Source organism: Tauraco erythrolophus, chromosome 31 (genome assembly GCF_009769465.1).
Source record: "Tauraco erythrolophus isolate bTauEry1 chromosome 31, bTauEry1.pri, whole genome shotgun sequence".
Classification (NCBI taxonomy): Eukaryota; Metazoa; Chordata; class Aves; order Musophagiformes; family Musophagidae; genus Tauraco; species Tauraco erythrolophus.
Genome location: NC_141495.1, coordinates 1 through 136,374, shown reverse-complemented (window position 1 = coordinate 136,374; position 136,374 = coordinate 1). Strand labels below are relative to the sequence as shown.

Here is a 136,374-nt window from a genome sequence, read left to right as displayed (position 1 = left end):
CCCGTGTCGCACGCTCACCCCGCTGAGCGTGTTTCGCACGAGCCCGAGGCCGGGGCGGGACTCAGCCGAGGCGTGAAACGTTGGTGCAAGCCTGAGTGTGCAACCGGCTGCGCACGTTGCCCGGCGGGAGCGTGCACACGCGTGTGCAGCGGTGCGTGTGAGCAGGAGCGTGCATGTGCGTGTGCAGGTGTGCCAGCGCGTGGGCTGTGCCATGCTCCCGCTCCCCCGGAATCGCTGGCGGCCGCCCCCGCAGTGGGGGTGTGGGGGAAAAGGGGGGGCTGGGGGTCCCTCCCTGTGCCCCCCCAGGTCCCCGCCAGCACCCAGGGGCAGCGGGGACCCCAGCGTGGGGATGGGCCCCAGCACCCAGGTGGGTGACGGAGGTGGGAGCAGCGAGGGGTCCCCAGGGTGCTGGATTCCAGCCCCCTCTGAGTGTTGGGGACTGGTGACAAGTCCCTGGGGTGGGGGTCAGCCGGGATGGGGACCCCAAAGCGGGGAGCTGGAGGGTTCGGGGCACCCGTGGGTGCGCGTGGGGCTGCAGTGTCAGTCCTGGAGGGGTCCCCAGCGCTGGTGGCACCCCCAGCCCACCCCTGAGCCCCTCTCTGGGTGCGGGGCGGCCCTGGGGACACCGATGCCGCTCGGGTGGGCTGCGGGGTGCCTGGGACACGGCGGGGGGGGTGGCAGCAGCGCGGGGCCGTGGGTGGTGACAGACAGCCCGTGGGGACCGTGGGCGCGGGTGGCACCCGCCTGGCAGCGTGACGCAGCCCGACCCCTGCTCCTGCTGCGGGGTGGGGGGTGTCCCTCGTCCCCGGGCTCCGCTCAGGGGGGGTCTCAGCTCCATCCGTGAGGGGCGAGTGACATGGGGGTCCACCGAGGGTGGGTGCCCCAGAGGGTGGGTGTCCCCAAGGATGGATGTCCCTAAGGATGGGTGACCCAGAGGGTGGGTGACCCCAGGCGTGGATATCCCCAGGGATGCTGTCCCAGACGATGGGTGTCCCAGAGGGTGGGTGTCCCCAGGGATGCATGTCCCCAGAGGGTGGGTGACCCCGAGGGTGGGTCTCCCCCAGGGATGGGTGTCCCCAGGGGTGGGTGTCGGGCACGGGAAGGTGACAGCCGCCTTCCCCAAGGTCACATTCCCTCGCCGCGCGTCGGGCTCGGGAGCTTCGCGCTGGCTCGAACGTGACGTCTGGCCTGGCCGCCCCCCCGCCCGGCCCCCCCCTTCCCCCCCGGCCCCCCCGCCCCGCTCACTGGCAGCCGTCACCATCACCGTCACCTTGGCCGGGGGGTGGCCCCCACCCACCGAGCCCAGGTCCGGCCGCTGCGCCAGGGCGAGGAGTGGGTGTGCAACAGCTGCGTGTGCCCGTGCACGGACCCGCGCTCGCGTCGGCAAACACACGCGTGTGCAGATGTGCGCACGCGGCTGGGCTTGTCCATCCCTTTGCATGCCGTGCCTCAGTTTCCCCAGGGGACCGGGCTGGTGGGGACAGGGTGGCTGGGGCTGGTTGTTGGGGCCACGCGTGGCCACGCGTCACCTCGCGCAGCCTGGCACGACCACCTGGGGGTCCACGGGGTCTCGCCCGCTCGCTGCCAGCTCTCGTTAGCGCTAATGAGGCGCGGGGCCACCAGGAGCCACCGTCACCGTGTCGCTCCCACGGGGCTTTCGCTCGGGGTCGTGACCAGGGTGACGTCCCCACTGCGAGGACATGGGTACTGAGGGGTGGGTTCAGGTGCCACCGTGGGAGCTGTCCCCAAACCCGGGTCGGGCTGGTGGCATCGTGGGGAACCTGCTGGCAGTGGGGATCGGTGCCACCAGCCTTGGGGACCGTGTGGCCAGGGGGTGGGGACCCATAGGTACTGGGTGGGCACTGATTGGGACCACTGGGGACCCCCTGGGTACCGATGGGGACCTGTCAGGTGCCAGATGGTCACTGCTGGGGAACCCCTCGGTACCAATGGGGACCTGTTAGGTGCCAGGTGGTCACCGATGGGGACACCGTGGGTGCTGCTGGCAGCGATGGGGACTGCTGGGGACCCCCTGGGTACCAATGGGGACCTGCCAGGTGCCAGGTGGTCACTGCTGGGGAACCCCTCGGTACCAGTGGGCACCTGTCAGGTGCCAGGTGGTCACCGAAGGGGAACCCCTGGGTACCGATGGTGACCTGTCGCATGCCACATGGTTGCTGATGGAGACCCAGTGGGTGCTGGTGGCAGTGATGGGGACCCTGTGGCGACCAATGGGGACCTGTTGAGCGCCAGGTGGTCACTGCTGGAGACCCCCTGGGTGCCACTGGGGACACAGTGGGTGCCAGAGGCAGTGGCAGCGAGGCACCCAGGAAGGGACAGGGTGACCAGAGGGCTGAGCCACACCAGGACAGGGACCAACATCCCACCAAGGGACCAGCACCATCCCTGGGTGCCCCCCCATCCCTCCTCCTGGCCCGTGATCTCCCGTGCCAGCCTGTGCCAGCCCGTGCCAGCCGGCGTGCGAGCAAGGCGGCTGCAGCGGGAGACATGGCTGCGGGGGTGGCGCTTCCCGGGTGGCAGATGGGATTCCCCCTCCCCACCGCCGCCTCCGCGCCCCTCCGCCACGGCAGACACACGGACACGCGGACAGATGGCCAAGGGCCGGCCGGCTGCGGGCACACGCGTGTTCAGGCGTGTGGCAGACGGGGAGGGCTTGCCCCGAGGCGGGGGCTGGGGGGAGAGCGTAGCTCCGTGCACACGTGTGCGCTGCGGGTGGGTATTTGCACGCGTGGGATGCGTGTGCGTATACGTGCTTGTGCGTACCATACGTGTGCGGTGTGCATGTTTGCACACGCGTGTGCGTTGTTGAGTGGGGGGTGCGCACGTGTGCACGCCTGTGTGTGCACACCCCGTGTGTGTGTGCACACGTGTGTGCCTGCACACATGCACACGCATCGTCTGTGTGCGTATAGCCACGTTCGTGTGCGTGCACACGTGTGTGCACACGTGCTGTGTGTGCAAATCTGGGTGCTCTCCCTGCCAGACTGTGTCCCCCCACCTCCCAGGGTCCCCCCCGCTGGGATGTGCCGTGTCCCCGTGTCCTGCGTGGGTGTCACAAGCGGTGGGGGGAGGGCGGCTGCGCTGGGCTCCCGTCCCCACGCTGCTGGGACACCCGTGGGTGCCACCGCTGTCACCCCCCATGACAGAGCCGGTGACAGGGGGAAACTGAGGCACGGTGGGGCAGGGAGGGGAGCTCGGCACCCTGACCCCACTGCAGGTCCCAAGGGTGCTGGACGAGCTCTGGGTGCTGGGTACCGGGTGCAGGATGAGTTCTAGATGCAGGATGAGCTCTGGGTGCAGGGTACCAGGTACAGGATGAGCTCTGGGTGCTGGGTACCAGGTGCAGGATGAGCTCTGGGTGCAGGATGAGCTCTGGGTGCTGGGTACCAGGTACAGGATGAGCTCTGGGTGCTGGGTACCAGGTGCAGGATGAGCTCTGGGTGCAGGATGAGCTCTGGGTGCTGGGTACCAGGTACAGGATGAGCTCTGGGTGCTGGGTACCAGGTGCAGGATGAGCTCTGGGTGCAGGATGAGCTCTGGGTGCTGGGTACCAGGTACAGGATGAGCTCTGGGTGCTGGGTACCAGGTGCAGGATGAGCTCTGGGTGCAGGATGAGCTCTGGGTGCTGGGTACCAGGTACAGGATGAGCTCTGGGTGCTGGGTACCAGGTGCAGGATGAGCTCTGGGTGCTGGGTACCAGGTACAGGATGAGCTCTGGGTGCTGGGTACCAGGTGCAGGATGAGCTCTGGGTGCTGGGTGCCGGGTGCAGGATGAGCTCTGGATGCAGGACCAGCTCTGGGTGCTGGGTACCAGGTGCAGGATGAGCTCTGGGTGCTGGGTGCCGGGTGCAGGACCAGCTCTGGGTGCTGGGTGCCGGGTGCAGGAGCTCTGGGTGCGGTAACGGCCGCCCGGGTGCCCGCAGGCTGCGGTACATGGTGAAGCAGCTGGAGACGGGCGAGGTGAACGTGGAGGAGCTGAAGAGGAACCTGGAATACGCCGCGTCGCTGCTGGAGGCCGTCTACATCGATGAGACCAGGTACGGGCAGGGTGAGGGGTGGCAAGGGGGGGGACGTGGGACATCATAGAGTCACGGAACGGGTTGGAAGGGACCTGCAGGATCATCCAGTCCAACCCCCCCACCATGGGCAGGGACACCCTCCACCACACCAGGGTGCCCAAAGCCCCATCCAACCTGGCCTTGAACACTGCCAGGGATGGGGCAGCCACAGCTTCTCTGGGCAACCTGTGCCAGTGCCTCTCCACCCTCAGAGTCCAGAAGCGCAGAGGTGCTCCAGCCCTCGGATCATCTCTGTGGTCCTCTTCTGGCCCTGCTCCAGCAGCTCCATGTCCTTCTACTGTTGGGGACCCCGGAGCTGAATGCAGCACTGCAGAGGGGGGCTCATGAGAACGGAGTAGATGATGCTGGTGACACCAAGCTGGGTGGGAGTGTTGATCTGCTCAAGGGTGGGAAGGTTCTACAGAGGGATCTGGACAGGCTGGACCAAAAGGACGAGGTTCATCAAGGTAGGAGGTTACAGGAGGTTCGACAAGATCAAGTGCTGGGTCACCACAACCCAAGCCACCACGCGATGCTTGGGGAGGAGCAGCTGGAAAGCTGCCCAGTGGAAAAGGACCTGGGAGTGTTGGTCAACAGTTGGCTGAACGTGACCCAGCAGTGTCCTCAGGTGGCCAAGAAGGCCAACAGCATCCTGGCTTGTATCAGCAATAGCGTGGCCAGCAGGACCGGGGAAGGGATCGTCCCCCTGGACTCAGCACCTCGAATCCTGTGGTCAGTTTTGGGCCCCTCACAACAAGAAGGACCTCGAGGTGCTGGAGTGTGTCCAAAGACAGGACACGAAGCTGGTGAAGGTTCTGGAGCCTCCAAGCCTCGTGAGGAGCAGCTGAGGGAACTGGGGTTGTTCAGCCTGGAGAAAAGGAGGCTCAGGGGAGACCTTCTCGCTCTGTACAACTACGTGGAGGGAGGTTGTAGGGAGGTGGGGTCGGTCTCTTCTCCCAAGTAACAAGCCACAGGACAAGAGGAAACAGCCTCAAGTTGTGCCAGGGGAGGTTTAGGTTGGGCATGAGGAAAAATGTCTTCACCAAAAGCATGGTCAGGTGTTGGAACGGGCTGCCCAGGGCCGTGGTGGGGTCACCATCCCTGGAGATATTCCGAAGCCATGTAGCCGTGGCGCTCAGGGCCGTGGTTCAGTGGTGGACTTGGCAGTGTTGGCTCAACAGTTGGACTTGATGATCTTCAAGGTCTTTTCCAACCTAAACGATTCTCTGGTTCTACGATGCCCACCCTGATGCCCACCCCACCCCATCCCGTCGCCCGTCCCGCAGGCAGATGTTGGACACGGAGGACGAGCTGCGGGAGATGGGCTCGGACGCGGCCGTGCCCTCGGAGGTGCGGGACTGGCTGGCGGCCACCTTCACCCAGCAGGCACGAGCCAAGGGGCGCCGGGCCGAGGAGAAGCCCAAGTTTCGGAGCATCGTTCACGCCGTCCAGGCTGGCATCTTCGTGGAAAGGTGGGTGCTGGGTGGGTGTGGGGGGGGTGTCAGGGTGGGACCGTGGCTGGGATGGAGATGAGGGGAGCGGGAACGTGGTCCCTGGTGGGTTGGGGCTGTTCTGTGGCACCCAGCTGGGTCCCCAAGCACCAAGGTGGGTCCCCAAGCACCCAAGGGCTGTCCCCCAGCACCCAGGTGGGTCCCTGAGCACCCAGGTGGGTCCCCAATACCCAGGTATCTCCAAGCACCCAAGGGCTGACCCCAGCACCCAGGTGGGTCCCCGAGCACCCAGGACTGTCTCTTGCCCCCAGGGTTTGTCCCCTGGCACCCAAAGTCTGTCCCTGAGCACTCAGGTGGGTCTCTGAGCACCCAAGTGGGTGTCCAAGCCCCAGGCCTGTCCCCCAGCACCTGGATGGGGTCCCCCAGCACCCAGGCTGTGCCCCAGCACCCAGATGGGTCCCCCAGCACCCAGGCTGTGCCCCAGCACCCGGATGGGTCCCCCAGCACCCAGGCTGTGCCCCAGCACTCAGATGGGTCCCCCAGCACCCAGGCTGTGCCCCAGCACCCCCACCATTCCTGCCTCCCCTCCCTTGCAGGATGTTTCGCCGGACGTACACGGCCGTGGGGCCCAGCTACTCCGCTTCTGTCCTCAACTGCCTGAAGGTACCGTGGGGTACGGGGGGCACTCCAAACCCCCCTGCCTGGCACTGCCGGGCATGGGTTGGCATCCCTGGGCATCACCTGGGATTGTTTGGCATCCCTGGGCATGGCTCGGCATGGCTCGGCATGGCTCAGCATCCCTGGGCATGGCTCAGTGTCCCTGGGCATCCTTAGGCATCACCTGGAATTGCTTGGCATGGCTTGGCAACCCTGGGCATCACCTGGAATTGTTTGGCATCCCTGGGCATCTCTAGGCATCCCTGGGCATCACCTGGAATTGCTGGGCATGGCTTGACATCCCTGGGCATGGCTCAGCATCCTTGGGCATCTCTGGGCATCACCTGGAATTTCTTGGCATCCCTGGGCATCCTTGGGCATCACCTGGCATTGCTGGGCACAGCTTAGCATCCCTAGGCATCACCTGGAATTGCTTGGCACAGCTTGGCATCCCTGGGCATGGCTCAGCATCCCTGGGCACGGCCGGGCACAGCCAGGTGTCAGTGGGCGCTGGCCTTGCCCCGGTGCCAGGGTGATGCCCGCGTGTCCCTGCAGAGCCTCGACCTGTGGTGCTTCGACGTCTTTGCGCTCAACCGGGTGACGGACGACCACTCCCTGCGGACCATCGTCTTCGAGCTCTTCACCCGACACAACCTCAACAGCCGCTTCAAGGTGCGCCCGCGCCCACCCCTGGGTACCCCTGGCATTCGCCGGTGGCTTTGCGGTGACGCCGCGTGCCCGTGCCCGTGCCACAGATCCCCACCGTCTTCCTGACGACGCTGCTGGACGCGCTGGAGGCCGGTTACGGGAAGTACCGGAACCCCTACCACAACCAGGTCCACGCCGCCGACGTCACCCAGACCGTCCACTGCTTCCTGCTCCGCACTGGCATGGTGGTACGGGGCGGGGGCGGTGCCCACGGGGGTCCCAGGCTGTGGCCGATGGCCGGTGCTGGTCCAGCTGGTCCAGGCGATGCTTGTTGCCATGGAGACGGTGCTGTTCACTGGCTGCGGTGTCATCATGGGGATGTCACCAGGATGATGGGGGGATGGGGGTGACCCCCCGGCTTGGGGGGATGAGTGGGCACACGGGGGGTGACACCCGGTCCACGCGGGCACCCTGTCCTCCCCACCTGGCTGTCATGCCCGTGGCACGTGCACGCTTGTGGCGTGTCACACACGTGGCCGTGCGTGTGCCTTGTCACGCGTGGTCGTGCGAAATCACGCACAGAGGACCCCGCACCTGTTGGGCACTGTGCCCCTCGTGGGGTGGCACTGGAGCACCCACTGCCTGTCCCCGTGCCCCCCCCCCAGCACTACCTGACGGAGATCGAGGTCCTGGCCATCATCTTCGCTGCTGCCATCCACGACTACGAGCACACGGGCACCACCAACAGCTTTCACATCCAGACCAAGTGAGGGCGGGTGGCACGGCATGGGTGGCACGGCACAGGTGTCACAGCGTGGCACGGGCGGCATGGCATGGCGTAGGTGGTGTGGCATGACACAGCATGGCACGGCGCAGGTGGCATAGCACAGCATGGGCAGGGCTGAGGACCTGTTGTGGGCACACCTGGGACGCTGCAGGGTGTGGAAAGGACGGAGTGGCACCATGGGGACACCCAGAGCCACCAATATGGCTGGGATACAGCTGTGCTGGCACCCTGGGGGCACCAAGGGCTGCTGATATGGGCAGGATGCAGATGTGGTGGCACGCCAGGGCCACCGATGTGGCTGGGATATAGATGGGGTGGCACCTCAGGGACACCCAGGGCCACTGATATGGGCAGGATACAGACGTGGCACCCTGGGGATGCTCAGGGCCACTGATATGGCTGGGATACAGATGTGGTGGCACCCTGGGGACACCCAGGGCCACTGATACAGGCAGGATACAGATGTGGTGGCACCCCAGGGCCACCAATACGGCTGAGATACAGATGTGGTGGCACCTTTGGAACACTCAGGCCACCAATATGGCTGAGATACAGATGTGGTGGCACCTCGGGGACACTCAGGCCACCAAAACGGCTGGGATACAGGTGTGGTGGCACCCCAGGGCCACCGATACAGCTGAGATACAGATGTGGTGGCACCCTGGGCACACCCGGGGCTCCCAATACAGCTCAGATGCAGCTGTGCTGGCACCCTGGAGTCACCCCTCTCCCCAGGGGGTGAGGACTCCTGCTGCCCCCCGCCATGCCAGGCCCCCAGCATCCCCTCCGTCCCCAGGTCAGACTGCGCCATCCTCTACAACGACCGCTCGGTGCTGGAGAACCACCACATCAGCGCCGTCTTCCGCATGATGCAGGACGACGAGATGAACATCTTCGTCAACCTCACCAAGGACGAGTTCGCGTAAGGTCCCTGTCCGTGTCCCCCCACCCTGTCCCCAGGGCCGTCCCCGACGGGGCACGGGGGGCCCTGACGGCATTTCCCCCCCCCTCCCCGGGGCGCAGGGAGCTGCGGGCTTTGGTCATCGAGATGGTCCTGGCCACCGACATGTCCTGCCACTTCCAGCAGGTGAAGTCCATGAAGACGTCCCTGCAGCAGCTGGAGCGGTGAGTACGGGCACCCAGCCTGGCACAGCGGGGGGGTCGGTCCTGGTGGCACGGCGGGGAGGGGCCACCGTGGTTTTTTGGGGCCGACCCTCGGTCCCCTCCCCAGGATCGATAAGTCCAAGGTGCTGTCGCTGCTGCTGCACGCGGCCGACATCAGCCACCCCACCAAGCAGTGGTCGGTCCACAGCCGCTGGACCAAAGCCCTGATGGAGGAGTTCTTCAGGCAGGTAGGGCCACCCGTGTGCCCCCTGACCCGGGGACGGGCGGGGGGACGTGGGCACCCTCCCACGGGGACACTCATCTCCCTTTGCCTTGGCAGGGGGACAAGGAGGCTGAGCTGGGGCTGCCCTTCTCCCCGCTCTGCGACCGCACCTCCACACTGGTGGCCCAGTCCCAGATTGGTGAGTGGTGGTGGAGGGGTCTCAATCCCCATCCTCATCCCCATCCCCATTCCCAGTGGGCGAGGGGGTGTCCCCATCGCCGCCGTGGCCCTTCCCCACCGCAGGTTTCATCGACTTCATCGTGGAGCCCACCTTCTCGGTGCTGACCGACGTGGCCGAGAAGATGGTGCTGCCCCTCGCCGAGGACGGCACCAAAGCCAAGGGCAACCCGGCGGCCGGCCAGCAGGCCAGGTCGGGCTGTGCCATCCTGCCTCAGTTTCCCCATCCCTGCAGGGAGGCACCTCCTTAGTTTGAGATGCAGGAGGTGGTGGCGGTGGCTCTGCCCCGCTGCCAGCCGGTGCCCATCCCTGTGCCCGCAGCTCGCAGTGGCGGCAGCCGTCCCTGGACGAGCACCTGGAGCTGGGGGACGTGAAAGCTGACGTGGCCAGTTTCCGCTCCACCTGGGCCAAGTACATCCAGGAGAACAAGCAGAAGTGGAAGGAACGGGCGGCCAGCGGTAGGTGGTAGCCACCGTGGCCACTGCGGCCACCGGCGAGGGGATGGGGACCGTCACGGGGGGACGCGCGGTGCCGAGCAGCCCTGGGCAGGGAGGTGGCCCTGGCACAGGGTTGGGGACCCCCAGACTTGTGGGGTGGGTGACACCTGGTGAGGGGGGGGTCTCAGCACCCATGGGTCCAGCCCCGCGTCCCGCCGCAGGCATCACCAACCAGGCGTCCATCGAGGAGCTGTCGCCCTGCGAGGAGCAGCCGGCGGCGGCACCGCACCGGCACAACCAGAACGGGGACGTGGAATAGCACTGGGAGGAGCGAGGTGGGTGCTGGGGGGCAAGGGGGGGGGGGGACACACACAGGGGGGATGGGTGGCGTGGCCATCACAGCCCCGACTGTCCCCCCCAGGTCCTCGTCTCGCCCAAAGTCTTCGCCGCCATCAAGTCCAGCACCATTCGGAGGGAAGGAGCTGCCCGGGGATTCGTGCCAAGAGCAGCCCCGGGGCTGGCACCCTCCCAGCTCCGGCTGCCTCGTGCCAAGGTGGCCACCAAACCGCGTGGCTCTGGGCCACAGGTGCCGGTGACGCCGACCCTCTCACTGCCACACCAGCGGCTGCCCAGCTCCCCCCACCCCGCGCCGGGTTTTGTCCTTATGGCTTTTTTTTAAAAAAAAACTTCTCGCCCCGTTGGGGAGCAGGAGGCTGGCGGGGGGGGGGGGTGCTGGGGATGGTGACGGGGGGCTGGGGACAGCAGGGGACTGAGGAGCTGTGGCGGATGTGCTGTCACCCCAAGGACCACACTCTGTGGGTGCTCGGGTCCATCTGGTGACACCACGGTGGTGGCCCCTGATGTCCCCCCCCTGTGCCATCCCCATCCCGCCCCACGTGCCCCAAACATCCCTGGCCCAGGATGTGGGTCTGGGGGTCACTGCAGGTGGGGGACACGTCCCCGCAGGGCCTGGCCCCCCGCTCTGCTGACCCCGAGGGCACCACAGGGCTTCCCCGTGGGCTCCTGCCCCACACGGTGGGGGTAGGGGGGGGGCAGCGGGGTGGTGATGGGGCAGCATGTGGGGGACCGGAGGAGCGGTGGGAGCTGGGAGGCAGGATCGGGCCCCTGGCTCCAGCGTCCGCTGGTGCTGGCATCCCGTGCTGCCACATTCCCCAGTGCCAGGGTGCCTCTGGCACCTGCTGGCTCCGGCATGCTTCCGGCATCGCTGGCTCCAGCACCCTCCGGCTCCGGCATGCCCCCGCGATCCCCCTGCTTCCTCCAACCCTGCTCTTCCTTCGGCATCCTGGCTCCGGTGTGCCTCAATGTCCTCTGGCATCCCGGTGTGCCTTGAGCATCCTCCGGCATCCCGGTGTGCCTCCACCATCCTCTGGCATCCTGGTGTGCCTCTGGCATCCCGGTGTGCCTCTGGCATCCCGGTGTGCCTCCAGCATCTTTGGGCATCCCGGTGTGCCTCCAGCATCTTTGGGCATCCCGGTGTGCCTCGAGCATCCTCCAGCATCCCAGCGTGCCTCGAGCATCCTCTGGCATCCCGGCTCCGGTGTGCCTTGAGCATCCTCCGGCATCCCGGTGTTCCTCGAGCCTCTTCCAGCTCCGCACTCCTCTCGGCTCCAGCCCGGCCCGTCTGTGTTTGTACTTCCGTACCCCGCGGCGTGTCCCCACGGGGTCACCGCTGGCAGAGCTGCCCCCCGCACCCCCCCCCCCCCACGCATGTGAAGCGAAGTGCCGCCGCTAACGAGCAATTAATAAACTGTACGTCACCACCAGCCTTGTCCTGGGGACTGGGGACACGCGTGACCCCAGTGGTGGGGGGGCAGGATGCCCGTGTCCCCCCCGGGGTGGGGGGGACACAGTGCCAGGGCCTGGGGACGGAGGGGGTGGCACAGCTGGATCGGACCCTGGAACAGGGCTGAAGCCTGGAGGTGGGTGCTGCCCCCCAGCACCCAAAGGAGGGTCCCAGCACCCCTGTGCCCCCCCCCCGGCGCGAAGGCAAGGAGGAGGCGGCGGGGAGAAGGGATCCCTTTAATACCAGCTGAGGCGGGAAGTTGGGGGGGGGGTCCCCGTGCCCACCCAGGCGTGTGCACGCGTGCTCTGTGTGTCCGCACATGGGCGTGCATGCGAATCGCATGTGCAAAGTGCACGGGTGTGCCAGACCCCCCTGGCCCCCCCCCCCCGACATCCGTGTGTGCAGGTGGGTGTGCAAACGCCCGCGGCTTGTGCACAAGTGCATGCACGTGCACACCCCCCCCCCCAAGCCACGCGTGTGCAAGCGTGTGCACACACACACGCGTGTGCTGGCTGGGGTGCAGCTCCCCGTGGCCCCCAGCCCGCGGTGGGGGGGTGGTGACAGCGGGGTGGCTTTGGGGACACCCCAGTGGCGGGGTGGGGGTGGCACGAAGGGTGCTGCTCAGGGTCCCCAGTGTCACCTGCCCTGGGGACCCAGGGAGGGGGGACAGGAGGGGACGGGGGGGGCAGCCCAGCTTGCCATCGTCCCCAGAGCCCCCCCCCGGCTGGGGGTGGGGGGGCACCTGCCTGTGGCAGTAAAAAAATCCTCCTGGGGCGGCCCCAGAGCAGCCGTGGAAATGGTAGAAAACGCTCAGATTAAATAAAAAAACCACCGTCCCGGGGCACGGGGGGCGATGGGCTCCTCCGGCCGTGGCCCCGCTCCCGGCACCTGGGGACAGCGGGAGTCACGCTGGGGGACGGGGACCCCGGGGGGACACACACACACACACACACGGCGCCAGCCCCATCCCTGTCCCACCAATGCCACAGCCCCGTCCCTGGTGCCACCCTCACCCTGTGCCACTGTTCCCTTCTCCTGGCGCAGTGCCCGGGGTAGCCCCCTGGTTTCCCACGACCCCCCCAGTGCCCCAGTACAGTGTCCCAGTACCCCCCCAGTGTCCCAGTACAGCATCCCAATACCCCCCAGTGTCCCAGTACAGTGTCCCAGTACCCCCCCAGTGTCCCAGTACAGCGTCCCAGTACCCCCCCAGTGTCCCAGTACAGTGTCCCAGTACCCTCCTAAGGGTCCCAGTATCCCCCAGTGCCCTCCCAAGGGTCCCAGAATCCCTCCCCAGTGCCCAAGTACCCCCTCAGTGCCCCAGTACAGTTTCCCAGTACCCCCCCAGCGTCCCAGTACACCCCCAGTATCCCAGTACAGCATCCCAATACCCTGCAGTGTCCCATTACAGTGCCCCAATACCCCTCCCCAGTGCCCCAATGCCGGGTCCCTGTACCCCTCAGTGCCTCAGTATTGTCCCAGTATCCTCCAGTGTCCCAGTACCCCCCAATAACCCCTAGCACCCCAGTACCATGTCCCAGTACCCCCCCGGTGCCCCAGTACCGTGGCCCAGTACCCCCCTAGTGTCCCAGTACCCTCCCCAGTGCCTCAGTACCATGACCCAGTACCCCCACAGTGTCCCAGCACCCTCCCATCCATACCTACTGACTGCTGGCAGCCCCCTTGCCGGCACCCACCCCCGGTGCTATATGGGTGCCCTCCTTGGCCAGGCTTTGCCGCCCGTCCCCGTGGGTCCCTGCGGGCACCGTGGGGCAGGAGGTGAGCGCAGCAGCCCCCCCGCTGCACCCCCCAAACCATCCCAGCCCCCCCCAAATCCTCCCCCTTTCCTTCTCTCCAGAGAGAGGAGAGGGATTCATCCTTACCAGGGCCAGGGCCACCCTCGTGCGTGGCCAGCGGGCACGTGCCACCGGGGCTGTGGCTGTGCTCGGTGTCACCGTGGCGGCAGCGGCCATGGCCGTGGTCGTGCTCCTGGCTGGTGGCGGCGGTGGCAGCCTCCTCCTCCTCCTCGCCCTGCGCCTGCTTGCACAGGTGATGCTCCACCATCATCTGCAGCTCTGCCGGGCAGGGAGCGGCGCTGGGGGGGCACGTGGGGGGCAGCGGTGACCGTCCCCACACTCCCGGTGACATCGGGGGGGTGCAGCCCGGCTTGGTGGCCCCCCCATCCTCTCCGGTGGCATTTGCCGTGCCTGGACCCCACGTGCTGGGCACGACTGACCGGAGCAAAGGGGGTGGCATCGCACTCGTGGGCCCCCTGTGGCACCAGGGGGACACCGTCCCCCCCCCATCCCCCCACCCCAAATACCTTTCATGGTCGGGGTGGTGCGGGAAACCTTCTTCCTCTGCCTGGGTGACATGGCCAGACCCGACTGCGAGGGAAGGGGGGTGAGTGGGGGGGGCACCCCGAGGGGCTGGGACCCCCCCCCGCAGCCCCCCCATGGTGCCAGCACCTACCTTCAGCAGGGGGTTGGGCAGCCGGTCCTCGTCGATCTCTTGGGGGGGGTGGGGGTGGGGGAGGCAGAAGGACCAGAGGTCAGCGGTGGGTGCTGGGCTCCATCCTGCACCCCTGATGTCAATCCAGCCCCGCTGGGTCCGTCTGTCACCCGTGGGTGCTTGGTTCCCCCCCCGCCATCAGCATCGCCCCCGCGTTGCCATGGGAACCAGCATCCCGCCCCCTGCCACATCCCAGAGGAGGGTGGCTGGGGGTGGCCCCCGGGGCCGCATCCTGACCCCCCCCACACACCCCCCGGGGTGATGCTCAGCCCTGTGGAGCTGCCAGAGCTGCTGCCCCGAGTAGCTGCACTTGGAGGTGGCACCTGGGGACAGTGCCCAGCCCCTGGCATGTCCCCAAAACCGGGGACAGATGAAACCCCCCAGCTGGGGGGGGCAGGGGGGCTGTGACACAGCTGCCAGCGGGGTCGGGCTCCGTCCCCAAAGGCCACATGCCGGGTTGGGCCAGTGACTGAGGAGCTCTTAAATGTCACAGCTGGTGTCCCCCGTGCCCCGTGCCAGCAGTGGTGGCCCCGTGCCGGTGTCACCAACGCGGTGACATGAGCAGCTGCTTCCCGGAGAGATGGATGGGGCCTGATCCTGGCAACGTGGCGCTGGAGCAGGGAGGGCAGGGGCTGAGCCAGGCTGGGTGGGACACAGGGACAGCCCCAGGGTGGGGGACACGGGGACAGCCCCAGGGTGGGGGACACGGGGGTGCGGCTGTGCCCGGCTGCAGGATGAGTCCCGCTGCGGCCAGCGTGCCGTGGTGCTGAGCATCAGCTATGGGGGTCCCTGAGCATCGAGTATGGGGGTCCCCGGGGGGGTTGAAGCCCGGGGTGACACTGTGACGCTGTGAGGACCCACCTGGGGACGACTGGTCGCTGCTCAGGACCAGGTTGGCAGGAGTTGGTCGGCGCCTCCGGATCTGGAAGTGGGGGGAAAACCAGGAGAGAGTCAGGACCCGCGGTCGCACCCCAAACCCCGTCATGCCCACCCGGGGCCCCGCCAGCACCAAGCCCCCTCCTCGATGTCCTTGTCCCCGGGGCGGTGGTGGCCCCATGGGGCCGGAGGGCTCCGACCAGGGCCCCGCGCCCGGTGGCTCCCGTGGCCGGACACACGTGTCTTTCCGATCAAGGTCTCCCGGCCAGCGCCAACGACAGCCGGGAGCTAATTATACCCCGGCCCCGGGAAGCACCGGGGGCCATCGGTGCGGTGACACCGCCGGGGCCCTGCCCTTCCTCCGCGGGGACGGTGTCCTTGCCCAAGGTCACCCCGAGCATCCCTCCCGCCCCGTGGTCCCCAACTCGGTGCCTTCGCAGGGGGTTTCGTGGCCTCCTTGGAGGATTCGGTGGCCACGGACGTGGACGGGGCCGTGGCCGGTGGTGGTGACGATGGCGGGGACACGGCGGCCGCTCCCTCGCCCCCTTTCCCCGCTGACCCACTAACTCAATTACTCCGAATAAAACTGAATTTCCCAGCGAGGATTCCCTAATGAGGCGGGATGCCTAATGAGATGCTGATGAGATGCTAATGAGGCAGGCGAGCGGCTGGGCGGGTGAAGGAAGCCCCCCTCCTCCTCATCCTTCCCCCCCGCACCCCCCCCCGGCCCCAGCCCACCTCCCCGGCCCCCCCCCCCCCCCCCCGCGCATCTTCTCCGTGTCGGCCCCGTTACCATAGAAACCCACGATCTGGATTTTAAACGGAGATTAGAGGGAGTTGGGAATCGCCGGGAATCGCCCTCTCTCAGCCAGGGACCCACTGACGAGCCCCTCGCTTCAGGCTCGGGGTCCAGGTGCCCCCCCTCACCCCCCAGCGATGGGGCTGGGATGGGCCGGGGTCCTCCCAGGGCTGGATAGGGCCCCGCAGCCCCCAGTCATGGACCCTGGGGACCCCAAAGCCACCCCCGGGGTGTGGGGCAGCTCTGTGCCCCACAGCGTAGCCCCCCCCCCCCAAGCACAGGGATGGGGCGGGGGACACCGCTGTCACCTGCTCAAGGTGACCCAGGTGGAGCTGAGCACCCCGGGGTGTGCTCCCGCCTTCCCGCTCTGCACTGGGAGAGGGACTGGGGTGTCTGGGGGGCTCCTGACCTGACATCCCAGGGTGGGATGCTCCGGTCCTTCATCCCTCCAACCCTCCATCCCTCTCTCCATCTCCCCATCCTTTCCTTCATCCCTCCCTGGCTTTGCCGGGGCACCGCGCTCTCCTGCCGCTATTTTTAGATCCATCTCCACCATCGATTAAGAAGTGCCACGGCCCAGAGCGGCAGCTCGGCCCCGGCAGCCTGCGGCGGGTGCAGCATCACTGGGGGGGGGGGTCACATCCTCCAGGCCTGGGGGGGGGCCGATCTGGCATGGGGGGAGTCAGGATGGGAATGGGGGTTGGGGACCAGAACGGGCTTGGGGATGGGAACAGGATCAGGGATGGGAACAGGATTGGGGACTGGTCCAGCTCATCTCTCCGCATGATGGAGCAAACCCCTCCCTGGACTGTGACCCCCCCTCCCCAGCCTCGGGGACACTCTCTGCTCAGGATGCACTTGGGGACCCGGGCGGAGATGCAGGACAAAGCCCTGGGCCAGGCCTGGCACCCATGGGTGGCACCCCGGAGGGCGAGGGCAGATGGATGCTCTTGGTGGAGCCGGGGGTCCCGGAGCTGCAGGAGCTGTGGGGACACGGGGGGCCTCAGGAGGTCCACGGGGACAAGGTCCTTTCGGAGGGTGGGGCTGGACAGGCTTGGGGACAACCCTGTAGGACACGGGGACATGGTGCCACAGCCTGGCCAGGGACTGGCACAGCCGAGCTCTGCCTTAGTGTGAGCCCCTGACCAGGGGACCCCACATCAGGTTCCCGCAGGGAACACCCCAAAAATAGGAGCTGTAAACACAGGGAGGGGACAGCAGCATTGTCACCTGCTGCCAGCGCACGGGGCTGGCTTTTGGGCCCTGCCACGCTGCCAAGTGCTGCCAAATCGGGGCTCCGACAGGTGCCAAGACGTAGCTGAACACCCCTGGGAGGGGAAACTGAGGCAGGGACAGGCAGGGCTGTGCCCGAGCCTCCCCGGAACCTGGCTGTGACGGGAGGTGGGACACGGACACCCCTGCGCCTCGCTGCAGCCCAGGTGGGTGCCGGGGGTCCCATGCCCACCACCCAGCAGCCCCCCCCCCAGCTCTCAGCCTCGCTCCTGGGGGGGCCGCGCTGCAAATGAGCCGTGCGGCAGCCCCAGATGGTGCGTGGCACTATTTAGCGACAGCGAGACGCTCGCCAGGGAGGTGGCCCACGCTCGCCCCCGCGCCGCTGGCACGCAGGGGCTCCACGGCCAGGGACCCCCAGTCTTCGGGGGGGTGAGACACGGCTGAGACCCCCCAGCTGGACCCCCTCCCAACTCCTCACCAGCATCCTCAAGCCCCCGCAGAGCTTCCCACGTCTGGTGATGACGGGGACCGTGGCGTGGCTGGGGGTCCCCCCCAAGACCCCTCTTGACCCCTGCAGCCCCTGGGGCTGGGGGGCACAGGGACGAGGGGGGGGAAGGTGGGCAGGGAGAGGGCTCAGACTGCCCGGGGGGGGGCAGCTATGTCGTGTCCCCCGGCCAGGGCCATCCTGTTCCCGCTGCTATTCTGGGATCCCCTCCAGCGGGAGCAGGGATTGAGCAAGGGCTGGAGGGATCTGGGGCGGGGAGGGGGGGGGGACACCGTAACCCCACACCCGCCTTGGGACACCCCCCCCCACGGCGTCGCCGTGCTGAGCCAGCACATGGCCCTGGCACCGCCAGCCGGGCAGCCCCGAGCCCACGGGGGGTGTTTGGGGTGCTGGGGTGTGCGGGGGTGGGTGGGGGGGGGCACTGAGGGTGTCCCCGGTACCGGGGGGCTGCGCCCCACCCCGCAGCACCCGGTCGCGTCCCCCCCCGCCCCCCCAGGGGTGCCACCACCGCCCCGACACCGCGGCGGTCGCCCCGGGGCTGCTCGCCCCCCGCCGCTGCCCTCGCCGTGCCCTTCCCGTACCCGCAGCCCCCCGCCCCACCCGGTGCCCCCTCGGTAGGACCACCCGCAGCCCCGGTCGCTCCCCCCCCGGTGTGGCACCCCCCCTCCCCGGTGTCCTCCCCCCCCCCCTCCCACCTGCTCGGCCGCCTCCGGGTCGAGGTGCGGCTCCAGCAGCGGCACCGTGAACTGGATCTTGCGGGGGCTGTTGGGCTCCATGACGGGCGGCGGCTCCGGCGGCTCCCGGCGGCTCCCGGTGGCTCCCGGCCCTGCCCGGGCCGCCCCGCCCCGGCCCCGCCCCGGCCCCGCCCATCACCGCCCCGCCCCGCCCCGGGGCCCCGGTCCCGGTCCCGGTCCCCATCCGCGGCGCACGGTGGGAACTGGCGGGGCGGACGCTGGGACACGGGGACCGTGTGCCACTGGGACGGACACATGGATGCAGGGACGGACACACGGACGCAGGGACGGACACACGGACACGAGGACAGACCCCAGGACACAGGGACGGATACACGGACACAGGGATGGACGCATGGACGGATCCTGGATGCAGGGACGGACACACGGACACGAGGACAGACCCCAGGACACAGGGATGGATACACGGACACAGGGATGGACACACGGACATGAGGACAGACCCCAGGACACAGGGACGGACACACAGACGCAGGGATGGACACATGGACGGATCCTGGACGCAGGGACGGACACACGGACACGAGGACAGACCCCAGGACACAGGGACGGACACACGGACGCAGGGATGGACACGTGGACGGATCCTGGATGCAGGGACGGACACACGGACACGAGGACAGACCCCAGGACACAGGGATGGACACACGGACACAGAGACGGACACATGGATGGGTCCTGGGGGACAGGGAGGGGCCCTGGGACACAGGGACAGACACACGGATGCAGGGACAGACACACGGACACGAGGACAGACCCCAGGACACAGGGATGGACACACAGACACAGAGACGGACACAAGGACACAGAGACAGACACATGGATGGGCCCTGGGACACAGGGACAGACACACGGACACGGGGACAGACACATGGACGCAGGGACGGACACATGGACATGAGAATGGACCCCAGGACACAGGGACAGACACACGGATGGGCCCCGGGACACAAGGACAGTCACATGAACACAGGACAGACTCTAGGACACAGGGACAGACACACGGACACAAGGACAGACACACAGATGAGCCCTGGGACACGGGGACAGACACATGGACACAAGGATGGACACACGGACAGACCTCGTGGCAAAGGGACAGACCCCAGGACACAGGGACAGACACACTGGCAGGCCCTGGACAGACAGACAGACAGACAGCGGGACAGACACTGGGACTGACGTTGGGGCCCGTGGACAAAAGGACGCCGGGACAGACACACGGGTGACACGGACAGACAGACAGGCACATGGACACACACCTGGACACCGGGACACGGAGACACGTGGGGACAAACGCATGAGCAGCGGGACAGACGGACATGCAGACCCACACGTGCCCCCCTGCACGTGCCCCCCCACGCCCACACACGTGCACCCAGCGGGGAGCCACCTCCCGGGACGGGTGACAAGGACAGGGACAGGCCCCCGCTGGGGCGGACGGACACACGGACACTTTCCGGGAGGACACGGGCAAAGTCCGGCTTTGTCATCGGCCGCCTGCGCTTGGCCACCCCGGGTGGGGGGCACAACCGGGGGCTCTTGGGGACTGTTCCCCCCAGCGGCGGCCGTCCCTGGGCTCGGTTGTCCGTCCGTCTGTCCGGGAATTGCAGGACAGGGAAGGGGTGTCAGCCCCCACCGGCTGCACCCGAAGGGGAGTCCCCATGGGGTGACAGTGGTTTGGCCCCGATGGCCCAGGAGGGGACGTGGGTGGGCCCCGTGCTGGTGGCCAGGATGGGCGGACGGACGGAGGGACGGACAGATGGACGGAGGGACGGACAGAGGGATGGGGAGGCCACCAGGGCCTGGGCACCCCGAGGACACTGGTGCCGCGGATATCGATGTAGTGGGGACACCCCAAAAACGAGGATGAAGGATTTAGGGGCGAGATGGGGGCGAGCAGCACCCCTGGGGGTGGGGGCACAGGGTGGGGGTCTGCAGGGTGCCCCCCTGCAATATGAGGGGGGTTCTCCTGTTCAGGGCTGCACCCCCTTACCCCATCCACCCCCTCCCCACCCAGCAGAACCCCCAGGACTGGGGGGGGGGGGGAGGGTGAGAAGGGCCCCCGGGGATGCGGGGGGCCGGGGGGGGGCAGCAGCCATAACTGCATGTCCCATCACTTATTCATGCCGGGATCGGGAGGAGGGATTCACTAACTAGGTCAGGCAGGAGGGGATGGGGCGGGGGGGCAGCGGGGGGGGGGCTGCCTCATCCCCCGGGTGCCCCAGTCGTCCCCCCCACCGGGCACAAAATGGGTACTGGGGGGTCTCCATGGTGGGGGCCAAGGGGATGCTGCCAGCGGGGTGCTGGGGGGTCTGGGCGCTGCTGCCGCCGGTGCAGCGGGGTGCTTGGCGGGCTGGGTGACGAGGCAGCGGGACCACCCAGACCCCCCCATCCCAGTGCCCCCCCCCCCGGCCCTGTCCTGGCGTCCCACTCCGCCGTGATGCAGCCGCCGTGAATTATTGATGCAAAAAGCACTCGCTGCACAGCGGCTCCGTGCTGCCGAGGACCCCCCCCCCGCAGCCCCCCGCTGCGCTTGGTGACCCCCCCCGCACTGCCACCAGGTTTAATCCTGCCCGTCCTGGGTCTCCATGTGCTGCCGACCCCCTTGTCACCACCCCCCCCCCGAGGGACAGAGCTGCTTTGGCTTTGGGGGTCCCCGCTCCCCTGGATGGGGGGGTCCCTCCTCCCTAGGGAGGCTGGTGAGCGATGGGGGGGTCCCCATCCCTGCGCATCCCTCTGCGCCCCCCCCGTGCTCGCTCCTCCATGGATTTCCATGGGAAAATGAGGCCGTTTTCACGCTCCCACCCCGGAGCGGAACCGGATGATGGGCGATGCCGAGCGGGAACGTGCCCTGTCCTTGGCAGGGGATGTGCCAGGCGAAGCGATTCCAGAGTCACCCAGGCCCCCCCCGGCCCGAAAACCCCCGCCAGCCTGAAGGAACGGTTAATTCAGGGCTTTATCCGCAAACACTCCCGGGCTAAAAATATCCCTGGGGCTGGCAGCACCATTCCCGGGCAGCGCCCGGCCGTGCCCGCGGCTTCCTTGCCTTTTTTGACAGGATCGGGGCTCACCAGCGGGCAGTGCCCGGCCTGAACCCGGCTCCCGGCGGGACGCGGAGCCGCGGACGAAGGACCGGGGATGGCACCGCCGTGGCCGTGATGCCCCCGCTGGAGGTGAGCACCAGCCCTGCGTCCGCGATGCCCTCGGTGGGGCTGCCCGCCTCACCGGGTGGTTTTATCCCAGTGCTGGGGGGTGGGATCGGAGATGCTGTCCCAGTTTGGTAAATATCCCACCGGGAAAACCGCCTCCATCACCCTCTGTCAAACCTGGGGTGGCTTTGCCCGTCACCCCTAGAGCCACCCAAGCCTGGCTCGTGCCCCCCACCCCGGGCAGAGCTGCTCTGGGTCCCTTTATCGGGGCCGCGCCGGGCTCGCCTGGCCAGCGCCTGATAAGCCACGCGTGCCATGCGCCCGCCCAGCGCTCCCTTATCGAGGCGGTGGCATTGGCACCTTGGCACGGTGTGCCAGAGCTGGGGAAGGAGCTGGGTGCTGCACGGTGTGAAGCAAAGCATCCTCCTCCTCCTCTTCCTCGCAGCGCCTGGGTGCCTCGTGCTGTTTGGGCACCCGGTGCCAGCCACCGAGGCGACCTCAGGGCCTCGGGACCCCCTCGCTGGGGTGTCACAGCCACCCTGGGAGCAGGCTGGGTGCAGGGGACCCCTCCAGAAGATGGGTGCCCCCTCACCCATGGCAACCTGGGTGGCTCAATGGGTGCCCGGGCTATTATTAGCCACCCTCGCCCACGCTGGCAGCTCATTAAGTTTTTCCCGTTTGTGGTAGCGGATGTGGGCCAACGTTTGAGGTTTTGGCTGTTGATTTTTTTAATTTCCTCTTCAAAACACACGAGTTTCCTCCCTCCCCGCTGACGCCACGGCAGATGCCACGGGGGGCCGGGCGCGGCGGTGGGGCGGTGGGATGCCACGGCTGATGGCCCCTCGCCCCACATAGGCGACGCTCGGCCCGGGGGCTGCCCACCCGCGGCCCCCACCGCGCCGGTGAGTGCCAGAACCGCACGGAGGGATTCGGGGATGGATTTGCCCCAGCGAAGGGTTGCAGGGGATGGAGGGCGGGGGCATGGAGGCGGAAGAGCGGGAGATGGATGGATCCGGGTTTAGGGGGGAAGAGATGGAGCCATGGGGGTCTCTGGGAATCCGGGAGAGATGCGCCGCAGCCCCTCGCTGGGCTCTGCAAAGCCCCTTTGCCCCCGGGGCTGGGTAGCCTGGGGGGGGGGGCTGGGGGCTGTTGGCACTCGCACGGGGCGGTCGCAGCATCTCCTGGTCTGTGGGTGTCGAGGGGGTGGGGTGGGGGCACCCCCGGCCACGTGCCCTGGCTGGGCTGGATGTGGCTCGATGAAGAGCTCGGCTATGAGGCCGCTGCCCCCTGACCGCCCCCCCGGCCCCCCCAGCCCGGTGCCCGGAGGTGACGTCCCAGCCCTGAGCATCACGGAGGTCCGGGGTGGCCCAGGTGGGTGCTGCCGTGTCCTGCACCCTGCCTGGCAAGAACCGAAATGGGGAAATGGTGACAAGGTGCCTTCCTTCCGCTGGTGACGTTCGGCCCGGCTGTGGCATGGCACCGTGGGGTGGGGGACAAACCACGTTGGCTTTGGGCATCAGGGGCCGGTGCCATGGCGGCTCTGCAAAGCCATCGGGGTGGTGGGTGATGGCTGGACTGGGATGCTGGCGTAGTGGGTGATGGCTGGACCAGGGTGCTGGTGTGGTGGGTGACGGCTGGACCAGGGTGCTGGTGTGGTGGGTGATGACCAGACTGGGATGCTGGTGTGGTGGGTGATGGCCAGACTGGGATGCTGGTGTGGTGGGTGATGGCTGGACGAGGGTGCTGGTGTGGTGGGTGATGGCCAGACTGGGATGCTGGTGTGGTGGGTGATGGCTGGACCAGGGTGCTGGTGTGGTGGGTGATGGCCAGACTGGGATGCTGGTGTGGTGAGTGATGGCTGGACCAGGGTGCTGGTGTGGTGGGTGATGGCCAGACTGGGATGCTGGTGTGGTGAGTGATGGCTGGACCAGGGTGCTGGTGCGGTGGGTGATGGCCAGACTGGGATGCTCCCCCTCTGGCAGCGCTCAGCCATGGGGACTCGTGGCCCGAGCAGGTGGGCGGCTCGAGAAGCTGGTCTGCTGCGGTTATTGGGTGTCACGGGGGTCTTCCCGGGCTGGGGGGTTCTTGTCCCTGTGCTGGGGACAGCAGAGGTGGAGGGACCAGGCGTCCTCAGCGGGTGCAGCCGTGGAGAAGCCGCATGCCAGGAGCCTGGAATCCTTCAGGTCCCCCAGGAGCAGGGGTCTCCCTGGGGACACCGGTCCCCACTTTGCTCGGGGGCTGTAGGACGGGGAGGGGTTGGGATGGAAAATCACCGGATGGCGAGAGGGGCCCATTCCCTGGCGGGGAAGCTCCGGGCTCTGGAGATTGGCATCGTGTGCCCTGGCACATGCCGCGCCGCCGTGCAGCTCCGCAAGCCTTATCCGGCCCCGGCAGCTCTTCCGTTTGCTCCGTCCCCTCCATCCCCCTCCAGCGCCTGTTGGCACCCAGGGCAACACCCGGCTGGGCGCAGAGCACCCTTGGGATACCCAGAGCCCACCCTGGGGCACCCTATGGGCCCACCCCATGGGTGGGAGACCCCCACCATGGGTTGGAGACCGCCCCCATCATCTACATTGATGTCTCACATCCCCGCAGAGAGACCCCCCCGGCCCCCTGGCGCTGCGGCCATGGAGGGCACGTCGGTGCTCAGCCCCTCATCGTGGGCGAAGCGGCGGGCATGGGTCAGGCAGAGCCGGTGCTGGCGGACCACTGCGGCGGAGGAGGAGGCGGCCGCTGCCGTGCAGGATGTTCCCGAGCTGCAGCCACCCCATCTGGATGACGTCTTCCTCGAAGGTCGGGGTGGGGGGGGGACGGGACACCCCCCGGGGTGCACACGGGATGGGGGGTCCCCACGTCCCGGGTCGTCTCACGGGTGTCTCGGTCCCCCCCAGGAAGCCCCTCCAGCAAGATAGAGACGTGGCTGCAGGAGTGCGGGTGAGCCGGGGGGCGGAGGGGGGGGTACCCCATTCCCGTGGGAATTTCCGCGGATCGCGCTCGAACCTTCCTGGAAGTCGAACCCGAGCGGGCGCGTGGGTGCCAGTGGGATGGTGGCATGACCCCCCATCCCCGCTCCCTGCTTGCCCCCATGCAGGTGGCACTCCACCACGGCTCGGTTGCACGCCAGGGCCACCGGTACGTGGTGCCAGTCCCACACCTGGCATCACGGAGGTGCCTCTGGGAACCCCTCGGCTGGGCTGGGACAGAAGCCCTGGCACCATGCCTGGGAGCCTCCAGGGTCTCTGGGATCTGCCAAGGGGACCCCGCCACCTCCCTGCCCTCACCCCGCACCCCATCCCCTCCGTCCCTGTCCCCACCACCCGTCCTGCCGCGCTCGGGTCCCCCGTCCCACCTCCAGCCTCCCAGGACGGGGCTGGGGGGGCCGTAACCAGGGTTTTGCTCCGGAGCAGGTCGTCGGTGGAGGTCCCGCCGGAGGAGCTGGCCGTGCCGGGCCCCGCGGGTACGTCGGCTTTGCCCCCGCGGTTCTCCTGGGGTGCCGAGGCTGGTGGTCCCTGTGTGTCCCCAGAGCCCCCCCCCAGCCCACGAGGCTTCGCTCTCTTGCAGGGTGCGGGAGCAACGGGACCAGCTTCGAGGATGACCTGACCCTGGGGGCTGAAGGTACCAACCACCCCAGGGTGTCCTCTGCTGCGGTGTCGGTGTCACTGTCACCCCACGGGCACAGGCAGTGGGGGTGGGCACAGGCAGGGGGGGTTGGCACAGGCAGGAGCGGATCAGGGGTGGCTTTTCCTCTGGGAAGGATTTATGGAGCTGGGCTGTCCCCAAGATCTGTGTCCCCCCGTGCTCTGGGAAGGAGATGTCCCAGGGGAAGGAGATGCCCAATGGGAAGGACACGTCCCAGGGAAAGATGTCCCAGGGGAGGAGATGTCCCAGAGGAAGGAGATGTCCAACGGGAAGAGATGTCCAAGGAGAAGGAGATGTTCCAGGGAAGGGACACATCCCAGGGGAAGGACATCCCCTTCAGGTTTGGGGACCTGTCCCCAAAACACCCCATCTCACTCCCTGCCACCTTCTGCTCCCTTTTCCCAGCTCTTCTGCTCCCGGGGAGCGACAGGGCCACGGGCAGGTGAGGTCTGGGGTCCTGGGGGAGGCTGGTGGTGGGGCTGGGGGCACCGTCCCCCCTGGCAGCATCCCCTCTGCTCGGTCCCATCCCCTTCCCCGCCACAGAGCTCCGTGGGTCAAGCACCTCCACCTGGGGCACAGCATGGCATCCAGTGCCCTCTCCAGCCTCACCACCAAGACCAGCTCCAGGTAGGAGCTGGGGGATGGGGGTCTCCGGGGAGGGGTTTCAGGGTCACCCCCTCATGAAACCAGTCCCCGTGGGGCTGAGCTGGGGCTGCCCCCCACCCCGCAGCATCTCCGAGGTCCTGGAGTGGTGGCAGGTGGACGCCGAGGAGATCCTCTACAACCTGGGCTTCGTGCGGAGCGAGCCGGGGGCCGTGGCGCGCGTCCCCCCCCGCTTCTTCTCGGCTCCTTCCCGCGCCAAAGGCATCGACTTCCAGCTCTTCCTCAAGTCTCAAGTGCGACGCATGGAGCTGGAGGACCCCTGCTTGATGCTGGCCAGTGAGTGGCACGCCGGTCCCCAAGCCCCCCCCCCCCTGCACCTACCTGGGGAGATGCCAACACGGTGAGCGGGACCCATGGCACTGGCTGGGATTTGCTCCTTCGGGATGGTGGGAAAGATGCTCCCGTGCCTCAGTTTCCCCACTTGTGAGCTGAGGGAATGCACCCAGCCCACCCTCCCCCTGCCCCATCTCCCAGCCCACCCTCCCTGTGCCCCATCTCCCAGCCCCACTGAGTATCCCTCACCCCATAACCCCCCCCTGAGCTTCTCCTGGCCCCCCCCCAGGTCGCTTCCAGCAGGTCCAAGCTCTGGCTGCCACGGCTGACGCTTTCTTCTGCCTCTACTCCTACGTCTCACGGACCCCCGTGCAGCGCATCTCCCCCCCCCACCTCGCCTGGCCTTGCCCCCACGTCCCTGCCGTCCTCGTGGCACCCCCCCAGCCCACCACCCTCTCGCCCGTGGAACGTCTGAAGAAGGCCGTGTCCACCATGTGCCTCTACACGTCCCCTCGGGACGAGGACAACCCGCGGGGGTCCGCCCGGGTGCCCCTCGTGCCCCCCAGCCAGCCCAGCACCCTGGGGGAGGTGGTGCAGGAGGTGCTGGAGCGGGCACGGGATGAGCGGTTTCGGTTTGACCCCACCGATGGCATCGAGGGTTGGGGAAGGGATGGGGACGTGGGGACGGTGCAGCACCCATGGGGAGCAACAGGGGGTCCCCCAGCACCACCGTCACCGTGGCGGGTGCGGGGGGTCCCCGCGTGTCCCCGTCACACACTGGGTGCCCCAGTGTGTGGTGGAGGGGAGCGGGAGCCGACTCCGGTGCCAACCCTGGTGCCAGCCCCAACGGGGACACCGGAGCCATCCTGTCCCCATGGCCAGGACAGCGGTGACACCCCCACAGGAGGGGCTCAGGGGGCCGGGGGGTCACTGTGCCCCGCAGGACGGGGCAGCGTCGAGGACCACCGGCTGGGCACCGCTGCCCCGTGGGCGAACGTCACCTTGTCCCCATCACTGGGTCCCCTGGCATGCGGGGCCAGGGGTCCCAGTGACGGGTGGGTCACCCCGGAGCACCCAGAGGGGCTGGGATCCGAGGGGGACTCCGGCTTCGGCTCTGGCTCCTGGGGGACCCCCCCCAGGAGGAAGGCAGGGTCCCATGGGTGCCACCCGGGCAACCCCTTGAACCCGGCTGGGACACGTTCCTCTGGCTCAGGCACACCGAGGGCTGGGGGCCACCGGGCTCGGCGGAGCAGGGGCTGGTGCCGGGGGGGTCCCCCGAGGGAGACTGGGCTGCAGCCCCCCAGGAAGGACTCATCACCCCAGTGTCTGGGCAGGAGGGAACTGGTGGACTCGTTCGAGATGGAGGAGGTGAGGGGCGACGCCGGGGTGATGGGCACAGAGGGGTGGGGGGCAGGAGGGGGCTGGGAGCGGGGGTCCCTTTGGCTGGCAGGGGTGGGGGGGCAGGAGGGGGCTGGGATCAGGGGTGGGGGGGCAGGAGGGGGCTGGAATCGGGGGTCCCTTCAGCCGGCGGATGATGCCAGCGCAGGGCGGGAAGGAGCTGGAGCGGGAAACGTCCCTGGAGCCTTCTCGGGCTTTTAAGGTTTGAATGATTTAAAGCTTCAAACGGCGGCTTTTGGCGAGGGGGGGGGGGCACAGGGGGCACGCTGGGCCCGCTCCTGCGCACGCCTCGCACGTCTGCACCAGCATCCTTGCACACGCGTGCACACACACATACACACACACACACAGGGATGCATCTTTGCACATGCACACGTGTGTGCTGACGTGCCATGTCCGTGCCCGTGTCCGTGGTGCAGGTGCCAAGCGCCAGCGAGGAGGATGATGACGGCGGCGATGGGCACGAGGAAGCCGGTCGGTCCTTCCATCTCTCCATCGGGATGCGGAGAAGTGAGTCGTGGCGTTTTGCCCCCCCTCCCCGCCCTGGCCCAAGAGGGCAGCGGGGCTGCCAGCCCAGCGGGTGCCCGGTGCCAGCGCGTGTCCCGCCATGTCCCCGTGCTCCAGGCCTCATGCTGCACGCTGGCAGCGCGCAGTCCGACAGCAGCGGCTTCGCGGAGGAGCCAGTGCCCAGCCAGTCGCCCGCCACCCGGCTCCATGGCACCGACCGGGAGACCTGAGGCCACCGCAGAGGGACCCGGGCTCGCTCCGGGGATGGCACGAGCCACGGCTGGGTGCTGGGTGGATTGGACTGGGTCAGACTGTACCATTATGTTTCGGACACAGAAACCAGTCTCAGCTGGAGTCTGAGCACCACGTGTGTGTGTGTGCACGTGTGGGTGCACGTGTGGGTGCACGTGTGGGTGCACGTGTGGGTGTTTGGCACACAAAAACCTTTCAACTCAGGACTCTTGCCCCGAGGGGCACACTCACGCCCCCCCAGTTCCGCCCAGCCTCCTGGCTCGGGGGTGCCACCCACCCCGTGCCCGGCTCTTGGGGCCACCACTCGCACTTTGGCCACTGTCAGTCACCCGTGCTGGCACCCGTGCTGCAGCGCCCGTAACACTAGGGGTGAGGTGGGGGGGGTTGCTGGGCAGAGCCAGCAGAACGCTGGAAATAAAGATCCCAAAGGGACGATGGTGCCCGTGTCCCTTCCTGGAGCTGCTGGGGGGGGTGGGATGCGGCCCCAGTGGAGACCCCCAGTACGAGCCCCCCCCAAAAAGGGACCTGAGCTCAGCTCCGGGTCTTCCCTGGGGCCAGAGGAGCTGCCACCGAGGGGGGGGGTCCCACCCTATGCACCCCACAGAGTGTCCTGGCCCCGTGCGAGGGCTCACGGTGGGTGGGGGACCCGTGGTGCCTCCCATGGTCGCTCATGTCCCAGCCAGGAGACGCTGGGTTTGGGTAGGACCGATATTTTTTTGGAGTTTCTCCATGTTCTTTCACCCCCGCTGAGCCCCCCCCTTCTCTTATCAGGGGATTTCGTGGCTCCAGGCCTGTTCTTCATCCTCTGCCCCCTTATCTTTCTCTTCTCTTCTTCCTCTCCACTCCATCTGGGCATCTGAAGGAAACTGCACCGAGATGGTGCTGGGTCCGTAACCCCCTCTGGCACCGCTGCCACTCATGCGCCCGGGCACGGCACCGGCAGCTGTCGGTGACATGGGCACCGAGCGCGGCCACCGCCCCGAAACCGGGCAGCGGGGAGGGTGGTGGGTGCTGGATGGGCACCCTGGCAACCACTGCCCGTCCTCCCTGGGCTCTCGGGGTCCCCGTCCCCGGCTGCCCACCGCAGCGGTGCTCCGCGACCCTCCTCTCCCCGCAGCCACGATGGCACCGGCTCCGGGGCACCGGTGCTGGAGTTGCCAGGAAAAGGAAAGTCCTGGATGGATAAACAAACCCCAGGGCTTCCCTGTGGAGAGCAGCCAAAAACGGGATTAGCTGGGATTAGCTGGGATTAGCCCCGCAGCCCCTCCGGCACCGCGGCTGGATCCCACCGCCCGTCCGTGGCTCCGCTCTGGGTCCCAACCCGCGGTGGCAGCTCCGTCCTGGCTCGGGCTGTGCTTCATCCTCCTCCTCTGCCTCTGCAGAAGGGTCCGTGGGGACCCCGCAAACCTGGAGGTTCCTGCAAATTCCAGCAGTGACCCCCGGGTGCGTTCCCAGTCCCCTGGATCTTCCTGGTCTCGGTTTATCCAAGAAATAAACCCGGCTCTGTCCCGGGCTTTGCCAGGGAGGTCCTGGGTGGGGTTGTCCGAAGCCTCCTGAGAAAGCCTTGGTGGGGCATGGCTGGAGCTCAGGACCAGGTCCCCCATCCCCAGACCCCTCCATCCCAAGGCCCCCCCATCCCGAGGCCTCCCCATCCCGATGGTGCCTGCAGGAACTGGGATCAGGACCGGGACTGGGCTGAAAACCAGTGCACCGTACTGGGGGAACTGCTGGGGACGGGTGGCTGGTGACGGGGCCGGGGCTGAGGGCGTGGTGTGACACCTTCAACTGGCTCTGCTGCCCGGCCCAGGGAAACGAGAGTCCCAACTTCCCTAAATTCCATCCAAATTTTGAAGATTTGGGGCTTTTGAGCCCGGAGCCCAGGGGGTTTAGGGCAGAAATGAATTAACCAGGCGGGATGGAGGATGGTGGAGCATCGAAACGAAGCTGCACTTGGGAGCACACGTGCTCCCCGCGTCCCCAGCCCAGGATCCCAGCTCCCACCCACGCTCCCACCGCTCCCCCCCACGGAGGGGGATGGTTTGGCTCCGTGTGCTGTATCCGAATGCCTCAAATCCCGCCCCGGGGTGCAGAGCTGGGTGCTCCGAGGTTCTCCTCTTCCTCCTCTTCCCACCCCAGGAATGAACACTGGGTGCTTTGAGACACAGAACTGAGCACAAATCCTGCCTCAGGCTCTGGGCGGGAGAAACGCATGGAAAATATCCAGGATTTACCCCCCAGTCTCCGAAGCCAAGAGGCAGCGAAGGCTCTGCCAGGGCCTGGGGACGGGGATTTAAGGGTGGGGACGGTGAAGGCTCCTCTTCTCTGAGCTCCCTGCAGTTCCTGAGACCCCCCCGCACCCCAGCAGGGACCCGATTTCGCAGGTTTTAGAGTGAAAAACAAAAGGCTCGGGGCTGCGCGGAGCGTTTCAATCCGGGGCTGAACCACCCCACGGCCCGATGCAAACGGAGCCCGAGGGCTGGGGGGGCCGGGGGAGCATCGTCCCACGGGACCGTGGGCTGCTGGAGTCAGCAGGGGAGAGTTGGGGGCTCAAGCGTCGACCACACCCTAAATCTGGGTGGTCCACCCCCCAGTAGCACCCCATCCGCATCCCCATCCCCACCCAACCTGCCGGAGCATCTCCTGGGTGCCCCCTTCCATCTCCACCCAACCTGCCGGAGCATCTCCTGGGTGCCCCCTTCCATCTCCACCCAACCTGCTGGAGCATCTCCTGGGTGCCCCCTTCCATCCCCACCCAACCTGCCAGAGCATCTCCTGGGTGACCCCCGCCCCACCAGCCCAGGGTGCTGCTGCCAGTGCCTCCGTAAAACTTTTCCTAGAGTTTCTCCTAAATATTTTTCCTACATTTTCAACCTGGAGGTGTGAAACTGCCCAGGTGAATCCGGTGGGTTGTGCCCAGCTGCTCTATCCGCCTGGCCGGGCTGTGCCGGCACCGCTCTTCCCCACTGCCATCCACGTCCGGATAGACACGACGTGCCCCCCTCCCTCCCACGGATGCTCCAGACGGGATTCCGGGGTTCCTTTGGGGGTTCCTTTGCCGAACAGCGCCGGGGAGATGGTTCATGCAGGTTTTTGGCAGGTGACGGCGGCCTCGGTGCTGCCCGTGGAGCCACGGCTCGTCCTCGTCCCGTGGTCCCTCTGGGACCGCGACGGACCGTGATGGACCACGATGGACCATGATGGACCACAACGGACCGTGCCGGACTGCGCCGGATCGTGACGGATCACGACGATGCTCCCTTCTGGAGCTCGAGTGATGATCCCCACCGTCACCTCCCCTGTGCACCCCAAATCTCTGCCCGGGCTGGGACCAGGCTGGTGTCACCCTTCCTCCCCCCACCCCATCCCCAAGCCTCCGCCGCTCCAGAACATCCCCTCGCTCTCTGATATCCATCCAGAGATGGGAAATAAGGTGCTGGAGCCAAAAACGTGCTCCGTGATGAGCAGGGAAGGGCTGGGGCTGGGGGGGGCTGGGGGAGGGCAGGAGGGTATAGGGGCTGGGAAGTGAGTGGGGGGTTATGGAGTAAGCTGGGAGGGGGGGCTGGAGGGCTGGGAGCCCTGGGAACGGGGCTGCGGTTGGTTTGGGTGGGTTTGGGGTTGGTTTGGGTGGGTTTGGAGTTGGTTTGGGTGGGTTTGGAGTTGGCAGCGGGGCAGGCTGGGATGCCCGGAGGGGCTGCGGGGCTAATCCGGGCTAATCCTGCCCAATCTTGCCCCCGGCCATGGGCGTCTTCCCACACCTGGAAAATCCCGTGAGTCCCTGAACGCTCCCAGCCCCTCCCCGCTCGGCACCTGCCGCCTTCATAAGGGACGGACCGCGGTCCCGAACCATCCCTGGGTGGCTCCGGTCCCGAAACATCCCTGGGCGGCTCCGGGTCGTGGCTGTCATCCCAAATCCTCCGCGATGGCGAAGCTCTGGCTCATCCTGCTGCTGGCCGGGCTCGCCTGCAGCCTGGCTACTGGCCGTGAGTCCGGCAGGGCCCCTGCGAGACGTGGGGTGGCACCGGGGTGCTCCCTGGTGGGGTGCAGGGGGGGTCCCAGCACGCCGTTGGGGTGGGTGACGCCGTCTCCCTTCCTCCTGCAGATCCCGTCAATGCGACGTTTCCCCCAGGCTCCGGTGAGTCCAAGGTCCCGCCGGTGCATCCCGCTCAGCCGGGGGCTCTGGGGGCTGCAAGGTGGAGGTTTGGAACCCCCCCCAAAGACCCCAAACCCTCCAGAAAAGGGCAAATCTTTGGGTTTTCTGCTCCTGCTCTGGAGGTTGGGTTGTTCCCGGCCGGTGAGGATGCTCCTGCATCCCTCGGGGGAGCGTGTGGGGTGGACCCCCCCAGCACGGATGGGGTCCCAGCAGCGCCAGCCCTCGGCAAACCCCACTGGCAGGAGGCAGCTTGGCCTTGGTCAAGACGTGCCAGGTGTCAGGGGTGCTGTTTTGGGGGGGGGTGGTGGGATGAGGAGCACCCGGTTACGGGCACATCGGGTGCTGGGCAATCCCGTTTCTCGCTGCAGGTGTCGTGGTGGCCACGAGGGCTAACGGGGTGCTGGCCGTCCTCGTGGACACGCTGAACCGGCTGCTGAAGGGTCTGACTTCCAGCCTCATCGGGTGAGCAGGGAACGGGGCAGCACCGGGGCACCGAGAGGTGGGGGATGTAGTGGGGTGGGTGCTGGGTGCTCCCGTGAGGGTGGGGTGGTGGGACTGGGTCAGGTTTCACCTCTTTGGTGTTTTCTCTCTTCAAGGTGACCCTTGCGCAGCCGGCACAGTGAGTCCCTTCCTCAGGGGGTGCTCCAGGGCTGGAGGGTGGGTGGGGGGATGCTCTCCTGGGGGCACTGGGAGTCACCCCCCACCTCTACATGGCTGCCCAAGACTATGCCCAGCTCCTCTGCTCCTGTCCTGAGCACTGAGCACCCAAACGTCCCCTCCATCCCACCAAACCTCCCCGCCATCCCACCAAACCACCTCACCACCCCACCAGACCTCCCCACCACCCCACCAGACCTCCCCACCACCCCACCATCCCACCACCCTGCCATCCCACCCCACCAACCCTCCCCTGATCCCACACCAGGGACCTCCACATCCCAATGTGTACTGGCGGCTCATCTGGAGCCAGCACTGGGCTGGGGGGACCGGCTTGGAGCCGGTTTGGGGGCAGTGAAGGTCCCAGGACCAGCTCCGCCTCCACAACACCACTGGGGCTCCCTCACAGGGCTGGCCCCGGGTGCCACCACGCTTCCCGGGGCGCAGGATGCAGCCCCCTCCTCCCTCCGAGCATCCCTGGCTCCGCACGAGCATCTCGCAGCTCCCTGACTCCAGCTCCGGTTGGTTCCTGGCTCATCCCCCGGCTCTCCCTGCACCACCCGTGTCCGGCACCCCGCACCGAAGCCCCCAATAAAGCCGACCCCAACTCGCTGCCCGCCTCGTCCTATGCCAGCGTCCGCATCTGCCCTGACTCCATTCGTTATGGCACGCGCTGGGTGCCCCTCCATGGGGAGTGACCCCTCCCCTGCACGGGGGTCCCACGACACCCATCAGCCCTACACTCATGGTCTTCTGTCCTTCTTCACCATGGAAACCACCCCACTGCTCCCCAGATCCACTGGGACCCCTCCAGCTGCAGAGGCTCAGCCGGATCCAGCTGTGCCCAGCTGTGCCCTGGAGCCTGTCCTGCCATGGTACAGCCGGAGACCCCCACCCACAGGACTGTGGGTCCCCAAACTCTCGTTGCCCATACATGGCTTGGGTGCTGGGTGCTCTGTTCCTCATTAGCGGAGTTTGTTAGCTCCTGGGGCTCTTCCCACCCTCTTCCCGACTGGCACTGGCCACTCAGGCCATGAGGAATGGGGATGGCATGGGCATCTCTTGGGGTCCTCACAGTAGTCCCCGCCTCGGTGTCCCCATGGTGGTTCCCACCTTGATGTCCCCACCATGGTCCATCTCCACCTCAATGTCCCCATGGTGTCTGCACTCCGGTGTCCCCACCTCCGGCGTAGGGACGATGCTGCTCCGGGGTGTTCTGGGTGTCCTGGGTGTGAGCGGTACTGGGACACGAGGTGACAACTGGGTGACCGGGGTGAGTAGAGGGGGTGCATAGGGGTGGGAGAGGGTCCTCCCCTCCAGGGTGCCATGCTGGGGACCACCCTGGCCATGGCTCCAGGTCCAAAATGCACCAGTATGTGCCACCCCCCCCCCCCTCATGGAGGTCCTGCAGGAGCCGAGGTGTTGGATTCACCTCTCCGACACCCGCCGCTCTGCCAACACCCAGGGCTGGAGGTGGGGGGGGGCCCTGCCTGGTTGCTATGGTAACAAGGATGATGCTGACAGCTCCGTGGGAAGCAGGTGGGAGAAGCTCCGTGTCTCTTCAGAGACCCAAATCCCAATGCCCCATGCGAAGAGCTGCCTCCTCTTCCTCGCTTGGGCTGGCAGCTGTGCACCCCTCACCGCCCCCGCTCCCTCCTGGCACTCCTGGGCACCTTTTGGAGTAAATCAAGGATTTCTCTGGGTTTTTTTGGGGGATTTGGCCCAGTTTGGCAGGTGAAGGGTACGTCGTGCCAGTGCAGAGGAGCTCACGGATGGCACCGTCCACCTCGGAGCCGGCCAAGGGAAGCGGCGGAGGCGGATGAATTTATGCGGCGCCAAGTGCCGCGGCCACCTCCGGCTTCTCGCCTCAGCCGAGAGAAATCTCAGCTGCAAAAACAACTTTTCTGGACTTTTTTTCTCCTCTTTTCCCCCTAAAAAAAAAGGCTCCTGGCAGGAGAGGCCAGGAGCTGGGATGCGGCGGTGATGCCGCTCTCCGCAGAGCGGGCTGTGCCCGGGGGTGATGGCGGGAGCTATTCCTGACGCCCCGGAATTGTTCCCTGAGGTGGGTCCGTGGGTTACGAGCGATGGATTTGCTGGGGATGGAGAGGAGCTTGAATTAGACTCCGGCTGACGGAGCCCTCCTGGCTTTGTGCCGGGCGGTGCAATCCGGTGGGAAAGGCTCGTCCGTGTCCGCCCATCCATGTCCCTAAAGCTCCAGGATTGACCTTAAAAAAGGACTCTGTTTTGGGAAAACTCTCCAAGTGAGGATGCTCGGGGCAGCACGGTCCCACTGGATGGCGCTGCCTGGGATTTGGGAACCCTAAATGACTTCAGGGTCCCCAGGAACTGGAGTGGGAGGCAATGGGATCGCCAAAATCCATCCAACAGCTCTGAGGCTTCAGGGCATTGATTTTTCCAGGTCTGGAGCATCCATAGGCAGGAGCCGGGCACGGCCGCGGTGCCAGGGCGCAGCTCGTGGGGGGTTCCTTGGCTCCCCGTCCTTTCTGGGAGTGGGTGGGTGATGCCAGGCGGTGTCCTGGGATGTGTCCCCGGGAGCTCCGGTGGCCACAGCCTCCACGTGCGGTTTGGATCCGGAGCCCGGAGCCGGCCGCCGCGGGCGGGAGCCGTCACCGCGATTATTTCACTTAATTCACCGCTGTCGCTGGCAGCCGGACCTGACGACCCGCCGCGGAGCAGCAGCCCTCGGAGGACCCATTTCTAATTAATTTTAGCTCGTCAACTAATTAACAAATTGACTTGGAAATTCTCAGAAAATCCGTGTTCGCGGTAAAGTGACCGGTTCTCCCAGGGAGACCGGGCACCCTTGGCACCGCTCTGCCCTGACCCTGCTTGACGTCCCCCCGTCCCCCTCCATTGTTCCTCCAGCAAAGTCACCTCTCGGCTGGATCCTGGTGCCCGCAGAGGTGCCCGGGCTCCTCTTCCCAAGGGATGCTGGCACAGATCCCTGCATCCCTCCCAGAGCTGCCAGCAAATCTCCATGCCTGGGTTGGGGCCAAGCTGGACCAGGTGCCACGGCAGCTTCTCGTCCCCCTTGGTCCTGGGGGATGATCCAGGGATGCTCAGGGGATTGGGGGGGGGGGATGGCAGCCCCGGCTGCGGAGCCGGAGGAGAGGGGACGGCAGCTGGGCGAGGAGGTTGCCAAACGGGCAGAGACGGCGGCTGTCGGCAAAGCCGTGCCCGCAGCTCAACATCTGGGGCCCGTGGTCGTGGTCCAGGCAGCAGCGTCACTGCCTGTGCCAAGGGATCTTCCTCCTCCTCCTCCTCCTGCAGAGCCTGGGCAGGGGCAGGGGGACCTGAGACAAACCCCCTCCAGCCCCTGGGGGTTTCGGGGTGGGCTCCGGGCACCCCCCAATGGGCTCTTTGCTGGGATGAAGCCGGTGCCAAGAGGCTGGGACCACCTTGGCGATGCCACGCGGGGCCCTTTGGTCCCCACCACGAGGGTGGAAGGGGTAGAAGTGGCTGCAGACAGCACCCCCATGTCCTGCTCCCCAAAACTCTCCTGTGACCACAGGGCTGTTCCGTACCCCATGTCCAGATCTCCCCAAAACTGTTCTGTGACCCCAGGGCTGTGCCATATCCCATACCCTGGCACCCCAAATCTGTCCTGTGACCCCAAGGTTGTGCTCTGCCCCACGTCCTGGTCCCCAAAACCATTCTTTGACCCCGGGGCTATGCTGTACCCCATGTCCTGGTCCCCAAATCTGCCCAGCATCCCCAAGGCTGTGCTCTGCCCCATGTCCTTGACCCCAATACCTGTCCTATGACCCCAGGGCTGTGCCATACCCCATATCCTGGCACCCCAAGTCTGTCCTGTGATCCAGACTGTGCTGTGCCCCATGTGCCGGTCCCCCCGATCTGCCCAGCACCAGGGCTATGCCACCTCCAACCCTCCACGTTGGAGGACGCGCAGGTTGGCACCATCCCTCCTACTGGGGGACCTCTGCGTGGCTGAGCTCTCGTGTTCCCCCACATTTGGGGTGACACGGGATGGGGTCTGCTGAGCCCCCCCGGAGCGGGGTGCCGGGCACCCCTGGGGCTGGCAGCCGCGGAGGTTTCCTACCAGCAGATGTCAGCTCCTGCCCGGGGATGCGTGGCCGGCGCTCGCCCCGCTCCAATTCTGCTCCATCGCACACGCGTGTGGCACGGCTGGAGCCTGCCCAGGGTGGGGGTGACAACCACCGGGGCCCTCGAGGTGACACGGTGGCCTTAGGGCTGTGCCCTGGGCCCGCTGGGCTCTGCTCTGCAGCGGGCAGATAGGAAAATATCTCGTTATCGAAATGAGGGTGGGCAGGGCAGGGGCTGGGTGCTGCGCTGAGCACCCCGGGGAGGTTCGCAGCGGGGCAGGGGCCCCCCCCCCCCCAGCCCGTGAGTGGCCCCCGACCCACGAGTGGATGGTGTCTGTCCGCTTGGCCCAGTTATGCCAACCTCGGAGACCCCAGTGAGATGCAAAGGGGGACCGGGGACCCCACATGCCAACTGCTCCTCCTGAGTACTTGCACCCCCTCAGCAGATCGGGGATGCACCCCCAGTTTGAGGGTGCAGCTGTCCCACGCTGGTGGCCCGGAGCTTGGGGACTCCCCAGGACCCTGCCTGGCACCTGGGGCAGAGGGAAGGGGGTGTGGCAGCCGGAGGATGAGGACCCCCAGGACCCTGCCTGGCACACAGGGCAGGGGGAAGGGGATGAGGACCCCCAGGACCCTGCCTGGCACACGGGGCAGGGGGAAGGGGATGTGGCGGGTTCCATCTTGCTCCTCAGCGGCCAGACTCGTGCTGCTGCGCCCACCCCTGGCACCCCCTGGATGATCCTGGCGGCGGGAAAAGCCCCTCTCGGGGCTGAGCCCGGGGGCGGGGGTCGAGCCCCATCTGTGCCTCCCGCTCCATCTGGGCGCTTTGGCATCCCCCCTCCTCACTCCACCTCCGTGCCAGGGGAACGGCCCCGGGCTGAGCAGGGGAAACTGAGGCAGGGAGCGGTGTAAACACCCCCCGAACCGAGCTGCCGGGGGTCCTCGGGGACAGCCCCCCTTTGTCACAGCCCCCCCCCCCCTCCGCCGCCACCATCGCTCAAACTGACAACCACGGGTCAGCGAGCGCCGGCCGTGCCCCCCCCCCCCAGCCCCACGCCGTCCCAGAGACCCCCCCAGCCCCTGATTTCTCTTTAATTGCATTCCCCAGTGTTATGCAAATCAGGCGGGCGCGGGCGCGGGCGCAGCTGCCCCGATTAAATGAGACCCCGTTAATACGCGCTAATTGGGTTTGCACCCGGGCCCAGGAATGCCAGGGTGGGTGCGGGGGTTGGGGGGCACCGGGGCAGGGGGTGTTGGTGGGACATGAGGATGGGGAGGGGATGAGCTCCCCCCGCTTCTTGTCAACACCAAATTGTGCCCCTTGTACGAGCAGGTTTGTGCCCTGCCTGGAGAATCTGGGTGGTGGGTTCATCCCCTCTTTAGGGGGAGCATCGAGGTGGAGAATCCAGGGTGGAGCACTGAGATGGAATATCCCAGGGTGGAGCATCAAGGTGGAGTACCCCAGGGTGGAGCAGCATCCCAGGGTGGAGCAGCATCCCAGAGTGGAGCAGCATCCCAGAGTGGAGCAGCACCGAGGTGGAGTATCTCAGGGTGGAGCATCAAGGTGGAGTATCCCAGGGTGGAGCATCAAGGTGGAGTATCCCAGGGTGGAGCATCAAGGTGGAGTACCCCAGGGTGGAGCAGCATCGAGGTGCAGCATCCCAGGGTGGAGCAGCATCCCAGGGTGGAGCAGCATGGAGGTGGAGCAGCATCGAGGTGGAGCATCCCAGGGTGGAGCACCGAGGTGGAGTATCTCAGAGCGGAGCATCAAGGTGGAGTATCATCGAGGTGGAGCATCATCGAGGTGGAGCTCCTTTTGGCGAGTCTTGCAGTTGTTGGGAGGACCTGCTCTGAGCCCCCCCCCATCACCCCAGCCCTGCTGGGACTGCCATTTTCCCGCCGTGGTTGCAGCCCTGGGCTCTGGAGCATCCGAGGATGACGCTTTCAGGGGAGATCTCCTTGCAGAGCACCAGGGAGGGCCCACGGCGCGAGGGACATCTTTGTGGTCAACAGATGGGGGTAACGTGGCCAAGCTCAGGACCCACCACCTCTTCTCCAGATGTCATGGGGATGGTGCAGCCTGTTCCTCGTGGGCTCAGAGCCCTGTGGCGGAGAGGGAAACTGAGGCTCAGGAGGAGCAGCCAAGAGTGGGAACACGGAGGGGGCCAGGGACATGCGGAGATGGGTGTGGGGTAACAGGCTGGTGTCTGGAGCCACCTTTGCCTGGGAATGGAGATCTGGGGGGAGACGTGGGGTGGTGGGAAGGTGATGGGGAGGGGGGGGAGAGATATGGGGGACTGGAGGGGAGGGGGGACCCCGGAGGATGGGGGATGGGAGCAGGTGACCCCCGAGAGATGGGAGGGTTAAATGGGGGGATGGAGGACGCTTGGGAGGGACACGAGGGGACATTCGAGGAGGGGGGGACACCAGGAAAGGACACACTGGGGTGAGGGGGCTCTCGGGGAGGGTGGGGGGGTCCTGGCGTGGGCACAGCCTGGGGTTGGGGGTTCACCGGGGGCTGCATGTGGGGCTGAGCCCAGCTGGGAAATGGTAGCGCCCAGCCCTTTGGAGACCCCAGCACCCACTGGGGATGGGGGGGGGGGGGGGGCTTCACCCCCCTTTACCCCCAAGGTGGGCGCCCATCCTGACGCTGCGGTGCCTGTCCCCGGGGGCTGGTGCCAGCGGTAGGAGTGGGAAAGTTGAACATCTTGTGAGAGGGGTCCTCGGAGGGTGGGGAGGAGGGGTGAGGGGGGGTGGGGGGGCCACACACCAGAGCCTCCCATAACCCCACCAGATGCGAAGCCCCCGCACAATGGGATTAGCCAGCGGCACGTGGCACACAATACACCCGCCGTCGCCCCCCGCTTGCTCCCGGGGGGTCACCGACAGCCCCGGGGGGATGATTCCTTGTACGTGTGTGTGTGTCCCCCTCCACCCCCCACCCCCCAGCCTCCCCCCTGGTGCCCACCGGCCCCTTTTTTTGTCCTGGTGCCCCGGACCTGTTGGAACCATCTGTCAGGGAGGGGCCGAAGCCGTCACCGCGCCGGCCGAGGCGGCAACAGGCAGATTTATCGGGCGCAATCTGTTCCTGCCCGGCCCGACCCCTCCTGTGGGAAGCCAAACACGAAGCCATTAAGGAATTAATTAGTATTAATGAATTCATTAGTATTCCTCGGAATCCCAAATCGCCAAAACCGCCACGGCTAAACAGAGATGGAGGGTCCCGAGGGCTGCCGTGCGCGGGGAGGCTCCCATGGAAGGATGCTCGATGGTCCCACGTGAGGATGGAGGGGAGACGGGATGAATTTTGGGATCCCCCCCCCCCAATTTCCAGCCTCTCTGCTGCCCAAGGGACGGCTTGGGGAAGGGGCTGGGTGGCCGCAGCCCCCCGCACTCACAGGAGCCAAGAACCGGAGCAAAGTCACCCATAAAACCCATCCCTTAATTAATGGGGGGGGTCTTTTCCCATCGCCCCCCCTCTCACCGGCCGCGGGCTGGGGACCCCGAGGCCCCTTCGCTTGTCTGAGCTCAGCCGGGCCCCTTCTGGCTCTACCAGCCACTAATTATTCCCCCTTCGTTGTCTCATTAAGACTGGGAGGGAGTTGTGACCCCCCCCCCCCCGCCACCCAGCGCCCACCCCCCAGCACCTGGGGCGAGGCCAGCGTCACCCAGGGCCTGGTGGCCACCCCAGTCCGGCCAAGGGGGTGAGGGGTGGTGGCAGCCGAGTCTGAGACCCCCAAAGCTCCGTGTCGCTGTGACGTCATGCCCGGCAGTGCGCTGTTGGATGGGTGGGGACTCCGCTGTGGGACCCCCTCCATGGAGGAAGCAGTGTGGCAGGATCTGGCCTGGTGTTGGGCAGGCTGGGATGCCCGCCCAGGGTGCCCATCCAGGGATGCCCATCCAAGGGTGCCCATCCAAGGGTGCTCATGTAGGGGTGCTCATCTAGGAGGGTCCATCCAGATGTGCCCATCTAGGGGTGCTCACCTAAGAGGGTCCATGCAGGGGTGCCCATCCAGGGGCGTTCATCCTAAGGTGTTCTTCCCAGGGTGCTTATCCAGGGGTGCTGGTTCAGGGATGCCCATCCAGGGGTTCTCATTCAGGGGTGCATATCTAGGGGTGCCCATTCAGGGATGCATATCTAGGAGTGCCCATTCAGAGGTGCTTATCTAGGGAAGCCCATCCTAAGGTTTTCATGCCAGGGTGCTGGTCCACGGATGCTGACCCAAGGGTGCTCATCCAGGGATGCCCATCTAGGGGATTCCATTCAGGGGTGCCCATCTAGGAGTGCTCATCTAGGAGGGTCCATCCAGGGGTGCCCGTCCTAAGGTGTTCATGCCAGGGTGCTGGTCCAGGGATGCTCACCTAAGGGTGCCCATCCAGAGGACCCTGCCCAGTGTACTCACCCAAGGACGCCAGTCTAGGGGTACCCATCACAGGGATGCCCGCGGATCGGGGGTGCCCACTCGAGGGCACCCATCCAGGGATACCCGGGGTTGCCGTCGGGGTCCCGGTGGAGCGGCGGGAGGGGCTGGGCTCGGTCACCTCCCCCCCGTGGGAGGAGCCACGCGGGATCCGTGGCCGGGCAGGAGCCCCCGGCAGCTCGGAGCTCTCAAAACCGCCCGACAGCGGAGCTGCCCGCTCCCGGTGCCGCTCCCGGTGCCACCGCCGCGGGAGCTGGAGCCACGATGCGCCCGGGCAAGTGACAGCGGGGACTCGCTCCGGTGCCCAGGTAAGGGCGGAGCGGGACCCCCGGGGGTGCGGGGGACCCGAAGGGACGCGTCGCCCCCTCCGATGGGGCCCCCCGGTTGCTCGGTGCCCCCCCGGTTCCCCGGGCGACCCTCCAGGACGGCGCGGGTGGGGTCTGGCCCCACGACGGAGCAGCGGGACCCCGTCCCGGGGGGGGCTCTGTGCCCTCCGAGGGGAGGTGCAGGGCGGAGGGTGGGATGGAGCCGGCGGTACCGAGCCCCAGCCACCCCCCCCGCCCCATCCCGGCTCCCCGCAGCCGTCGGGGCTGGAGCCGCAACCCCGGGCCCGGGCGGGGACCCCCGTGCTGGGGGGGGTCTGCTCTGCCTTGGCACCGGGCACTGCCTGGCAGCAGGTCTGGCCACCACGTCGGGGCTGGAGGTGATGAAGGTGATGGGGGAGATGAAGGAGCTGCCCCAACTCCCCTTTTTCCGCTCCTGGAGCAGGCAGCCTGGGGAGGGGACCCCGGTGGGGGGGGCCCAGTGCTCTGCAAGCGCAGCCCCTTCCCCAGCGAGTCCTGCCCAGGGCCAGGACCCCAGCAGGGAGGAAACCAGCACCCCCCACCTTCCTCCAGCTTTTCCAGCTCTGTGTGGGTGCTGGAGGGCTGCCCTCGAGCAGATTCCCCCCGCCCCAAAATGTCAGCGCACCCCCTCTCCCCCACCAGTTGGTGAGACTGGGACCACGAGCAGGACTGGGAGCTCTGGGCGGCCCCGGGTTCAGGACTCAGCCGTCACCGGTGCCCCCGTAGCCACCTCGTTGGCCGTGATGGAGCAGCTGGAGGGCTTTTAATCCACCCTTTGGCTGGAGCTCACTGGGTCCCCATACATCTGGGCCACGTCCTTCCACCTTCCCCAGCAGGACACGGTGCAGAACTCTCCAGTAAATCCTAATTTTCATGGTCTGCTCGGGGCTGTCTTGTCCCTCCTGCCCCTCTCCGTAACGAATTCCCAGCCCCAGCTGCCCGTTTTGTTCATGGCTCTTGTGCCACCATCTTTCCTTCATCCTCTTCCTCAGCCCTCTGTGGTTCTGCTGCTTTGGGTGGCCCTATCTGGGGTCGGGGTCTTCATACCAGGGGCTGTGCAGGGCTGGACTCAGTCAGTCTTTGTCCTTCTCTGGAGGATCGAGTCCATCGGAAGGAAAACGACGGACGGTGGAAACCAATGGATGGTTGAAACCAGGTTCCTGGTCCTGCAGGAAAGGAGAAGGAGTTGAACCTTCTTGTTTTGGGGTAGGAGCTCGGTGCCTGGTGACACAAAGGGGCAGCATCTCCCTCTGCTGAGCTGAGCCATCCCTACTTGAAAATTAAGTTTTTTGGGCTACAGCGGGCTTTTTCCTGCAAGGGGTTTCTTGTGGGTCTTTCAGACAACGTGGGATGGAGACGTTTGATAAGGAAAGGTGTCTCAAATAACGGGCTGGACAAGCTTCCCATGTCACAGGGGGTTCCCACCATCCCCTTCCTTGGGAGATGACCAGAGTGACTTCGTCAGGCAATTCTCTCTTTGTCTACTTTCCCCCCCCCCTTTTTTTTTTTTTTAATCAATATTCTGGAGAAAGAGAGCAAAATCTCTCCAAATTCAGCCCGCGTTTCCAGAGACAACCTTCCGAAACACCGCCACGGGAATCCCGCGCCGCGAAGTGCAGGGAAGGGGGGGAAGGCGCTGAGCTCGGCTCTTGAGCAGAACCCCAAACCTCGTGGTTTTTCTTCTGGGATGGATTCTGGTGCCCAGGACCAGGGAGAGAGGGGAGCTGCAGGTGGGAACGCTGCCTTTGCAACATGTCTCCAAGGTTGGGGTGAAAAAATCACCCTCCGAGTGCAGCCTGGAGGGGTTTTGGGGCAGATTTAGAGCCGTTTCAGGGCCGTTCTCACCATCCAAAGTGGGTGCAGCTCTGTGGTCCCACCAGGACTGTGGGTATTTGGACCTGCTCCATCCCAGCTCAACCGGACCCATCCATTCATCCCAAAGATGGTCCTTCACCACCTTCGCCCACCAGATTTCCCAACATCTGACAGACCCCCATTACTCTACCGAAGAATTAGTTGGAGCCGCGTGGTCCTCCAGGGATAGGAGGGCTGGGGGGAGCGATGAACACCCTAATCCAGCCGGTGAGCCCTTGTCGTGCGTCTTAAAAGGGGGATTTTCCACACGGGGTGGAGAGGGGCAGTGGAGCAGCACCCGATCAGCAAAGCTGCTTAGATGCTAAAGCTTTATGAAATGAGTCAGGCACGATGATGGGATTTGGGGGGGCTGATTAACGGGAAACCCAGGCTGGTTTGTGCAGTGTGGCCATGTTTGTCATGGCAGAGGGAAACCAAGGTTCAAGGAAATGTGCTCGGGTTAGAAGAGCTCAGGCAGGAAAAGCTCCAGAGGACCTTCACCTTCAAGCTCCCTTTCGCAACCCGCAGTGTGACAATCGGGGTTGAGGCCATGAGGGCAGGGACGTGTGAGTAAGAATAATGCTAAAAATTGAATTGTTGGAAGCCCTAAGTCCTGGAAAATTGCTCCTGGGCCCCAGGGAGACCCAAAAAAATTCACCAGAAATGATTGTAGATAAAGAAATAGATTGATGATGGATTGATTGATGGATGGATGATGGATAACTAGATTCTGTAGGTACCATCAGTGGACAGAAAGCAGTTGGTGTCTCTGGAAGATGACTTTGAGCTCAGTTCCTAATGCCCTCACTGTGTTGAGTGACTCTTCTGCTGGAATTTGTTAACATCTCCTTGTCCCTTTGTTGCAGAGATCAGAGATGACCAAGACGTACACCAAGCCCAAGGAGATGGCGGAGCTCGTGAGCACCCAAGCCTGGATGGACGAAACCTTGAGCTCCAAAGATGAGCTGAAGGAAGAGGACGGCAGGCAAGGTCCTTTTGGATTGATGTCTGGCTTGAACGAAGAGCACGACAGCATTGAGGAAGAGGAGGAGGAAGAGGATGATGGGGAAAAGCCGAAGAGAAGAGGACCAAAGAAGAAGAAAATGACCAAGGCGAGGCTGGAGCGATTCAGGGCCCGGCGGGTGAAGGCCAACGCTCGGGAGCGCACGCGGATGCATGGTCTGAACGATGCTCTGGACAACCTGAGGAGGGTGATGCCCTGCTACTCCAAGACTCAAAAATTGTCCAAGATTGAGACACTGAGGCTTGCGAGGAACTACATCTGGGCTCTGTCTGAGGTGCTCGAGACGGGACAGACTCCCGAAGGCAAGAGCTTCGTGGAGATGCTCTGCAAGGGCTTGTCCCAGCCCACCAGCAACCTGGTGGCTGGCTGTCTGCAGCTGGGCCCGCAGACCTTGTTCCTGGAGAAGCACGAAGACAAGTCCTCGGCGTGTGAATCGGCCATATCCGGCCACTCCTTCAGCTACCAGTCCCCGGGGCTCCCCAGCCCACCCTATGGGACCATGGAAACGCATCTGCTGCATTTGAAGCCTCCGACCTTCAAGAGCTTGGTGGATGCGTCCTTTGGAAACCATCCCTCTGACTGCACCACTCCCCCCTACGAGGGTCCCCTGACGCCGCCCCTGAGCATCAGTGGGAACTTCTCCTTGAAGCAAGATGGGTCTCCAGACCTGGATAAATCCTACACCTTCATGGCCCACTATCCCTCAGTCAACCTGGCTGGAGCACATGGACATGCCTCTCACTTCCAAAACACAGTGCCCCGCTATGAGATCCCCATAGACATGAGCTATGAGTCCTACCCACACCACGTGGCCGGGCCTCAGCTCAACGCCATCTTCAATGAATAGTGAAGCAGAGTTAGACCCAAATTCTTGACGTAGAGAGAGAAGTCCAGCTGCGTCGTGGAGCTGCTTCTAGAACGGACACAACTGGAGTGAGGATGTCGTCACTACGGGGTGAGACACTTCCGAGCATCTCCGCAGGACGTGGCTGTGGAAGGTTCAGCTGACCCTCCGCTCCTCTCCCAGCAGGTCTGCGCTGGTGTCACCTCACTGATTTCCGAGCTGTCCCCAGGAGCCACGTGAACCCTTCCCAACAGCTGAACTCCAAGCAGCCACTGCCAAAAGCTGAGCCGTTGCCTCCGGCTCCGGAGATGCTCGTGAAGGTGGCTTCACCCTGCAGGACTTTCTGCCTGAACGCACTCCAGCACTTCGGATCGTCCATTGCCAAGACGTTACAGCTCCTTTTCCTCCCTCCTTTGGGGTGGTGGGGCGTGGGCACACCTCCGTCTCGGGTCAGGTGAAGACAAGCCCTTCCTGCCCCTCAGGATGACCAGTTCCCCTTCCACACGCTCCAATAGCATCATGGTTTTCCCAGTCCAGTCACGGCTGGGTGGGCTGGCAGAGGTGGGAATGAGCTGGATCACTTGCAGAAGACCAGCACGGTTGCTCCTCCTTGAGGTTCTCCTTTGGGTGGGAAGCTGCATCTTTGCCGTATCATCCAGGGACGGAACAGTCCAGCCAATCTCAGAGCTTCTCTGTGATGGTCCCTCCACCGCTCTCCTCCTGCACTGAGCCCTCCTGCCCGTCCTCTCCTGAGCCCCAGACCTACGACCGGTGTGAGATGATGAGCGCCTGGATCTCAAAACCTCATCGATCTGTGATCTCGAAACCTCATTAAGGACCTGTTGATCTTTCGGAGCACGAATATCCCGACTGGAAGAGGAGCTCTCGACGGAACCCTCGCTCCTGACCAGGGCCACGTCTTCTCACGGTTCGTAGTGTGATTTATCATGATCTGGGTCCTCAACACATCCTGCCAAAAGAAGCGTGTCTTAATTTCCTGATTTATTTATTATTTACTCTGGGGGGGGGGGGGTTGTGTGTCGAATTTATTTCCTTCCGTTTTCCATGAGGTGTGGAATGTGCTAAATAACCTCCTCGTTTTCCAGTCGACTCCCGAGCGCTTAGTTGGAGTTAGCTTCATGGAGACGTGTGGTTTTTGCAGTGCTGTCGCTCCAGGATTATTTATTAGCCATTATTTATTTAATTTATTTTCTTCCTGCCCTCACGGTCCCGTTTTGGGTGACGAAACCGAAAGGGTTACGTATATTTAATGTCGAATTACACGTTTAACACGGCAGTTTCTGGGATTTTGGAGGTCAATCGTGTCCGGCAGCTCCCGACTTGCCCCTCGTAGTTCTATATGAGCAATAATTTTTAAAGGCTATGCAACTATTTTTATTTTCAAGAGAATCCAGGCAACTATTTTTGATGTCCCACTGGCCTTGCGAGCCCAAACCTCCCCGTTCCGCAGAGATGTTTTGTACAGAGTTGGGAATTCGGAGGTGACTCGAGCTCCGGAGGTCCCAACCCAACCCCTGGGTCCTGGGGCTTCTTCCCTTTTGTACCGAGAGCAAACGTTTATCCTTTTGTAAAGAAAGCAGAATTGGGTTTTTAGCTCAAATAAAGTCGTGGTCTTGTTTCAAGCAGCAGCACCCCAGAGCTGTTGTCTTCTTTTCTGTGGTCTTCAACGTGGTGGTGGTGGTGGTGGTGGTGAGGGATGCAGAGGGTGCAGAAGATCCGAACCCACCCTGTGCTGGGCTCCACCTGGGGTCCCTCACCTTGGGGCTGGGCTCCAGGGGCTGGAGCTGGCCATGGGACCAGCACTGGCCACGGGGCTACCTCCAGAGCCGTGGAGGGTGATGGAGGGTGGTGGGCTTGGCGGTGGGGCGAGGGTGGGTGGGTGATTTAACATGGAGCTCCTGCTGGCTCTGCCCGCCTGGCTCCGGTGTCCGTGGGGTGCACGTCACCGACATGCGTGGAGACACGTGTGCAGTGGGGGTCTGGCGGACCCTCCTGCGCCCGTCCCCCCGCTCCACGTCTCCTCGCTCCACGGCCCCTCGCCGTCCCCCAGCCCCGCGCCGGCTGCTGCCGGGAGCCCGGTGGGAGCTTCCCAGAGCCTCAGCCCGGCTGTGCCCGGCTCATGCTGGGGGTGGGGGGTCTCTTGGGGGGGTGAGGGGGGGACCTGCAGCTGCAGCTGGACTGCGAAGGGCTGGGGGAGATGCTGCAGCCCTGAGTGGGGATGGGGGCTGAGCCACACCGGGGGTAGGAGCTGGGGGGGAGAGGGGACGTCGTGGCCCCCCGAGAGAGTGGGGAGCATCTGGTTCGGGAGAGGGATGGGCTGGGGGTGCAGCGACCCGGGGGTGCACCAATCTGGAGGTGTAGTGGTCTGGGGGTGCAGTGACTTGGGGGCTGCAGCAACCTGGGGGTGCAGCGACCTGGGAACCTGAGGAGGCACCTACCTGGGGGTGCAGCAATCTGGGGGTACAGTGACCTGGGGATGCACCTGGCAGGGGATGCACCAACCTGGGGATGCACCAACCTGGGGATGCACCTACCTGGAGTTGCACCGACCTGGGAGTGCACTGATCTGGGGGCGTGTTGACCTGGGGGTGCAGCAACCTGAGGATGCACCAGTTTGGGGACCTGTGGATGCAGCAACCTGGTGGTGCATCAATCTGGGGGTGCATCTAGCAGGGGATGCACCAACCTGGGGGTGCATCAACCTGGAGATGCACCAACCTGGGGGTGCAGTGACCTGGGGATGCACTGACCTGAGGTTGCACCAACCCAGAGTTGCACCAACCTGTGGTTGCACCGACCTGGGGGTGCACTGACCTGGGGGTTCAGTGATTTGAGGTTGCACCAACCTGGAGTTGCACCGATCTGGGGTTGCACCAACCTGGGGATGGGTCTTATCCTGCCCCAGTCCATATCGTGGACTGGGGGTCATTGCAGCCCGCAGAAGCGGGATGAGCCTTCTTGGCACGTGTGCACAGCACACTGAAAACACATCAGTGCTCACACGCGTGTGCACACAGGGCGAGATGGGTGTGTAAACACGTAGGTGCAACATCTGGGCGTGCGCGTGGGGTGCCCTCCTGCACGGCGCTGATGGGGCACCTACGGCCGTGCGTAAACACGTGTGTGTGCACGCGGATCCGCACACCGCCGGACGCACACGCGTGTACACGCACCCCATGGCAGTGTGACCCCCCCGTAACGATGCTCTGGGAGCAGTGGCATGAGGATGAGGGCCGGCTGCCCGCTGGTGCCCGGGGTCCAGCTGTGCCCCTGGTCCCCCCTGCCATCCCCGGCCTCCCCCTGGCCCTTTGCTGCTGGCCGGTGGCCAAGCCCATCTCAGTGCCAGGTGCCCGCGGGCACCCATGTGCCCGACAGCAGGGGAACAGCCCCTTCCAGCAGCCCCAGCCTGTGCCAAGAGGGCAGGGAGCGATGCCAGGCTGGGGCGAACGCTGCCCTGGTCCTGTGCCGCGGCTGCGCGTGTGCGCAGGCGTGCGAGAGAGCACGGCTGGATCCCCCAGTACGTGCCCGCAGGGCGAGTGGTCCATCGGGAGCTCTGGGATCCATGGGGAGCACCCCAGGCTGAGGCTGCTGGGATGGTGAGGGGCCGAGAACTGGCATGCTCGTTGCACGGCACAGCCTGGGTGCCAACGGGGCAGGTCCCTCTTCCCCCTCCTGGGTGGCCCAGGTTGGGTCTGTCTTCACCCCACGCCTTGGTGGGTGCCCACAAACCTCCACCACCCAGCTCCTCCCAGCATGGGGGGAGGCAGGGAGAGGTCCCAGAGCTGGGGAGGGGTGGGGCAGGATGGGGCAGGCAGGGTCTGGGTGCTGGGAAGGGGTCCCGGGGAGGCACCACCGCTCCGAGGTGGGTGGGTGGGTGGAGGAGAAGTGGGTGCCCAGGAGCTGAGCCCTGGATGTCAAGTCCATCAGCTGCACTTCTCAGGCCATAACGACTAATTAGCGTCTGGAACAAAGGAGCCCTTGTTAAGAAATTCCCCCTTCCCAGATGATGCCGTCTCTGAGACTGGAGGAGGCTCTTCCTCCTGGAAGAAGGACCAAGGAGGTTGGAGCAGGTATCAGGAACCTCCGGTGGTCCATCATCAGCTCGTGCTCCAGCTCCAGTGTCTCCCTTTGCTGGATGAGCACTGGTTTGGGGTGCAGAGCATCTGGACACCTCTTGGATTTCTACGGCTTCGCTTTGACTCCACCAGGGTCTCCGTGTGGAGGTCGGCTTGGGCAGCAGATCAGCCCTTCCAGCCACTCTCTGGAACCTCAACAACCAGCCCCATCCTCGGGGGAACTGGCCGAAACCAGGACTCTCTCATTTTTTAAGGTTGCTGGAAGGAGAAAGCCAGCCGGGGAACGTGCGAGACGGAGGATGACCATCAGAACTGGAAAGTCCACCTGGGTACAACCTCCTACACTGTCCTTCGCTGGGCAGGTGGAGAAGACCCCCAAGGCAGGGATGTTCTTCTCCCATCCCACATGAGGCACTCCCGCCACAGCGGTTGGGATGTCTAGCACCAGCTGGGCACATGGTTGGGTTAACGGTGGTGGTGTCCATGGAAAACTCCCAGTTGGGTGCAACTCTTCACTCTGAGGGTCCTGGCTCCAGGTCGCCCTGATTTCTGGAGCGGGGTGGGAATACCCAGAGCTGTGTAATTGCTAAGACTTTTTAAACCCCAGATCTCAAAGCTGTAATTCTGATATTGTTTGTAATCTGATAACACCATGAGCCACTGAGCTCCTAATGTGCCCGGCTCGGGAAACCACGAGGATTTTCCCACTAAGCCGAAATATCAGGCTGTTGATTCTCGAGTTAATCGTCTTTTCCCCCTCGGGGACATCAGATTTTGGCAACTAACTTTCTTGCTGATTAAGCGGGCCAGTGGGAGAGGAGCCGCGTGTGATCCCAAGAGGATCGAGGTGGTGGCACCGTGCCTGACCCTGGGGAAACTGGGATATGCCAGGACGCAGCTTGTCTGCATCCACTGGGCTTCAAGGGTTAAACGGGGCTTGTGTTGGAAACCAACCCATCATTTGGACATTTGGGAAACGAACCCATCATCTTCATGTTTGGGAAACCAACCCATCATCTCTACGTTTGGGAAACCAACCCATCATCTGGACATTTGGGAAATCAACTCATCATCTCCATGTTTGGGAAACCAACCCGTCATCTCCACGCTCAGAGCCTTCAGGACCAGTTTCTTCCTTCCATGAGCCCAAGCTCTCACTCCTGGACATGGCTGTGTTGATGGGTAACTCCTGTGCGTGGATTGTCCCTGTCCCTCCTGCCACTCAGGCCCTTGGAGCAGGGGATCAATCCCCTTGGATGTGCCGTGGGGATGGATTCCTGGGAGAAGAGTCTGGCCAATCTCATCTGCAGGGCCCCAGCGACCACATCCTGGACTGGGATGTCCTTTAAGCTTCCAAAGACTGCACCTCATCCATCCAACCGGGGATATGTGGCTGCCCACCACCCTGCTACGCCGGGGACCCAGGGGAGGGTGAGATCCCCTTCCCACACCCGTGCTGGTGGAGGTGGGACCACACTCCCCATCCCGCCGGCTCCTCGGGAGCTTCCCGTGGGTAATTCGCACAAATCCCGGCGCTGGCTCCGCCGAGCCCCTAAGCTCTTTGCCGCGCTCCGGCTCAGCCGCGGTTCAATCTGTTTGCAAAGCTGTACGGAGTGTTTGCGCAGCGGGGACCGCTCCAAGGGATTAGGGGAGAAAAGTTCCCCCTGGCATCTGCTCGGTCCAGCCATGGCCACCACCGGAGCATCCCTCGTCTCAGGGGACCATCCCGGCTCATCCAGCCTTCCCCATCCCCACCCTGCCGTGGCATCCAGGGAGCATCCTGCCTCCAAAGGTGCTGGGGGTCCTCCTGGCACCCAAAGGTCTCATAGGGGGGACATCACGGTCTCACGTGTGGGTCCTGGTGGGTTGCACTGACCCCAAAGGGAGCTCAAGGTGACCAAGAGGGATCGTCATGAAGCTGGGAGAGATGTCACCCCCCGTCCCCTGGACTCTGGGGGTCTCAGGACATCCCTGATGGATGGATCCGTGGGTACCTGGGCAATACTAACCCCTTCTAGCAGCAGAAGGGCCCCTCTGACAGGGTCCCTTCCACCCTGAGCCCCTCTTTGGTGTCCAAGCAGGGCCAGAGCGTGGTGACCACGCAGAGAGAAGGAGGACGCAGATGCCACCATGAACTGCGGCTCGCAGGGAGCGGTGGCCGGGGTGAGGGAGGACCGTGAGCTCCGTTCAGAGGATACCACAAGCAGCACTTCGACCTTCTCCCCCCAACCCTCTCCCACCCTCTACCCTGGTCTGGAAGCCTCAGAGATCATGTTTGAGGAATGTTCCTGGGGTGTCACTTGGACCTGAGTCCTGATGCTCCAGCAGAGAGAATGGAAACCACCCAAGGGCCACCAAAAAGAGCTCGTGGGGATGTGGCTACTCATCCCCAAGCTGTGCTGGCCCACAGCCATCCCATAGCCCCTTCTCCTGGGGGCTGTGGTCACTGGCTGGGCTGCCCTCGGGCTGGGATGGGACCAGGGCTGAGCAGCTCCATCGGGACAGGCAGGGACAGGCAGCCCTGGGCCACCCCCAGAGCCCCGCGCTGGCATCTGGGTGGCACCGGGCATTTAATTCAACCCCATCCCCTGGCCGAGACGTGGGAGGTGGCAGCTGTCACACACTGCCCAGCACACACACACGGACACACGGACACACAGACACACGTGGGCATGGACACACGCACACGGAAGGGTTATTTTCCCTTTTTTTTTTTAATATTATAATACAAGTTCAGGACCCTCCCAGCTTAATCCGCTCCGGATAAACTAACAGCGGAGAGATTTGGAGTTATTGACGAAGTCTTGCTGCTCGGGCGAGATTAGAGCTCGGCTTAATCTTGTAGCGGGAGGGTTTGGGGACGGTTTAATCAGAATTTGTACAGGAATAATCCCGTCTTTAAACTCGTTCCCCGGCCCAATCCCTCCCCAGTTGTAATCAGGCGGGAGCCTCTGGGATGAAGAGGCCTCCAGGGGGTATTTCCCACCCCAGCGATGGAGGAAGAGCTGCAGCGATGAGCCAAGGGCGGGCAGATGCTGAAGACCCCCCCCCACGCACCCCCTCCAGGGCATCACCGCCTCCTCCGGCCCTTCACAGAGGGGGAAACTGAGGCACCGAGCCCAGCAAACCCTGAAGCTCCGGTTCTCGCCCCCCCCATCCGCGGGGATTCCACGGGCGTTTGTGCAAAGGGTTAAACTCGCCGGATTCGGCCCCGTGCCGCGGGATGCTCCAGTCGGTGTCAGCCCTGGAGGTATCCGGACCCCCCCGACCCCAGGGGACAGGCGCTGAGAGGGTGGTGGCACCAGGACCAGCCCTGAGGACTGACCCAAAGCCGGGGGGGCTCAATCAGATGCCCGCAGACCCCCCCCAGCACCGCGCTCTGGGTGGGGTCCTGAGCCAGCAGCTGCGCAGGGATAGCTGAAGGGGATCCACTGCGCAAAATCCTCCTAATTCGCACCCAAAATAATTAAATCACCTGCAAACGAGGTGGCTTAGCATCGAGAGAGCCGGGAGCACACTTTGCCCTCCGAACACCATGAGCCGCTCCCTTTAGCCATCCTGTGCCTCAGTTTCCCCACTCCCCAGGGCTGCCAGGATCACCGGCCTCCTCTGTGCCTCAGTTTCCCCACTCCCCAGGGCTGCCAGGATCACCGGCCTCCTCCGTGCCTCAGTTTCCCCACTCCCCAGGGCTGCCAGCATCACCGGCCTCCTCCGTGCCTCAGTTTCCCCACTCCCCAGGGCTGCCAGGATCACCGGCCTCCTCCGTGCCTCAGTTTCCCCACTCTCCAGGGCTGCCAGCATCACGGGCCCCTCGCGCGCCGCCGGCTCCCGGTGGGGCCGCGGTGGCTTTTGTGCGGCGGCGGCTCTTTCAGGGAGCACAAAGCCGGGCCCCGGCGGCACAGATGGACCCTTTCAGAGGGGAGCGGGCTCCTTTCTCCGTCTGCCGCCGGGCGCTGCCTCCCCTCGCCGTCCCCCTTAATTGAATCCGCACTTTCATAGCTCATTACCCCTCTGATGGATTGGATTAGCCCCTGCAGCCCGCCAGCCTTCACTGGGAACAGTTGGCTGCTCGGCAGCCCCGCGGGGAGCGGGAGAAAGGTGCTGGGGGGGGGTCCCAGGCAGCCCCCCAGCCGTTAGCCGGAGCTCGGGGGGCCAACGGCCGCCACCTCCGCTTGGATCGTCAACGGCTGGAGCCGTCCCACCCACCGCAGCCATCCCGTGGGTGGGTGGGTGCTCCCACCTTGCGTGCTGTGGGGGGCTGGACCCCCCCACTGCGGTGCCACGCTGTGGTTTTCCCAGTGGTGGTTGGTTGATGGTGGGAAGAGCATCCCTGGGGTGGGGGGGATGCGGGAGGGATGGGGATCGGGGCATCGATGACCTAACGCCGCGTCTCGGGGACTTTCGGCAGCCCAAGTGGAGAGGGGGGGGCTCAGCCGCCCCGAGCGCGGGGCAGGACGCCGGCACGCGCCGATCTGCCCCCCCTCGCCCGCTGCCGGGTGTCCATATGGGCCAACGGCCGCTCCGGGCCCCGCTCGCTCATTAACCTCTGCTCCAGGGATGGGGGGACGGGACCCCCGGCCCAGCTGCCAGCGCTGATCCGCGCCCCCTCCCCGGCGGCTCGGGTGGCTTGGGGAGGGGGGGGGTCTGCTCTCCCCCACCCCTTTCATCAGAAATCACTGGAAAACGGAGGATTTACGGCACCTAAACCCTGGCTGGCTCCTACCCCAACCACATCCTGGAGTGTGCTGGGGGAGAAGGGGGACCCCACCCCAGGGTCCCCTCTGGCCAGTTGCTCCCCGTGCCCACCGTGCCCACGAGGGTCGGGTTTTGGGTCATTTCTCCGTTAACTCGTGCTCAGGGCTGGGATAGAAGGATTCGGAGCCACCTCGGAGCTTCCATAGGCAGGATGGCATCTCCCTCACCATACAGCTGAGCCGAGATGGGGATGGTGCAAAGCGTGGGGCTTGGTGGTGGTGGGTATTTCTGCCCCCTCTTAGAGCCCTGGAAAAGGGAGGTGGTGGCATCCGGACTGAGCTCTTGGCAGGAGCAGCCCAGTGGTGCCTCCGCAGCAGCCGGTGGCAAGAGGGGATCTGCCCCGGGATGCGGGAGCAAGGGCCGGGGATGGACATCCAGCTGGAGGTCCCATGTCCTGCCAGCTCAGCCATCTGATCGTGGCGGATACAAAAAAGTGCCCGCGGCGTAAATGGTTTAGCGTATTCCCCTCTGCATCCTCATCCTCTTAGCGGAAGGCAGAGCCGGGCGCTCCCGGCAGACTCTCCGACCAGATGTGTCCGGAGCCCCATCGGGGCAGTTAGTGCCGTATCGCTTACGGAGGGGATTAGAGCCTCCACTTGGAGCCACAGTCCCCACGGCCCCTTGGATTAGGGAATAATGCCATGGGCTGTGCCTTCCGGGGGCTCCGATGGAGCCCTATCCCTCCTCATCCTCATCCTCACTTTGCTCAAGCTCTAATGGCCGGGAGCTGGTGGGGGTACCAGGGCTGTGACCGTTCACAGGTCCATGCCGTGGTCCGTGCTGGGATAAATCCTGCAGGGATCTCTTCAGGATGAGCTGGGGGGTGAGGACCTGGGGGTGGCAGAGCACCCCCCCACCCAGCACCCCAAGTTTTCAGCACCTCTCCTTCAAAGGGTGGGGTAGGAGGATGATTTGGGCACAGATGTGTCCCAGGAGATGCTCGGGGTGTCCTGCCCAGCCTCCAGCATCCCTCCGGAGTCTGTGGGCCCTGTGGGTGCCTCCCAGCACCCTGGGCACCCTCCTTGGCCCAGTATCTCCATGCCAGCTCCTCCAGATCTGGTTCATCTCGGTAGGGAGCCCAAACCAGGCTCCAGGGACAGCTGGAGCATCACTGGCCCTGGGCTGGTGGGGCACAGGAGGGATGCTGTGATGGCCAACCTCTCGTTTCTCCTTCTCCCAGTACTCTGTGCCCAGCACAGAATGGGAAAAACGGAGAAAACACAGGAAAAATGGTGAAAACATAGGAAAAACATGGGAAAAACGGGGAAAACATGGGGAAAATGGGGACAACATAGGAAAAATATGGGAAAAATGGGCAAAACCTTGGCAAACCACCCTGCTTGTGCTAGCAGCTCCAAATCCCACCCGCAGAGCTGGGTCTGGGGTCTGGTTGTCCTCACATTGGTGTAAGTCAGGAATATCCCCACTGCAGGGCCAAGGCGATGCTGCCTGGAGGTTTTCGGTCCCAGCTGACCCAGATGAGGTGAAGGAGCCCAAATCCTGGCCCTGCTTTGCACCCACCCCTCCTGTGGGCGAGGAGGGGGCACATCCAGCTGGACAGATCCGGGGGGAGCCGAGGGGGTACCCCCAAACTCCCTGCACGCAGGGAACGGGCAGCAACGGTGGCCCGAGGCTCCCGGTGAGCTCAGCTGCGGCGAAGGCACCCGGGGAGCCCCCGAGCCCCACGGAGGGAGGGTCAGCACCCCCCTCCCAGCCTCCCCGCGCTCAGGTGGGGGATGCGACCGCGCAGCGTGTCCCCTCCTCTTCCTCCCCGAGAGCCAGCGTTGTCCCCGTCGAGCAGAGAGCTGGGGGGGTCCCCGAGTCCCCGAGCTGGCAACAGATGGCTGGAGGCAGCTTGCTGACACCTGCCCCTCCTCTCCACCCCTCTCCTGCCCTTCCCGGCCGTCTCCGCTCCTTTGGTTTGATTTCCCCACCCTTTGGGTGATGCCGGAGGGTCCCACCGTGCTGCTCCCCTCGGCCGAAGGGACCGTGTTCCGGCAGCTGGACCTGGGGACAGGAGGATGCGGAGGGATGTGGTGGCCCCGGGGGGGACGGGGATGTCCTTCAGCTGGAGGGTGATGCTGCGAGGGGTGCGGCGGTGTCCCGGGGAGTTCGGGGTACGGGGACCCCCGCCAGCGACTGGTTTTCCCTTTGCTCTGCTGGGGCCGACTGGCTGGGGATGACCTGGAGCCTCCTGGCCTTGGCTGGCTGCTGCCTCCCACCCCACAGCCCAAACCCAGGCAGGCAGGGGGTCCATCAGACCAGGAGACATCCAGAAAAGTGCCCACCTTGGCCCTCCTCGCTCCCCCATGGCTTGCAGTAGCCAAAGGGGCTTCTTCCGGACACGGACGAGGTGTGGAGCAGCTCCCCAGCATCACCTGAGCATCTCCAAGCTCTACACCCACCACCACGGCAGGAACCCAGGCTGGGGTGGGCGACTTTTGTCTCTGATCACTCCAGAAAAGGGTTCTGATAGAGCGTTTTCCCAGCCCTGGGCATGGACCTGGCAGTGACTGCAGGGTGGAGGGGACCTGTGGGCAGGAGATGCCACATCTGGGGACACCGAGGTCCTTCTAGATGGAGAGGTTTGACATCAAGGAGTCCGGTGGCCAGACAGGGGTAAGAGCAGGCTGAGGGATGCAGAGCTGGGAGGAGGAACTGGGTCCTGTGCCAGCGCTGCCCCGCAGCCGAGAGTGACCACCTGCTGCCTCGACAGCTCTGGTGAAAACCTTCAGGATGGGCTCCAGCAAAGATGAAGGTGGTTGGAGCATCCTGCCCCTCTTCTCTGCTCGTGTGAGACCCCCCCTGCAGTGCTGCGTTCAGCTCTGGGGTCCCCAACAGCAGAAGGACATGGAGCTCCTGGAGCGGGGCCAGAGGAGGCCACGGAGCTGATCCGAGGGCTGGAGCACCTCTGTATGGAGACAGACTGGGCGAGCTGGGGCTGTTCAGCCTGGAGAAGAGAAGGCTCCGGGGAGACCTTCCAGCACCTCCCAGTACCTGAAGGGGCTACAGGAAAGCTGGAGAGGGGCTTTGGGCATTGGCATAGAGTGACAGGACACGGGGTGATGGCTTTGAACTGGAAGAGGGGAGATTTTGATGGGATCTAAGGAAGAAATTCTTCCCTCTGAGGGTGCTGAGGCACTGGCACAGGTTGCCCAGAGAAGCTGTGGCTGCCCCATCCCTGGCAGTGTTCAAGCCCAGGTTGGATGGGGTTTTGAGCAACCTGGTGTAGTGGAGGGTGTCCCTGCCCATGGCAGGGGGGTTGGAACTGGATGGCCTTGAAGGTCCCTTCCAACCCAAACCATTCCATGGTTCTATGATCCTCATCCCACAGCCGGGCTCTGCCCTGCCCGGTGCCATCTGCCCCTCCCAAACCACCCCATGGTGACAGCACGGACCAGCTGGCACAAGGTGCCTTGGCCAGGCCCGGGGCTGCCCTGCAGCACTTGGATCTGCAGCTTAACCCCCCCCGAAAGCTCCTGCCATCAGCCCCCTGCTCCTGGGCACTGGCGAGGAGCGATGCCCACGCCGCCGGCAAGGGAAGCTGTCGTCGAGGAGCCGACCCGCAGCCACCCCGGCTCCTCCGAACCCCTTCCCCAGTTTCCCAATGCATTTCTATAAATCAAGCTCTGGCATCCCCCCCTCCTCACCGTCCCCTGCGGCTGGGTTTGGGGGGGGGGGGGTGTCACCTGTGACCCCTGGCAGATGGTGCGGGGACTCCCACCCCTTCCCGGGAACTGTTGCGGCCGACCATCTGTCAGGCAGCTCAAATCTCCCCGGTCCTGCCCGGGAGCTGCCGCGCAGCATCGTCACCCCGGGATGCGGCTGCTGCCGCCCTGCCAGCCTGGATGGGGTGGGCTGGGGGGGGCTGTCCTGCCTCCTGCCCCCCGAATCCATGGGGGTAAGCAGGAGACGGGGGATTACGGGGTCCTGGTGCCTTTGGGCAGGTCTCGGGTACGGCTGGCATCGTCCGGCAGCGATGGGGCTGGCAGGGGTCTTCTCCCAACTATGGGGCATCATCTCCCTGGACCGGGCTCGGTGAGGGGAGTTATGGGGGGTGTCACCCCGGGGGTCCCAGCTGTCCGTTCCGCTGCCCAAAGGGGCTCTGGATGCGTCCCCCTGCCCCTAGTGTGGTGCTGAGCAAAGCACCCAGAGCCCTGAGCGGCCCCAGCGCTGGGTGCGGGGTTGGGGGGTCTCTGGGGAGCGGTGGCCCCTGGAGAGGGAGCAGCTGGGCGAGGACGGGGGATGCACCCACCGCAGCGCCCGCTTGCTGTGTGGCGGTCCCCGAGGAGGGGCTGCCTCGGGGACGGGGACCCGGGGGCTCAGCATGGCTCAGCCGTCGCATCCGGCCCCGCGTGGGGCAATTCCTTGGGGCCGGACCCAGGAGCAGCCCCTGGGGCTCAGAGATGGTGGGGAACGAGACCGAACCCCCGGCATCCGGAGGAGCCGGGTGCAGGGGTGGCTAAAGGAAGGCAGGGGATGAGTTTTGGGTGCCACGCTGAAGGGGCGAGGGGCACAGGTGGTGGCACTGACCCTGGGCTGGCAGAAGGTGGCTTTTCCCAGTATCCTCATCCCTCTGGAATCCCACCCCAGGGCTGCTCCCTGGAAGCAGTGGAGATAAATGAGGATGAGGGTCCTGTCTGTTAAGATGCCCCAGTCCTGCGGGGGGGGTCTCAGTCCTCCCACGTCCCCTGGAATCCCCAAAAGAGCCAGTGCTCCAGTGGGGTGCCCTCCTGTCCCCTGGCAGCGGTGGGATCAGCTGCCTGCAGGATCTGGGGGGGCTGCCCCCCACCCCAGACAAGGCTCCTGGAGGTGGGGGTCATCGCTGCAAGCACAGGCATTGCTCCACGTCCTCACCGGGGAGCTCCAGGGCTGGAGGCTGCAGCAAGAGGGGAAGGGGGTGCCTGGCCCTGGCAGCACCCAGGGGTCCCAACACCCACCCTGGGCCAGTACTTGCCCCGTCCTGGCCGAGGAGTGATGGGGAGGGGGGAGTTCTGGTGGGGTGGAGGGCCGGCTGCACGGCGAGCAGAGAATTAAACACTTCTCCATCCAGGGTCAGATTTATTTCTCTCGGGGGTGCTGCTCTCCACCCCAAATCGCTCCCTCCCCCCAGCTCTTCTGCTGTGCCGGGGGCACACGGCACTCCCTGGGTCCAGGGGCTGCTGCCTCCCTCCCCTCACTGCCTCCGACGCTGGGCACGGCCACCACCATCCTGTCCACGTCCCTCGGGCACCGGGCACCAATCCTGCCCCGTGGCCGCCCGCCTCTCACGCTGGGCCCCATCCTGCCCGGTGCTGCGGACCCCCAGCGTGGGGCAGCCGGGGGTCCCAGAGTGGGGCTGCAGTCGCCCCCCCAGTCCTGCCAGCCTCAGGGCGAGATCACGTAGGCCGTGGCGATGAACCTCTTGCCATGGCCGTAGGTGGTCTTGGTCCAGGCGTAGGTCTGGACGCTGAGGCTGTAGCCCCCCAGGCTCAGGTGGCACCTGCGGGGACACCGTGTCACAGCCCTGTGCCATCCCCAAGCCCCGAACCCACATCTGGGGGGTGCCCGCGGCGGCCGCACCCCAGCGCTGCCCCATGCCCACCCATGGACCCCCAAAGTGGTGGTGGGGTCAAGGGCTGACCCGGGTGCCGATGGGGCTTGGGAGGGCTCTGCTGGCTCCATGGGTGGATGGATGCGGATACTTACGCCCTCCCGGGACGCGCGATGAAGCACAGGGTGTAGAGGCCGAATTCGAACTCAGGGCTGCAGCCGATGAAGGCAGAACCCACCTCCTTGTAGAAGCCGTCCCAGCTGAACTGCAGCCCCAGCACGTCGGGGTACGTGTCCCACTGCAGAAAGGGGGTTCGGGGGGTTGGACCCCCGGCTCTGCTCGCTCCAGGTGCAGCGGGGCAGGGAACCCATCCCCATCCATTCCCATGCCCTCTCCAGGGATGGATCCAGAGCAGTTTCCAGCTGGTCCAAGGGGCCACCAGCCAGAGCTGCACCCCCTCCCCACCCTCAGATCTCTCTGCTTTGTGGTTTGGGAGCCCCTTTCGCCCATCATGTTGTCTTTTCCAGCCCTTCCCACCCCACCTCCGTCCCAGGAAGCAGAGGGGACGGGGCAGGGTGGGCATCGCTGACGCTTCCGATCACGCACCGTCCGGGATGCGGTCGAACCGGGATGCCACCGGCTGGCGCAGTGCCACCGGGATCACTTACCGGCCCGTTGAAGTTGTGGCTGAAGTAGTTGACGATGCCCTGCTTTTCCAGGAGGTAGAAACGAATCCAGTTGTGAAATCCAGACACTTTCCCTTTTTTCACCTCGCCTAAAGACAAGTGAGACCCCGGGGTGAGCCCCCCCAGCCTGGTGCTGCCCGGCACCCCCGGCTCCCACCGCACGGGCTCTACCGGAGAAGACGTGCTCGAAGCCGCTGGAATCCCGCTCGCCGTTGCCTCGGGAGTAGAGACCGAACCACATTTCCTTCAAATCGGCGAGGAACTCCTGCTCGGAGCCGTAGCGGTCTGCGGGGAAGGCAGCACGGGGAGGTGGGAGCAGCGTCCCGGGATGGGAGCACCGGGAAGAGGCAGAGCCGCAGCTTCCTCCCATCCCTGAGCCCATCCTCTTCCTCCGGACCAACTCAATGCTCAATTCTCCTGTGTCCTGGCAGCTCTGATGAACCCTCTCCAGTGCTCCTCTAGCCTGCACCCTCCCAGCTCATCTCCCACCCAGCTGGGCTTCTCCTTTTGGGTGCCCCATCACCCCTGGTCAGCCTCGTCCTGCTCCAACACTCACTTTTCTGGTGGAGGAAAGTGAAGAGTTTCTTCATGAGCTCAGTTTTCATCACCTCCTGGAGGAAGGTGTCCTGCTCCCGCAGCTCCTCGGCCGTCACCTCCTCCTCCCTGCCCGTCGCCCGCTGGTAGTTGTCCAGCAGCTTAATGAAGCTGGAGTAGGTGGGTTTGGAGAAGAGCTTCTCATTGACGTATTTGTAGAGCCTGGGAGAGAGCGGGGAGGCAGAGGTCCCCTCCAAAACCAGCCCTGCACCATGCCGGGCTGGCTGGGCTTTGCCACGGTGGCCCCGGGCTGTTGGCCACCCTGCCGGGACGCCAGTCTGTACTCACGGCTGTGGGGAGTGGTCCTGCTGGTCCCCCGTCTCATCGGGGGATGCCTGGTACTGGGGGTTGATGGCGATGTCGGTTGGTCGGGCTTTGTTGTGATCCGCCTCGTAAAGCTGCTCCGAGATGTGCAGGAGGTCCTGGTCCGTGATGGCATCGTGGCTGCGGGAGAAACCCTCTGCGAGGAGAGGCGGGAGGGGGCCAGGGCTGGCACGGGGTGGCCAGAGTCGGCATGGAGTGGCCAGGGCTGGCATGGGATGGCCAGAGCTGGCACGGGGTGGCCAGAGCTGGCACAGGGGTGACCACAGTCAGCAGAGGGCGGCCAGGGCTGGCACGGGGTGGCCAGAGTTGGCATGGAGTGGCCAGGGCTGGCATGGGGTGGCCAGAGCTGGCACGGGACGGCTGGAGCCAGCATGGGATGGCCAGAGCTGGCACAGGGGTGGCCACAGTCAGCACAGGGCGGCCAGGGCTGGCATGGGGTGGACAGAGTCAGCATAGGTTGGCCGGGGCTGGCATGGGGTGGCTGGGGCTGGTACAGGGTGGTCAGAGTCAGCATGGGGTGGCCAGAGTTGGCATGGGGTGGTCAGAGTTGGTATGGGGTGGCCAGGACTGGAATGGGGTGGTCAGAGCTGGTGCTGAAGGTGGCCAGAGCAGGCATGGGGTGGCCAGAGCCAGCATGGGGGTGGCCAGAGCCGGCAGGAAGGTGGCCAGAGCAGGCACGGGGTGGCCAGAGCCAGCAGGAGCTCCCAAGGCTGCAGACCAGCTTCCCAGAGGGAAGTGAGGGCCACGCAGCACCCGCCTCAGCACCACCCCGTGGGTGTCACGGATCCTGGGACACCCTGAGCACCGGGTGCTCAGCGCGGAGGACAAAGGGGCACTGGGATGGCAGGGCTGTGGGCACCCGACCCTTTCACTGAGCCCTGGGGTGAGCTGGGAAGCGTTTGCCACTCACCGCCGGCACGGGTGTCCATCACCTCCTCGGCCCCTTCCCCACCTGCACGGAGCCGAAAGGAAAAGGAGCTCAGGGCGACGGAGACGGGGGCTGCCCAGGACCACCCACCCCAATGTGGACTCACAATTCCAACCAAGCCCTTTGCACCCACGGGTGCCCCGTCACCGGGGATGCTCACAGTGCCTGTCGTAATCCCGGCAGCAGTTGCGGTTCCTCTCGCAGGCGGCGTCGCAGTGGCACTCATCCTCCTCGCTGTAGGGCTCCCGGCAGCGGCCCTCGCAGGAGTCCGGCGCCGTGTACAGGTCTTCGGGAGAGAGAAACAAGAGGGGGGGTCCATGGGATGGACTGACCACCCTGCCCCCCTCCAGCATGTGCCCTGGGACCATCCTTCCTTCTGCTCACGCTCCCCTCCTGGGAGAGCCTGAAGGACCACCCTGGAGCTATCTGGGATGCTTCATCAGTGTTTAGGGGTGAGTCCTCAGGATGCCCATCGCCGTGGGTCACTCTTCTTTGGCCATGGATGTCCACCACGTCAGGGCCACCTCACACCAGGAAACTCGTTCTTGGCTCCCCACCATTAATTGCTCCGTCTGATTCACCCTCTTAATGCCAGGCTCTGCGGGAGTGCCCCAGGTCCCACCATCTCCGGGCTGGAGGAGAAGTGCCACATTCCAGACACTCTTATTTGCAACCCGACCGTTGCTCTTTCTGCAACGCTGGGAAAACTGGGAACTCCTTCCAGAAATGTTTATATGACAAAGGTGTTGTCGAGCAGGTGCTGGCCATCAAGCGAGGGGACCGAGATGTTGGGTTTGTACTGAGACCCAACACCCAGAGGCTGCGTGCTTAGGGAAGGTGCCTTATCCTCCCCATCGCTCCATATGGGAGGAACTGGACAGCTGGCAGCCTGGGCATGGCCTTCTTGGCACCCCTATCCTCCAGGAAGGTGACTATCTCCAAGGACGTGCTGAGAAGCTGTGTCCCAACCAAGCTTCCAGCGTGCAAAGCGATCCCTGGGAGGAAAGGGTGGTGCTTTCCCTTGCAAACCTGCAATCACACGACATCTTAAACACCACTGGGTTGCCTGCCTTGAACTTCAGCAGGTGAAACGTGCCCTCGGGGTGAATCCTGATCCGGCAGGAGAGTGATCTCCAAGCATTGTGCTTGGTGGCTTCTCTCAGCACCTGCGTTGCTTGAGCTGTTGTTTTGTGTTTGACCCGAATTATTTGTACTTTCAGAATCGCATAATCAAGGTCCCGTACGTGCTGATGAGAGAGGAAGAACCTCTTTGTCCCACCAGCCAACCCAGCCCAGGCTGGTTGGTCATGCTGCGAGGGAATGCTGCCAACGTTCCCGAAAATCCACTTTATAGCAAGAGGGGTGTCAGTAGGAAGGGGTTACTTGAGATAGTCCTGGAATCCATCTGCCCTTGGTGCTATTTCAGTCCCACCTTTGCTTGTCCTGATGGAAGGGTGGGCTGCGGAGGGAAGGGGAACCCATAGTTTGGGTGGTGGGTGATGCTCATGGTGTCCAGACACCCCGGTCTCATCAGTCTACGCAGCAAAGCAGCCAAGTCTGGAGCTCAGATGGGGTTGGCAGCTGAGATCCCCGTCCCCAGGATGGCATCGCTCTCGTTCCCAAAGCGGCAGTTGGGATAAGTCAGCCTGAATCACGCATCCAGGCTCGTTTTCCAGCAGCAGTCCCGGAGGGATTGTGCAAAGCAGGAACTGCCCACGCATAAGTCATTGCTGAGACGTTCCCAGTCCCGGGGCACGTGCTGCTGGCACGTGCTGCAGCCAAGCACTGATATCTCAAAGATCATCCACTTCCACCCCCCCTGCCATGGGCAGGGACATCCTCCACTACACCAGGTTGCTCCAAGCCCCATCCAAGCTGGCCTTGAACACTTCCAGGGATGGGGCAGCCACAGCTTCTCGAGGTTTTCCAGCCAGACAAACACTTCTTTCTCATTTTTAGCCCTTCAGCCAGATCCATCCCACCCCCAGCACAGCTTTTTGGACAAGAAGAAACTCATTTTTGTTTCCACCAAAAAAGTTTTGACCAAGAAAACGTGGGCTATTTCCTGAGCAGCTCCATTCACCAAGGTGTAGGGAAACGTTGGAGACGTGATGGAGCCCAACCAGTTGCTCTCAGCTCGGTCTAGTGATGAAGATGAGCTACAGCTCATGCCAGAGTGGTGTCCGTGAGTCCCTGGCCTGACCCAAGACCTCGCTGCACCATGCAAAGACAGGCTGAAGACCAACCTTGCCTCCAGAAGGGCTCACTTGAAGGACAAACTAACTTGCAACAAAAGAGCTACCGATGGTCTGAGCTCCCCAGATATTTAATTACACACTCCTGGTCCCTGAAACCACTTACAACCCTGGGTGCAAGCTGTCTGTGACACCATCAGCCAAAATCTCCCACTGCTGTCCTACCTGGTTGAGGACAGGCAAAGTTATTCCATGGTGGAGGTGTCACAGCTCAGACAGGTCCATCAGGGAGGATGGACAGGATCCAGCGGAGCTGCCTGGCTTCCCAGCCACGATAAACCCAGTTATTCCTTCGAGCAGGAATAACTTTGCCCTCGTGTTGAACAAGACGAGCCCGCGGCAAATCCTCGGCTGGTTTGTGGCACAAGTGGCTCCACTTGTGCACTGGTTTTGTGAAACTCCTTCCCATCAATCCCGAGGGGACTCGCCAGCTTCTGAAACATCAGCTAGGCGGCCCGCCAGCAGAGTCAGCAGTGACGGAACTCCCTTCTTGCAAATAGATCCCAGTTTGCGTTTCGGGCAAGAAGACGGCGATGGAGGCACCCAGTCACGTGCAGGATCGGGTCAACCCCCAGCCAAAACCTGATGCCCACAAGCCACGACTTGTTGCAGCATCTGCCTTAAAGACAGAGCAATTCTTTGTCATCTCTGGGGGCCCCAACAGCAGAAGAACATGGAGCTGCTGGAGCGGGGCCAGAGGAGGCCACGGAGATGATCCAAGGGCTGGAGCACCTCTGTATGGAGACAGACTGGGAGAGTTGGGGCTGTTCAGCCTGGAGAAGAGAAGGCTCCGGGGAGACCTTCCAGCACCTCCCAGTGCCTAAAGGGGCTACAGGAAAGCTGGAGAGGGGCTTTGGACACGGGTGTGGAGTGACAGGACACGGGGCAATGGCTTTAAATGGAAAGAGGAGAGATTTCGATGGGATCTGAGGAAGAAATGTTTTACATTGAGGGTGCTGAGGCACTGGACCAAGTTTCCCAGAGAAGCTGTGGCTGCCCCATCCCTGGCAGTGTTCCAGGCCAGGTTGGATGGGGCTTTGGGCAACCTGGTGTGGTGGAGGGTGTCCCTGCCCATGGCAGGGGGGTTGGGACTGGACAATGTTGAAGGTCCCTTCCAATCCAAACCGTTCATGGTTCATCGATCTCTCCAAGCCTGTCTCCTCTCATAATAACCTCAGCAGAGTCCTCAAGGGCAAAACACCTGAGTTCACGTTGCGTTTCCCATTGCATCGGACCGGCTCCTCCGCTCACCTCCGGTGGCCCCGGGGGAATTACGAATCAGGCATTAGAAAAATATTTCCCTTCGTCCTCCCCCAGTGTGGGAGGATGGAGGATCCAGAGGAAGGAGGGCTTGCACGACCAAAGCACAGTGAGATGCACCAGGAAGCAACTGGTGGACAAAGCTAAAGACCAGAGGAAGTCTCAACCCATCGAAGAGGAGGACGAACCACCCTCATCACCACCCAGAGCTCGAGGAAGCCCTACGGCATGACAACATCCCTCACTTTTTCTCCTGTGAAGCTCTGCTGGATCCGACCTTGCAAGGAACCAGCTGTCCCAGTACAGCCAAGCTCCTGGCTCCTGGCAGCACCCTCAGCACCCTCTGCTTTCCACCCATCCCTGGCCCCTTCCCATGGGACGCAGGGGCTGGTTTAGCCCCTCTGCCGAAGCCAAGCTCCATTACTCACTGCTCGACACGCAGCCCAGGGCTAATCCTGCTCCAACAAGGAGGATCCACGTCTTCATCTTAGGTTGGGCGTTCCGGAGCGTCCCGGAGAGCAGGGTTGGGAGTGACGGTGTTCCTTGGCGCTCCCTGTTATATGTGGGTCCCCTGGGAAGGCGGAGGGGAGGGAGGGAGGAGCGTGATGCCATCGAGGACTTTCCTGGGCAGGCTGCACCCAAACTTTGCCAAAACTCGTTAGGCGTGCGGCTTAATTATAGGCTGCCTGGAGTGGGAGGAGGGCTGGTAAATCCAGTATCCCAGTATTGCTCCACTCCTCTTGTGCATGACCCCCAGGGGGGAATGACGAGCACAGGGAAAGCTTCTCAGCAGGGTCTTCTCCCACCCAGAGCGTGGCAGGTCCATGGGAGATGCGAGCTGGTGGTCAGTGCCACATGCTTGTGTGTGACTGGTGCTAACTGGGAGTGACTTTCTGCTCCCCAGTTAATCAAAGGTAACGATCTTTCCCTCCTCAGCTGCCATCTCTGGGGTCTCTGCCCCCCCCTTAGGGCACAGACCAGCTTCGGTTGAAGCCTCCAGGTCTTCCAGCAGCACAAGGACACCCGGAGACACAACCACAAGCCAGGCTTCAGCCTCAAGGCTGCTCAGGGAGTGAGGTTTTTTTGTGGGCTGGTCCCAGTGTGGTCTCACTGCTGGGGCAAGCCCAGAGCTGGTCCTCTCCACCCTGTGTGGGGCTGCCCTTCCCCAGGGAGCCTCCATGGCCCCAGGTAATGCTGAAGGGGAGCTCAGCCGGTGCCTGGTGTGGTCACCAGCCTCTTCCCAGCCCATCCCAGCGGCAGATGTCCCCGAAAGGTGGGTGTTTTGGTGTATCTGGCAGCAGAGACAGCTCTCCGAGCTACCATGGCCTGGGGGGGACGTGGGTCCCACTCATTCCCAGTCCTGGAGTGCGTCATGCCTGCTAACTGGTACACCCAAAGGCACAGGAATGATGGGACTGGAATAGCTCAGCGTCCATCCTGCCTCCAAGGGCACCTTCACGCTGCCTCTGAACCGTGGCACAACCTCCTTGTTTTCAAAGGGGCATCGTGATCATCCCTGAGCCCATCTCCATCCGCATCCCTCTGCTGCCCAGCTCAGCTGCTCCCAGGGCTGCGCTCGAAACCCCACCAGGAAAATAACCAAAGAACCGTGGAATGGTTTGGGTTGGAAAGGACCTTCCAGATCACCTAGTTCCGACCCTCCCGATCTCACCAGCCTTGCCCAAAGCCCAAACGATTTACACCGACCACTTTTCCGCCTCCTCGCCGTTGCGCAGTGGCAGACCCAGGGATGGCCCGATACTGCCCCGGTCCCTGTGGTCCATATCGCCCTGGTTTGGCCAGTTGTTTGGCTGATGTGATGCCGAGATGACTCCCCAGCTGGAGGCTCCTGGAGCTTCTGTAAAGAGCCTGGGGCTCTCCTGGGCTGGCTGCCAGATGGCCACGCTGCCAACGCCTTCATCGCCAGCAGCAGCAGGTCCAGGACAGGGTCTTCCCCACCAAGGAGGGGATCACTCCGTGCACATCTACACCTCCGTGGAGATAACTGACCTCCAGAGCCCACCTGAGCCGAGAGGAGGTAATTTCTGACCTCCAGCAGCGGAGCTGCCTGCAGTTCCTGCTGCCAACACGAGCAGCATTGCATCAGCCTTACCCCCTGGGTGCGTGCGCTGGCACGAGAGAGCAGCATTTGGTGTAGTAACCACCCGGTTTGGCTTCTTTCTCACCCTGCAGTCATTTCCTACCTTCCACCCTGGGCTGGTGGCCCTGCTGACCTGTCCTCCGTGACATCTGTGTGTCACCCTGTGCTGAGGGTGCTCTTTCAGTCCATCAACCGGCTCATGCACAAGCCAACCAGTCATAGAATCACAGAACGGTTTGGGTGGGAAGGGACCTTCAAGACCATCCAGTTCCAACCCCCCTGCCATGGGCAGGGACACCCTCCACCACACCAGGTTGCTCCAAGCCCCATCCAGCCTGGCCTGGAACACTGCCAGGGATGGGGCAGCCACAGCTTCATCCCTGTCCCCTCCTGCCATCCTCTCTCCGCATCCCCCTGGACTCATTGCCCTTTTCCAGAACATTTCTCCAGGGATATCATGGGGCTTCTGCAGCTCCATGGGAATTGCTGGTGGGGCTGGACCTTCACGCTCATGCTCCAGGAGAAGACACGGCTTGTGGAGGATACATCCCCAATGGGATGTTCCTCACCGCCTGCACTGGAAAAATCAGACCAGGGTCAACTTTTCCACTCGAGTGGAGATTTCTCCAGCCAAGCCAGCTGACCGGGCCAGCATCCCGTCCGTGTCCAAGGAAGGAAAAGCCCCGAGACGCATCCATGGACCTGGCCAGCCAACCTGGAGCTCATCTGCAGACCTAGAAACATCTGGAAAACATACAACTCTGATTTAACCCTTCCTTCCCCACACAGGAACTCTTTCATTTCAAGGCTCTTTTGGATCTCGAGGGCAAATATCCTGGGAAAACCGACGGCAGGAGGTGTGGGCTGCTCGGTTTGGGTCCAGATGCCAGGGAACCACCATCACCACTTTGCTTTGCCCTGGCTCACCCGGGTGCACAGAGATCACGCACAGGGCTGGGGTTAGAAACCCGGTCCCCATGGAGCACGGCGTTCCGGCCGGACCGGGAAGCACAAAGCCAAGGTCTGCACCGGGGGGATGGACCTGGGGGTCCTGGTGCTGCCCAGAACCCACATCCCGCCTCGTAGGCGGCTGCATCGCCTGGAACACTGTTTAGGTGTGATGGGAACTTTTATTTCAAGTAACCCACCCATTTGCACTGGGAGATTGAAAAGAGTAATTAATGTAGCAATTAACCCTGCAGTGCCCGGGCCCTGCAGCCCAGCAAACTGGGGAGCTTTTAGGGGCTGTGACGGCCTCTGAACCCTGGAGCTTCATCCCAGTCTGCTCAGAGCGCTGGGATGGCCCTGCGGAGATGCTCCGGGGGGAAGGATGGGGGCCCTAACTGCAGGGGTCCTTCGAAGGCATTTCCCCTAAATCCCAGCAGCAACTGGTGGTGGGTTGGGAACCGCCGGAGCAGGTCACCATCCCCACCGCGAGGCCACTGCGGCTTCCTTCCGCAAGGGATGCTGTCCCACCTGCATGCCACAGCTCGCCGCAGATAATCCTTCCTCCATCCACGTGGGGAAACTGAGGCACGGAGAAGGCTGTGGTTAGCCCAAGGTTTGGCAGCAGGAGCCAGACCCTGAGCTCAGCCTGGGTGTCTGAAGAGCCGCGGTGCTCCCTGCTCTTCGGGATGCTCCGGCTCGAGCCCTTCCAGAGGGAAGCGGCATCTTGCAAGGCGGGCAGCATGGGTGCGGGGGGGGAGCAGCCAGGGCTCCTTCCCCCGGCGCAGGGAGCAGATCCAGAAGAAGAAAGGCGAGCGCATCCTTGCGTACAAAAATACCTCTATTGCTCGCTCCGCCGTCCGCGGCCCCCGCCCGCCCGCAGCCCACGCGGGCTCCCGGCTGCCCCGCGGCGCCGGATCCGGCACCCGCAGCCAACGGCACGGCCGAGCGGAGGCTGCCTGCAGCCGGCTCCGGCGCAGCCCCGTGCCCGGTGAGCACAGGCTGCCGTGTCCCTGCTCCGGGCTCCCTCCATCCCTGTGGCTCCGTCAGGATTCCAGGTCGTGGGAGAGCCGGAGCAGTTCCTTCTGGCTGTCGATGGCCTTGAGGTGCTGCAGGTAAGCCCAGGTGGAGACGGGGCTCCGCACGCTCAGGGACTGCTCCGAGCCTGCCGGGGAGAGCCGAGATCAGGGCCGGGTTCCTGCCTCTGGCCGGGCTCACCCATCCCCCTCCATCGCCTCCGGCTTGGCTCGCCAGCCCTCTCCGTCACCGCTGGCTCATCTCATGGATCCCCCTTCACCGCCTCTCGCCTGGCGCTGATCCGCTTCCACCGCTGCTGGCTTGGCCCTTGGATCCCCTCCATCACCTCTCTGGGGCTCATGGACCCTCCTCCATCACCTCTCCGGGGCTCATGGATTCCCCTTGGATCATGGACTCCCCTCCATCACCTCTCCGGGGCTCATGGATCCCCCTTGGCTCATGGACCCCCCATCCATCACCTCTCCGGGCTCATGGATCCCCCTTGGCTCATGGACCCCCCGTCCATCACCTCTCCGGGGCTCATGGATCCCCCTTGGCTCATGGACCCCCCTCCATCACCTCTCCCTTGGCTCTCGGAAACCCCTCAGCTCATGGATCCCATCACCTCTCCCTTGGCTCGTGGATCCCCCTTGGCTCATAGATCCCCCTTCTATCACCTCTCCTTGGCTCATGGATGCCCCTTGGTCCATAGACCCCCCTCCATCACCTCTCCCTCGACTCACAGATCCCCCTCCATCACCTCTCCCTTGGCTCATGGATCCCCCTCAGCTCATGGATCCCATCACCTCTCCTGGGCTCAGGGACCCCCCTCCATCACTCCTCCCTCAACTCACGATCCCCTCTGGGAACCCATGGGAGCTGAAGGCGCCGGGACAGACAGGGATGGACTTGCCCCATGAGGCCAAGTGACAGCTCAGCCTCCTGGCCAAGAGCCCCAGCACCTCGGACACGCTGGAATCACTCCATGACCCCTCTGGCACGAGGAGCTGCTGCTGGTGCCTCCAGCCAGCAGGAAGCGATCCCGCTCAGCCTCCATCCCCGGGTACCCCATGGCACTGACAGCGCCCAGACCCTGACGCCCTCACGACGTGCCCACAGGACCCCTCCCCACCAAGGACAGTGGGTGCACACTCCGAGGGCTGGTGGTGGGGGGGTCACCCAGTGCAGGGGGGCTGGACGGGCTCCAGACGTACACGTGGAGATCCTGAGGGCTTTGGGGTCCTCCGGCCGGTGCGGGGAGCGATTTCGCAGCGGGGAGAGCGGAGCTGGGTACGGAGAGAGAGTGGGAGCTCAGCTGGGAGCTGAGATGGCCCCCCAGCCCCATCCTTTGCCCCCCAGCCCACCCCAGGGCACTCACCGTGCGCGTGGCCCCGGCAGCGCTGCAGGACACGCACGGTCTTTGCCATCATGTGCTGTGGGCAACGCACAGGGGTCACTCGCTGGCCCCTGGCCCCCACTTTGCCCCCCCGCTGGTAAAACACAGCCCCCCTGGCTTCAGCGGCCACCACGGTCACCCTGTGCCCCCCATCACTGTTAGGGGACTACCAGAGGTCCCGGTGGTCAGGGCACGGGGGGGGGCTGTGCCGATGCCATGGGGATGATCCGCATCCCAAGGGGATGGGGGGGGCTGGCAGGGTCCCCCGAGGCGGGGGTCCGTGGGGAGCCAGCCCACCCCACTCACCATCTTCTCGAAGTTGATGAGGTTCTCAGCCAACGTGCGGTTGCCCTCGTGGATGAAGGTCATGTCTGGGGGGGGGGGAGATGTGGATTTAGGGATCAGATCCCACTCCCTGGTCCCTGGGGAGGGCTGGATGTGTCCAAAGGGGTCCCCGGCACCCCCAGGCCAACCCGTCTACCCCAGCAAAGACCCCGCCGAGGCACCCACCTTTGAGGAGGAGGGGGACGAAGGGGATGATGGGGGGGCTCAGCTTGGCGACAGCCAGGCGATAGACCCTGTGGTTCCACGACGGGTCCTGGGAACGGAGCGGGATGTCAGCGCGGGGCGGGCGGGGGGCACAGCCCCGGCTGCGGCGGCCACAGGGGCAGGGGAGAGAGGTGGTGGCGGGGGCAGCACCTCCGCAGCCCCCCGTGACACTGCACCCCTTGGGAATCAGGGACAAATCCTGCCGGGAAGGGGAGGGATGGGGTGGGAAGGGGCTGCATCCGCTCACCAGCATCCGCTCCAGCGCCGAGTGCAGCTTCCGGATCTTATGGGGCAGCCGCTGCAGAGAGAGAGGGGTCACCGGTACCGGCACCCCCAGAGACCCACCGGCTCCCCCAGCACCTCCTGCTCCCCACTCAACCCCACTGCAGGGCGTACCAGCCCAGCACCCCCAGACCCATCACCTCCTTGAGCCGGGGGACCCAGACCCATCCCTGCAGAGCTCGGGGGGACCTCCAGGGTGGACCAGCCCAGCCCCCCCCGGACCCATCACCCTAGACCTCGGGGGGACCTCCAGGGTGGACCAGCCCAGCCCCCCCCGGACCCATCACCCCAGACCTCGGGGGGACCTCCAGGGTGGACCAGCCCAGCACCCCCAGACCCATCACCCCTTGAGCCAGGGGCCCCAGACCCATCCCTGCAGACCTTGGAGGGACCTCCAGGGTGGACCACCCCAGCCCCCCCCGACCCATCACCCAGACCTAGGGGGGACCTCCAGGGTGGACCAGCCCAGCACCCCAAGACCCATCACCGCCCAGCACCCCTTGAGCCAAGGGACCCAGACCCATCCCTGCAGACCTTGGAGGGACCTCCAGGGTGGACTACCCCAGCCCCCCCTGACCCATCACCCAGACCTTGGAGGGACCTCCAGGGTGGACCAGCTCAGCAGCCCCCAGATCCATCACCCCAGACCTCGGGGGGACCTCCAGAGTGGACCAGCCCAGCCCCCCCCGACCCATCACCCAGACCTAGGGGGGACCTCCAGGGTGGACCAGCCCAGCACCCCCAGACCCATCACCACCCAGCACCCCTTGAGCCAAGGGACCCAGACCCATCCCTGCAGACCTTGGAGGGACCTCCAGGGTGGACTACCCCAGCCCCTCCCCGACCCATCACCCAGACCTCGGGGGGACCTCCAGGGTGGACCAGCTCAGCACCCCCCAGATCCATCACCCCAGACCTCGGGGGGACCTCCAGGGTGGACCAGCTCAGCACCCCCCTGATCCATCACCCCAGACCTCGGGGGGTCCTTGGTGGGTCGGAGCAGCCTGAAGGTGGTCGGTTACCTGCCAGGTCTTGGCCAGGCGGCTGACGGCCGTGTTGCTCACCCCGAACATCACCGCAAAGAAGGAATTGAGGTTCTTCTGCTCCTTGAGGCTGCGGGTGAGGATGGGGTGAGGCTGGGAAGGCACCACTGGCTCCGTCCCCGTGGGACGGGGACACAGGGAACGCGGGACTCACTGGGCGGCCAGCTTGATGAACTTGCGGAGGAGCCGGGCTCGGCGGCCCACCTCAGGGCACAGGCACAGCTCCGTGGCCACCCAGTACTGCAGCTCGTTGAAACGGCGCATGACCCGCTCCAAGTTGGCCGTGGTCACGTCGTGGAACTTCTGCGGCCCCATGATGTAGTGGATCATCTCGACCTGCAAAGCCCAAGGCGGGTGGCTGAGAGGGGGGGAACCCAAAAGTCACCCCTGGGGGTGTCCGCCACCCCGGTCCAGGTACTGGTCTCACCTCGTGGATGCTCTTGAAGAGGTTCCAGTCATAGTCGGTGAGGTGGCTGGCCAGGTCCTTGGAGCTGATGAGGTCCAGGGTCTCTGAGGAGCCGACGTGGGGGCCCAGCTGCTCTGGGTGGGGGGTCTGCGCACAGGAGAGAGGACCCCCCACCCCTCCGTTAGGCGCCGGGGGAGACGGGCAGGGAGGGATGGATACCCCCGACCTGAGCTGCTACGGAGGCACCGCAGCCCCGAATCCCTCTCGGGATGCTGCCCATCACCGAGACCCCCCTCCCTGTGCTCACCAGGCTGCCCAGCTCCTCCACGCTGACGGCGAAGAGCCTCTCGTTGAGCCCCAGCGCCGTGAACACCCCCACGGCGTCCGGCTGCAGCCCCATTTTTTCTGCAGGAGACAGAGGGGATGGTCGGTGCCAGGACAGAGAAGGGGCCTGATCCTGGCTGGGCACAGAGCAACCGCCACCACGGCACAGTGGCACCCCCGGGAGCACCCGCTCACCTCCAGCCGAATTCACCTTCACCAAGACGTGGTCCCCGTCCCGGCCGAGCCGCGGGGCGAGGGACCGCAGCACGTCCCGCACCGACGTGTTGACGGGCAGCACCGTGATCAGGCACGAGTGGTCTGGTCTGTAGATCTCGTAGGGCACTACAGGGAGGGGGGGACACGAAAGCCTATGGAGACAGACTGGGAGAGTTGGGGCTGTTCAGCCTGGAGAAGAGAAGGCTCCAGGGACACCTTCCAGCACCTCCCAGTGCCTAAAGGGGCTACAGGAAAGCTGGAGAGGGGCTTTGGACACGGGTGTGGAGTGACAGGACACGGGGTGATGGCTTTAAACTGGAAGAGGGGAGATTTCGATGGGATCTAAGGAAGAAATTCTTCCCTCTGAGGGTGCTGAGGCACTGGCACAGGTTGCCCAGAGAAGCTGTGGCTGCCCCATCCCTGGAAGTGTTCCAGGCCAGGCTGGATGGGGCTTGGAGCAACCTGTTGTGGTGGAGGGTGTCCCTGCCCATGGCAGGGGGGTTGGGACTGGATGGTCTTGAAGGTCCCTTCCAACCCAAACCATTCCATGATCCTATGAAATGGCTTTGGTGTCCCAGCCACCGGGGAGGGGACAGTCCCCACCGAGCGGGCAGTACCTTTGTCCTGGGCTCTCAGGGCACAGCTGGTGCTGAAATCCGCCTCCTCCTGACTCGCCAGCCAGCTCGCCGAGCTCCGAGCCTGCGCCAGAGGTGGAAAGGAACAGGGAGGATGCCATCCCCACCAGCCACCCCTCTGCCAGGGGAGTCCCCAGAAGGCAGAGGTGACCCAAACTCTCCACTCACCCCACCCTGGCACCCCCCCAGGGCCACCTCTACCTTGGGCTGGGGAGAAACGCTGCCATCTCCGTTCTCCAGCCTGCGGAGTGGGGATAAAGGCAATGTCAGAGCCCCGTGTCCACACCGGACACAGAACTGGGTCCTGCAGCCCCCGGCATCCCAGGCCACCACCAAGATCCCCCCCCGAGCCCCCCCACCCCACCGGGGTGTCCTGGCGGTGTCTGCCACCCTGCGGCTGTGAAAACCCCACGTCGTGGCGACAGGGACACGGGGGTCAGCAGTGGCGCTGGGGGACAGAGCCAGGACCTGCCACCCCCCCCCTTCCTTCCCCGCAGCACTCACGTCCGTGGCCGCCGGCGATCCTGCGCCGGCTCCTGGACCAGCCCGCCCAGACGGGGGTCCTGGCTCACCAGGTCTGCCAGGTTCTGCGGGAGGAAGGTGCCCGGTGGGTCAGGATGGGGTGGTCAGAGCCGGACCCCTCCGGGGACATCCCCCACCCACCCACCCACCCACCCACCCATCCACCACCGGCTCCCGGTACCTGCAGCAGTGCCGTGGTGCTGCGGTCGCCCTGCAGCACCCGCCCGTAGAGCAGCACCCACTGGCTCACCAGCCGCAGGATCTTCCGGCGCTTGTGCAGGGAGTAGGTGGCCTTTTCCTGCTCCGAACCCTCCGGCAGCTCCGCGCGGAAACTGGTACCAGTCAAGGGCGACGGGAGCTGGGATGAGACCCCCCCCATCCCTGTGTACCCAGGAGATGGGGATGGGCACAAGAGTCGGGGGGATTTGGGGCTTCCCTGGCCAACCCCACCCCACCCAGGTCCCACCGGGGTGGCAGGTCCGGGGCAGGGGGTGGGTGGTGCAGGATGGAGCCCAGTGTCCCCCTCCCCGAATCCAGCTGCAGAAGGATACTGGTGCAGCAGAGCCCTGCAGAGCTGCGAGGTCGGCATGAAGACGGTGTAAGTGAGCAGGAAATCCCCCAGCAGCGTATCTGCAAGAGACCGAGCGCCCATTGGCCACCCGTCACCCACCCATCACCCACCCATCACCCACCCGTCACCCACCCGTCACCCCAGGCCACGCTGGTCACGGCCAGGAAAGGGTCACCCGTGTCCTGCGTGGGGTTGGCCCATGTTCTACCCCCCCATGGTGGTTTCGGGTCACTTTTTGCTCTTAAAGCACTGCAGAAAGGGCTGGAGGGTGGAGGTTTTGAGGGGTGAAAGAAAATTAAAGGGTTGTTGGCATGAGATGGTCTTGAAGGTCCCTTCCAACCCAAACCATTCCGTGATCCTACAAAACCCGCGGCGCTCGGCTGGAGTTAACCCCGAAGCAGCCGCGATGACGCTGGCTCTGCAGTTCCCATTTTTTACCCGCTGGGGACATCTCCTGGTTCCCATCTCGCCCAGCTCCGCTCCTCTCCCCAGCAGAGGGAGGTGGGGGGATGAGGGAGAGATGCTCCCAGCCCTGGGGCTGCCTCTTTCTCCCAGCCCCACCGGGGGATTTTTGGGTGAGAGGAGCAGCTTTTGGGGTTGAACAGCAGGAATTCGGCAGCCCCACTCGGTGCAGGTCCTCCTGCTCATCTCAGGTGGGTCTGGGGTCAAGAAGTGAACCCCCCCACCTACCCACGGGGTCGTAGAGGGTGGCCTCCAGCCTCATGAACTCCAGCAGATGCTCCAGGATCTTCTCCGGCGTCCCGGCCATCACCGAATACCTGGTGGGCAGAGCACGGGGCACATCAGGGAAGGACGTGGCACCCGGCTGTGGGCCACTGGGCCACCACACTGGGCCACTTGACGTGGCCTGGCACTCCCAATCCCCCTCCAGGGACGTAGCCCTCCCAGCAAATTCCCCCGTGGGAAGCCCGAGGGTGGCAGAGGGACCGGGCGAGGAGGGAGCGGGGCGGTTTGCTGTCACCGGCTGCTGCGTGCCGCGGCTGGCTGGCTGCTGCCACCCTGCAGGTTCTTCTGCAGGACCAGCACCACCTTCCCGTGCTCCTTCAGGCGCATGGTGTTGGCTTCCACGTCCTGGGGAGAGAAACCAGCCCTCAGCCCAGCTCGGATTCTGGTGGCCGCACTCCAAAACCCCATATTGGCACCACAGAGGGTGCCCTGGGGTGCCCCGACTCAGACCCAGCACCCCCGTGAGTCCCCCCCGTGCCCACCTTGAGGATGCGGTTGAAGTCCTGCTTGTCCACGCGGAGGAAGTGGCAGTTGTCCTCCCGCAGAAGGATGGTGGCCGCCCGGGGCGCGTCGTTGACCAGCGCCAGCTGCCCGAAGTCGTCCCCCTCGTGCAGGGTGGCCACCAAGCCCTGGGGTGGGGACGGGGACAGAGGATGAGGGACGGGGTGGGAGACCTTGTCCCCGCTGCAGGATGGCAACGCAGGGTGTCCGGAGACGGGGGACGTGCCCACCTTGCCGTGGGTGACCACGTTCACCGAGCCCTTCCAGAGGATGTACCACGACGTGCCTTTATCTCCTTGGCTGAACACTGCAGGCGGAACGGCGGCATCCAGGAACGGAAGAGGGGGACCCCCAAAACCCCCCAAGCATCCCTGTTCGGCCACTCCATCCCAAGACCCCGGGCAAACGTGGTCCCCTCCATCCCTGGTCCACCGAGATGCAGCAGGAGGACCTATTCCCATGCTCCTACCGTCCTCCCCCACCCGGGCACCCTTTCCCGGGGGTACGGGCACCCCGCTCGGCTCTCGGGGGATGCGGTACTCACGCACGGTGCCCGCTCTCTGGTGCGACTCGAACATCAGCACGGATGCCAGCTCCCGCTTCACCTGCGGCGAGAGGCACCCGCCACCACCGTCACCCCGGCCCGGGGCGGCGCGAGGAGGGGACACGCGTGGGACGGGGCGGGAAGGGGGTCCGGGGATGCTCAGAGAGGGCTGGGAAGCGATAGGATGTGGGAGGATTTGGGCACCGGGAGCGGTTTTGGGGCTGGGGGGGGTACAGCCGCCGCGGGGGAAGCACGGCACAGCGGTGCTCACCGAGTTGGAGAGATGAGCCACGGCTTTGATGTGGAGCAGCTCCTCGAATATGAGCTCCAGCTCGTCCTCCGTGCGCTGGGCAGGCCTGGGGGGGGCACAGGGGGTGAGCAGCCATCCCTGTCCCCTCTCCCCACCAGGTCCTGCCATGCAGACCCACCCTCTCCAGGCACAACCCCCTGCCCGGGCAGCCCCGTTCTCCCCAGGATCTGATGACCATGGAAGAGATGCTCAGGTCACCCACCCCAGCAGCCCAGTGGGCACCCCAGACCCCCACAGTCGAAACGAGCCCCTCTGTCCCCCCCGCAGCCCCTGGGAAGCTCCGGGGCACTCACGGTTTGCGCAGGGCCATGGTGAGCAGCGCGTCCGGCCCCAGCTGTGCCAGGAAAGCCAGTGCTTCCAGCAGCTCCTCCGCATCCCGCATCCCGGTGCTGGGCTCGGGGCTCAGCTCCAGCTCGGCAAAGCGGTAAAACTGGGTGTCCTTGTCCTGGAAATGCCACTCCTGCTTCACTGCGGGGACGGGGGCAGAGCGCGGGTGAGCTCGGCCGTGTGCCCACAGGGTGCCAGGAGCACCCACAGGAGACGCCAGCACACAGGGGGCTGCCACCGCCCACCCTCACCGTGGGTCAGGACGCCTCCGTCCACCAGCACCTGGCAGATGCCAACAGCCTGCCCGCGGCTCTGGACGGCGAGGCCGGTGCCCAGCAGCCAGTCCACCAGTTCCCTGCCGGAGCAGCACTGCCTGCAAGGGGGGAGGACATGGGAACCGTCCCCAAAACAGGGCTGTGGCCCCCAGTCCCCCCGGTGAAGCCCTGCCTGGGACAAGCAGGAGAAGTCCTGTCGTCCTCGGGGCTGCGGGCAGCCCGCGGTGCCCCCTGGCATGGCCGCGGTGCCGCGTGTCCCACCTGTGGTGCCGCAGGTGATGCTTGTGGTCCCGGATGAGACCGGGGCGGGTGCTGGTGAGGTGGAGGAAGAGGAGCTTCCCGGCTCGCCAGATCTTCTCCGAGGATGCCTGGGGGTGGAAGGGGGGTTTCAGAGCTTGTAAGAGAAGTGGGGAGGGCACGGGGGGGGCCAGGCATGGACCCCAACCGAGCTGACACCTCCCATGGTCAACTGTGCCTCCAGCACCACGTGGGACCCACCAGTACGCCCACCCCAGGATCTCCATCACCCACCCCCAGGAAGAGCTGAGCCCATGGGTGCGAGCAGCCCAGCGCCAAGGCGAGGACCCCAGGGCACGGGAGTGCTGCGGCCCCCCACCCCCCCAGCCTTCAAGCCACCTTTGTCCATCTCCCCCCTCCCCAAACTCATGTCCTTGAGGGTCCTCCCGGCCCACCCACCTGGGTAAGGCTGTGCCCATATTCCAAGGTGGAGTCAGAGTCCAAAAGCGGGGTCTGGAAAACCAAAAAGAAGGGGGTTGGTGGCATGGGGGGGCACACTCTACACCCCCCAGGGGGGTCCTGCCTCCCTCAAGGCACAGTTTGACCCCATCCACTCTGCACCAGGCGAGGAGACGAGCACCCCTCATCCCCCCAGCACCCACCCACCCACTCTGCCCCGTCCCCCCGTGCGCGGTGAGGATCTGATCCCCCAAAACGAGCCCCCCCACCACCACGGCCACGGAAACACATTCCAACCAGGGAGCTGGGAGATAAAAGGAGGAAGTTAAAAGCACAAATCTTTGCAAACAGGGATTAAAGGCATCGCATCCGAGACGTGGAGGTTGTCACCGGAGGAGAAGGACTTCGGAAAGACCCCGGGAAGCTGGCGTAGCCCCAGGGGAGGGGCAAGTGCCCAATGCCCAGGGGGGGGTTTCCTCCAGCTTTGCAGTCGGGTACAAATAAAGAGGATGGAAAAGATCCCAAATTCTGGCAGGTTTGGGAACAGCCCAAAAAAGTCTTGGAGATCCAGAGGACACCCAGAGGATGGGGAGCAGGAGCTCTCGCAGAGGACGGGGGTAGCCGGGAGCCGTGCGGACCCCCCCGGCTCAAACCCTTCCCCACAGGTGCCATGTCAGGGGACGGGTCTCAAATCCCAGCAGGGCCAGAATTTTTGGCAATAAATCCTGAAAAACCAGCTGTAAGGAAGCACCGGGATGTCCCACGAGGTCTCCAGCACCCAGAGGACCACGGCGAAGGAGCCGCATCGCGACGGGGGGCGCGTAACCTCACGCTGCCCCCGGTACCGACCAGCTGGGGAACGTGAAGCTGGTTTTCCAAAGGATTTTAAGGGAGATGCTGGGAATGATGGATCAGCGAGGCAGAAAGTCACCGAGCATGTGCTGGGCACGGGGTAAAATTTAACGGAGAGGCCTGAAACAAGGTATATTTGACAAAAATGAGCCCAAATGTCCCTCTTTCGTGGCTGGAGGCTCCAAGCTCAAGCAGGAGCCCGAGCTCTTCAATGTCGTCGCTGTTGACCGACCCTAAAACAGCGTTTCCCCTTTCCCCCTCCCGGAGTGATGTCATGATGCCATTGGGAATCACTGGGGACCATCTCCAGCAGCAGCACACACTGTGGTCTGAGCCACGGGTTCCCACTGGGTTCCCACTGGGTTCCCACTGGGTTCCCACCGGCGCTCCCAGCTGCCAACCACCACGGCACAACCCGGGATGGATGGAGCTCAGCTCCGCCGGGAGCGACGCCGATCCCTGCTGGGCCACGCGTGAGTCCTCAGCTTCTCCAAACCCACTCGCCCCTCTGGATATCCCCCACCAGCAGGTGCTTTTTAACTCCTTGTGCTTATTTTTCTCCCCATTTTCCCCCCCACCTCGGGGAGGGGATGCTCCAGGGAAAAGCAGAGCACGGGAGGGAGGAGCGGGTGCCAACCCAGCCGCAGCCCCGGTCCCAGTGCGGAGGTGGCCGAGCTCCCAGTTGGGTGCTGCCCGGAGGGACGAGGGCTCCTGAACAAACAACTTTCCATCTTGGCTGCGTGTGCTGCAGAAAGCCCGGGCTGGGGGAAGCCAAGAGCACCCAGCACCCGTCAGACCTGTTCTCCACGCGCTGCCCGGCCGAGGCGGTTAAAGCACTTCGAGCATTAACCCCGCTCCTGCCTTGGGGTGTCTTCTCCTGCCGCAGGGTCACCTCGAAGGGGATGGTTTTTTGGTCCCCCTCCCTTTATTTCTGGCTGTAAGGGGTCTGCGGCACCCCGGGCTGGCGGTGGAGGTGGTGGGCACCCAAAACATGATTCTTTTTCGCCAGGTCCTCCTCGGATCTGCTGGTTCTGGGCTGGTTGAGAAGGTCTGAGCAACTCCAGCAAAAAGGGCAGCAGGAAGAAAGCCTCAATTAAGGAAGCCAAGGGCAGGAGTAATTAGGTGCAGAAGGCTTCTTTGCAAATGAATTCAAGGATGAAGGCACCTACCAGGAGCCCAGGGGAAACCAAAGAGGCACCTCCTGGGCCAGGCAGGAGGGTGATGGAGGTAGACACCCAACGGGTGCTCAGATGGGTGCTCTGTCCTGGACCCTCACACCCTGCCTGCCTCAGGCTGCTCTCTCCTTCCTTCCAGCCCTTTCCACACCCTCAAGGCTTCCCCATCCTCCTCCGGACACCCCGGATGGCTCAAGCCACCAACCTGCCCCAAAGCAGTTTGCAACCGGCTTGGGAGAGATTTGGGGAAACGAGCGGCTCCGTGAAGGCAGCAGGTCCCCGGGGATGCTGCCACGCCGCCGCCGAGCCGGGGACACGGTGACTTACTCACTCCGCAAACTTTCCTGAGCCTCGTGACCGCCCCGTGGAGCAGGAAACGCGCCGGCAATTGCAGAGCAAATGTTTGCAAACAGGAGCCGGGCAGCGGCCGGAGCGCGCCGGTCCCTCCCGTGGGACACGGGGGGTCCGCGTCACCCCGCTCGGGGGCGGCGAAAGCTGCTCCGTCCCCAAACAGCCTTTGCTGTCACCCCATAAGTGAGGTGTGTCCCTGGGGAGGGAGCCAGGATGTGCCCCGGCCCCGCTCCGAGCCGCGCTCACGAGGATGCCGGAGGAGATTCGCAAACCTCCGGTCCAAGGAGGAGCGCTCGGGGCCATTTCTCCCTCCTGGGGTTTTTCTCATCGCCAGACCCACTCCGAACCACATGCCTGGCCCCAAAAACTCCTTCCTGCAGCATCCCTGCTCCCCCAGCGCCCGGGTCTGGACCCACCGGACGCCCTCCCCACCCTCACCCCCCGCCCCATTGTCGCAGCATCGCGGCCGCCGTCTCCCAACAGCTTCCTAAGGAGTCGCCTCTTCCCACCTTCCTGCTCGCGGGACGCGCGGGCGCTGAGATCCTGCCCGGCTCCAGAAATCCGGCAGCGGCGGGCGGGCGGCCAAGGCCAGCAGCGACCGTTCCCGTTCCCGTTCCGCGCTCACGCGCTGCTTTTGTTTGGGATCCCGAGGAAAACAACAGGAGTTATTTCAGGCTTTACGGCTCCGGAGAAAGTCCTCGCCCTTCCGCAGCCTCAAAGGGCACGGCAGCCGGCCAGGGGCTCGCTGGCCCCCCGGGAGCCGCTGTGGGGAACGGGGTGGGGGTCGGGGGACCCGCTCTGTCCCCTCTGTCCTCTCCAGGGCCGCGGCGAGAGCCGGCGCGATGGTCCTTGTCCTCTGGGAAGGGTGAAGGATGGAGCTGCTTGGGGACGCCGGGCTGTGATATCCCGCTGATGCCGGGGAACGAGAACCCAGGAGCAAAGCTGGGAGGGATTTTTCCGGCGCTGGCATCAGGCAAACACGTCCCCAGGAGGGATGAGCCAGAGTCAGGACACGAGGAGGAGATTCCAGGAGCCGTAGGTGTGCGGCGACGGGGACAAGGGACAATATCGCTGCTCCAAGGCGCAGCGGGACAGTTTTCTCGCCGTTTGCCCCTCCTGTCCCTGCTCTGAGGAACGGGAATACCTGCAAAAAGTGGGGAAAACACCCCCTTTCCCTGCAAACGTCACATCTGACTCTGCTCCAAGGGCTGGTGGTTGTCCCCGCGGATGGGGGAGCCAACCGGGGAGGGGACGCTCCGGCTGCACCACACGTGCCGCCGCACCGCCACATTTTGTCGGGTTTATCCTCGTCCAGTGGTTCAGCACAGGGATGCTCCAGCATCCTGCTCGCCTGACTTCCCCAGCTCCAAAAAAAAAACCCAAACACCTCCTGAAATTAAGTTCCTAAAAGTTCTGGGGAGGAAAAAGTATCAGGAAGAAGGGGAAAAAAAAAAAAAAAAAGAGGAAATCAGAGGCTCCTTCTGGTTTGTGAAGGAGCCGCTCGCTGCACAGGAATGCTGAAAGGGGGGTTGTTCCCTTCAAGTAATGTCATTTTTTTCCTTAAAAACATTTCTCTCCGGTCAATCACGCAGCGTGGGAAGGGGACGGTGCCAAAGCTCAGCCGGGACAGGTGAACAGGCTCCAGGGTCACCTCCCAGCCCAGGGGGGACAGCAAGAGGCCAAGAGTGGCGACTGGGAGCCTTTAGCACCCCGAGGACCCCCAGGAGACCCCCAGCAGCTCCCAGTCAGGGGCCAGCACAGCCGTGGGGAGGGAGGCCGCGATGTCGAGCACCATCCCGCTGCCAAGAGCCGAGTTTCTCCGGCAGAAACGGCCTGACCTGGCAGGGAGGGAACGTTTCGAACCCCGCGTGCCGCAGGGCCGCGGGGAAAGTTCTTTCCTGTTCACACGCTGGGGCTTGGGGTGCTCTGCCCGGCTGCCCGCGCCGCGGCACAATGGCACCCGGCTCCGTCACGCCTGGCTGCCGGCTCTGCCCGGAGAAGGGGATGAGGGCGGGTGGCTGTGGGAATATCTTCCCTGCACCCCTCACCCAGCTCCCTGCACCCCTCGCCCAGCTCTCTGCACCCTTCCCCTGGCTCCCTGCACCCCTCACCCGGCTCCCTGCACCCTTCCCCTGGCTCCCTGCACCCCTCACCCAGCTCCCTGCACCCTTCCCCTGGCTCCCTGCACCCCTTGCCCAGCTCCCTGCACCCCTCCTCTGGCTCCCTGCACCCCTGGCCTCGCAGCCAGCAAACACGGGGGGGAAGCAGAGTTGGGGTCCTGGATCCCAGCCCAGACCAGTGGGGAAGGGCCAGACCCGCTCCGCAAAGCCGAGCTCGGGGAGCGGGGCCGGGGGCGTCGAGGAGCCTTTTGGGGGGGGACCCCGCGTGGGTCTCGCGGAGGCTTCAGCGAACCCTGACTGCGGCCAAGCGCAGACCCCCGGTGCTCGGAGGGATGCTGAGAGGGGGGTCGGGGAAAGCCGGCAGCGAAGGGGGACCCTTGGCTCGCGGTCCGTCCCCCGGGGCTCTCAGTGGTGGCGGGGGTCCCCCGGCCGGGCCGCCCCCCTCCCGCCCCGCCGCACTCACCCAGCGGATGCCCTGGATGCGGGGCAGGCTGCCCCCCTCGCCCTCCAACCGGATCTCGTAGCTGGAGCTCCGGAACAAGTGCATCTTCTTGAGGAGCACCGAGAGCCGGTTACCGTCAACCCCGGCCCCCCCGGGGGGCTGCAGCGGTGGGGAGGGGGGAGCAGCACCAGCCCCCAGCTCCAGCCCGGCTCGCCGTGTGTTCTGCCGGCTCCGGGCTCCCGGCGCTCCCGGGCCCCGCCGCGCCGCCTCCCCGGCCGCTCCCGCTCCCGCCGCCCCGGCTCCGCGCACCTTCATGCGGCGGCGGCGGCGCGGCGGGGCGAAGCCATCGCGGCCGCAGCCCGGGGCTGCGACGGCTGCGACGGCGGCTCCGCGGGGCTGCCCGGGGCGGGACGGGACGGGACGGGCCGGGACGGGGCGGGCTCGGCGCCTCCGCCGCTGCTGCCGCCGCCGCCGCGCCGGGCTGGGCGCGCCCCGCCCCCGGGCGGGCTGGGACCGGGAGCGGGGCCGGGGCTCGGCGCACCCCGCCCGCAGCCCCTCCCCGAGGTCCCGGGGGGACGATCCGTCTGCCCTCGATGTCGCGACCCTCTGTCCTTTTGGGATTTCCCCCCGCCCCCCCCCCCCCCCCCCCGAACTGTTCCGACCATCTCAAGGAGCCCCTGCCCTTCCCCTGAGCCCCCCAGCAAGACCCCAGGATCTGGGGTGTCTCCAGGAGCCCCTGCCCACCCCACCAAGAACTCAGGAATTGGGGAGTCTCCAGGAGCCCCAGCACACCCCACTAAGACCCCAGGGATCAGGGTGTCTCTAGAAGCCCCTGCCCACCCCACCAAGACCCCGGGCATCGGGGTGTCTCTAGAAGCCCTTGCCCTTCCCCTGAGCCCCCCACCAAGACCCTGGGGATCAGGGTGTCTCTAGGAGCCCCTGCACACCCCACTAAGACCCCAGGGATGAGGGTGTCTCTAGAAGCCCCTGCCCACCCCAACAAGAACTCAGGAATTGGGGAGTCTCCAGGAGCCCCAGCACACCCCACCAAGACCCCAGGATCTGGGGTGTCTCTAGAAACCCCAGAGTACCCCGCCAAGACCCCGGGCATTGGGGTGTCTCTAGAAGCCCTTGCCCTTCCCCTGAGCCCCCCACCAAGACCCTGGGAATCAGGGTGTCTCTAGGAGCCCCTGCCCACCCCACCAAGACCTCAGAAACTGGGGAGTCTCCAGGAGCCCCAGCACACCCCACTAAGATCCCAGGGATAGGGGTGTCTCTAGAAGCCCCTGAACACCCTAACAAGACCCTGGGGATTGAAGTGTCTCCAGGAGCCCCTGCACATCCCACGAAGACCCAAGGGGTTGGGGAACCACAGGGAACCCTCCCTGTCCTGCCCGGTCCTGCAGGGCCCAGCCTGGTGGGGGTAGAATGAGGCGCAGAGGTGCTGGAAAGTGGGAGGCAATTTGTACTGGGGAGGTGGCCCCGAGCCCCTGACCAGTGAGGGCGGAGGAGCAGACCTGGAGCGTGGCCCGGCAGTCCTGGGATTGCTCGTAGTGGGGTTTTTGGCTAAAAAGAAATGGGTTTCTGCCAAAAGGAGCTTTTACTTTTGAAATAAATCCTATTTTTTGAATTTAAAAAAAAAAAAAAGATTTAAAAATGTATGTATTTAAATAAGCCCCCACCCCAACGAGCATATCTCAGCTGGATACAAGCAGTTTGGACAGGCATCCGTGATGCACTCCTGCTTCCTCCCTTCATCAAGCACCCCAGGGGCTTTGGGGGTGACGCCGGGCTCCCCAGGGCCGTCACACCACGGGGCCACCCCACGTGGGCCTGGGGAGAGAGGATCTCCCAGCGTGGCCTTGGGCAAATCCTCGCGCAGCCGTGCGGGATGGGGGGCAGCGATCCTTCCTCCCACCGTCTGCTTCGCCCACGAGCGCTCGGAGGCACAGAAGGAATTTTCCTGGAGACCTTGAGGCTTCGGGCGCTGGTGCAGCTGTTCCACCACAGCCGGGGACCGCGACAACCACCCACGTGCTGAAGAGTCTCCCACCGAGATCTGTCACCGCTCACGCTGTGCCCGGGCTCCGCTCGCGTGTCCGGTTCTTTCATCCAGGATGTCCAGCCCAAAGCAGGGGGGCTGCTGCGTGACTGTCCGTGCTGCAAACCCCTCCCAGCATCTCGCCGCAGGACTCCCAGCCCCTTTCACTGATAGCCCAGTATGGCCACTGGTCCCAGCCAGGCAGGGAGAGATGGGGCAGTGCAGGAGGCTGGGTGCTGCCTGGAGAACACTTCAACCAGTGGCATTGAAAATGCAGCAGTTCCCCATCCCGCAGGGCTGCTGATCCAGTTTCCCAGCCAAGGCCCCACGGACAAAGCGGCCGTGGGTGGGTTGGATGGAGGCGAAATGAGCCGGGGACTGGGGATGCCGTAGAAATGGGTGCAAAAGCTCCCATTTGATTATTCTGCTGCAAAAGATGCATCTTCTGCAGCCCTGTCTTGCGGCCTGGCACAGCAGGTGCAGGTGCAGACCGTGCCCGGGAGGTGCAGGCTCCTCCTGGCCCTTCTCACGGCGTTTTCTCTGTTTACAACATTAACCATACTCCCCTTTCCCAGGAAACCCCCTTTTTCCCTCTCGACCCTGGCCCGAGCACCGCGCTCGGGCGCAGACCGTAGAGGGGAGTTGACATTGGGATGGTGGCACTGGGGTCTGCCCCGAAATACAGCTGTGAGTGCTGTGCCAGCACCTGGTCCCCGGGAGCTTCTCGCCTCGAGTCCCAGCTTGTGCTTTGGGGTTGTGTGTGCACCTCCACTGCCCGTGTGTGCATCCGTCTGTGCGTGCATCCATCTGCGTGTGCATCTGTCTGTGTGTGCATCTGCGTGTGCATCTGTCTGTGTGTGCATCTGCGTGTGCATCTGTCTGTGTGTGCATCTGCGTGTGCATCCACCTGCGTGTGCATCTGCGTGTGCATCTGCCCATGTGTGCATCCGTCTGCGTGTGCATCTGCACGTGCATCTGTGTGTGCATCTGCCTGCGTGTGCATCCGCCTGCGTGTGCATCTGCACGTGCATCTGTGTGTGCATCTGCCTGCGTGTGCATCCGCCTGCGTGTGCATCTGCGTGTGCATCCGCCTGTGTGTGCATCCGCCTGCGTGTGCATCCGCCTGCGTGTGCATCTGTGTGTGCATCCGCCTGCGTGTGCATCTGCACGTGCATCTGCGTGTGATCTGCCTGCACCTGCATCTCCCCCACTCACCTGTGCATCCCTCCTGTGCTGCACCGAGGCCCCGGGAGGGCTCCGAAGCCGCCGTTTCCCACCCATCGGTCCGTTCCGGGTGGCATCGAGCGTGTGACACGCGCAAACTTCACACGAAGCGAGACTGGGGTCCCCACGGGGGGCTTTGCAGCCCCTCGCAGCCCCTCAGCCCATTCGAACGGAAACGCCTCCGGCTGAGCCCCCTCCTGCCGCAGCCCAAACTGGCAGGAGAATTTGGCACCGGCAAAGGCTGCTCGGGGTTCCCGCGACCTCCTGTCGCCGGCTGGCAAAACCCAGCCGGGAGTGATTCCTGGGAGCTGCTCCCGCTCTCCAGGAGCCAGTGCTGCGGTTGGAATCGCTGGTGGGGGGTGGCAGGCCAGGGTACGGCCCCACCGTCGTGCCGAGGGACGGCGCTGGCTCAGGGAGCGGAACCTTTGGAAAGTTCCCTGGCTGATGGAAGGGCTCCGGGCTGCTCCATGCTCTGCGCATCGAGGAGCCGCTCACTTTTGACAGGGTCCTGGGTCTCTGCTGACGTGGGCGAGGGACACCTGCCTTGCACAGATGTGCCCCCCATGCAAATTAGAGCCAATTAAGAGAAGGAGGAAGAGGGGTGAGGAAGGCTGGAGGTTCCTGGAGCGGCGTTTCCCACGGGGAGCCCCACGTGAGCAGCTGCCTGCGGATGCAGTGCAACCTGTTGAGGACGTGACACCTGCCTCGGCCCCACCGAGCACTGCGAGCGGCTCCTCTCCTTCTCCCCACATCTTGGCTGAGGCTTCCACCACCCATCCCACCCCAGCCCATCCCACCCATCCCATCCCACCCCATCCCACTCCAATCCCATTCCATCCCACCCCACTCCATCCCACCCCATCCCATCCATCCTATCCCATCCCATCCCACCCCAATCCATTCCATCCCACCTCATCCCACCGCACCCCACCCATCCCACCACACCCCATCCATCCCATCCCATCCCATCCCATCCCATCCCATCCCATCCCATCCCATCCCATCCCATCCCATCCCATCCCATCCCATCCCATCCCATCCCATCCCAGTTCAGACCCAGCGATGAAGGCTCCCCCACCGCCCTCACCAAAGCACTCTCCCAGCCCCTCTGCCACCATCTCCTCACTTCCTCCCACCCTGCATTCCTGGGAACGGCTCCCAGCCCCGGCGAAATTTAGAAAACTTCCCAAGGTCGTGACCGGTGCGGCTGCGCTGGCAGGGAGCAGCGCGGAGCGGCTCAGGAAGCGGGCTGGTGCGTGGGCAGCCGGGGTGGCGACCCACCGCACGGACCCCACTGCCACTGGGTGCTGGGGGTGCTGCCGGGGGACTGAACCCCTTGGGAAATCAGGGGTTAGCATCCCACCACTCACCGGTGGGCGGTCCAGCATCCCAAGGGATGGCAGCTCTGGAAACCGGCGCTTCCATCCAGCCCAGTGTGCTGTTTGCTGGACCAGTGAGATGCTCTAGGGATGGGGCGGGAGGGCATGACGCAGTGATGCTGTACGATGTACCGCTGCCGGAGCCGGCGACGTTTGGCACCGGGGTGTCACCGAGCAGAGGTGTCCATGCCACCTGTGGCCAGCGTGGCATCCTGCTGCCAGCCCCCAGGAAACCCAGCACCCAACATCCCGGGCTCCTGCTTCACCCACGCGCTTCTCCAGTGCACACTGGTGCAGGAACGCCGGCGGATCGCTGCCGTGCCGCAGCCAGCACGCCGGGTCGCCAGCTCCGGCCGCAGGAATGTGTTTCCAACAGGCTGCACCGGCTGCTGGAGCCTGGCAAGCTGCGGGCACGGAGCTCCTGCCGTGCCATAAAATGCAAACAGAGCAGCTCCGCTTTATCTAACTCCTTATCGCCGTGTTTAACTTGCTCGTTGTAGCTGCACTTGAATAATAATTAATCCGGCCGAGCCGGCAGGCCGGGCTCCGTGGAAATGCGCCTTCCGTGCGGAGCGTGTTGGGCTGCTGGGACCTGCTGGAGCCGGTGACTTTGCAGAGGGGGAATGTTCAGCTGCTGGTCCCATATCATTCCTAGGGAAAACTGGTGGTGCCGGCGTCCGTGCGAAGGGTTGTCGGATCCCTCGGATCTCACCGGTGCTCAGTCCGTCGGCGACACGGGCCGGGAGCGATGCACATCCCTTAAAAAAAACCCTCCAGGCTTTGGTCTCCGGGCTTCAGGACTTGGATAATTCATAAGAACAGCTGTCAGCACCCATGTTTTGGCCCCCCAAAAAATAAAATCGATTCCTATTTTCCTGGGGAGCTCAGGGCACAAATGATTGAGCATTGCTTTGTCCCTTCCCGTCTCCCTGCGGCGATGCCCCCGGCGCGGGAACCTCCCGGTTTCCCCCCGGCAAGGCTGGAGCCGAGGGCTCGCTGCCGCCCGCCGCCTCCCCATTGTTCGTTAACACAAATCACTAATTCCAGGGCTGCCCTGACGTGCACCCGCCGCCCCCCCATCACCCAGGGACCGCGGTGGCAGCTGCCCGGAGCCGCGTCTCCGGCGAGACGTGCCCGTTCCCTGGGAGATGAGAAGCTCCCCGAGGTCTGGGAGCCGCGGCCGGCGTTCCTGCTCGGCATCTCTCCGATAAACCCCAGCAGCGGGATTGGGAAACCCTTCCCAGCCCCTTCCCAGGGGCTGTAAATCAGAGCGGGGTGACAGGTAAGGCTGGCGGTCGCTGCCCGGGGCTCGCCGCAGCCACGGCTGCCCATCTCCGGGCACAGGGCACAGCCGAGGGTGGGGGTCCCCGCTGAGCCCCAGGCTGTGCCCGCACCGAGATCTGGTGCTTCCATGGGGTCCGCTGGCAGCTCCGGGCTCCTCCGAAAGCTTTGCCAGGCATTTTCTGGGGTGTTTTCCCAGCCCTTCCCCTGTGCCTGCGAGCACGAAGCCAACTTAAAGCCCCCTCCATCCCCAGGACCCTCTCGGCTTCCTTCGTAAATCAAACTGGGGATAACGCAGCATTCCCGGGACGCGGCGGCCCGGCCCCGGCGTTCTGTGGGAAAAGCAGCAAAGGCACCACGTCAGTGCTGGATAAAGCTCGGGAGATGTCGAGTTAATTCTCTTTATAGCTCCAGGGCTGGCCTTTCCCACCCAGCTCCGAGTGCCCGCGCCGGCTGGCAGCTCCCGGGGGAATCCCCAGGCACGCGGTGGAGCTGTGCCAGCCTGGCGCCACAGCGGGCAGCTCTTGGGGGTTCCAATGTTTGCGGGATGGGGGTGATGGGTTTGGGTGGGGGAGCGTGTGACAGCGGGTGCCACGCAGCCTTGACGGGTGGCAGCTGTGGGTTTGGGTTGACCAGTCAAGTTTGTTGGCCGTGCAAGGATGGGTGGAAAAAGAGTGGCGGGTTTGGGTTGGGTTTCTTGGCTGTGCTGCACATCATCTCCATCCCTGCATCCTGCACGTGGGCCGGGGCCATCCCGAGCACAAGCACAGGCTGGGTGGAGAACGGCTGGAGAGCAGCACGGAGGAGAAGGACTTGGGGGTGGTGGGTGAGGAGAAGCTCAACATGAGCTGGCACCGTGCGCTGGCAGCCCAGAGAGCCACCCGTGTCCTGGGCTGCACCCAGAGCAGCGTGGGCAGCAGGGCGAGGGGGGGGATTCTGCCCCTCTGCTCTGCTCTCCTGAGACCCCCCTGCAGTGCTGCCTTCAGCTCTGGGGTCCCCAACAGCAGAAGGACATGGAGCTGCTGGAGCGGGGCCAGAGGAGGCCACGGAGCTGATCCGAGGGCTGGAGCACCTCTGTATGGAGACAGGCTGGGAGAGTTGGGGCTGTTCAGCCTGGAGAAGAGAAGGCTCCGGGGAGACCTTCCAGCACCTCCCAGTACCTAAAGGGGCTACAGGAAAGCTGGAGAGGGGCTTTGGACACGGGCGTGGAGTGACAGGACACGGGGCGATGGCTTTAAACTGGAAGAGGGGAGATTTCGATGGGATCTAAGGAAGAAATTCTTCCCTCTGAGGGTGCTGAGGCACTGGCACAGGTTGCCCAGAGAAGCTGTGGCTGCCCCATCCCTGGCAGTGTTCCAGGCCAGGTTGGATGGGGCTTTGGGCAACCTGGTGTGGTGGAGGGTGTCCCTGCCCATGGCAGGGGGGTTGGAACTGGGTGATCTTTGAGGTCCCTTCCAACCTAAACCATTCCATGATTCTACGATCCTGCCCCGTGCCTTGGCCATCCATGAGACCAGGAGCCATCGTGCTCCCTCCAGCCGTCCCTGGGCACATACGGGGTGCCAGGACCCCACGTCCTCACCCTTCGGACACAGCTTTGTGCTGACGGGCCGGAGTTCACCCAACGGCTGGTCTCTTTGTGTCGCTGAGGAGCGTATTTGCTGGCAGATGGTTGTAGAAGAAATCTTTTATATTTATCATCTCGTTGGCTTAGCGGGACAAGACAACAAATCAGCGTGGAAAATACGATTGTGGGGAAAACGGCTCTAAATTACGGCACTCTAAGCATGTTGGTTTATTCCTTAATGTAGCTACTTTATGTATTTCTTTTCCTCAAACTATATATATTTCCTTTTTATTGGCTAAGCCTCTGCTAATTTATATTTTCATTAGTTTGATTAATACTACTTCCACACTGACATTATTATTCCGACGCAGTTTTGCGAGTGTCTCACTGAAACGCTCGGCGTTAAATAACCCTCGGATTCAGTCTGCATGATTTGTAATTTAATAAGCAGTTCCGCTTCTGCCTTTTATCTCCTAATTGGTACGGAATTAGCAGCGATTCTGGAATTAACACAAGCAAAAACATGCCTTTTTTTGGGGCGTTATTGTTGAAAATAAAAGAGCTCTGGGTATTATTTTGGCCGTAGTCGTTCTCTTAACCCTAAGCCATATTAGCTGGTTTAGGATCAGCGACGGGATCGTAACCCGAGCAGGAATTTGGTGCCGTGGAAGCGATGCTGCTCTTTTAGGAAGGAAGATTTGGGTTTCCCAGGCGGTTGCGTTCGATACTCCTGTAATTATCATTTGGGGAGCGTGACGGGTCTTGTTCGCCCGGTATTTCCATACCCGCTTTTGCTTCTCCTGATTCTTCCTGAAACCTGATTCCTGGATTTGCGTCTCGGAAGAGCTGGAAGCGCTTTAGATGTGAATCCAGCCCGGGCTTATCGTCAGCCCTGCAGAAAGCGACGCTTCCACCTCCCTTCGCAGACCAGATATCTCTAAATCAGGGACAATTAGTGATACGGTCGGGCTGGAAGAGGCGGATTTCGCTTGGGAAAAGCTGGATGAAACCAAGTCCTTTGGCTGCGTTGGGTTTTGTGGGTGGGTGGGTGCTGGGGTGATACCAGGGAGGGCAGGTGGGGGGTGCGGGTGGCAGCGGGCATCAGATCTGCAGAGCTGGAAGGTTTGTGTGTGCCTGGCACGGGGGGGCAAAGGGGCATTTGCTAATCCAAATCCAGCCCTAAACCCAACCCTAATCCTAAATTTAAGCCTAAACTGAAGCCTAAGCCTAAACCAGTCCATCACACGTGGATGTCAGCACCGCTGTGCCAGCGGGTCTCGGTGCAGGGGATGGTCCCAGGCAGGGATTTACGGACATGGACCAGCCTGGAGATATTCACATGAAGAGGCTTTGCCTTTCAAAGTCCTTTAGATCCACAGAGGAGACACGGAAACGTGGAGACACCAAGTCACTGAGTCACCGGACCACCAGGACACCGAAATGCTGAGACAGGGAGACACGGAGCCGCGATGACTCGGTGCCATCTGAAGGACCACGTCCCCGAGACCCACCTCCAGCCAAGCACGTTGAGGACCCTGCGGGTTTCACAGTGAGCAGAGTTGGGTGGGAGCCTGTGGGGCCCAGGAGGAACCGGAGGGAGCTGTGGGAGGGGGGTTTAAGGAGGGATTAATGAGAGGAGAAGGAAAAACAATAGTTTTTCCCAAAAGGCCATTTTAAGGCAGCGTTTGTAACTCCTCCCTTGAACCAGGAAGGGCTGGGACCTTCCCATTTCCTTCACTTTTCCTTCTTCCTTTTGCCTTGGAGTCTGCAACATTCACGGGGGTCTAAATGATTATTTTCCCCAGTTATTCCCAATTATGAAATGCTTCTTTAAAGGAGGAAAAAAAAAAAAAAAAAGCCTCAAGGACAAATTCTCAAGAGATGAGCGGGATAAAACACCAGCCTGTTCCCAGCTCTCTGAAAACAAACAAGGCTACCCCCATCTCCAGCGATTTTCCTCCTTTTGTTCCCAGATCCAGGCACCATCCAGCTCTCCCACCTACGGCGCGCAGGGTGAAGGGAGGAGGAGGAAGGCTGATCCCTCATCCGGTAAATCCGGCTGTTTCCCAGCTGTTGCTGGGACTTTCCAGGCAGGAGCAATAAGCAGGAGGAAGACGCTGCTCTGGGTAACCTGGCCACCGGGTGCTGGAGAAAAGGATCAAGGTCCAAATCTCTGCAAAATCCAGATGCCATCTGGGGTTGCCCACTGTTGTGGGCAGCGCCGAGGAGCCGGGAAGCCCGTTTTGGGTCAAGAAGTGGGAAAAAACTCCATGAAGTTGAGAAATGCAAGCGGGCCAACTCTGAGCTGTCGAACAGGAACGTTGATATTAGCATCCGGAGCAGTTACTCCTCCTTTCCCCGCTTGCTCGTTTCCATCTCATCTGCCTCCGCCTGCCAGAGGTTTCCACCCCTCAGAGCAGGACCACCCATGGCTGCTCAGGGTGGGGATGTCCCAAAGCTGGGATGTCCCAAGGTGGGGATGTCCCAGAATGGAGATGTCCCAGGATGGGGATGTCTCATGTTGGGGGTGTGCCAAGATGCGGATGTCCCATGGAAGGTGCTGGAAGGTCTCCCTGAAGCCTTCTCTTCTCCAGGCTGAGCAGCCCCAACTCTCCCAGCCTGTCTCCATAGCAGAGGTGCTGCAGCCCTTGCATCATCTCTGTGGCCTCCTCTGGCCCCGCTCCAGCAGCTCCATGTCCTTCTGATGTTGGGGACCCCAGAGCTGAAGGCAGCACTGCAGGGGGGTCTCAGGAGAGCAGAGCAGAGGGGCAGAAACCCCCCCCTCGCCCTGCTGCCCACGCTGCTTTGGATGCACCAGGACACGGGTGGCTCTCTGGGCTGCCAGCACACGGTGCTGGCTCATGTTGAGCTTCTCCTCACCCACCACCCCCAAGTCCTTCTCCTCAGGGCTGCTTTCAACAGTAACACCAAACTGATCAAAAACCTGATTCCTGCCCCAAACCAGCCTCTGTAGATGCACGCTCATGAGCAGCTGCCAGACCCGCCTTCGTGCTGCTGGCAGGGATTTAAGGTGCAATCGCTTCTTGGGCGCGATTCTCCTGAGCTGGCTGAGATCTTTACCTCGGGACGAGGTGACTCATGCCCCGCAGTGTCCGTTTCTCTCACCGTCAGCTGGTCCAGACACGCAGGGCAACAGCCTCCCCATGGTGACGTCAGCCCCTCCCGGTGCCTATCGCGACTGGCATCGCCGCTCTCACCCCGCTGCGACCGAGCGACGCACACGTTGCTGTCTTCTTCATCAGTTTTGGTTGGCGGCAGCCACAGCCCATCGTGTTTCTGCTCCCGCGTCCCATCCTGCATCCAGCTGGTACCTTCACCCTTGAGCTGAGCTCCTCGACAGACCCATCCTCCAAACCCACCCCATATCTCAGCAGCTTTCCATCATCTTCTCGTGCCCGCCCATGCCTGGCGCAGGGCTGGGATGCACCGGCACGGATTTGGGTGCTTGGGGAGACCTGGCAGCCCATCTCCCACCGGCTCTTGAGTCCCGTCTGGTGGACAGTTACTAGTGCAGGAGAGTTGTTTTTCTTCCCATCAGCAAAGGTGAAGGAGCACAAATGGATTTCTTTACAAATCAGTGTACATCATGTCCATGAGGCCACTTTATTCCACTTTTCCAAAGCAGCATTTACTCTTTCCCGGTATCTATCCATGTCAATGTCCTCTTGTTTTCTATGGGAACAGCCCAAGGTCTCTCAAACCCATCATCCAGCCTGGAGACAGGTCTACCCGCTCCTGATCTCCAGATCCCTCCCGCAGCCTTTTAAAAGACACGTTGATCATCTCTGAGGTTGGTCTTCTTATATCTCCCAAAATCCTTCTGGATGACTTGCTGATCTTCCCTACGTGATCCATTCGAACCTCGATCATCGATAAAAACCGGACTTTCTTGTTGCCGATGAGCTCGGAGAGGTTTTCTGCCTCTCAAAAATTATTCCATGAAATCTTTTTGTCTTTGGCACCAGCTGTTTGGGCAGACTCAGCAGAGATGGGATGACACTACCGAAGTCATCTCCAAATCTCTGCTGGGCAATTGGCAGAAAGTAGGTGTGAGAAGAGTCTGGGCAGAGAGAATGGTGGTGGAGCTGATTCTACCTGTTTTGACGCAGAAGAGCCAACTGGTGTTTGCTGACGCCGTTTATTCCACTTTCAGGTCTCTGAATTCCTGTGACAGCTGCAGGAGGCATCAGGAAAGAGGTTTTTTTGCAGGTCTCAGGACTTTTATGCTAAAAAAACCCACTAACATGTTCCTCCCCCAGCCAAAGGCGCCGAGGACAAGCAGGTCTCTGCAACCACCCGTCCCAAGGACACCTGATGTTTTGTTCATGTCACCGAGCCTTTGAGGATGCGTCAGGCTGAGACTTGGCGCTGCTGAACCCGAACGAGCTGCAAGATGATCCCAGTTTTCACCAGCGACCGTGACCGGTGCGCGTTCAGCATCTCGGGCACGAGGTGTGCACGGAATAACATCCCACGGCGCGGTGCGAGAAACGCCGTTTCTCCTGCGAGACCCGCGGGGTGAGCTCCCCCGTGAATTTTTCCGACTCTTCAGCCAAGAATGTGATAAGGCTTCATGGGTTGCTCACACTGCACAAACATTTTCTCCGCTCTCAGATCCCATGACCTGCTCTTGAACTGCCGGAGCTGAGTCCTCAGCTTCATCCCTCAGCCCCGATGAACGTCAGCCTTTACAGACAGGCAGTGACTGTCCTCATCATCGCGCCCTCTGAAAAACAAGGGTCCTCCACATCCTCCCCATGGTCTCTGATGGCTTCTCACTTGTTCCCTTCTGCTCGTTGCATCACATCTGGATGCTGTGTCCAGTTTTGGGTCTACCAATATGATATAAACACCAGTGAACTGAAGTGAATTTGATGGAGGGCCACCAGGATGGTTGGAGGATGGAGCACGGTTGGAAGAAAGCTGGAGAGGGACTTTTTGCAAGGGTGCGTGGTGATAGGACAAGGGGCAATGGCTTTAAACTGGAAGAGGGGAGATTTCAATGGGATCTAAGGAAGAAATTCTGCCCTCTGAGGGTGCTGAGGCACTGGCACAGGTTGCCCAGAGAAGCTGTGGCTGCCCCATCCCTGGAAGTGTTCAAGGCCAGGTTGGATGAGGCTTGGAGCAACCTGGTGTAGTGGCAGGTGTCCCTGCCCATGGCAGGGGGGTTGGAACTGGATGGTCTTGAAGGTCCCTTCCAACCCAAACCATTCCATGGTTCTCCATGAGAAGAAGCTGAGGAAATGGGGCTTGTTCAACCTATAGAACAGAAAAATCTTGAGGACACCTAACAGCAGCCTTGAGCACCTACAAGGAGGTTATTGAGGAGATGGAGCCAGGTTCTCCATGGTGGTTCATGGCAGGAGGCTGAAATCAGAGAGGTTCACAGGGGGAGAAACTCCATCCTTGGTGGATTTCAAGACCTGGCTGGGTGAAGAGGAGGAGGGAAGGGGAGATGTTGTTTCAGGGATGTCTCAGGCTGAAAGGGAAGGAGGCTGCTGCCATCTAGAGCAGAGTCTCCTCTGTGTGCAGGCAGAGCAGCCAAGCTGCGCCTTCCCAGGCCTGGAAAAATCATCTTGGCAGAGACTAAAGCCGGAAAATTAAGGAAAAAACATTACGAGCTGGAATAGAGCAAGCGATGGATTCCCAGGCTGCGGGCAGAGCCGCTGTTCCTGCCGCCCTTGAACTTGCATAAACACAATTAATAATTGATTGGAAATAGGTGGAAAAAGCTTGTTCTTGCCTCCATCATCGTTCCGAGTTGGTGCCTCCCGGGTTTCAAGGCAGCCAAACCCAGTCGGCAGCTCAGAACATGGGGAAAAAAAAAGGTTAAAAAAAAAAAAAAGGAGAAAAAGAAAAAGAGAACAGAAAAGCCCCAAAACTATTCAAGAGTTTTTATTAAGTGTCCCCAAAGCCACAATCCCACAACCGAGCGGGAGGGTGCTGGCTGAAGAAGGAAAACTCCCAGCGAGAGGAAGTGAAAGTGGCACAGAGAACGTCCCCAACCCCACGTGCTCCCCCATCTCCCGGTGTCCCTGTGTCCTCATGCCTCCTGTGCCCCCCACCTAACCCCATGTCCCCCATGTCCCTCCGTGTCCCCCATGTCCCCCCATAACCCCTCCCTCCCATGTCCTGTGTCCCTCACGTCTCCCATGTCCCCACTCCCCATGTCTGTGTCCCCATGCCCCCGTGCCCCCCATGTCCCCACCTCCTCATGCCTCCATGTCCCGTGTCCCCCGTGTCCCCCATATCCCCCCATGTCCCCATCCGTGTCCCAACACCCCCTCGTGCCTTCAGCCCCCCATGCCCACTGTCCCCCCACGCCCCCCATGTCCCCATGTCCCCCCAAACCCCATGTCCCCCCATGCCCCCCGTGTCCCCATGTCCCCCCACGTCCCCAGACCCCCCGTGTCCCCATAGCCCCATATGCCCCCGTGTCCCCCCACGCCCTGTGTCCCCATACCCCCCACATCCCCTCATGTTCCCCGTATCCCCCCACGCCCCCCACTTCCTCACGCCCCCCCGTGTCCCCATACCCCCCATACCCCCCATATCCCCCCGTGTCCCCCCACGCTCCCCGTGTCCCCATGTCCCCCCAAGTCCCCACATCCCCCGTGTCCCCATAGCCCCCATACCCCCCATATCCCCCCGTGTCCCCCCACGCCCCCCGTGTCCCCATACCCCCATATTCCCCCGTGTCCCCCCACGCCCCTCGTGTCCCCATACCCCCCCTACCCCCCCACGTCCCCCCCGCCCCCCGTGCCCCCCCGCCCGCGCTCGGTCCCCCCGGCCGCCAGGGGCGCCCTGGCGGTGGGCGGGGCGGGGCGGGGCGGGGCGGGGCGGCGCGCGGCGCAGCGATGGCGGTGAGCCGGGCGCTGGCGCTCCGCATGGCCTACGCGGCGGCCGGAGCCCTCATGGGCTTCTCGGCCTTCTTCAGCTGGAGCCTGGCGCCCGCCCTCCGGCAGCCCGCCACGGCGGCGGCGGGGGGGCTCGCGGGTACGCGGCGGGGGGGTGCCGAGGGGGGTGGGGGGGGGTCGTAGGGGGTGAAGGAGGAGGTAAGGGGGGTGGGAGGGGGTGAGGGAGGGGGTGAGGGGGGTCGTAGGGGGGTGAAGAAGGGGCGAGGGTGGTCGTAGGGGGTGAGAGAGGGGGTGAGGGGGGTCGTAGGAGGTGAGGGAGGGGATGAGGGGGGGTCCTAGGGGGTGAGGGAGGTCGTAGGGGGTGAGGGAGGGGGTGAGAGTGGTCGTAGGGGGTGAAGAAGGGGCGAGGGTGGTCGTAGAGGCTGAGGGAGGAGGTAAGGGGGGTGGGAGGGGGTGAGGGGGGTCGGAGGGGGTGAGGGGGGTCGTAGGAGGTGAGGGAGGGGGTGAGGGGGGTCGTAGGGGGTGAGAGTGGTTGTAGGGGGTGAAGAAGGGGCGAGGGTGGTCGTAGAGAGTGAGGGAGGAGGTAAGGGGGGTGGGAGGGGGTTGAAGGAGGTTGTAGGGGGTGAGGGAGGGGTGAGGGAGGTCGTAGATGCTGAGGGAAGGGGTGAGGGGAGTCGGAGGAGGTGATGGAGGGGTGAGGGGGTCGTAGGGGGTGAGGGGGGGGGTGAGGCCAAGCAGCGCCTTCCCTCGGGGTGACGGGCTGCGGGGTGGGCAGCTTTGCCTCAGTGCTGCAGCGGGTGGTCCCTGGGGCAGGGGGACAGGACAGGGGGCTGAGCAGCACTGCCCCAGGACTGCAGACCCCTTGGCAAGCGCCCGTGAGGGGGAGTGAGCCCGGAGACCCCCCTGGGCTCCTGCCCTTATCCCGCCCGAAATCACCAAAGAGCCGAGAACGGAGCGGAGCCGCAGTCTGTGCCCGGGCGGTGGGCGCGGGGATGGGGTGATGCCCTCAGCTCCGCGCTGTGTGCGGTGGTTTTCTCCAAGTGTTGGTGGCAAAGCTGGCAAACGTGGGCTTGTGGCACGCTGGGGGTGCGTCACACGCCGTTGGCAGCTGGAGCAGGTGACAGCAGTATGTGGTTTTGGGACTCGGGTGGGCTGCGCTCCGTTTTGGGAAGTCGGCAGGTGGTGCTTTCCGCATCCACCCAGGAGCTCCGGACCCTTTGGAAGGGCTGGTTGCTCCCGTGGGAGAGCGACTTCTGATAAAAAGTGACAGTTTGCAACTGGAAACGCAAACCTGTGGTTTGTGGGACACGTGAGCTGCATCTGCTGCTGCTCATCCTGGAGGAAAAATGGGAATTGGTTTGTGTGGTTTGTAAGCTGACTGCTGGTGAAGGTGGAATTGTTCGCCTCCTTGTCCCAAGAAGGTTTTTGGAGCCACATCTAGCCAACTTGCTGTTTGTGGAGCAGCTTCAGTTGGTGCTGGTGTGTAACTCGTGGTGTTCCCGGGGAAAAACGAAAAGTTTGAGGCTTATGTTGTGTGTGGCCATCGGAGCGAGCCCCGTGCGACAGCTGGAATTGTCATGGAAAAGAGGATTTTATTTCAAAGTCACAGCTGAAGGCTTTGCTGACTTTCCTAGGAAGGTTTTGGTGTGGCAATCTGTGTTTACGTGTGCTCTGTATTTTCAGGAAAGAAAAGCAAAGCGCCAGATTCCTGACCTTGATACCCACTGAGCCTCTGTGCCAGGAAAAACCTCTGGAAAAAGCAGTTGGGCTGCTTGTTGTAGAGGCCAGAAGCTGCAAACTGCACCGTAACGCCCACAGAAATCAGGGAGACTCAGATGCCCACAGCAGCTGTGGGTCCCAGTTAATGACTGGGTTGGAGCAGGACATGGTCCTCTCTTGGTTCAGCAGCTCCAGGGTTTCTCTGGATAAATACCTGGAGGAAGAGTGGAAAGTGAAATTAAACTCTGTGAAGTTTAATTTAACGCCAACGCTCCCGTGTGCCTCTCGGTGTTTGCTGCGCTGTCGGAGCAGCTGTGAGTTACAGGGTTGTGGCTGTCTCTCTACTTCCCCTCCCTCCAAAAAAGGTTTAATTCCAGCTGGAATTAAGCAATTCCAGCGTGTTTATCTCGCTTCACGAGGTGGTTGGAGTGTTGCACCCTAGAAACGCACAGGAAAACAACGAGTAATATTTTGTGCTGCATGCACACGCCGTCTGTTGTTCACAGAGGAATTTCGGAAGTCCGTGTTCCAGGAGGAGGTTGGGAGAAAGCAGAGGGAGGAACCAGCCTGTACTTTCTTTGCGGAAGTTGCTTGGATTATTGTCTGCAGGGAGAGGGAGGAGGTTCGTGCTGATTAATTACTGGGTAATTCCAGCTAGTTAAGATAAAAAGGAGCAAGGTAAGCAGGAAGCAAAATAAAAAATACGATCGTGCGTTAGGTTGGGCTCCGTGGATTTGTGTGCTCTCAAACAGCTGTTTGGAATGTCTATAGGTAGAGCCTATAGGATCCAGTAGGATCACAAAGCCTGAGAAACAGGTTAAGAAGGTGTGTTTTGGTGTTAGACACAGCTGATCTAAGGGTTCCTGTCTGCTTTTTAATACTGCTTTCAGCTCTGGGGTCCCCAACAGCAGAAGGACATGGAGCTCCTGGAGCGGGGCCAGAGGAGGCCACAGAGATGATCCGAGGGCTGGAGCACCTCTGTATGGAGACAGACTGGGAGAGCTGGGGCTGTTCAGCCTGGAGAAGAGAAGGCTCCGGGGAGACCTTCCAGCACCTCCCAGTCCCTAAAGGGGCTACAGGAAAGCTGGAGAGGGGCTTTGGACACAGGTGTGGAGTGACAGGACATGGGGCAATGGCTTTAAACTGGAAGAGGGGAGATTTTGATGGGATCTAAGGAAGAAATTCTTCCCTCTGAGGGTGCTGAGGCACTGGCACAGGTCGCCCAGAGAAGCTGTGGCTGCCCCATCCCTGGCAGTGTTCCAGGCCAGGCCGAATGGGGCTTTGGGCAACCTGGTGTGGTGGAGGGTGTCCCTGCCCATGGCAGGGGGGTTGGAACTGGATGATCTTTGAGGTCCCTTCCAACCCAAACCATTCCATGATCCTATGTCTCCATAGGTGAAACACACTCCAGACATTTGAGAGGAGACTTTAATTTTAGGCTCCCACCTCTGACCTGAGGATATGCGGTGTCCTGTCTCACAAATGTTGTTACCCCCACGACAGGGGGGCCGGGAAGGAGTGGGAATATCACCACGTGTATGTGAGGGAGGATTTTTGAAGTTCATCCTGCTGCCAGCCAAGTGCCAAAGTCAAGTTGTGCCCTCGGTTCATTTCTAGCCTTTTACAAACCGACGTTTCACGTACTGCACCGTAGAGCCAAGTGGGTCCTTGGTTAGTTGTGGAGGAGTTGGAAAAAAAAAACAAACCCAAAAGCCCAAAAAAAAGCCACGTTTTTCAGTGCTTTGAAGCTAAGGCTACTTGCTGAAGTGTGTTTGAAGAAAAAAGCCGTGGTGTGTAGGAGGTTTGCGTTGTGCCCGGGCACTGTGGATGTTCAGTTCCAGGTACTCGGGGCATTCCCAGGGTTTGTTCCGTTAATCACCCGGTTTTTATCCTAACGTGCTAAACGGTGGGTGCTTCCGCTGGCAGAGAGTGGCACGAGAGGAAGTGGGCGAGCGTCTCGAGTTTTCCGCCGCGCAGACGTTGGCGAAGCTCAGTGCCAGGCGTCGTTTCGTGCCCTTTGCTGGGAAACCCGTTGTAACTTTCTGCGCGTTCTCCTGCGCAACAGAAGGCAGAAAGACGGATTCTCCCCCAAAACGTGGGGCGCAGCTCGAGTGCTGGGGCTGCACCACTGATGTGAAGCGAAAACCCCGGGCTGGAGCTGTGTTTGCTGCCCTGGGCGGGTTCACAGTTTTTTGGGAATTTTTTTTAGCCCATATGTGCCTTTTTTCCTTCGGAAGCTTCAAAAAGCGATCGGAGCACCTGCGGGTGAGCTGCAGGTCGGGCTGGTGTAGCTGGGAGCTCCAACACCATGGTGGGGGGGCAAAAAATAGTTGAGGCTGGTGTGTTTGGCAGCTTTGCAGCAGTTCCTGGTGAATATTCCTGTGATTTCGCGGAGGCTTTGCCTTCCTCCCTTCCCTGGGAGCGCGGTTGTGCACGTTTATCTCGTCGTAACTGGCTGCCTGGCTTCCCCATCGCCTCCTGCTCCTCGCCAGGGCTTTTCTCCTGCCTGGGTTGGTGAGGTGGGTTGAAGCTTTTGGTGCTGTGCCTTTGGGTTGTCAGGGACGTGTGTTTCAGGATGTTTATCCATACTCTTCCTCTCTGTGAGAAGTCCTACCGATTCCTGCCTCGTTAGGAATCTGTCTCTTTGTAACTGGTTTATTTATCTTTTGCTTATCTCCTAGAGAACCTTTCCTGCTACGTTTGCGTTCACATCTGTCCTCCACTGCTCCTTGTGCTGATCTTCACTTGCTCCAGTACATTTCCCATGATTTAAAGTAGAGGCTTGGATATTTATTTACTCCAAGTTCTGGTATTAAAGTTCTGTGGAGGGAAGATTGCCGCGTACTGAGGAGTGTGTAATTAGAGCCCAACTTCTAGTTACAAAACCAGGAATGTGTCATTTAAGGTGCTGAGCAAACTGCCTTTCCAGTCTTTCCAGTTGGCTTTCCTAATGATAAACCCCTCACACAGTGCCCAGTAAAAACTCACTAATCCTCAGAATCTTCAATCTGCCTCTGGGCATGCATACTTGGGAATTTTGGGATCATCTTGAGTCAGATGCAGACCATGTGTATTGTATCCGTGTTTTAAGCAGGAGGGACAGCAATTTAGACTAATCCCAGGACCCAGAGAGTCACTCCTGAGTTGATACTGGTTGTCTCGGTGGCTTGCTGTTTTATTTTGGGCGAGTCACAGTGGCTTTTATGATTTACTGCTTGTTTGCATGTTTGACCTTCTCCCCTCGCTGCCTTAAATTAGTATTTTTTTTCTTAAGCATGAATCTCTAAGCAACCCTGATGTTTTCATTCTGCCAGAGGCAGTTTAAAGAGAAGCAAGCAATTAAATGTTTTCAGGATGTATCCCGCCCTTTCCTGAGTGGCTTTTAATGTTTGTGTGTATGTATCTTCTCTTTTTGAATTTAATAGAAAGACATTTTTATTTTTTTTTTTTCCTGCTCTGAAGAGACTTTATTGGCCGTTTCCAAGCTGCTCAGCTATTTCTGGCAAAATACAAAGCTTGTGCTTTGCTGATATAACGTGGACCAGATATTAAAGCAGCTGCAAAGACGATGAAACACAAAATGTACTTTTCTGACGCTCGAAAAATATCTGGGGAGTGAAAAGCTTCTGCTGAACGCAGTGGCTGTTGCATACGAAGCAGTGATTCTCTGAAGACTCTGGTAACTAATCTGACTTGCATATACTGGATATATTGTGCAGATTGGCTTCTTCCCTATCCAGGGCTGGAATAGCGTGGTCCAAAAGCGCTGCAGTTACAGAATAAAGCGTTTTTTAAGTGTTTGAATTTGCATATAGAGCACTACGTGTCGTTGGATGAAGGTTTGGCTCATGACTGCTGTAGTCCGTGGTCTTAAGGAATGGAGGAAGAGAGGGATGGGATGGCACGCTGGAAGGAAACGCAGGAAAGACTGCACGTGCCTTGTGCTTAATCATATTGGAGTGAAGTTGCAGGAGAGACTGAGTCCCTCCTAAGTGCTGCTGATGTGCTGGGAAATCATGGAATCATCTGGTTGGAAGAGCCCCTCAAGATCATCGAGTCCAGCTGTTCCCCCTGCACTGTCAGGGGCCCTAAACCACGTTCCTCAACCCCAAATCCACACGGTTTTTAAACACCTCCAGGGATGGGGACTCCACCACCTCCCTGGGCAGCCTGTTCCAATACTTCACAACCCTCTCTGGAAAGAAATTCTTCCTGATATCCATCTAAATTTCCCCTGGCATAACTTGAGGCCATTTCCTCTTGTCCTGTCATTCCTAACGTGGGAGAAGAGACTGACCCCCATCTCCCCACAGCTTCCTTTCAGGTAATTGTGCGGTTGGTTCCATCTGGAATGTGAGCAGCGGAGACCCGGAGCATCCAAATCCCTAAATCTTGTTTCCTGCTGCTGAAGAGGGCTGAGTGAACCGACTGGGTGCTGGGCGAGCTGGAACACCGGGATTTTCTTCTCCCATGTGTGCAGCCCCATCTGCTTTCCTCTAAACCGAACCTGGAGTAGCAAAGCACTCGGTTGCACGTGTCCAGAGGGAAATTTTGCCAAGTGAAAACCAGTTTTCACTAGAACACTCCAAAGACTCTCCTCTCCACCGAGAGCTGTTTTCCTAAAATACTTCAGCGTTGATCCCCAGCTATTTTGGCAGAAGAGCTGTTCAAGAAGAGCCATTTTTAACCTCTTCCAAAACCAGCTGAGGCGAGCTAGCTTGGCTTTAACTCCTGCAAGAAAACGTTTCACCTTTTCAGGGAATCACCCGGACAAGGCCAAGTTTGCAAAACTTAGGAATGGCAAAAAGAACTTGGGCTGGCAAAGCTTTTAGAGCAGGTTTTGCTCCAGCTGGAATAATGGAGTGTATCAAAGATTGTTTGGATGGAAAAGGACTGAAGGCTTTGTGAGCGCTCCGGAAAAATCCTTCTAATCAGTCACCATAGACATCATATTTTCCAGGAGTTTTTAATATTATTTGTCATTTTTGTTGTTGTTTTGTTGCCATCAGCTCTGTCTGCCCCCATCCACGTGCGTTTTGAGCTTCGGGAGGCTCGTGTGCATGTGTTTGCTTGGGATTTTTTTTTTTTTTTGGCTTCCATTGCACATTTGTTGTTTTTTTCCCCGAATCTGTGACGCCCATCAGTGTCGTACAGGGTGTCCTGCCACGGCGTGCAAACGTGGCTTGACACGCTTGGCCTCTGGCTGCTCCAACCCGGGGGAGGCAGCTGGGCTGTTATTCCCCATCAACAATGCAGCTGGTTTTACTGGGCCCGAAGAATCGGGCAGGGATGAGCCAGGGCTCTGAGAAAACCTTTTGTTTGTCACAATTCTCGTTTTTCTGCTTGGAGAAAGGGAAAGTTGTGTTTCACTTGAGCTAAAGAACGCCAAACTTTGGAAAGGGCTTATCAAAATATTTAGATATTAGTGGTTTTCTGGACAGGGTTACAGACCTGCTTTTGAACTTGCCTTTCTGAATTTGTTTAAACTCGTTCCAAGTATGCTGTAAGTTTTTGTGTTTTAAATATGAATTAATCTCGTCAAAATACCTGTTAACTTCTGTTTTAAAAAAAAAAAACCAAGGGCCTTCTGTCGCTGTTTTTTCAGATGTACTCGTGGCTGTTTCCTTTTCCTGGAGCTTTGTGTGCTTGGGATAATTAGTTTTTGATTTGGAGGTAACTTTCCCGTTGCTCTACGTCGGAAATCCCTCGATTGTGTCTTACTGAGCGGCTCTAATTTTAGGGGCGCTCCAGCCGTGGCGTGTGGGACAAATCCACCAAGACAGATTGTTTCTCTGAAAGGAGAGCCAGATTTTTGAGGTTATTTTCAGCGAGTGGAGCTGCCAACCACTGCAGCTACTCCAGGTTTTGCTTCTGAGCGAGGTGTGATTCCGCTGGAGAACACGGCTGCGGCGGTGGAGAAGGGGCAGGGGGTTTGGGGGAATAGCTTGGGGTGGAAAAGCGAAACTGGAGGTCCTGCAGTTAATCATTCCAGACTTTAAATGAGACCTAACTCTCATTTCCTAGTCCAGTACAACCTGTTTCAGTTGTACAGCTGAATGAGCTGGCTGTTCTTCTGTTCTTTGTGTTAAACCTGCAAACCTTCTGCTTTAAAGGTCTGCAAAGCAAGAGATTTCCCATAAATTAAATCCACTAGGCCGGTTTGAGTTTCTCTGTGTGATGATGAAAGTCTTTTCTGTAAATCAGTACAACTCATTTGTTCTTTTCCCCGCTGAGCTTAGGGGTGTTGGTCAATAGGAGGTGATTTTTCTTTTCCTGACCCTGATTTCAGTATTAAACAAGAATCAAACGCTCCATTCCAGCATTTTTGGATGCTTTTCCTCTGGAGTTATTTAGATATAACGGGATTTTTTTTCCTGCTGGATGCTGTATGTTGATAAACAGTTATTTTAAAGAAAGATTTTAGCAAAGGTACATGTTTTCATGTATTTAAGCATTTAGTTAGTGGTTGATATATAGCAATACACTCCACTTAAGTGATATTCCCTGCAATAATTGTTTGCTTTCCTCTTGTATTGAGGCTCTGAGCTTGATTTGCCATCCCCTGTGGTTAGGTGGCTTCATCCCACTTGGGATGCCCCTTCTGTTCACCTGCATTTCTCCACACCCAGGTGGTGGTTCTGCTCTTGTGGCTGCTCCACCGTTCTGAGCAGCACTGGTGGGGTTCAGGTGGCTCGGGGTGATCTCACAAGCTCAGGATGAGCAAATCAAGCGACTGAAAAAGCCAAGTCCTGTCCTCCTCGCTCCCACCTGTCCCTGGATGCGTACTGCCCATGTTTTTTTATGCCGGTCCTGATGTTTTTCAGACAGTGTTGTGAGCTGATTTAACTTGCTGGAATTTTTTCTGCCGTTTTAGGGAGAAAATCAAAGAAAAAACAACTGCTCTGCAGGCTGGATAGTCTCACCAAAGGTTCTGAGTGCTGCAGGGGTGTAAGGGAGAGGAGACAAACACACGGCTGGAGCAGGAGGGGGCTCCTTTCCCCTCTGTTTCGGGTGGTGATGAACACGATGACTGAGCTGCCTCTAAAAAAGACACCCCGTGTTTAATGACCGTGTGACCGAACTTGGTCCTTCAGATGAAGTCGTGGAGAGGCTTTTTTGCTTAGTCATGAGTGAGGCAGCTACTCTGGAGGTTAAGAGTTAACCAAACACAAGAGTTTGCCAAACAGCTTCCTTCCAAGTGCTGCTGAGTCAGGCTTTAGGGTCTGGGGAAGGTGTGGGGTCAGTGGGGGAAGATCAAGTGGCAGCTCACGCGCTGCCTCTGCTCTCCCCACGGAGACCTTTGGGAGCAGCAGCAGCAGTTGGGCCTGGAAACGGCAGCAACTTGACTCAGCAGTTTTAAATAAAATTGTGCCAAGTCCGCTGAAGGCGTGTGGGGGGAAGCATCTCGTTTTGCTGACCGAAAAAACACAAGTTCCTGGTTTTTTTTAAAAAAAAAAAATCTATGTTGGACTTGCTAGAGCACAAGCTGAGGGGTTGGGGAAGGGAGGAAGTGTCGTTCAGCAAGCGGAGCGTTCGGCTTTCCACCAACGTCTTGGCCACCTCGGTGGTCTCCAGTTGTTGGTCCCTGGTGGTGGCCTGGCCGAGTCAGCCACGGAAAAGCCATGTCTGTAGCTGACTTGAGAGTCTCAGAAGGAAAATCCCGACTGCCGGGAGCCAGAAAACCTGCTGAGGTGCTACTTAGGTGCTGTGGTCCCACCAGCTGGAGCGATGGGCTGGTTCTGCCTTTCCTGTTCATGGTGATAAGAGTTTGTGAGCTCTGTCTGTCCTGGATATCAGCACTTTACCCTCGGGTTTTAGTTCGCCCTGAGTGCTTTTGCTTTTGCTTTTACGGGGTTTTTCTTTTGAAGGTTGCCCTTTATCCACCCACCTCTTTATGGCCCACCGTGGAGGGTGTTTGAACTTTCTTTGCCCCGTTCCAAGACACCAAGAGAGGCAAAAAGCATTCCAAGGGTTCTCCCTGCCTGTCCTGGAACTGACTTGGTGTATATTCAGCTTCGTTTGCCATGCACCTGCACTGCATCCACTACCCATGTGGCCAGCTGGGTCAGAAAACTCCTAGAGATGAGCTGGGAGCCAAAAATCAATCCAGAGGGTTTGCGGGGCGACCCTCTCCGCTCTGCTCATCCGTCGCTTTGCTCGCGGTGTTTTCCTCTCTGCCATAATCCATTCTTTTAAGCCTTGGGAAGCTTTGTGTGTGAGGACCCTGTCCAGTAACAAACGAGCTCTGGCAGGGCCACGGCTGTCCCCAGTGTTAAAATGTTGATTTTGCAGTGGGCAAGACTGGTTTCCGCTTCCTTGGATGCGAGAAGCAGTCGCAGAGTCGCAGGACGCCGTATAAAGCAGCCTGTGTTTTCCAAACAGTGTCATTTTTTTTTTTTTTTTTAATTATTATTATTTTTTTCCTTTGCTGCCCTTTAAAATAAAAATCTGGAAAGGAGATGGTGGAGAAGGAGAAACACACAGGAGAAGGGGAAACCACCGCTGGAGGTTCGAATCTCAGGAGTCTTTGTCAAAATGAGTCAAATGTTTGAAGTCTGTGACGTGGCACTGACTACAGGTTGAGTTAGTGGCTTCAAGAGGTTTACTCTGCGACTTAAACAGAGGAGCAGAGTTGGGATTGGGATTGGGATTGTGTGATGGGAATGACAGGCAGGTTGTAAAAGCTTGGACAGGCTTTAAGCCTGTGAACGGGCACTTGTATCGAGTGTCTCTCCTGATTTTTTTTCTGCAGCGTGGTGCAAAGGTAGCAGTTTTCAGAACAAGATGAGGGAAGGATGCATCGTTTTTTCCCTAGATCAGAAGAGTTTACAGCTCTTAATGTGGATGCTTTCATCCCTTTTTTTTTTTTTTTTCCCCTCCTGTTTCCTCCCTTTTGACGAGGGAGTTGAAAGTTGGTTGTGGACTGGTCACCTGAGCTTAGGGAAACGCCTTTTGCTGTAATTAAAAAAATAATACATAAACTATCCATGCTCAGATATTTGTCTGGTTGTGTAATCCAGACGTTTTGGGCCAGACCCAAAAGTACAGAGTTAATTTAAGCCGCCCTTAACCACTTAGTGAGCGTGCTTTGCTGTAAGTGGGAATTGTACGTACGAGTCATCTGGGAGCTGAACTTCTGCAACCCCCTTTACTTGGAACATCTGAAGCCTTTGTAGGGGATTGGGATAATGGAATCTTTATGGAGTTACCTCGAGATGCATCGGGGCTAAAACAACGTGGTGGGAAATGCTGAGTACTGAACAGGTCCTGGATATCTTGATTTAGGTGCCTAAAGTCAGTGGTCACGCAGTAGTGTGTTCATCATCGTCTCCTTAGGCGCCTAAAAATCAGTGGGTCACGCAGTAGTGGTGTTCATCATCATCATCATCATTTCCATATGGAGAAGGGGCTGCCTGGCCCTTGTGGAAAGGTGCACTAATTCCTGCCAGGTGCCAATTCCCACCTGCTCGCTGCGTGCAATGCCGTGAAAGCTGCATGGAGAATTCAAATAAAGCTGCCCTGAGCGGGCATTAAAGGGGTCTGTCCGAAACAGGAGGTGAAGGAGTCATTTAGGGAATTCCCTTCAAGGAATGAAGTCCGTTCCGTGCCAACCTGGAAGCACGATGAGTGTCTCAGAGGCTGGGTGAAGGCAGGGGGTCCGGGGTGGTCGCGGGGAGCGATGCTGCGCAGCACCCATTCATCCTGGTGTTTCCCCCTCTCGCTGGGGGGGGACCTGGCCACGGAGCATCGGTGTTCCGCGGCGTTCCGTGTGGGGTTTTATGGGATGTGTGTTTTTCAGAGGTGTGGTGCGTGGTACTGACTGCCCTTGCTGTCTAATCGAGCAGGTGTTCTGGCGCTCTGGGCCCTAATCACGCATGTGATGTATGTGCAGGATTACTGGAGGACCTGGTTAAAAGGGCTGAGGTTCTTCCTCTTCATCGGGATCCTCTTCTCAGCTCTCTCAGTGGTGGGATTCTGCACGTTCCCTCGTGCTGGCCATCACCAACCACCAGTGTAAGTACTCTTGTTTCTTGCTGGGAGAAACGACTAGCAGTGCTGGGGTTACGGGATTGGGTTTGATGGAGCGGAAGAGGCTGCAAAGCAGAGCTGGGGTGGGAATCTGGGGGTGTTCCTGCCATCTCTTCTGAGAGGTGAGGGACTTTTGGGGGAGCTGCAAGAAAGCCATTGCATTTCATTTTTCTGCTGTGGTACCTTGATGACACGGGAGTGATTCTGCTGCCTGGTGAGTGCCACTCCCCTGGGGCATCTCCTGATATCTGCTGGCTGCCCGGGTAGGCCTGGTCTGTAGGCTGCTGCCACACAGTCCATGTTTTCCAGCATCGTTTCCTATAGAAACTGGAATTTACTTATTTCCACGACAAAAATAAATGTCTATCAGCGCTCGTAAAGCAGGTGGGTGAGGATATTGAAATCCAAACACGAGTCAGCAGGGTGAAAATGCCTCTACGCTTAGTCAGCACATAAAGCTGGGTTGCTATAAAAAACATCATCTCAGGAGGCTTCACTTGATTGCTCCCAGTGTTTGCTTGGCAAGAGACCAAAGAGAGGAAGTTTGGGGTTTGTTTTTTTTCAAAAGTTGTCTGTGTTTGTTGCTTGCTGCATTTGGGCCCAGGGCCACCAAGAGTCCTGCTGTCGTCGTGCTCGTGGCGGTGGGCACGCTGTGTCGGGGTCCTGACCCACCAAAAGCCCTTGGCTTACCCCAAAGACACTCCCCGTGGAGACCAGAGTGCTTCAGCTGAGTGGAAGGGCATGAAAATACTCGGATGTGACCATTAGAAATACAAATGTCAACAGGAAACCAAATATTTTTCATCACCTCTTTTCTTGGAGACATGGGGGAAAAACTATTTGGAGAAAAATTTGGGTTTTTTTAAGGAAATGGAGGTATTCTAAGGAAAGGGCTAGTTTTAGGAGAAAGTAGGACATCTGCAATGGTTATTTATGTATGGAAGGTTTAGGAATGGTACATTTAATGAGTAGGATTTACTGCATAAGTATTGTTTTGTGTGTCCTTCAAAAAAAAAATCTGTATTTTTTAATAGTGATCAAGCAGGTTGTATGTAGAGGGAGAATTGTTTTACTCATTCGGTTACGTAAGTTTATTCCAAAATTGTTAACATCTCTTGCACAAAAAAGCCTAAACGTTGAAAATAGATAGGAAAACCGCTGGCATGCACTTCAAAAGCAGAACCACACGCACGTGGCCTCAGAGTAATCCCTACGCAGAGGCAGTTTTATAACAAATAAAGAAGAATTGTGTTAATTTGCAAAGATTCTCCAAAAAGAGGCTGTTCTGTCATTCCTGTGCCGTTATCACAGCGCTGTGCTGAAGACCTGCACCAGTATTACGTATTAAATGGGGACCACAACGATGGGTAAAAGCCTTTTGGAAGGAGGATGTATTTTTTTTTCCTGTTTTCCTGCCGGGATGTGCAGGTTTCTCTCTCCCTGCCGTGGTGGGGGAGAAGGGCAGTGGGAAGGGAGGGGAGGGAAATGAGGAGCTGCAGGGGGAGGTGGTTTTCTTGAACCGCGTGGTTCTGCCCGTCCAGGAATTGACACAAACTCCGTCCTTTGGGCCCTCAGCACGGAGAGGGTGGGGGGCTCTTAGGATCTGCCTCTCGAGGGATGATGGTTGAGCAGGATGCTCTCCTGTGGCAGAATCATAGAATCATAGAATGGTCAGGGCTGGAAGGGACCTTCAAAGGTCATCTAGTCCAACCCCCCTGCAAGGAACAGGGATATCTCCAACTAGATCAGGTTGCTCAGGGCCTCGTCCAACCTGGCCTTGAACATCTCCAGGGATGGAGCATCCACCACCTCTCTGGGCAACCTGTTCCAGTGTTCTACAACTCTCATGGTAAAAAATTTTTTCCTAATATCCAACCTGAATCTACCTCCCTCTATTTTAAAACCATTACCCCTTGTCCTATCACAACAGGCCCTCCTGAACAGCCTCTTCCTCACTAAGAAGTGAGGAAATTTTACAATCCGAGTCGAGAAAGCTGGGAATAAGGCACTGCTGGAGCTGTGCTCGCAGGACAAGGTCTTTGGGCTGAAACGCTCTGAGGAACTGGGGGGCTGAGTTTGGTTCTTCCCAGCCACACTGCATGAGGGATAAAGGGGATTTTTGAGGTGTACCTGTATCCTTTTCTTCCCTAGCCCTGACTGATCCCAGAAGCTACTACCTGTCCTGCGTCTGGAGCTTCATCTCCTTGAAATGGGCCTTCCTGCTGAGTTTGTACGCGTACCGTACAGGAATGAGTTTGCAGACATCAGTATCCTCAGTGACTTCTAACGCTTGGACTTCGTCCCGTCCGAAGGTGCTGGATGTCTGAGTTGCCCCCAGAAGGTGTGGTACCTGCGAGAGATGTACGAGAGGCGGAGAAGGAACCCACCCAGTGCTGCTTGGTTTGTCTGTCTGCAGTAGGGGTTTTTCCTAATTGCTTTTGCTCAACCATGTAAAGTTTGGCTAATGATGTCAATCCGGTCTTTCCGTAACTTCCCTGGGAGTCCCTGTGTCTGGTAGAGAGGTGAAAGACTCCACGTGCTTACACACAGCAGGCCTAGATCCACTCTTTGCGTTGCCCCAACTCCAGGGGAGCTTTCAAGTGGGGAGGAAGTCCTGGGCCCTCCAGGAGCTGTAGGTTCACACCTCATGGATGCAGCACCCCAAAATCTTGTCCTCGTGAGTGCATCAGCACCCGCTTTCAGGTGGGTGCCCAACACACATAACAAACCCTCTGCTCTGTGGGAGGCAGCTCCTTTTGCACTGCTCTGCTCCTCCAAGAGAAAGGGAGAGATGAGCCTTTCCCTGTGGCAGGAGGTCCCTGTGTACCTTCCAGCCAGCACCCCGCATCTTCCAGTGTTTTCCAGTGTTTTCTTTCTCTGCGTTGTGCGCGAGGTCAGCGCTCTCCCGGGGTCTGAACGAGCTCCAGGGGATTGGAGAAGCACTGGTCATCCCGAGGCACTGTCAGAAGTGGAGAATTGCTGGTTCTGGCTGCTATCCAGGGTCGCTTTAAAAGGGAACTCACAATGAACACCCAAATTTGTAACATGTGGCACTGGGTATTTGGGTGGCAGATGTGCTGGGCAAGGGCTCACCTGCCTGAACCTGAGAAACACCAATTTGGTTCTTAAAAAAGAAAAAAAAATCTTTTCATAGGCAGTACTGTTTCCTTTTCTTTGCTCAGCTTCCCAGTGACAGCAGGATGAGAGAGGGGAGAAGATGTACTCAAAAATACAAAAGGTATCCAGCAGCTTCCAGCCAGCCTCTGGAGTGAGCATCACCGGCGTAACGCAGCCGTAGGCGAATTGCCAGGCTCTTGTGCGGTGAGTGGAGAGGTGGCAGGGCTGGGCTGGCATGCTGGGCACAGCGGGGCTGTTCTGCCATGTGCAGGTGGTGCTGCCTACTGCAAACTGGAAGTGAGAACCATGAATCATTCCGTAGGTGGGTGAGAGGAGAGGCAGGAGAAGCCCCCTTCCCTTGCAGATGGACAAGGCAGGGGTTTGGAAGGAGCCCCCCAGACACACTTGTCCTGCTGCTTCTCCGGGTGCTGCTGCAGCCCCCAAAGTGCCTTTTTGGCAGTTTTTGGCGGGGTGGGTGGTGGGACCTGCTCAGGGTTTTGTGACCGATTGAGGTGCGGGTGGAAGGTGCCACGTGCTGCGGCGTCAGCCCAGCCTTCTCTCGTGCCACGCAATACTCCCAGTCTCTTTTCTGTGCTGGGGAGCATCGTGGACTGTCCTTTCTGCTGTCTTGCCCTCTGACTTAGCCACGATTGAATCCCTCTCTGCACTCAAAGGCTCCATCACCTTCGCTGCTCCGTGTTTGGCTTTGGAGGGTGAGCAGTCCAAGCACAGTTTGAGCTGTTGAGGGGATGTTGGAAGTGTTGGACACCACCTGCTGATAGCGTTCCCCGGTTTCTGGGGTAGGAAGATCTCCAAGTGACTTAACGAGGTGGAGGAACATCTTTGGGTCAGCGTGTGAACTGAGGTTGTAGCCAGCTTATGCCAGGGGGACCTGCCAGAGTCACTGAACCCAGACAAAGGCTGTGAGTATGAATCACTCTTACTTACAAGATTAATACTCAGGCTTTTAAATGCTAAAATTTCCCTTACTGCTGACGTCAGGACGCCTGGCAGGGGCTGGAACAGCTCATCCCACCTCTCTGCCCAAAGCAGTGGCACCCGCCGTGGAGTTTGCAAGTGGGTTTAGCATCGCTCGTTTCCATAAACCATCTCGTCCTGACGTTGCCCCACCACAACACTGCCCGCCCCAGTTCCGGCCCGGTTCCAGTAACGGGGCCGCGTGTGCTCGGGACGTGGGATCCCGGCGCCGCTCGGGCCGGTGGACGAACGAAGCATCGTCCCTGTCCATCACCAAATTCCGGGGCTCCTTTTCCTGGGCACGTGTCCGAAACCCCCGTCAGCTCACCCCGGAGATTTTTAAAGTTTATTTTTTTGGTGACTGTCAAATCTGCCTCCCAGCAGCTCACTGAATCTAACCCCCGTTTTCTCCCTTTCGTGTTTTAGCTCTGGAATTTATACTCGCATCTCAGCTTTTTAAAAAAGATTGTGTATGTAAATATATATATATTTTTACATTTTATGCTTCCTTTGCACGCTCGGTGTAAGGTTTGGTCCTGCGGTGGGATGATGCCATTCACGGTGGGGTTCATTTGTGTGTGTCCCAGTGTCTCCCTGTACTAAACCACACGATAACTTGTATGTGGCACCACAGTCCGAGCAGGAATACAGCCGTTCTTTCTCACCAAACCAGTGTCTGGAGTGATTTTTCCCTGTCAATTTGTTAAATTCTGTCTCTCTCTCCCCTCGTGAGGACAACCTGCGGGAGCGTCGCGCTCTGTGGGGAAGGACAGGGGCGAATTGCACGAAACATTTTGCTTTTTGGGGTGATGAGGAGCTGCGTTTTTTAACTCCGTCGTGCTCCGTCCCCTGCATCTTCATCAGTGCTCTCAAAAATCAGCGCTCCTCGTTCCTGAGCTGGTTTTTAGCAAACCCAGCTGCGACTTGAAAACAGCCCGTGGGGAGGAAATATTTCATCTTCCTGTGAAAAACCGTACGCTGACTGCCCGGGGACAGGGTGCTGACTTTTTTTGGTGTCTCTCTTGGACTTGTAAATTTTAATTTTGCTGTTAGAATGAGACAATCCCGCTCCTTTCAGCCTTCTCCCAGTCCCGTTGTGCCCTCCCAGCAGCTTGGCCAGAACGTGCTGGCAGCCTGGTGAGGATCTCAGCTATCTGAGGCAGCAATTTGGTTTATTTTCCCCCGTTGGCTTCTGATTTCTCTTTCTCCGAAGAGAGACAGCGCTCATCTCATCTCGTAGGTGGATGAGACGTGTTTCGTCCGGGCTGTGTTCCCGCTGAATACAGAGAGGTTTGATTAAGCCATTGGTTTCCTAAAGGATGGAGAAAAAAGGATGCTGTAGCCTGTGAAGACCCTTTTTGTGGGATTTCGGGCATCGTTGGCTTCAGTAAGAGCTTGGTGCCCATCTAGGAATGGGCCAGGAGAGCTGAGTAGGGTCATTCCTCTGCCAAACGAGTCCTGGAAATCGGTCCATGTATGTGCCTGGGCTGGACAGAGGACGAACAGCCTCCTGCCTCTGCCAGCAGCGGATTTGGTGCCGTGGGCAGGGTGAGGGTTAATGCTTTGGTGGTATCTAACCAGGCTCAAAACTGTAGGGGCCGATGTGTTCGCTCTTGCCGTCTCCAGGTGTGAGTAAGTGCTGCCCAGCGTGCTGCTGTGCCAGGAACATCTGCTGGAGCAGTGGGAGCATCCATCCTGCCGGAGCATCCATCCCGCAGCCCCAGCACTGGCACTACCCAGCTCCCAAAACTTGAGCAACCTCACCCAGATTCACACTGGATGTGAGATTCCCAAATCCCCTCGAGGTCTCCCTCTTGCTCATGCTACTGGTATTAGTCCTGTCTAAAAATTCCCGGGGCTGGATGAGCAATTGGCTCTCGCCTGGAACGGCCAGCGTGGCCTCGGAGCAAGTTGCCCCTCTGCCCAGTGTGGTCCCAGCTGGTGAGTGTGGCTCCGAGAGGCTCGCCCAGCGCCTGCGCTTCTGCCAGGGACAGACAAGAGGGCAACGGGAATCCTGCATCTCTTAGGATTTTGGGAAGGCAAAGGCAGTTTTAGGAAGCTGAGCAGGGAGGGGAAGCGCAAAGCAAGGTCTTAAATTTGGTGCTGAAGGTTGGTGGTGGTGGGATGCACCGTTCTGCTCTTCCAACCAGCCTGGCTGATGCCGGTGGAGATCCCTCCTCTCCGAACCGCGCCGCGGGCTGGGCACCGCGCTGAGCCGCTTCCCCTCCCGATCCTGCCGGCTGGCACGAATCCTGTCGCCGATGCTGGACCAGGACCCCGTCCCCCTGCCCGTGGCCAAGTCCCCGGGTCAGCGAGGTTTGGGTACGGGGAGCCCCCATCTCGATTCCTGGTCGCCCATTTTCTGCCACCCAGCCAGTGGTGATGGGAACATTCGGAATAAATCTGGGAAGTGCTGGAACAGCGTCTCCCCTTTGATGCTTTTCCTGCGGGAGGGGTGAGCCCGCGGCTCCACAGCCCCACGGTTGGGGTCTCCAGCCGGCGGTGCTGCCGGGCGAGCTCCGCTCCGGCTCCCGTCACACATGAAACGAGTTTGCCGGGTTCAGCCGCCTTCTCCGAAGGGATCCGGAGTGACTTTGCTGGGGATGAGAGGTGAGAAGTGTCCTCCAGGGAAGGGGAGGGGCAGGAGGGGTCCCCCCCCCCCTGTGCCAGCAGGATTTGGCAGCAGCAGGGGAGGGAGGGATGTGGGAGACGGGGCTAACGCAGCCCAGCTGGGAGCACCCATGGGTGCAGGGTGGGCAGTAGCCAGCGGAGGGCAGCAGTGGCCCGGCCATGGCTGGAGGGGGGCGAGCTGGGCCCCCACCCAACGAGCCAAGACCTTCATCCCCATGACACACACACCACGGGGATGGGCGTCCAGCTGAGGGTCTCCTTGGAGTTATGGGGGTGGTGAGGCTGGAGCCCTTTGGGGACCACGGTGACCCCACCAGCCCAGACCCTGTGTCTGTGCCGAGCGGGGTCCGCCCAACTCGTTTCGCACCTACACCCCATCCCGGGGTGGCCAGAGGGTCTGGCGGGGCGGTGAGCCGCGGCTGGCAGCTACCCTGGCACCGTTTGGGACCCTCCTTCCCTTGCCGGGGGCTCGCAGAGGGCTCTGGGAGCTGCTCCTGCACCAGGAGGTTGCTCCTGGCACCGTTCCCGGCTCGTTCGTGCCAAAATCCCAGATGGTTTCGTTCTGCTCAGGAGCCACCGAGTCTCCACCATCGATGGGGCGGTGGTGAGGGCCGACAGCCCCGCGGCACACGTACCCGGGACATGGGGTGAGCGCCGGGGGCATTTGTCCCACCAGCCCAGTCCAAGGACTCAGCTCGGAGCTGTAGCAAGTCCAGCGTTGTGTCCCCACGATCCGGGCCATCCCCGGGCTGGGGACCACGTGGAGGCCCCCAGGGAGCTCCACATGGACCCCCAGGATGGATGCGTGTGTGCTGCCCTGCATCTCACTGGCTTTTCCATCACGGGATGCAGAGGGGTGTGGGTACCCACTGGGCATCACCGATGCTCCTGGATGCTCACGTAGCAGCGCTGGGCCACACGTTGCTTTCCGGCTCCTCTGCCTGTCCCGGTGGGTTCCCAGCCACAAAACTGCCCCCCAGGTTGGCCGCGAGGGCCGGAGCAGAGCAGGTGTGAAGGGGGAGACCTCCCTTCTCTGCTGGGTCTGGGGTGGGCAATCGGAGCCCCGGAGCGATAGCCCCCCCCCCCCCGCCCTGGGCTGTGGGGTGGGTTTTGCAGCTTGGTGGATCCAGATGCTCTCCAAAGGAATGGGAGGGCAGCCCTTGACTGCCCTGGTCAGCAGTGGTGAAGTCTTCTCCTCCCCCAGATCCTCCAGCCCCTGCTCTGAACCAGCCAGGGCAGCTCCTCATCCCAAATTACATGCTTTTCCCTGGGATCCAGGGACAGAAGTCCAGTGTGGCTCTAAAGAGCCAGAGCAACCCCCCAGGCAGACACAAGTCCATCACCTTGCCAGGAGAACCCTTCTCTACCTTCCCCATGAGGGTGTCGAGGCACTGGACCAGGTCACCCAGAGAAGCTGTGGCTGCCCATCCCTGGCAGTGTTCCAGGCCAGGCTGGATGGGGCTTGGAGCAACCTGGTGTAGTGGAGGGTGTCCCTGCCTGTGGCAGGGGGGTTGGAACTGGATGGTCTTGAAGATCCCTTCCAACCCAACCCATTCATGGTTCTATGATTTGACACGTGTGTTGGAGCTTGCAGGGGACCTTTGGTGTTGGAAGGAGGCTGCCGTGAAGCACAGCTCTACCTGTAGCCCTCCGTGACACCACGAGTGTGGATCTCCAACAGCTTTCTGAGACCCACTGTCGGGGTCTCAGCGCCCTCCCAGAGGGCCCGTTGTTTGCCCGCGTCGGTGGCCCCGATCCCACCTTCCTGCCGAAGCGGCGCTTGAAGATATTCAAAGGACCATGAACGAAAACAACAGATTTTTTGCATTTTAGCAATCTGCTTTCAAGATGTGGGCAGGGCGGAAGCGGCGTTTCAAAGGCTTCGAGCGCTGCAGCCCCCGCCAGACGTGGAGTCCTCTGCAGATGAGCCTCACTGGGGCTGCCGAACGTGGACCTTCAAAGGTGGGTTGGGGTAGAGGAGGATGCTCGGTGCCTGTTGGTCAGGGTGATGCCATCCTTGTGTGTCGGGTCCATAAATCTTGTCTGTGTGTCCTCTAAGTGGGCTCTGGGGCTGTGCTTGGGGGTGTCCAACAGCTCTGAGACATGGGGCAGAGGCTGGGGCTGTGTTCAGCTGGAGCAAAGAGGGCTTCAACCATCCTTGAGGTGGCCACAGATGGTCCCAAGCACAGCTGGCCTGGCACAGTAGTGCTGGGAGGGACCAGCCTTGGAGGCAAGAGGGTCAAAAGTCTGCCCAGACGCTGTGTCCCCGTTCCCTTGGGGATGTCCACCCACCCAGCTTGACGGTGCCGTTGGGTCTCATCCCGCCGCTTGGCCGAGGCTGTGCTTGCAGGACACGTCTCCTGCTGGCACCGGTGCCGAGAGGGGGATGTGTCTGCACCGCGGAGCAGAATCGCTCCTGCGGGAACGGGGGACCGCGGCCCGCGCGGTGACACGGCCGTGCGGATCCCCCCGGACGCGCGGTTCGCTGCGCCGGAGCCGCCCCGTGCCGAGGGAGCCGACTCAGCACATATTTGCTCTTTGTTTACTGGCTGTTACTTGTAAAAAAAAAAATAAAATAAAAAATAAAATAACCCCCACCCACCCCCCGAATACCGTTTTAACAACTGCAGCTCTTGCACGCAACGCCCTGGAGGAGGAGGAGGAGGGAGCTGTGGGCCATCGTGTGCTGGATGGAGCGCGATGGAGCGGGCGCCGGGTGTTTTGGACACGAGTGAGGGGTTGGGGTAGCACTGGATGATGCCAACGTGGCAGCGTGGGGTGGCCCCGGGTGCAGGACGGGGCTGGATGTGGTGGGTGGAAGGTCAGGGTGGATGTGGTGAGGTGGGGTGACCTTGGACGTGCGGGTGGGGGTAGTGTTGGCATGGCTGGTTTGGGTTAAAAGAATGAAATAAGTCTAGAAGGGACTTTTGCAGTCTTTGATCTGGTGCCTTCCTCGCAGCTGGGACAGCTGCAGGTCTCGCTGCCTCCGGCCCCATCCTGAGTGCAGCTCCAGGTCTGCAGAGGGTGGAGAGGACAGGACAACCTGCCCAAGGTGAGCGTGGCAAGGAGGAGTCCTCCTGTGAGACCCCTTTGCTGGAGTAGGTGACCCCAGAGGTGCCTCCTTGCTTCCAAAGGCCATCGCTGAAGCTGGATGGGTGCTGGACCCACTGACCTGAGCCCAGAGCAGATCCTCCTGGTCATCTCCAGTGCTGAGACCTGCTGGGCTGATGCTCTTCCCAAGGGAATTCATGGTCCTGCTTCTCCCAAGCCAGCAGCAGGCAGAGGTGGGCTTTGGTAAAAATTAGCAATAGGATTAAAAGTCCCCAAATGAGCGGATTTAGCGGTGGGATAAGCCAACCAAAGCAGAGATGGGCTGGGAGGCAGCCATGGTTTGAGGGGGGTTGAGCATCACCCACAGAACTGGGAATAGTTATTTTTAGGACATCTTTCAGTTTGGAGAACAACCAAGTGAGTAAAACGGTTCAATATGGTTCCAATATTTAACGAGGAGGCTGAAAATTGCCGGCTTGAAGTGGAGGATCTAGGAAGAGCCTTTGAGACAATATTTACGGAGAGCGACGATGCGCGGGCGAGAGGAGCCAAACCGCAGCTTTGCACAGAGGTTGTCGGATGGTCCCGGCACCTCCGCGAGGGTTGTTCTGCACTTCGGAGCCCTGGTCCCCTCCTGGGACAGCCCACGCCACAGGCTGGGAGCAACTTCTCATGGAAGGGTCTTTGCTTGTCTTCCTCCTAAACCAGGAACGAAAGAGTAAAGGAAGGGGTGAAAAAGTCAAAGATGAACGGGAATAGAACAAAACATGGCTGCAAACAAAAAGGCAGCGGTGAAACGGGTGCCCGTCCCCTCCTCCTGTGAGATCCTCCAGCAGATCCTGTTCATTCCATGCCCGATGCAACTGGAAGCATCTCGCCAAGCCAGCACCGTGCCAGGACGTGTCTCCTGGCCCGCGGCTCCTTGACACAGTTGAGTGGTTGAAAGACCTTGTGGGGGAGATTTATTCTGGGAATAATTATATTAAAAAAACTTGCGGGTTGGTAGAGCGGTCCCAAAGCTGAGGGCTCCAGCGCTAAAGATCGACCCTCAAAAAAATAAAAATTCCTTCCCGGTGCCTGGATGGTGGGTTGGGACGCGCAGGGTTTGGGATGGGCACCCCAAAGCCCACCAGACCCTGCACGCTCCTCTGCCTTTCCAAATCGGATTTTGTTGTTGTGTTTGTTTTCTCCCCCTGGGGAAAACGTGCTCCATGGGATGGGATCAGCCGATTTCTACATGGAGCTGGAAGTTCTCAGTGGCGTTTTCCCTCTCTCCATCTCAGAAAAGCGGTTCCTTGGCAAAACCCTCCGACTTTAGCTATCGATCCAGATGATCCCGTGCCAGCTCGTGGTCACTCATTTCAGATCATGCTTTATCATGGCTTCCATTGGAAGACCGTTGCCCACGTCCCCCAACTCACAATGCTCTCTCCGATCCTCAGAAAAGCCAAAACTTCAACAGGATCTTCCTCGTTCCCTGAAAACATCCAACCCTGCAGTGCTTCGCGTCACAGGACGCGTTCCCTTTTATGCTAGAATCTGGACAAAACCTTTTATTTCAGGTGTTGGAGGAGAAGGTGAGGTGCTGGAGGACTCTGGTCCTCCATGGGGAGCAATCAACCCTTTGGAAAATCAGCCTTGGGCTTTCAGCTGCCCAGGCAGGAGACAGGCAGCCCAGCCCAGTCCAGCCCTACACCCAACCCAGCTCACAGCGACGTGGCATCTCCTCCTTTAGGAGTTTTTCCACCAAGATGATCTTCTTGCCTTGTTCAGCTTTCATCCATCCCTGCTCGACTCTACGTGCCTGCACCCACCAGGTAACGTGCGTGGTGGCAGCTGTGGAAGGAGAGCAGCAGGTATGGCTTTTCTAGCAAAGTGAGCTTGAAAGTGTCTTTCTTTGTTGGTCTGGAGAGGGAACCATTGAGAGAAGACCTGGTCATGGTCATGATTTACAGAGGAGAGGAATGATCCACTCTTCTTGTCCAGTCCAGATGGGAAAAGACATAATAGGCTTAAACCACAGGACAGATGTAGGTCAGGTCCTGGGAAGGATCGGTGAGGCCGGTGAGCTGCTGGTGTGGAACGTCTGGTCCCCTTCACCGTCAGGACAAACTGGACAGGCATTTACTGGCGTGGCAGAAGAGCAACCAACCCATCCCAGGGACAGAGTAACATGCGGGTTGACCTCTCCAAGTCCTCTCAGCTGCAGTTTTCCACGACTTGGCCTTTTATCCCAGCCAAAATTGCTGAACTCGAATCCACAAGTGGGTTGGGAGCAGGTCAAGCGGGACGTGCTGGTGTAGGAGCTGCTTGCTGGAGGCCCCGGATAACCCCATCCCAACACAACGGTGAGACACAGGCACAAGGTGGAGGGAGGGGGGAGCCCCGGGGTGTTCGTGGGTACCCAGGCACCTGGCTCTGCAGCCCACGTGTACTCGTGGCCCGGGAAGAACGGCTCCATCCCTTCCTGCTCCATGCTGCGCAGCGCATCCCTTTTTTTTAATGAACCCCTTGAAGTCATCTCCAGATTTTGCAGCTCGTGCCCTCGCCTTTCCCTCCTTTAAATCTTACTTGGAAGCTTTAGCTGATACATGAGCCCAATAAAGCCCAACAATTGGAGAGAAACCCAACCCTACCCCCCCTTCCCCCTTCTCCGTTGAGATCAAACGGGTTTTAATCGGAATAGAATTTCCTTTGACGAAATGAGTAAAATCTGTCGCTCGCATCCGCCCAACCGGCCGCTCCTCAGCCCTGGGCTGTGGGTCTGGCCATGGCGCAGAAGCCAAAATCTCTCCGTTCTGCTCACCCCCGTCCCTGGCTGGACATCCCATCCTTGCCCATGGACCCCCGAGGGGTGTCGGGGTCCCTCCGAGCTGTGCCAGGATGTGGAGATATGGAGGCTCTGCTGGAGCATCCAGTCCTGCAGATCCCGCGTCCTCCTGGCGTGCTCGCGGACGAGCCGCGGACATTTCGGACATCTGCTCTGGCGGTGGCCCCGTGGCTGGTTGAGCAAAGTCCCTCTGCAAATGAAAGCTCCTGCCACGGCGCTCAGGAAATGGGCCTCAAACCCGACTCCAAAGCACCAGCAACTCGTTCCAGCCGCCGAGGGGAGAGTTTCCTTTCATCTCCAGCCAGGAGTTTAACCGGCCTGTCGTCTCTCCGCAGACGAGGCTTTGAAGGCTCGCAGGGTCCTCCCACATGTGCTGCTGGGGCTGGGAGTGGTGGCAGCTCCAGGACCGGGAAGAAGGAGAGGAGGGGAAAGCAGCATGGGAAGAAAAGCGTTCTTCCCGTCGGGAAGTGCCCAAATGGGGCAACTGGAGGGGCTCCGGCAAACCGTCTTCATCCCAGATGTTCATGAAGAACGGGGTATCCAGGAGCTGGGGATGTTCATGGGCTGGAGCACTGTGGGACCTGCCGTCCCATGGGTCTCCTGGCGATGTTGAACTTCTGCAAAGTCTCTTCCCCTGGAAGCTTAAACGGTTTTGGAGCTTTTTGGGATGGAGGCAGAGATGCTACCCCCTGCTTTCCTGGGCTTTTGAAGGATCTTTGGGCTTGGGAGGGTCTCCTTTCTGCCCAGGACTGAGCTGTGGGGAGAGCAAAGGTGATTAATAGAGGTTGCAGAGGTGGAGTTTGGTTCTCACTGGCAGCAAAGTATCAGTGACGCGGGGAAAGGCCCAAGCTCTCTACCACCCCCTACTCCAGCCCTCACTCAATCCCTCTTCTCCAAAGTCCTTCCTCCTCTTTCTGGCCCTCTGTGACTTTGTCGATAACAGAGCAGGGCACGGGTTGATGGTGATGGAGGGTGATGCTCATGGGGTCTAGAGGCTGGGGATGGGGACAGAACCCATCCTGTCCTCTCCCATCCCACCCAAGTCCATCCTAAGACGTTGCGCATAACCATGCTCTGCCAAGCATGGTCCAACTGGGAACCATTGGAAGCCACCGGGTCATGAACATGAGCTACTAATTTGCTTCAAGGTGCCGGTGGGTGTCATGAAAGTGGACTCTCATGCAAGAGCCATGTGAAGACACCAGCTTTTCCTGAGACCCCTTTTCCTCTGTCCCATGGGTTGGCACAACTCCACCTTGGCCCACGTCTCGAAGGGAGGAGAAGCAGAAAACTGAGTCAGCTTTGAGCGCGTTGCGAAGTCGCTCACGCAAACAAATAACTCGGCGTTCTTTGGGATGTACGTCATTGGTGTCATCGTCCGTCTGTCGTCCGTCCACTCTGTGCTTTTGGGGCCTTACCCCGCTGGTAGCCTTCATGGCATTTAGACAACAGCCCAAGGAGAACTGTCATTAGATGTGTGTGCTCACAAGTGTCTTCCTGTTTTGCTTCCCTCTTGTTGCCCCCCAGTTAAAAAATATTTGTTTTTTCCCCTACTTTCACTCCTTCCCAGTTCCTGAACGTGACTCTCTGGTCGATTTGCTGGGAGCAGGAGCAGAAGGGACCAAGAGAGTTCATCAAGTGAAATGTCTCCTCCCATCTGGGGAAGATGCTCTTGGGACAGGGACCTCCTGGGGCAGATTCAACCTCTGCCCTTCTGACACCTCGCACGGCTTTTTTCCAGAGGCTGTTTTGCTCCCAGTTTAACCAAAACCCACCACAAATGTTTGTCTCGTTGCTCACGGCAGTTTTGAACTTCCCTTTCCCACAAAAGCTCAAGCTCATGCTGGAGGACGGCGCGGTTCTGTGTGGGGCAGATGGAGGTCAGGATGTCTTCCACTTACTGGATCCTCTCCAGGTCCGTGCAGAGAGACGTAACCACGAGCAAAAATACAGATTTGCCTCAATCAAACTCCTTTAAAGTAAGGGACCATGTTCAGTGCACCAGGGGAGAAAAGAGTCAACTTTTTGGCTTTGTCGGGATTTCAGGATCATGCGGAGGGGAGAGGAGAGGGACGACGACTCGCATGGCCATGGCCATGGCCACGGTAGCTCGAGGGGAAAGGTGTGTGAAGGAGGGATGAGTAGATGGAGTTACAGCTGCGAGAGGTGTCCAGAAGTGTTCAAGGCCAGGTTGGATGAGGCTTTGAGCAACCTGGTGTAGCGGAAGGTGTCCCTGCCCATGGCAGGGGAGTTGGAACTGGATGGTCTTGAAGGTCCCTTCCAACCCAAACTGTTCTACGACTCTATGATTTTCTCTTGTGAGCTCCCACACTTTGGAAACTCTACTTTTTGGGGGTTAATAGCTGCACAAGGAGGTTTGACACCTTGGCAGGGGGGAAGCAGACCTGGAGCAGGGGGGGTTAGGCAACATTTGCACATTCAGAGAGGATGAAGCCATAAAACTCCCTAAAAAGCAGAAGATGACCCTTTGGTTTCCCTTCCCACAGACTGGACTGGAGGCTGTAGGATCTCCTGGCTGGAAGTGACTCACTGCAAGAGTAGCGCGGTGGGGAGATGCCTCCTGCTAACCCAGCCACAGCCACCAGGATCCTTGCTCCATCTGACAGTGAGTCACTGACCTCTCATCCCTGGGTTCCTGCTCCTAGCCCGGGTCCAGCCAAGTGCTGGGATGAAACGTAGAGCTCCCAGTCAAGCCCTCGCCTGCTACGTTGCCCACAGAAGGTCTTGTTTCCTTCCCCGAATGCATCAAGCCCATCCGTGGCATCACAGCGCCCCGTTCATCACCCAAACCTGCTCCCGTGGCACAAATCTTGCCAGGGCTCTTATTCCCTCCTCCCAAGAGTTTCTTTGCGGGGAGAGCGGGGAGGCTCTTGGCAGCGGGACCCTGAACACGGCGCTTTGCTCCTTTGATGGCCAGATGGGAACAGATGGGGAAGAAAAGGAGAGGGGGGAGAACACAACCAAATTTCACATGTGAAAATTAACTGGAACCAGCTCAGGGTGGCGGTTGGCATCTCCAGGGCATCCATCGGTCCCACCGCCCCATCCCACGGCACCGCTTATGGGAAGGGGCAACGGGAGGTGGAAAAGCACCAGCACCTCACTCCCAGTCTCACCAGTAACACCACCCTCGGTCCTTTCTGTGCCCCCAGCTTGAGGAGGGGGGATGCGTTTCGGTGGGGAACATCTTTTAGTTCTTAAAAAGTCCAGCGAGTTCCAGGAACGTGATGTCACTTTGACAAGGAAGCGAGCGGCGAGGCCATCCATCAACGCCGCGAGCGCCGCGGATCAAAGGGCCCCGCGGCGCTGGAGCTGCCTTTTCCAGCCGGAGCCCCCGCGCCATCCCCCTCGCCCGTATCCCCCGCGGTTGCCGCGGCAACAGCACGCCGCAGCGGATGCTTCGCATTTTTTTCGCGCCACACATGTTTCCACTCTAACGCCGCAATAAGTAGAAAAACCTGCGAAACCGAAGCTGCTTCCCCGGCCTCCGGGGCAGCGGCTATTCCTGGCTCCCTTTCATCTTCCCGATTTATTAGCGTTATCCTCCTTTTTTTTTCACGCGGGATAAAACACGAGATTATTTTTGTCCTCTCTAACAAAGAAAAAGAGCTTGCAAAAAAAAAAAAACACCCAACCCAACCCAACGCCAAAAAAAAATTCAACCCAACCCTCTGCGTCGAGGCTCAGCCTCTGATTTCGTGCCCGGAATTACTTGCAGGCGCAATCGGGTCCTCGGCCACCAAAGCGACGCGGTCGCCAGCGCCGGGCTCACACATGGACCATGTTACTCCTGGTGGGAGGGTTGGTTGCCCCGTTCTACAACGTGCAAAGCTGGGGTGGAGCTCAGGGGGTGGCACTTTCTCAGCTTCTTTAGCCCAAAACGGTGTTTGCACCCAGAGCATGGTGGAGGTCCTGTCCCAACCCTGCTCTGCCCGCCGAGGGCACGTTCTTGCATCTGTGGGAGTTGGGGTTGAACCCCGCTCTCTTGGCCGCTTGTCTTTGCGAAACGTCTTGTCCACCTTCTTTCCACTGTGCTGGTGGAGCACCAGCTCCATCAGGTATTAGGCTCTTCTCCAGCATACATTAACCCAAAGACCCTATCTACCCCTCCAAGACCTCCTCCCATCACAGGCACCCAGCTCAGTGCCTCTTGGCAAAGTCAGGGCAGATCCTCGTGCTTTAGGTCCAACCCAGAAAAGCCAAAAGATGTGGTGTCACCAGTGAACACGCAGCAGATTGCTAAAAAAACGTTTTCTCTTTGAGATATTAAGTGGTTCCTTTGTGCTCCCATGGGGTGTCCTGCATTGGACAGTGAAGTTTTTATTCTCAGAAACAATCTCTTACTCCAGCCAAGGAGATGAAAGGGTTAGAAGACAAGGAGAAGGGAAGGCCAAGGTTAAGGAATGACCAGTCCATCTGGTAGACCTCCGATATTCATCAAAACCGAAGCACCAATTAGGCGTAGTGGGGAAAAGATGCTCTGCAGAGAAACTGGCTTAAGAATGGTGAGGAGGACTTGGAGGTCTGGTGGTGGACACTGTCCTTCAGACCATGCAGAAAACAACCACCCTCTTGCTCTGGGGGACCATTCCTGCAGACCTGTGGCAGACGGAGAGAGGCCAAGGTGTCTCAGGACAACAGTCTACCACCACGCAGAAGGGTTGGAACTAGATGGTCTTGAAGGTCCCTTCTGACCCAAAACATGATTCTATGATTATTGATGTGCCTCAGCCGTGTTTTTCCAGGCGACGGACTCCCCGCTCCCTCGCTCTCTGCCCCTCTGTGGTTCGGCAGTGTCCTTGCTTTCTCTTTTTCCCCACCTTTCCTTTCTTTCCAAAGTGCTGACTGACCCCACAGACCTCCCCCCTGCCCTTCCCTTCCCTGCAGAAGCCCTGCAAACCACCTTCTGGGCTCAGATCTGCTGAGGACACTCCAGCTTTGGGGACGTTTCCTTCCTAATCAAAAAAAAAAAAAAAAAAACTGCTCAGGAAAGATGGATTTGAGCAGCAAGAAGGTGGAGGAGGACCAGGAGGGGAGGCAAGCAGAGGGGCTGGGACATGGTGGGAATTCAAATCTTCCATCTGGTGGCTTCTCGCTGGGCTTCTTTTTTTTTTCCTGCATATTTAAGGTCTGAAATTTTCACTGATCTGTCAAAACGAGCCCTATAAACCCCCCGCTTTGCTGGAAAAGCAAAGTTATTGAAACCAGTTTGGTGACTCGTGACCTTTCCGTGAAAAGTTTACATTAATATTCTTCCAAAAAAACACTCCCTGAAAGAACAAATTGAAATGTTTAAGGGGGAAAAAAATTACTCTTGCCACAAAACATCCAAATCTGGGTTAGAAAAGCTCTCTGGAGGAGCACGGGGTGCTCAGCTGATCCTTCCCGCAGATGGAAGCTCATTGTGTTCCCCTTTTTTCTCAAGGATACCGGCAACAATCCCAGGCTCCTCTGAAGCCGTTCACCAGTGAAATTGAATTAAATTTATTTAAAAAAAAAAAAAAAGAAAACAATATTTTTTCTTTAAAAAAATAGAGAAAATAAACCCCGTGCCTCAGCTGGTGTTAATTCCTCGGCGGAGCCCGGCCAGCTCCCTCCGAGCGCAGGACCGGAGGACCCTGGGTCCTGCTTGAATCCTGCCCTCCCCGGGGTATTTCTTTCCTCACCCTTTGTTTTCTCCTGCTTTCCCAGGCCCCTGTGATCTATTGTCTTTCCGCGTGACGAACATCTGATATTAGTCGCTGTCTTGACAACGCTCGCGTGTGAGTAATGCCTCTGAGCCCGTGCCGCGCCGGCAGCGCCGGCGTCGGTGAGGAGGAAGGAGCGAAGTCACCGGGCTCCATCGCAGCGTGTCCCAAGTACCAAGGTGTTTCTGAGCAGCTTTGATTTCTTTAAGCACCGTTGATTTCTTCTTTTCACCCGTTGGCTCTCTGCGAGGTCCCAACCACAGCTATGGTCATCCCCAATGTTGACAGTTGAGGGTGGTGAGGCATTGGACCAGTTTGCCCAGAGAAACTGTGGCTGTCCCATCCCTGGAAGTGTCCAAGATCAGGTTGGATGGTGCTTTGAGCAACCTGGTGTGGTGAAGGGTGTCCCTGCCCATGGCAGGGGGATTGGAACTGGATGGTCTTGAAGGTCCCTTCCAACCCAACCCATTCCATGGTTCTATGATGAAGTTCAAGAGAAGACTGCGGTACAACAGCGTAGGTGATTCAGGATGAAGGTAATACCGACAAGAGGAAATATTAATTTGTTCTACTCAGCAAGACAATTAAAAAAAAGGTCGTTGCCTTTTAAAGGACTTTCTCCTGCAGCCTCCTGTTCGTGCTCAGCCTGAGCTGCCGCGTCTCCGTGGTGGCCGGTCTGGGGGCAGGCGGGGAGCAGCACGGCACGGGCTCGTCAGTGCAGGAGAGCTCAGCGTTACATTATATGTCAACTCTATCATTTATGTTTCATTGATATTATTTTAATGATTTTGATGAACTCTTGGTACTGTTTGAATCTATATGGTTCCCATTATACCTCTTTGTGCTCCCATGATAAGACAGAATAACAGTAAGATTTTAGCAAGGGTCATGGAGCTCTGTTGAGGATGGATCCCAATATCCCCAAGGAGCATCATGCCAGGACTTCTGTGTCCCACCAAAGAGGGTCAGGTGAGAGCTCCCGAGACCAAGAGCAGGAAGATCATGATGAGCTTGGATGAGATCAAAAGAAACGCCTTGGAGAGGCAGAGAGGGCACAGGCAGGAGATGGGAAGATTATAGGGATTCCCAAAGGTGTAGGAGCTCTTTGGGAGCGGGTGGCTGGATGTGGGAGGATGGTGGGCCACCAATGGACTCCAGTTTCATGTGTTGATTCTACTGGTGTGATAACAGAGGGCTGAAAACTACCCGATATAAGGAGGGACCTGTGCAGAATGTTTTATGGCTTTGTAGTCTGGCTGTAGACCTCCAACCTTGGGTAAAAGAGGATGCAGCTCTCCCAGTGTTCTGCAGGGAGGACAAAGTGGGTTTATCTGTAGGCAAGCTCAGGAACGCTTCTAGCACCCATTTCCTGGGGAAATGGATGTGGATCCAGCCAGGAACAGGGTCTGGACCCATTCCACCCTCCCTGTCTGCGACAGCTGCCATTTTTATTTGAGAGGAGCATGATGGTGGATGAGTGTTGGCTTCCATCTGTATAATTAGGACTCTTGTAGATGGCCAGAAATGTAGACAGAGGAAGAGAGATGGATGGGTGTGGATGGGTGGGTGGTGGGGAGATGGATGGATGGATGGATGGATGGATGGATGGATGGATGGATGGACAAATGGATGGACAAATGGATGGATGGATGGATGGATGGATGGATGGCTGAATGGATGCAAACTCAAATTCATTTTGAATTATGCCATTCCTTAAGGGCAACATGGAAGCCTGTCACTGTTGCTTCTTCCTTTGGACCCAGAGAATACCCTGTACTGCTCGTTGAAACATCATTGCTCCACTTTCCACATGTATCTCTCATAGATAAAAGTCTCCTATTCCAAACTGGACAAGTGAATATTTCTGACTGGCTTTTGCAGGGTCAACTGGGCTTAAAAAATTTTTTTTAAAAAAAAGCCTCTCCTGAACTCCATGGCTGGTGCTCACATTAGCATAGGCAATGTCCCCCGACATCCGGGCAGGAGCATCTGTGCCGGAGGGCTTGAGGGTGTCGGTGGAGGAGGGAGGGAGGAAATCTGGAACCCATAAGCTCCACTGATGTTTGCATTACCTTGCACGGCTGCATTGGTCTGTGCCTGGTCCGCCCACGGTCCCCCTCACCCTATCAGCAAGAGCCATTTCCCAAAGTTATCCGAACGCCCTCCTCTCCGTAGCCCAAAGGAAAAACCAACGGAGCTCCTTGGAGGGCTCCGCAAGGCGTTGGGAAGTTTGGGGAGGCTGAAGGGTGGATGCTCCAGGCTGCACCTCTTGAGCGGGCGCGCTGGCTGCTCTCGGGGCCGCTTTGCCCATGTGCCGCGACCATCGCGTCTCGTGAGCGCCCGAGCCCTTCGCCCACACGGTGCCCAGAAGATGAAAGAGGAAAGCATGTGCCCGGACTCCCCCGAAGGCAGCCTGGTCACCAGCGAGGAGGAAGGCGGCTGCACAAGAAATGCCTCCGCAAGCGGGGCCAGGGGGCAAAGGCGGGGAGGAGGGCGGCGTGCCCTCGCCGCAGGGCAAGCGGAGCAAGCGCAGCCCCGTCCCGCAGTCCTTCGAGGACGCGCACACAGCAGCGCATCGCCAACGTGCGGGAGCGCCAGCGGACCCAGTCGCTCAACGACGCCTTCGCGGAGCTGCGGAAGATCATCCCGACGTTGCCCTCCGACAAGTTGAGCAAGATCCAAACCCTCAAGCTGGCCGCCCGCTACATAGACTTCTTGTACCAGGTCCTGCAGAGCGATGAGCTGGACCACAAGATCACCAGCTGCAACTACCTGGCCCACGAGAGGCTCAGCTACGCCTTCTCCGTCTGGAGGATGGAAGGGGCTTGGTCCATGTCCACGTCCCACTGAGCTGGGGGTACGTATGGCCACCTCCCCGCTGGCATGTCCCGCGTCCTCCGCGCATCTCCCCGGCTCGGTCCCGCGCCGCAGCCGCCCCCCCTCGCGCTCCACGGGCTTTAACGAGCCCCAGACGTAGCGGTCGGAGGAGGTGGCGGTTCCCAACCTCGCCGGGCTGGAGGACGTCGCGGGGGGGGGGATGATGCGGCGGAGCCCTAAAAAGTGACCGGTCTCATTTCGCGGGGTCTGGTAGCGAAAGGTGTAAAATGAGGGCTTCAAAATCTGATTTATCCTCCGGTGGTGACCCGGGAGGGCGCGTAAATCAGCAGACACCCTCCAGAACGTGCTTGGGAGGTGTCAAAACCGCATGAGCGAGACCGGCGGCGGCCCCGCGGCCACCGGCCGACGGCTGCTGTTGCTCCCGCCGTGGGAAGCGTCCGGCCGCATCCTCGGCAGCCGTTCCCCGAAGCCGTCGGGTGGCCCGGGGGCCTCCAGCCCGCCGGGCTTTGTCCTACCCCTCTCCTAAAGTGCTGCAGATGAGATGGGATCCGTAATCCCTTTGGATCTGTAGGCGCCCTGCGCTGCGGGAATAAAATATTGAGCGAGGATGCCGGGCAGCGAGATTTGCCCCTTGTTTGGAAAGCTCAGCACCATCCAGCCACCACCTGAGCATCCTTTCAGTCACCAGCAAAGGGGAATATAGGATTATTCCAGATCCTATTTTCAGTCCATTTTTAGTATTTTCAACCTAAAGGTCTCATTGGGTTGGGAGAAAAGGGGAACGAGGGGAGATGGGTCAGTGACGCGCCGACGTTTCCTGCAGCCCACGAGCCGGAGCAGAAGGCTCCAGAGGACATTGCCGAGCTGTGGACTTTGGGACACTTCATGGGAGCCCAGCCCAGCTCCCAAGAGCCCCGTTGTCCCCTAAACAGGATCAGGGCTCCCATTTTTCCCCGGGCACCGCGGCATTAACCCCTCCTTGTGTCGGCCCCGGCGCTGGGGTGAGGGACCACCGGGTCTTCCAAGGAAGCCAACTTCAAAAGGACTCTCATTTTTCTTGCACCCACCACTACGGGCTGTCCCTGAAAGACCCTTTTCTTATTATTTTCCACCAGCAATTGGGGTCACCTCGTGCACCCTCCTTGCATGACATTTCTCTCCAGGCTGGTGTCCCTGCAGGGACCGATTCAGCGCAGGGACGTGGGCACCCGTGCCCAGCTGTGCCCTCTCTGCAGGTAGAAGCAGCATATTTATAGCATGAGAAGTGTCGAGGGGGTGCGAGACCCTAATTTAAGCCATGCACCCCCCCCCAGGGTCTGGGGCAATGCTGCAGCCCAACGTGAGCCCATCGGTCCCCACCTCATCACGGGCGCAGCCTGACGAGGATGATGGGCTCCCGATCCCTTCGTCGTAAGGGTACACTGGGGGGAAGCCGTAGCCCAAAAATAAAAAAAAAATAAGATTTGCTCTGCAGCCTGGATTCGAAAGGCTGGAGGGAAAGGGGGGAAGTGACCTTTCTGAGACAAAATAAATCATGGCAGATTCCTGACTGGTGGCCCAAGTGGTGCCAGGGCGAGGGGACACTCTCTGCTGCGGCCGCTGACCCTCCTGGCACTGGATTTGGCTGCTTAGCCCGGAATTTTGGGCCAAATTTGCAGAGAGAGACGCAGCGATGCCAACCGGCCATTTCATCCAAGGACGTGCCACGTTCGAGCGCTTGCTTTCCTGGGACCCTTCCCGAGATCTCTTCCAACCAACCGGGAAAAACTGCCGGCTTTCTGAATCCGGGTACGGATTTCAGCTCTTTGGGGCAGAGTGGGTACTTCAAAACCTGATGAGGACGGTTCTCCTCCCTCCCATTCTCATGGGCATCACGTTTTTGCAGCCCTGTGAGTTTTGGGGTTTGCTGCGGGTTATCCCAGTTTGGAGGCTGCTCAGCACCGCTCTGCCCCGCTCCGGAGTGGGAACAGCCCAGTGGGAGCACAGGCTACTTTGGTGGGTGGTTTTTAAGAGCTTCAGCACTGGGCTGATGAGCTCTGTGCTTCATTAAAGGCATTTTCACCTCGGGGTGGGGGGGTTTTGAGCCCCCCAGACTCGGGGCCGTCGCTCTTGGCTGTCGGCTGCGGCTCCGTGGCCGCTTGTGGCCGTGTGGATCCGTTGGTTTGAGCCGAGCAGCTTTGGCAGGAATCGCGTTCCCGCGGGAAACGGAGGAATTGAAGCCCCTTCGCCATCTCAGAGACCTCTCTGCTAAACGGAAAAGCCTCCGTGGGAAATCCCACGTGGCCGGCGAGCGCGGTGGGCTCGGCGTGCTCATCGCTGCCGGTTAATATTCACCCCGAGCCGCCCCGGCGCGTGCCCTGAGGCAGAGCATCCTTCAGCTGAATAGGTAACAACCCGCTTTGTGCCAACCTGCAGCGGATTCGGGTCCCAATTAGCTTCCAGTTGGGCAGCGATACAACGGGAGGAGGATTTGTTAAGCAAAGACACCAAAAAAAAAGAGGCAAGGGAGAGCGATGCCGGGGTGGGAAAGGCGGCGTTCCTCCCTCCTGTAAGTGAATTAACCCGGTGCTTGCAGTGGGACTGTAATTTTATATAATGTAAAGCAGCTCAGGGCTCCACTGGAACTCGGCCTATTAAATATCAAAGGGCGCTGGAATAGCTGGATGTGGATATGCCCTCGTTAACTGGGAGGCATCATCCGGGGAAAGAGCGATGGAGCCCTCGGGCGAGAAAATAATGTTTGAAGTCCCCCAAGCTCGGGGTTTTTCGGCACCGTCTTGAGCGCATTAAAGTGGTTTGTTTTCCTGCTGGAGGAGAAATGAGGCTGGAAGCTGAAACTGCTGGAAGGGGGGGAAGAACTGGCAGAGTGGTGAGGGGTGATATTCCTTGTCCTTCATTTGTCTCCCTGGATTTATCGTCTTTCTGGCGTTGCCCTCACTTAATTGTCTCTCCTGAAAGACCTTGGATAAATCTTCCCTTTGGGACTCGGAGTCTGCTTTGCCGGGTGGATGTTTCGTTTTCTTTTATTTATCAGTCCGTCTCGTTGCACGGTATTAAAGCACCGGGGTATTAAAGGAGGGTGGGGAGAGCTCCCTCCCCTACTCGGGGAAAAAAAAATCCCGAAAAAACCTCCAAAAACCCATTTAAAGCAGCAGCTGCTCCCAAAAGCCGAGATCTCACAGCAAAAAGGAGCGTCCCGTCCCCCCGAGTTACGTTGGCAGCAACCGCCTCGCTTTCGCTTTTGGTTTGAGCTCCCCGGAGAGACGAGGAGTCGCCAAATCCTGGGAAAGCTGTGCCTGGGTGATTTTTTCCTTTTGGGATTCTGCTGGGGTTTGCTCCTCGCTCTGGTGTTGGAGCAGGTTTGGAGGCCAGAAGTTTCCTCCCAAAGCTGTTGTTGCTCCTCTCAAGTGCAGGTCCGGGGCTGCGGGATGGGCAGATGGAAGAAGATGGTTGGTGCCTCGAAGGCGCCGGCTTTGGGGCAGGAGGAGCTGCCCTAGGGGAGGGGTGCGGGGCATCCCCCAAAATCCCAGGTTCTGGGTAAGGATGTGGGACCAGATGGGGCTGGGGCTGCTCAGTCCCACCACAACCAGCCCACACCGTGCCGGGGCTGTTGGGGATCACCCCGACTGCTGGGTAGGAGCGAGGGGTGGCATCACCTTGATGTCCCGGAGCTGCTCTGCCGCAGGTCCTGCAGCTCAGCCCGGAGCAGGGAGAGCCACAGGCTGTCCAGTTGTCCTTCTCCAGGCCCCTTGGCATGAGAGCATCCAGCACAAGGACATGGCATAGAATCACAGAATGGTTTGGGTTGGAAGGGACCTTCAAGACCATCCAGTTCCAACCCCCCTGCCATGGGCAGGGACACCCTCCACCACACCAGGTTGCCCAAAGCCCATCCAACCTGACCTTGAACACTGCCAGGGATGGGGCAGCCACAGCTTCATGCCAAAGGGCTGCTGTTCATTTCACTGTTAGAAATGTCTTTTTCCAGTAAAAACTTCCACTTTATCAAGACAGAAGATCTCAACACCAAACCTGCCCGGGTGGGGACACTGGGTCTTCTCCATCATGGGGGCAGGTTCTCAGCACTGCTCAGGATTAGTTAAAATTAAAACAGAGAGAAAATAATGGCCCCAGCCCTGGCGAGCATTAAACGTGTCGGTTTACGATCCCCGCGAGGAGCCGGGCTCGCTCCATCTCGGCTGCCCCGCTCGCCCCGGCCCGGGAACGCCTTTGGAACGAGCCCGTATTTCATCGCGGAACGTCACGGGAATGCACCTGGGATGCGCGGGGAACGCGGGGATGCGCTAATGAGACGGGCTTTGCATTTCATTGCCTTTCACAGCACCGTGCCCGCGCAGAGAGAAGGGCATTGGCGCAGAGGTGGGAAGGGCAGGTGGGGTCCTCCATCCCCAGACCCCGTGCACCGGGAGCGGGGCCGGGCACTCCGGAGGCTCCCGCAGCCCTTTGGCATCACGCCACGGGGGCTGTATTTGGCGTTAGACCTTGTCCCCTTGTCGAGGGGAGATTATTAGGTTTTTTATGGGGCTGGGTTGGGATGCTGGTGCCCGTTTCCCACAAGCCAGGGACGTCCCTGTGCTGTGCCAGTGCCACACCAGCCCTTTTGGCTGCCCGTTGTGCCAGGTGCCGGTGCCTTCGAGCACTGCGATGTGCACGGTGCCCGTCACGGACCACGGTCCCAAATCTCGCCGGTGGGACGCGTGGGGCATCGGGGATTTTTTCTCTCCGGCGGCAGCTGGAGGCACACGGCAGCTCAGTGGGGTCCCCTCCAGTGTCACCCACCCTGGGGACACCCTGTTGTTCTCCGGGCTGGAGAGGGACCAGTTCATCACGGCGTGATGCCAGTTCTCCCCACGGATGGAGAGACGGGCAGGTCGGCTGCTTTCCTTCTCCATCCTCCGGAGAAGCGTATTTGGGGTAAAAGCTGTGATTTTTTAATT

At 61.1% G+C, this 136,374-nt stretch overlaps 8 protein-coding genes across 9 annotated transcripts in view; 5 read left to right on the top strand and 3 right to left on the bottom strand.

Annotated features, from left to right (window-relative positions):
• Positions 1–9,942, top strand: part of PDE1B (phosphodiesterase 1B) — an 11,078-nt gene extending 1,136 nt beyond the window's left edge. Inside the window, exons 2-14 of the mRNA XM_086628492.1 lie at positions 3,945–4,058; positions 5,366–5,551; positions 6,127–6,193; positions 6,743–6,859; positions 6,943–7,083; positions 7,501–7,601; positions 8,419–8,544; positions 8,646–8,747; positions 8,854–8,974; positions 9,067–9,148; positions 9,253–9,379; positions 9,508–9,644; positions 9,845–9,942. Coding sequence (XP_086484618.1) covers positions 3,945–4,058; positions 5,366–5,551; positions 6,127–6,193; positions 6,743–6,859; positions 6,943–7,083; positions 7,501–7,601; positions 8,419–8,544; positions 8,646–8,747; positions 8,854–8,974; positions 9,067–9,148; positions 9,253–9,379; positions 9,508–9,644; positions 9,845–9,942 — 1,519 coding nt within the window. The remainder of the gene's footprint in view (positions 1–3,944; positions 4,059–5,365; positions 5,552–6,126; positions 6,194–6,742; positions 6,860–6,942; positions 7,084–7,500; positions 7,602–8,418; positions 8,545–8,645; positions 8,748–8,853; positions 8,975–9,066; positions 9,149–9,252; positions 9,380–9,507; positions 9,645–9,844) is intronic.
• Positions 9,943–12,176: 2,234 nt separating this feature from the next.
• On the bottom strand, positions 12,177–18,129 carry PPP1R1A (protein phosphatase 1 regulatory inhibitor subunit 1A). Its single transcript, XM_086628607.1, has 7 exons — positions 18,044–18,129; positions 14,797–14,857; positions 13,897–13,934; positions 13,748–13,811; positions 13,308–13,499; positions 13,086–13,180; positions 12,177–12,315 (listed from the first exon to the last, which is right to left on the bottom strand). The coding sequence occupies exons 1-6, from the start codon at positions 18,122–18,124 to the stop codon at positions 13,086–13,088; spliced, it is 531 nt and encodes a 176-aa protein (XP_086484733.1). The 5' UTR covers positions 18,125–18,129; the 3' UTR covers positions 12,177–12,315.
• Positions 18,130–23,882: 5,753 nt separating this feature from the next.
• TESPA1 (thymocyte expressed, positive selection associated 1) lies at positions 23,883–28,393 on the top strand. Of its 2 annotated transcripts, XM_086628545.1 has the most exons (11): positions 23,883–24,048; positions 24,147–24,189; positions 24,663–24,712; positions 24,817–24,870; positions 25,300–25,336; positions 25,438–25,521; positions 25,625–25,833; positions 26,120–27,198; positions 27,377–27,430; positions 27,648–27,738; positions 27,853–28,393. In XM_086628545.1, the coding sequence occupies exons 1-11, from the start codon at positions 23,883–23,885 to the stop codon at positions 27,963–27,965; spliced, it is 1,980 nt and encodes a 659-aa protein (XP_086484671.1). In that variant the 3' UTR covers positions 27,966–28,393. The 2 variants fall into 2 exon arrangements, with proteins under 2 accessions (XP_086484671.1, XP_086484672.1); XM_086628546.1 differs by lacking the exon at positions 27,377–27,430.
• Positions 28,394–44,373: 15,980 nt separating this feature from the next.
• On the top strand, positions 44,374–45,369 carry NEUROD4 (neuronal differentiation 4). The gene has a single exon (XM_009988884.2). The coding sequence runs from the start codon at positions 44,374–44,376 to the stop codon at positions 45,367–45,369; it is 996 nt and encodes a 331-aa protein (XP_009987186.1).
• A 14,216-nt stretch (positions 45,370–59,585) lies between these two features.
• On the bottom strand, positions 59,586–66,284 carry ENDOU (endonuclease, poly(U) specific). The gene is made up of 9 exons (XM_086628586.1): positions 66,227–66,284; positions 62,438–62,569; positions 62,266–62,310; positions 61,320–61,491; positions 60,994–61,193; positions 60,609–60,722; positions 60,420–60,526; positions 59,907–60,049; positions 59,586–59,700 (listed from the first exon to the last, which is right to left on the bottom strand). Exons 1-9 carry the CDS (start codon positions 66,282–66,284, stop codon positions 59,586–59,588), a joined length of 1,086 nt encoding a protein of 361 aa, XP_086484712.1.
• Positions 66,285–69,890: 3,606 nt separating this feature from the next.
• LOC147526492 (rap guanine nucleotide exchange factor 3-like) lies at positions 69,891–84,460 on the bottom strand. The gene is made up of 27 exons (XM_086628644.1): positions 84,167–84,460; positions 79,206–79,259; positions 78,771–78,877; positions 78,486–78,607; positions 78,201–78,375; positions 77,869–77,953; positions 77,598–77,658; positions 77,284–77,360; positions 77,035–77,181; positions 76,788–76,897; positions 76,496–76,584; positions 75,786–75,864; positions 75,416–75,566; positions 75,217–75,299; positions 74,914–74,953; positions 74,695–74,776; positions 74,057–74,203; positions 73,845–73,942; positions 73,559–73,684; positions 73,286–73,467; positions 73,111–73,201; positions 72,054–72,104; positions 71,768–71,855; positions 71,564–71,628; positions 71,240–71,294; positions 71,076–71,147; positions 69,891–70,009 (listed from the first exon to the last, which is right to left on the bottom strand). The coding sequence occupies exons 1-27, from the start codon at positions 84,458–84,460 to the stop codon at positions 69,891–69,893; spliced, it is 2,850 nt and encodes a 949-aa protein (XP_086484770.1).
• A 14,055-nt stretch (positions 84,461–98,515) lies between these two features.
• On the top strand, positions 98,516–112,837 carry LOC104383073 (heme transporter HRG1). Its single transcript, XM_086628608.1, is given in 5 exon segments — positions 98,516–98,654; positions 110,080–110,219; positions 110,221–110,248; positions 112,415–112,501; positions 112,504–112,837. Coding segments are annotated over 5 exon segments (441 nt in total). The 3' UTR covers positions 112,551–112,837.
• An 18,112-nt stretch (positions 112,838–130,949) lies between these two features.
• LOC104379102 (twist-related protein 2-like) lies at positions 130,950–131,428 on the top strand. Its single transcript, XM_009986303.2, is given in 4 exon segments — positions 130,950–131,013; positions 131,016–131,057; positions 131,060–131,145; positions 131,147–131,428. Coding segments are annotated over 4 exon segments (474 nt in total).
• The last annotated feature ends 4,946 nt before the right edge of the window (positions 131,429–136,374 follow it).

Coding starts and splice junctions, on each gene's coding strand:
- PPP1R1A (XM_086628607.1), bottom strand. CDS start 18,124: ATGGAGCCCAACAGCCCCCGCAAGATCCAGTTCACGGTGCCGCTGCTG. Junction 13,812..13,896: donor TGCCCAACCCCCTGCTGAAG/GTAGGTGCTGGC, acceptor CTTCCCTCGCAG/TCGGGTCTGGCCATGTCACC. Junction 13,181..13,307: donor CGAGGGTGGCCCTGGCCCTG/GTAAGGATGAAT, acceptor CGGTGCCCGCAG/GGACCCACGGGGACGGGCGG.
- TESPA1 (XM_086628545.1), top strand. CDS start 23,883: ATGGAGGGCACGTCGGTGCTCAGCCCCTCATCGTGGGCGAAGCGGCGG. Junction 24,049..24,146: donor GGATGACGTCTTCCTCGAAG/GTCGGGGTGGGG, acceptor GGTCCCCCCCAG/GAAGCCCCTCCAGCAAGATA. Junction 27,199..27,376: donor ACTCGTTCGAGATGGAGGAG/GTGAGGGGCGAC, acceptor ATGCCAGCGCAG/GGCGGGAAGGAGCTGGAGCG.
- NEUROD4 (XM_009988884.2), top strand. CDS start 44,374: ATGACCAAGACGTACACCAAGCCCAAGGAGATGGCGGAGCTCGTGAGC.
- ENDOU (XM_086628586.1), bottom strand. CDS start 66,284: ATGAAGACGTGGATCCTCCTTGTTGGAGCAGGATTAGCCCTGGGCTGC. Junction 60,723..60,993: donor CACTTTCCTCCACCAGAAAA/GTGAGTGTTGGA, acceptor CCTTCCCCGCAG/ACCGCTACGGCTCCGAGCAG. Junction 60,050..60,419: donor GCCACAACTTCAACGGGCCG/GTAAGTGATCCC, acceptor CCCTTTCTGCAG/TGGGACACGTACCCCGACGT.
- LOC147526492 (XM_086628644.1), bottom strand. CDS start 84,460: ATGAAGGTGCGCGGAGCCGGGGCGGCGGGAGCGGGAGCGGCCGGGGAG. Junction 78,608..78,770: donor CATCACCTGCGGCACCACAG/GTGGGACACGCG, acceptor CCCCCCTTGCAG/GCAGTGCTGCTCCGGCAGGG. Junction 74,777..74,913: donor GCGTTTCTCCCCAGCCCAAG/GTAGAGGTGGCC, acceptor CCTCTGGCGCAG/GCTCGGAGCTCGGCGAGCTG.